Source organism: Schistocerca americana, chromosome 4 (assembly GCF_021461395.2).
Source record: "Schistocerca americana isolate TAMUIC-IGC-003095 chromosome 4, iqSchAmer2.1, whole genome shotgun sequence".
Taxonomy (NCBI): domain Eukaryota; kingdom Metazoa; phylum Arthropoda; class Insecta; order Orthoptera; family Acrididae; genus Schistocerca; species Schistocerca americana.
Window position 1 is genome coordinate 3,566,513 of NC_060122.1, and position 144,179 is coordinate 3,710,691.

The following is a 144,179-nucleotide window of genomic DNA, read 5'->3' on the forward strand; positions in this document are numbered from 1 at the left end:
CAGGGTGCACCCATCTGCAGGTGGTCGCTCATGTCGGCACCAATGATGTGTGTCGCTATGGATCGGAGGAAATCCTCTCTGGCTTCCGGCGGCTATCTGATTTGGTGAAGACTGCCAGTCTCGCTAGCGGGATGAAAGCAGAGCTCACTATCTGCAGCATCGTCGACAGGACTGACTGAGGACTGACTGCGGACCTTTGGTACAGAGCCGAGTGGAGGGTCTGAATCAGAGGCTGAGACGGTTCTGCGACCGTGTGGGCTGCAGATTCCTCGACTTGCGCCATAGGGTGGTGGGGTTTCGGGTTCCGCTGGATAGGTCAGGAGTCCACTACACGCAACAAGCGGCTACACGGGTAGCAGGGGTTGTGTGGCGTGGGCTGGGCGGTTTTTTAGGTTAGATGGCCTTGGGCAAGTACAGAAAGGGCAACAGCCTCAACGGGTGCGGGGCAAAGTCAGGACATGCGGGGACCAAGCAGTAATCGGTATTGTAATTGTCAACTGTCGAAGCTGCGTTGGTAAAGTACCGGAACTTCAAGCGCTGATAGAAAGCACCGAAGCTGAAATCGTTATAGGTACAGAAAGCTGGCTTAAGCCAGAGATAAATTCTCCCGAAATTTTTACAAAGGTACAGACGGTGTTTAGAAAGGATAGATTGCATGCAACCGGTGGTGGAGTGTTCATCGCTGTTAGTAGTAGTTTATCCTGTAGTGAAGTAGAAGTGGATAGTTCCTGTGAATTATTATGGGTGGAGGTTACACTAAACAACCGAAGTAGGTTAATAATTGGCTCCTTTTACCGACCTCCCGACTCAGCAGCATTAGTGGCAGAACAACTGAGAGAAAATTTGGAATACATTTCACATAAATTTTCTCAGCATGTTATAGTCTTAGGTGGTGATTTCAATTTACCAGATATAGACTGGGACACTCAGATCTTTAGGACGGGTGGTAGGGACAGAGCATCGAGTGACATTATACTGAGTGCACTATCCGAAAATTACCTCGAGCAATTAAACAGAGAACCGACTCGTGGAGATAACATATTGGACCTACTGATAACAAACAGACCCGAACTTTTCGAATCTGTATGTACAGAACAGGGAATCAGTGATCATAAGGCCGTTGCAGCATCCCTGAATATGGAAGTTAATAGGAATATAAAAAAAGGGAGGAAGGTTTATCTGTTTAGCAAGAGTAATAGAAGGCAGATTTCAGACTACCTAACAGATCAAAACGAAAATTTCTGTTCCGACACTGACAATGTTGAGTGTTTATGGAAAAAGTTCAAGGCAATCGTAAAATGCGTTTTAGACAGGTACGTGCCGAGTAAAACTGTGAGGGACGGGAAAAACCCACCGTGGTACAACAACAATGTTAGGAAACTACTTCGAAAGCAAAGAGAGCTCCACTCCAAGTTTAAACGCAGCCAAAACCTCTCAGACAAACAGAAGCTAAACGATGTCAAAGTTAGCGTAAGGAGGGCTATGCGTGAAGCGTTCATTGAATTCGAAAGCAAAATTCTATGTACCGACTTGACAGAAAATCCTAGGAAGTTCTGGTCGTACGTTAAATCAGTAAGTGGCTCGAAACAGCATATCCAGACACTACGGGATGATGATGGCATTGAAACAGAGGATGACACGCGTAAAGCTGAAATACTAAACACCTTTTTCCAAAGCTGTTTCACAGAGGAAGACCGCACTGCAGTTCCTACTCTAAATACTCGCACAAACGAAAAAATGGCTGACATCGAAATAAGTGTCCAAGGAATAGAAAAGCAACTGGAATCACTCAATAGAGGAAAGTCCACTGGACCTGACGGGATACCAATTCGATTCTACACAGAGTACGCGAAAGAACTTGCCCCCCTTCTAACAGCCGTGTACCGCAAGTCTCTAGAGGAACGGAGGGTTCCAAATGATTGGAAAAGAGCACAGATAGTCCCAGTCTTCAAGAAGGGTCGTCGAGCAGATGCGCAGAACTATAGACCTATATCTCTTACGTCGATCTCTTGTAGAATTTTAGAACATGTTTTTTGCTCGCGTATCATGTCATTTCTGGAAACCCAGAATCTACTATGTAGGAATCAACATGGATTCCGGAAACAGCGATCGTGTGAGACCCAACTCGCCTTATTTGTTCATGAGACCCAGAAAATATTAGATACAGGCTCCCAGGTAGATGCTATTTTTCTTGACTTCCGGAAGGCGTTCGATACAGTTCCGCACTGTCGATTGATAAACAAAGTAAGAGCCTACGGAATATCAGACCAGCTGTGTGGCTGGATTGAAGAGTTTTTAGCAAACAGAACACAGCATGTTGTTATCAATGGAGAGACGTCTACAGACGTTAAAGTAACCTCTGGCGTGCCACAGGGGAGTGTTATGGGACCATTGCTTTTCACAATATATATAAATGACTTAGTAGATAGTGTCGGAAGTTCCATGCGGCTTTTCGCGGATGATGCTGTAGTATACAGAGAAGTTGCTGCATTAGAAAATTGTAGCGAAATACAGGAAGATCTGCAGCGGATAGGCACTTGGTGCAGGGAGTGGCAACTGACCCTTAACATAGACAAATGTAATGTATTGCGAATACATAGAAAGAAGGATCCTTTATTGTATGATTATATGATAGCGGAACAAACACTGGTAGCAGTTACTTCTGTAAAATATCTGGGAGTATGCGTACGGAACGATTTGAAGTGGAATGATCATATAAAACTAATTGTTGGTATGGCGGGTACCAGGTTGAGATTCATTGGGAGAGTGCTTAGAAAATGTAGTCCATCAACAAAGGAGGTGGCTTACAAAACACTCGTTCGACCTATACTTGAGTATTGCTCATCAGTGTGGGATCCGTACCAGGTCGGGTTGACGGAGGAGATAGAGAAGATCCAAAGAAGAGCTTCGCGTTTCGTCACTGGGTTATTTGGTAACCGTGATAGCGTTACGGAGATGTTTAATAAACTCAAGTGGCAGACTCTGCAAGAGAGGCGCTCTGCATCGCGGTGTAGCTTGCTCGCCAGGTTTCGAGAGGGTGCGTTTCTGGATGAGGTATCGAATATATTGCTTCCCCCTACTTATACTTCCCGAGGAGATCACGAATGCAAAATTAGAGAGATTAGAGCGCGCACGGAGGCTTTCAGACAGTCGTTCTTCCCGCGAAGCATACGCGACTGGAACAGGAAAGGGAGGTAATGACAGTGGCACGTAAAGTGCCCTCCGCCACACACCGTTGGGTGGCTTGCGGAGTATCAATGTAGATGTAGATGTAGATGTAGGACGATGTATTGAATCGCGACGCAATTTGAGTGCTCCATCGTCATAGGAGGCCCTGAACGTTACAATTAACTAGCAGTTTTGAGTCGGATTCGAAAGCGTAGAATCACCGGAGACGGACCATGTGGTGCCCGAGGCAGCGACATTCCCTTGGAGACACGTCGGCTGGAGGTCGATGTATTGACTCTCGACGCAATTTGAGTGTTCCATCGTCATTAGGAGGCGCTGAACGTTACAATTAACTATCATTTTTGCGTCGGATTCGAAAATCTAGACTCACAGGAGACGGATCATATGGTGCCCGAGACAGTAATATCCCCTTGGAGACAAGTCGGCAAGAGGACGATGTATTGGATCGTGACGCAACTTGAATTATCCATCGTCATTAGGAGGTCCTAAACGTTACAATTAACTATCTGTTTTGCGTCGGATCCGAAAGTCTAGACTCACACGAGAACGACCATAAGGTGAACGAGGCAGCATTATCCCCTTGTAGAGAAGTCGGCTGGAGGTCGATGTATTGACTCCCGACGGAATTTGAGTGTTTCATCGACATTAGGAGGCGCGGAACTTTACAATTAACTATCATTTTTGCGTCGGATTCGAAAATCTAGACTCACAAGAGACGGACCTCATGGAGCCCGAGGCAGCAATATCCCCTTGGAGAAAAGTCGGCTGGAGGCCGATGGATTGAATCTCGACGCAATTTGAGTGTTCCATCGTCATTAGGAGGCCCTGAACATTACAATTAACTCTCAGTTTTGCGTCGGATTCTAAAATTTAGACTCACAGGGGTACGACCATAAGGTACCCAAGTCAGCAATAGACCCTTGGAGACAATCGGCTTAATGCCGATCTATTGAATCTCGACGCAATTTGAGTGTTCCATCGTCATTAGGAATCCCTGAACGTTACAATTAACAATCAGTTTCGCGCCGGATTCGAAAATCTAGACTCACAGGAGAGCGACCATAAGGAGCCCGAGGCAGCAATATCCCCATGGAGACAAGCCGGCTGGAGGACGATGTATTGGAGCGCGACGCAATTTGAGTATTCCATCGTCATTAGAAGGCCCTGAATGCTACAATTAACTATCAGTTTTTCGTCGGATTGGAAAATCTCGGCTCACTTGAGACGTACCATAAGGTGCCCGAGGCAGAAATATCCCCTTGGAGACCAGTCCGCTGGAGGGCAATGTTTTGAATCGCGACGGAATTTGAGTGCTCCATCGTCATTAGGAGGCCCTGAACATTTCAATTAACTATCAGTTTGCGTCGAATTCGAAAACGTAGAATGACCGGAGAGAGGAACATGTGGTGCCCGAGGCAGCGATATCCCCTCGGAGACAAGTCGGCTGGAGGACGATGTAGTGAATCACGACGCAATTTGAGTGTTCCATCGTCATTAGGAGGCCATGAACGTTACAATTAACTATCTGTTTTGCGTCGGATTCGAAAATCTAGACTCACAGGAGAACGACCATAAGGTAACCGAGGCAGCAATAGACTCTTGGAGACAAGTCGACAGAAGGACGATGTATTGAATCACGACGCAATTTGTGTGTTCCATCGTCATTAGGAGGCCCTGAACGTTTCAATTAACTATCAGTTTTGCGTCGGATTCGAAAATCTAGACTCACAAGAGACGGACCACATGGAGCCCGAGGCAGCAATATCCCCTTGTAGACAAGTCGGCGAGAGGACGATATATTGGATCACGACAAAATTTGAGTGTTCCATCGTCATTAGGAGGCCCTGAATGGTACAATTAACTATCAATTTAGCGTCGGATTCGAATATCTAGACTCACTGGAGACAGACCATAAGGTGCCCGAGGCAGCAATATCCCCTTGGAGACCAGTCCGCTGGAGGACAATGTATTGAATTGCGACGCAATTTGAGTGGTCCATCGTCATTAGGAGGCCCTGAACGTTACAATTAGCTATCAGTTTTGCGCCGGATTCGAAAATCTAGAATCATAGGAGATCGACCATAAGGTGCCCGAGGCAGCAATAGACCCTTGGAGACAAGTCGGCTGGACGCCGATGTGTTGAATCTCGACGCAATTTGAGTGTTCCTTCGTCATTAGGAGACCCTGAACGCTACAATTAACTATCAGTTTTGCGTCGGATTAGAAAATCTAGACTCACAGGAGAACGACCATAAGGTGCCCGAGGTAGCAATAGACCCTTGGGGACAAGTCGGCTGAAGGACGATGTATTGAATCTCGACGCAATTTGATTGTTCCATCGTCATTAGGAAACCCTGAACGTTACAATTAACAATCAGTTTCGCGTCGGATTCGAAAATCTAGACTCACAGGAGAAGTACCATTTGGTGCCCTAGGCAGCAATATCCCCTTCGAGACAAGTCGGCTGGAGGACGATGCATTGAATCTCGACGCAATTTGAGTTTTCCATCGTCATTAGGAAACTCAGAACGTTACAATTAACAATCAGTTTCGCGTCGGATTCGAAAATCTAGACTCACAGGAGAAGGACCACATGGTGCCCGAGCAGCAATATCCCCTTCGAGACAAGTCGGCTGGAGGACGATGTATTGAAACTCGACGCAATTTGAGTGTCCCAACGTCATTAGGAGGCGCTGAACGTTACAATTAATTACCACTTTAGCGTCGGATTCGAAAATCCACTCACAGGAGAAGGATCATATGGTACCCGAGACAGCAATATCCCCTTGGATACAAGTCGGCTGGAGGATGATGTATTGAAGCTCGACGCAATTTGAGTGTTCCATCGTCATTAGGAGGCGCTGAACGTTACAATTAACTATCATTTTAGAGTCGGATTCGAAAATCTACTCACAGGAGAAGGATCATATGAAGCCCGAGACAGCAATATCCCCTTGGATACAAGTCGGCTGGAGGGCGATGTATTCAATCTCGACGCAATTTGGGTGTTCCATCGTCATTAGGAGATGCTGAACGTTACAATTAACAATCAGTTTTGCGTCGGATTAGATAATCTAGACTCACCGGAGAACGACCGTAAGGTGCCCGAGGCAGCAATAGACCCTTGGAGACAAGTCGGCTCGAGGCCGATGTATTGAATCTCGACGCAGTTTGTGTGTTCCATCGTCATTAGGAGGCCCTGAACGTTACAAATAACTATCATTTGTGCGTCGGATTCGAAAATCTAGACTCACAGGAGTCGGAACACATGGTACCCGAGGCAGCAATATTCCCATGGAGACAAATCGGCTGAATGCCGATGTATTGAATCTCGACGCAATTTGAGTAATCCATCGTCGTTAGGAGGCCCTGAACGTTACAATTAACTATCATTTTAGCGTCGGATTCGAAAATATACTCACAGGAGAAGGATCATATGAAGCCCGAGACAGCAATATCCCCTTGGATACAAGTCGGCTGGAGGATGATGTATTTAATCCCGACGCAATTTGAGTGTTCCATCGTCATTAGGAGGTCCTGAACTTTACAATTAACAATCAGTTATGCGTCGGATTAGAAAATCTAGACTCATAGGAGAACGACCATAAGGTGCCCGAGGCAGCAATAGACCCTTGGAGACAAGTCGGCTGGAGGCCGATGTATAGAATTTTACGCAATTTGAGTGTTCCAACGTCATTAGGAGGCACTGAACATTACAATTAAAAATCAGTTTTGCGTCTGATTCTAAAATCTAGACTCACAGGGGAACGACCATAAGGTGCAGGAGGCAGCAATAGACGCTTGGAGACAAATCGGCTGAATGCCGATGTATTGAATCTAGACGCAATTTGTGTCTTCCATCGTCATTAGGAGGCCCTGAACGTTACAATTAACTATCAGTTTTGCGTCGGATTCGATAATCTAGACTCACTGGAGACGGACCATAAGGTACCCGAAGCAGCAATATCCCCTTGGAGACCTGTCCGCTAGAGGACGATGTATTGTATCGCGACGCAATTTGAGTGCACCAATGTCATTAGGAGGAACTGAACGTTAGAATTAACTATCAGTTTCGCGTCGGATTCGAAAATCTAGACTCACAGGAGACGGACCACATAGAGCCCGAGGCTGCAATATCCCCTTGTAGACAGGTCGGCTGGAGGTCGATGTATTGACTCTCGACGCAATTTGAGTGTTCCATCGTCATTAGAAGGCGCTGAACGTTACAAATAACTATCATTTTTGCGTCGGATTCGTTAATCTAGACACACAGGAGACGGACCACATTGTGCCCGAGGCAGCAATATCCCCTTGGAGACAGGTCGGCTGGAATTCGATGTATTGAATCTCGACGCAATTTGAGTGTTCCATCGTCGTTAGGTCCTGAACGTTACAATTAACAATCAGTTTTGCGTCGGATTAGAAAATCTAGACTCACAGGAAAACGACCATAAGGTGCCCGAGGCAGCAAAAGACCCTTGGAGACAAGTCGGCTGAAGGACGATGTATTGAATCTCGACGCAATTTGAGTGTTCCATCGTCATTAGGAGGGCCTGAACATTACATGTTAAAAATCATTTTTGAGTCGGATTCTAAAATCTAGACTCATAGGGGAACGACCATAAGGTCCCCGAGGCAGCAATAGACCCTTGGAGACAAATCAGCTGAATGCCGATGTATTGAATCTCGACGCAATTTCAGTGTTCCATCGTCATTTGGAGGCCCTGAACGTAACAATTAACTATCAGTTTTGCGTCGGATTCGAAAATCTAGACTCACAGGAAAACGATCATAGGGTGCCCCAGGCAGCAATAGACCCTTGGAGACAATTCGGCTGGAGGACGATGTATTGGATCGCGACGCAATTTGAGAGTTCCATCGCAACTAGGAGTCCCAGAATGTTACAATTAACTATCAGTTTTTCGTCGGATTCGAAGATCTAGACTCACTGGAGACGGACCATAAGGTACCCGAAGCAGCAATATCCCCTTGGAGACCAGTCCGCTATAGACGATGTATTGAATCGCCACGCAATTTGAGCGCTCCATCGTCATTTGGAGGCCATGAACGTTAGAATTAACTATCAGTTTCGCGTCGGATTCGAAAATCTAGACTCACAGGAGAACGACCGTAAAGTGCCCGAGGCAGCAACAGACCCTTGGAGACAAGTCGGCTGGAGGCCGATATATTGAATGTCGACGCAATTTGAGTGTTCCATCGTCATTAGGAGGCCTTGAACGTTACAATTAACTATCATTTTTGCGTCGGATTAGAAAATCTACTCACAGGAGAAGGATCATATGAAGCCCGAGACAGCAATATCCCCTTGGATATAAGTCGGCTGGAGGGCGATGTATTCAATCTCGACGCAATTTGGGTGTTCCATCGTCATTAGGAGATGCTGAACGTTACAGTTAACAATCAGTTTTGCGTCGGATTAGATAACTTAGACTCACCGGAGAGCGACCATAAGGTGCCCGAGACAGCAATAGACCCTTGGAGACAAGTCGGCTGGAGGCCAATGTATTGAATATCGACGCAATTTGAGTGTTCCATCGTCATTAGGATGTGCTGAACGTTACAATGAACTATCAGTTTTGCGTCGGATTAGAAAATCTACACCCACAGGAGAACGTTCATAAGGTGCACGAGCCGGCAATAGACACTTGGAGACAAGTTGGCTGAAGGACGATGTATTGAATCTCGACGCAATTAGAGTGTTCCATCGTCATTAGGAGGCGCTGAAAGTTACGATTAACTATCATTTTTGCGTCGGATTCAAAAATCTAGACTCACTGGAGACGGACCATATGGTGCCCGAGGCAGTAATATCCCCTTGGAGACAAGTCGGCTGGAGGCCGATGTATTGAATCTCGACGTAATTTGAGTGTTCCATCGTCATTAGGAGGCCCTGAACATTACAATTAAAAATCAGTTTTGCGTCGGATTCTAAAATGTAGACTCACAGGGGAACGACCATAAGGTGCCCGAGGCAGCAATAGACCCTTGGAGACAAATCGGCTGAATACCAATGTATAGAATCTCGACGCAATTTGAGTGTTCCATCGTAATTAGGAGGCCCTGAAAGTTACAATTAACTATCTGTTTTGCGTCGGATTCGAAAATCTAGACTCACAGGAGAAGGATCATATTGTGCCCGAGACAGCAATATCCCCTTGGAGTCAAGTCGGCTGGAGGCCGATGTATAGATTCTCGACGCAATTTGAGTGTTCCATAGTCATTAGGACGTCCTGAACATTACAATAAAAAATCAGTTTTGAGTCGGATTCTAAAATCTAGACTCATAGGGGCACGACCATAAGGTGCCCGAGGCAGCAATAGACCCTTGGAGACAAATCGGCTGAATGCCGATGTATTGAATCTCGATGCAATTTGAGTGTTCCATCGTCATTAGGAGGCCATGAACGTTGCAATTAACTATCAGTTCTGCGTCGGATTCGAAAATCTAGACTCCCAGGAGATCGAAGATAAGGTGCCCGAGGCAGCAATAGACCGTTGGAGACAAGTCGCCTGGAGGACGATGTATTGAGTCTCGTCGCAATTTGAGTGTTCCATCGTCATTTGGAGGCGCTGAACGTTACAATTAACTATCATTTTAACGTCGGATTCGAGAATCTACTCACAGGAGAAGGATCATATGAAGCCTGAGACAGCAATATCCCCTTGGATACAAGTCGGCTGGAGGACGATGTATTGAATCTCGACGCAATTTGAGTGTTCCATCGTCATTAGGTTGCCCTGAATGATACAATTAACCATCAGCTTTTCGTCGGAATCGAAAATTTAGACTCACTGGAGACGGACCATATGGTGCCCGAAGCTATATCCCCTTGGAGACCACTCCGCTGGAGGACGAGGTATTGAATCGCGACGCAATTTGAGTGTTCCATCGTCATTGGGAGGCGCTGAACGTTACAATTAACTATCATTTTTGCGTCGGATTCGAAAATTTAGACTCTCAGGAGACGGACCATTTGGTGCCCGAGGCAGCAATATCCCCTTGGAGACAAGTCGGCTGGAGGCCGATGTATAGAATCTCGACGCAATTTGAGCGTTCCATCGTCATTAGGAGGCCCTGAACATTACAGTAAAAAATCAGTTTAGAGGCGGATTCTAAAATCTAGACTCATAGGGGAACGACCATAAGGTGCCCGAGGCAGCAATAGACCCTTGGAGGCAAATCGGCTGAATGCCGATGTATTGAATCTTGTCGCAATTTGAGTGTTCCATCGTCATTAGGAGGCCATGAACGTTACAATTAACTATCAGTTTTGCGTCGGATTCGAAAATCTAGACTCACGGGAGATCGACCATAAGGTGCCCGAGGCAGCAATAGACCCTTGGAGACAAGTCGGCTGAAGGACGATGTATTGAATCTTGACGCAATTAGAGTGTTCCATCGACATTAGGAGGCCCTGAACTTAACTATCAGTTTTTGCGTCGGATACGAAAATCTAGACTCACAGGAGAAGGATCATATTGTGCCCGAGACAGCAATATCCCCTTGGAGACAAGTCGGCTGGAGGCCGATGTATAGAATCTCGTCGCAATTTGAGTGTTCCATCGTCATTAGGTGGCCCTGAATGCTACAATTAACCATCAGTTTTTCGTCGGAATCGAAAATCTAGACTCACTGGAGACGGACCATAGGGTGCCCGAAGCTATATCACCTTGGAGACCAGTCCGCTGGAGGACGATGTATTGAATCGCGACGCTAATTTGAGTGCTCCATCGTCATTAGGAGGCGCTGAACGTTAGAGTTAACTATCAGTTTCGCGTCGGATTCGAAAATCTAGACTCACAGGAGACGGACCACGTAGAGCCCAAGGCGGCAATATCCCCTTGTAGACAAGTCGGCTGGAGTTCGATGTATTGACTCTCGACGCAATTTGAGTGGACTATCGTCATTAGGAGGCGCTGAACGTTACAATTAACTATCATTTTTGCGTCGGATTCGAAAATCTAGACTCACAGAAGACGGAACATATGGTGCCCCAGGCAGCAATATCCCCTTGGAGACAAGTCAGCTGGAGGCCGATGTATTGATTCTCGAAGCAATTTGAGTGTTCCATCGTCTTTAGGAGGCGCTGAACGTTACAATTAACTATCATTTTAGCGTCGGATTCGAAAATATACTCACAGGAGAAGGATCATATGAAGCCCGAGACAGCAATACCCCATTGGATACAAGTCGGCTGGAGGACGATGTATTGAATCCCGACGCAATTTGAGTGTTCCATCGACATTAGGAGGCCCTGAACTTAACTATCAGTTTTGCGTCGGATTCGAAAATCTAGACTCACAGGAGAAGGATCATATTGTGCCCGAGACAGCAATACCCCCTTGGAGACAAGTCGGCTGGAGGCCGATGTATAGAATCTCGTCGCAATTTGAGTGTTCCATCGTCATTAGGGGGCCCTGAATGATACAATTAACCATCAGTTTTTCGTCGGAATCGAAAATCTAGACTCACTGGAGACGGACCATAGGGTGCCCGAAGCTATATCACCTTGGAGACCAGTCCGCTGGAGGACGATGTATTGAATCGCGACGCTATTTGAGTGCTCCATCGTCATTAGGAGGCGCTGAACGTTAGAGTTAACTATCAGTTTCGCGTCGGATTCGAAAATCTAGACTCACAGGACACGGACCACATAGAGCCCAAGGCGGCAATATCCCCTTGTAGACAAGTCGGCTGGAGTTCGATGTATTGACTCTCGACGCAACTTGAGTGGACTATCGTCATTAGGAGGCGCTGAACGTTACAATTAACTATCATTTTTGCGTCGGATTCGAAAATCTAGACTCACAGAAGACGGAACATATGGTGCCCCAGGCAGCAATAGCCCCTTGGAGACAAGTCAGCTGGAGGCCGATGTATTGATTCTCGAAGCAATTTGAGTGTTCCATCGTCTTTAGGAGGCGCTGAACGTTACAATTAACTATCATTTTAGCGTCGGATTCGAAAATATACTCACAGGAGAAGGATCATATGAAGCCCGAGACAGCAATACCCCATTGGATACAAGTCGGCTGGAGGACGATGTATTGAATCCCGACGCAATTTGAGTGTTCCATCGACATTAGGAGGCCCTGAACTTAACCATCAGTTTTGCGTCGGATTCGAAAATCTAGACTCACAGGAGAAGGATCATATTGTGCCCGAGACAGCAATATCCCCTTGGAGACAAGTCGGCTGGAGGCCGATGTATAGAATCTCGTCGCAATTTGAGTGTTCCATCGTCATTAGGTGGCCCTGAATGATATAATTAACCATCAGTTTTTCGTCGGAATCGAAAATCTAGACTCACTGGAGACGGACCATAGGGTGCCCGAAGCTATATCACCTTGGAGACCAGTCCGCTGGAGGACGATGTATTGAATCGCGACGCTATTTGAGTGCTCCATCGTCATTAGGAGGCGCTGAACGTTAGAGTTAACTATCAGTTTCGCGTCGGATTCGAAAATCTAGACTCACAGGACACGGACCACATAGAGCCCAAGGCAGCAATTTCCCCTTGTAGACAAGTCGGCTGGAGTTCGATGTATTGACTCTCGACGCAATTTGAGTGGACTATCGTCATTAGGAGGCGCTGAACGTTACAATTAACTATCATTTTTGCGTCGGATTCGAAAATCTAGACTCACAGAAGACGGAACATATGGTGCCCCAGGCAGCAATATCCCCTTGGAGACAAGTCAGCTGGAGGCCGATGTATTGATTCTCGAAGCAATTTGAGTGTTCCATCGTCTTTAGGAGGCGCTGAACGTTACAATTAACTATCATTTTAGCGTCGGATTCGAAAATATACTCACAGGAGAAGGATCATATGAAGCCCGAGACAGCAATACCCCATTGGATACAAGTCGGCTGGAGGACGATGTATTGAATCCCGACGCAATTTGAGTGTTCCATCGTCATTAGGAGGTCCTGAACGTTACAAATAACAAACAGTTTTGCGTCGGATTAGAAAATCTAGACTCACAGGAGAATGACCATAAGGTGCCCGAGGCAGCAATAGACCCTAGGAGACAAGTCGGCTGAAGGACGATGTATTGAATCTCGAGGCAATTTGAGTGTTCAATCGTCATTAGGAGGCCCTGAATTAACCATCAGTTTTGCGTCGGAGTCGAAAATCTAGACTCACAGAAGACGGAACATATGGTGCCCGAGGCAGCAATAGACCCTTGGAGACAAATCAGCTGAATGCCGATGTATTGAATCTCGACGCAATTTGAGTGTTCCATCGTCATTAGGAGGCCCTGAACGTTACAATTAACTATCAGTTTTGCGTCGGATTCGAAAATCTAGACTCACAGGAGATCGACCATAAGGTGCCCGAGGCAGCAGTAGACCGTTGGAGACAAGTCGGCTGGAGGACGATGTATTGAGTCTCGACGCAATTTGAGTGTTCCATCGTCATTAGGAGGCGCTGAACGTTACAATTAACTATCATTTTAGCGTCGGATTCGAAAATCTACTCACAGGAGAAGATTCATATGAAGCCCGAGGCAGCAATATCCCCTTGGATACAAGTCGGCTGGAGGACGATGTATTGAATCTCGACGCAATTTGAGTGTTCCATCGTCATTAGGAGATCCTGAACGTTATAATTAACAATCAGTTTTGCGTCGGATTAGATAATCTAGACTCACAGGAGAACGATCATAAGGTGCCCGAGGCAGCAATAGACAGTTGGAGACAAGTAGGCTGAAAGACGATGTATTGATTCTCGACGCAATTTGAGTGTTCCATCGTCATTAGGAGGCCCTGAACTTAACTAATAGTTTTGCGTCGGATTCGAAAATCTAGACTCACAGGAGAAGGATCATATTGTGCCCGAGACAGCAATATCCCCTTGGAGACAAGTCGGCTGGGGGCTGATGTATAGAATCTCGACGCAATTTGAGTGTTCCATCGTCATTAGGTGGCCCTGAATGATACAATTAACCATCAGTTTTTCGTCGGAATCGAAAATCTAAACTCACTGGAGACGGACCATAAGGGACCGAAGCTATATCCCCTTGGAGACCAGTCCGCTGGAGGACGATGTATTGAATCGCGACGCAGTTTGAGTGTTCCATCGTCATTAGGAGGCGCTGAACGTGACAATTAACTATCATTTTTGCGTCGGATTCGAAAATCTAGACTCACAGGAGAAGGACCATATGGTGCCCGAGGCAGCAACATCCCCTTTGAGACAAGTCGGCTGGAGGCCGATGTATTGAATCTCGACGCAATTTGAGTGTTCCATCGTCATTAGGAGGCCCTGAACATTACAATTAAAAATCAGTTTTTCGTCGGATTCTAAATTCTATACTCACAGGGGAACGACCATAAGGTGCCCGAGGCAGCAATAGACCCTTGGAGACAAGTCGGCTGCAGGACGATGTATTGAGTTTCGACGTAAATTGAGTGTTCCATCGTCTTTAGGAGGCGCTGAACGTTACAATTAATTATTATTTTAGTGTCGGATTCGAAAATATACTCACAGGAGAAGGATCATATGAAGCCTGAGACAGCAGTATCCCCTTGGAGACAAATCGGCTGAATGCCAGTGTACAGAATCTCGACGCAATTTGAGTGTTCCATCGTCATTAGGTGGCCCTGAATGATACAATTAACTATCAGTTTTTCGTCCGATTCGAAAATCTAGACTCACAGGAGTCGGACCACATAGAGTTCGAGGCAGCAATATCTCCTTGTAGACAAGTCGGCTGGAATTCGATGTATTGACTCTCGACGCAATTTGAGTGTTCCATCGTCATTAGGAGGCGCTGAACGTTACAATTATCTATCATTTTTGCGTCGGATTCGAAAATCTAGACTCACAGGAGAAGGATCATTTGAAGCCCGAGACAGCAATATCCCCTTGGAGACAAGTCGGCTGGAGGCCGATGTATAGAATCTCGACGCAATTTAAGTGTTCCATCGTCATTAGGAGGCCCTGAACATTAGAATTAAAATCAGTTTTGCGTCGGATTCTAAAATCTAGACTCACAGGGGAACGACCATAAGGTGCCCGAGGCAGCAATAGGCCCTTGGAGACAAATCGGCTGAATGCCGATGTATTGAATCACGACGCAATTTGAGTGTACCATCGTCATTAGGAGGCCCTGAACGTTACAATTAACTATCATTTTTGCGTCGGATTTGAAAATCTAGACTCACAGGAAAACGATCATAAGGTGCCCCATGCAGCAATAGACCCTTGGAGACAATTCGGCTGGAGGTAGATGTATTGGATCGCGACGCAATTAGAGAGTTCCATCGTAACTAGGAGTCCCTGAATGTTACAATTAACTATCAGTGTTTCGTCGGATTCGAAGATCTAGACTCACTGGAGACGGACCATAAGGTACCCGAAACAGCAATATCCCCTGGAGACCAGTCCGCTGGAGGACGATGTATTGAATCGCGACGAGATTTGAGCGCTCCATCGTCATTAGGAGGCCCTGAACGTTAGAATTAACTATCAGTTTCGCGTCGGATCCGAAAATCTAGACTCACAGGAGAACGACCGTAAGGTGCCCGAGGCAACAACAGACCCTTGGAGACAAGTCGGCTGGAGGCCGATATATTGAATGTCGACGCAATTTGAGTGTTCCCTCGTCATTAGGAGTCCCTGAACGTTACAATTAACTATCATTTTAGCGTCGGATTCGAAATTCTACTCACAGGAGAAGGATCATATGAAGCCCGAGACAGCAAAATCCCCTTGGATACAAGTCGGCTGGAGGGCGATGTATTGAATCTCGACGCAATTTGAGTGTTCCATCGTCATTAGGAGATTCTGAACGTTACAATTAACAATCAGTTTTGCGTGGGATTAGATAATCAAGACTCACCGGAGAACGACCATAAGGTGCCCGATGCAGCAATAGACCCTTGGAGACAAGTCGGCTCGAGGCCGATGTATTGAATCTCGATGCAATTTGTGTGTTCCATCGTCATTAATAGGCCCTGAACGTTACAATTAACTATCTGTTTTGCGTCGGATTCGAAAATCTAGACTCACAGGAGATCGACCACAAGGTGCCCGAGGCAGCAATAGACTCTTGGAGACAATTCGGTTGAAGGACGATGTATTGAATCTCTACGCAATTTGAGTGTTCCATCGTCATTAGGAGGCCCTGAACTTAACTATCATTTTTGCGTCGGATTCGAAAATCTAGACTCACAGGAGAAGGATCATATTGTGCCCGAGACAGCAATATCCCCTTGGAGACAAGTCGGCTGGAGGCCGATGCATAGAGTCTCGACGCAATGTGAGTGTTCCATCGTCATTAGGAGGCCTTGAACATTACTATTAAAAATCAGTTTTGCGTCGGATTCCAAAGTCTAGACTCTCAGGAGAACGACCATAAGGTGCCCGAGGCAGCAATAGACCCTTGGAGACAAATCGGCTGAATGCCGATGTATTGAATTTCGACGCAATTTGGTGTTCCTTCGTCATTAGGAGGCCCTGAACGTTACAATTAACTATCAGTTTTGCGTCGGATTCGAAAATCTAGATTCACAGGAAAACGATCATAAGGTGCCCCAGGCAGCAATAGACCCTTGGAGACAAGTCGGCTGGCGGACGATGTATTGGATCGCGACGCAATTTGAGAGTTCCATCGTAACTAGCAGTCCCTGAATGATACAGTTAACTATCAGTTTTTCGTCGTATTCGAAAAGCAAGACTCACTGGAGACGGACCATAAAGTACCCGAAGCAGCAATATCCCCTTGGAGACCTGTCCGCTGAAGGACGATGTATTGAATCGCAACGCAATTTGAGTGCTCCATCGTCATTAGGAGGCCCTGAACGTTAGAATTAACTATCAGTTTCGCATCGGATTCGAAAATCTAGACTCACAGGAGAAGGATCATATTGTGCCCGAGACAGCAATATCCCCTTGGAGACAAGTCGGCTGGAGGCGATGTATTGAATCTCGACGCAATTTGAGTGTTCCATCGTCATTAGGAGGCATTGAACATTACCACTAAAAATCAGTTTTTCGTCGGATTCGAAAATCTAGACTCACTGGAGACGGACCATAAGGTACCCGAAGCAGCAATATTCCCTTGGAGACCAGACCGCTGGAGGACGATGTATTGAATCGCGACGCAATTTGAGTGCTCCATCGTCATTAGGAGGCCCTGAACGTTAGAGTTAACTATCAGTTTCGCGTCGGATTCGAAAATCTAGACTCACAGGAGACGGACCACATAGAGCCCGAGGCAGCAATATCCCCTTGTAGACAAGTCGGCAGGAGTTCGATGTATTGACTCTCGACGCAATTTGAGTGTTCTATCGTCTTTAGGAGGCGCTGAACGTTACAATTAACTATCATTTTTGCGTCGGATTCGAAAATCTAGACTCACAGGAGACGGAACATATAGTGCCCCAGGCAGCAATATCCCCTTCGAGACAAGTCGGCTGGAGACCGATGTATTGAATCTCGACGCAATTTGAATGTTCCATCGTCATTAGGAGGCCCTGAACATTACAATTAAAAATCAGTTTTTCGTCGGATTCTAAATTCTATACTCACAGGGGAACGACCATAAGGTGCCCGAGGCAGCAATAGACCCTTGGAGACAAGTCGGCTGCAGGACGATGTATTGAGTCTCGACGTAATTTGAGTGTTCCATCGTCTTTAGGAGGCGCTGAACGTTACCATTAATTATCATTTTAGCGTCGGATTCGAAAATATACTCACAGGAGAAGGATCATATGAAGCCTGAGACAGCAGTATCCCCTTGGAGACAAATCGGCCGAATGCCAATGTACAGAATCTCGACGCAATTTGAGTGTGCCATCGTCATTAGGTGGCCCTGAATGATACAATTAACTATCAGTTTTTCGTCGGATTCGAAAATCTAGACTCACAGGAGTCGGACCACATAGAGTTCGAGGCAGCAATATCCCCTTGTAGACAAGTCGGCTGGAGTTCGATGTATTGACTCTCGACGCAATTTGAGTGTTCCATCGTCATTAGGAGGCGCTGAACGTTACAATTATCTATCATTTTTGCGTCGGATTCGAAAATCTAGACTCACAGGAGAAGGATCATTTGAAGCCCGAGACAGCAATATCCCCTTGGAGACAAGTCGGCTGGAGGCCGATGTATAGAATCTCGACGCAATTTAAGAGTTCCATCGTAACTAGGAGTCCCTGAATGTTACAGTTAACTATCAGTTTTTCGTCGTATTCGAAAATCTAGACTCACTGGAGACGGACCATAAGGTACCCGAAGCAGCAATATCCCCTTGGAGACCTGTCCGCTGAAGGACGATGTATTGAATCGCAACGCAATTTGAGTGCTCCATCGTCATTAGGAGGCCCTGAACGTTAGAATTAACTATCAGTTTCGCATCGGATTCGAAAATCTAGACTCACAGGAGAAGGATCATATTGTGCCCGAGACAGCAATATCCCCTTGGAGACAAGTCGGCTGGAGGCGATGTATTGAATCTCGACGCAATTTGAGTGTTCCATCGTCATTAGGAGGCATTGAACATTACCACTAAAAATCAGTTTTTCGTCGGATTCGAAAATCTAGACTCACTGGAGACGGACCATAAGGTACCCGAAGCAGCAATATTCCCTTGGAGACCAGACCGCTGGAGGACGATGTATTGAATCGCGACGCAATTTGAGTGCTCCATCGTCATTAGGAGGCCCTGAACGTTAGAGTTAACTATCAGTTTCGCGTCGGATTCGAAAATCTAGACTCACAGGAGACGGACCACATAGAGCCCGAGGCAGCAATATCCCCTTGTAGACAAGTCGGCAGGAGTTCGATGTATTGACTCTCGACGCAATTTGAGTGTTCTATCGTCTTTAGGAGGCGCTGAACGTTACAATTAACTATCATTTTTGCGTCGGATTCGAAAATCTAGACTCACAGGAGACGGAACATATAGTGCCCCAGGCAGCAATATCCCCTTCGAGACAAGTCGGCTGGAGACCGATGTATTGAATCTCGACGCAATTTGAATGTTCCATCGTCATTAGGAGGCCCTGAACATTACAATTAAAAATCAGTTTTTCGTCGGATTCTAAATTCTATACTCACAGGGGAACGACCATAAGGTGCCCGAGGCAGCAATAGACCCTTGGAGACAAGTCGGCTGCAGGACGATGTATTGAGTCTCGACGTAATTTGAGTGTTCCATCGTCTTTAGGAGGCGCTGAACGTTACCATTAATTATCATTTTAGCGTCGGATTCGAAAATATACTCACAGGAGAAGGATCATATGAAGCCTGAGACAGCAGTATCCCCTTGGAGACAAATCGGCCGAATGCCAATGTACAGAATCTCGACGCAATTTGAGTGTGCCATCGTCATTAGGTGGCCCTGAATGATACAATTAACTATCAGTTTTTCGTCGGATTCGAAAATCTAGACTCACAGGAGTCGGACCACATAGAGTTCGAGGCAGCAATATCCCCTTGTAGACAAGTCGGCTGGAGTTCGATGTATTGACTCTCGACGCAATTTGAGTGTTCCATCGTCATTAGGAGGCGCTGAACGTTACAATTATCTATCATTTTTGCGTCGGATTCGAAAATCTAGACTCACAGGAGAAGGATCATTTGAAGCCCGAGACAGCAATATCCCCTTGGAGACAAGTCGGCTGGAGGCCGATGTATAGAATCTCGACGCAATTTAAGAGTTCCATCGTAACTAGGAGTCCCTGAATGTTACAGTTAACTATCAGTTTTTCGTCGTATTCGAAAATCTAGACTCACTGGAGACGGACCATAAGGTACCCGAAGCAGCAATATCCCCTTGGAGACCTGTCCGCTGAAGGACGATGTATTGAATCGCAACGCAATTTGAGTGCTCCATCGTCATTAGGAGAGCCTGAACGTTAGAATTAACTATCAGTTTCGCGTCGGATTCGAAAATCTAGACTCACAGGAGAAGGATCATATTGTGCCCGAGACAGCAATATCCCCTTGGAGACAAGTCGGCTGGAGGCGATGTATTGAATCTCGACGCAATTTGAGTGTTCCATCGTCATTAGGAGGCATTGAACATTACAACTAAAAATCAGTTTTTCGTCGGATTCGAAAATCTAGACTCACTGGAGACGGACCATAAGGTACCCGAAGCAGCAATATTCCCTTGGAGACCAGACCGCTGGAGGACGATGTATTGAATTGCGACGCAATTTGAGTGCTCCATCGTCATTAGGAGGCCCTGAACGTTAGAGTTAACTATCAGTTTCGCGTCGGATTCGAAAATCTAGACTCACAGGAGACGGACCACATAGAGCCCGAGGCAGCAATATCCCCTTGTAGACAAGTCGGCTGGAGTTCGATGTATTGACTCTCGACGCAATTTGAGTGTTCTATCGTCATTAGGAGGCGCTGAACGTTACAATTAACTATCATTTTTGCGTCGGATTCGAAAATCTAGACTCACAGGAGACGGAACATATGGTGCCCCAGGCAGCAATATCCCCTTGGAGACAAGTCGGCTGGAGGCCGATGTATTGATTCTCGACGCAATTTGAGTGTTCCATCGTCATTAGGAGGTCCTGAACGTTACAATTAACAAACAGTTTTGCGTCGGATTAGAAAATCTAGACTCACAGGAGGACGACCATAAGGTGCCCGAGACAGCAATAGACCCTTGGAGACAAGTCGGCTGGAGGCCGATGTATAGGATCTCGACGCAATTTGAATGTTTCATCGTCATTAGAAGGGCCCTGAACATTACAATTAAAAATCAGTTTTGAGTCGGCTTCTAAAATCTAGACTCTTAGGGGAACGACCATAAGGTGCCCGAGGCAGCAATAGACCCTTGGAGACAAATCGGCTGAATGCCGATGTATTGAATCTCGACGCAATTTGAGTGTTCCATCGTCATTAGGAGGCCCTGAACGTTACAATTAACTATCACTTTTGCGTCGGATTCGAAAATCTAGACTCACAGGAGATCGACCATAAGGTGCCCGAGGCAGCAATAACCGGTTGGAGACAAGTCGGCTGGAGGACGATGTAATGAGTCTCGACGCAATTTGAGTGTTCCATCGTCATTAGGAGGCGCTGAACGTTACAATTAACTATCATTTTAGCGTCATATTCGAAAATCTACTCACCGGAGAAGGATCATATGAAGCCCGAGACAGCAATATCCCCTTGGATACAAGTCGGCTGGAGGACGATGTATTGAATCTCGACGCAATTTGAGTGTTCCATCGTCATTAGGTTGCCCTGAATGATACAATTAACCATCAGCTTTTCGTCGGAATCGAAAATCTAGACTCACTTGAGACGGACCATAAGGTGCGAGAAGCTATATCCCCTTGGAGACCAGTCCGCTGGAGGACGATGTATTGAATCGCGACGCAATTTGAGTGTTCCATCGTCATTAGGAGGCGCTGAACGTTACAATTAACTATCATTTTTGCGTCGGATTCGAAAATCTAGACTCTCAGGAGGCGGACCATATGGTGCCCGAGGCAGCAATATCCCCTTGGAGACAAGTCGGCTGGAGGCCAATGTATTGAATATCGACGCAATTTGAGTGTTCCATCGTCATTAGGAGGCGCTGAACGTTACAATGAACTATCAGTTTTGCGTCGGATTAGAAAATCTGGACCCACAGGAGAACGACCATAAGGTGCGCGAGGCGGCAATAGACCCTTGGAGACAAGTCGGCTGAAGGACGATCTATTGAATCTCGACGCATTTAGAGTGGTCCATCGACATTAGGAGGCCCTGAACTTAACTATCAGTTTTGCGTCGGATTCGAAAATCTAGACTCACAGGAGAAGGATCATATTGTGCCCGAGACAGCAATATCCCCTTGGAGACAAGTCGGCTGGAGGCCGATGTATAGAATCTCGTCGCAATTTGAGTGTTCCATCGTCATTAGGTGGCCCTGAATGATACAATTAACCATCAGTTTTTCGTCGGAATCGAAAATCTAGACTCACTGGAGACGGACAATAAGGTGCCCGAAGCTATATCCCCTTAGAGACCAGTCCGTTGGAGGAAGATGTATTGAATCGCGACGCAATTTGAGTGTTCCATCGTCATTAGGAGGCGCTGAACGTTACGATTAACTATCATTTTTGCGTCGGATTCAAAAATCTAGACTCACTGGAGACGGACCATATGGTGCCCGAGGCAGTAATATCCCCTAGGAGACAAGTCGGCTGGAGGCCGATGTATTGAATCTCGACGCAATTAGAGTGTTCCATCGTCATTAGGAGGCCCTGAACATTACAATTAAAAATCAGTTTTGCGTCGGATTCAAAAATCTAGACTCACAGGGGAACGAACATAAGGTGCCCGAGGCAGCAATAGACCCTTGGAGACAAATCGGCTGAATGCCAATGTATAGAATCTCGACGCAATTTGAGTGTTCCATCGTAATTAGGAGGCCCAAACGTTACAATTAACTATCAGTTTTGCGTCAGATTCGAAACTCTAGACCCACAGGAAAACGATCGTAAAGTGCCCCAGGCAGCAATAGACCCTTGGAGACAGGTCGGCTGGAGGACGATGTATTGGATCGCGACGCAATTTGAGAGTTCCATCGTAACTAGGCGTCCCTGAATGTTACAATTAACTATCGGTTTTTCGTCGGATTCGAAAATCTAGACTCACTGGAGACGGACCATAAGGTACCCGAAGCAGCAATATTCCCTTCGAGACCAGTCCGCTGGAGGACGATGTATTGAATCGCGACGCCATTTGAGTGCTCCATCGTTATTAGGAGGTCCTAAACGTTACAATCAACAAACAGTTTTGCGTCGGATTAGAAAATCTAGACTCACAGGAGAACGACCATAAGGTGCCCGAGGCAGCAATAGGCCCTTGGAGACAAGTCGGCTGAAGGACGATGTATTGAATCTCGATGCAATTTGAGCGCTGCATCGTCATTAGGAGGCCCTGAACTTAACTATCAGTTTTGCGTCGGAATCCAAAATCTAGGCTCACAGGGTAAGGATCATGTTGTGCCCGAGACAGCAATATCATCTTGGAGACAAGTCGGCTAGAGGCCGATCTATAGAATCTCGACGCAATTTGAGTGTTCCATCGTCATTAGGAGGCCCTGAACATTACAATTATAAATCAGTTTTGAGTCGGATTCTAAAATCTAGACTCACAGGAGAAGGATCATATTGTGCCCGAGACAGCAATATCCCCTTCCAGACAAGTCGGCTGGAGGCCGATGAATAGAATCTCGACGCAATTTAAGTGTTCCATCGTCATTAGGTGGCCCTGAATGATACAATTAACCATCAGTTTTTCGTCGGAATCGAAAATCTAGAATCACTGGAGACGGACCATAAGGTGACCGAAGCTATATCCTCTTGGAGACCAGTCCGCTGGAGGACGATGTATTGATTCGCGACGCAATTTGAGTGCTCCATCGTCATTAGGAGGCCCTGAACGATAGAATTAACTATCAGTTTCGCGTCGAATTCGAAAATCTAGACTCACAGGAGTCGGAACACATGGTGCCCGAGACAGCAATATTCCCTTGGATACAAGTCGGCTGGAGGACGATGTATTTAATCCCGACGCAATTTGAGTGTTCCATCGTCATTAGGATGTCCGGAACTTTACAATTAACAATCAGTTATGCGTCGGATTACAAAATCTAGACTCACAGGAGAACGACCATAAGGTGCCCGAGGCAGCAACAGACCCTTTGAGACAAGTCGGCTGAAGGACGATGTATTGCATCTCGACGCAATTTGAGTGTTCCATCGTCATTAGGAGGCCCTGAACTTAACTATCATCTTTGTGTCAGATTCGAAAATCTAGACTCACAGGAGAAGGATTATATTGTGCCCGAGACAGCAATACCCCATTGGAGACAAGTCGGCTGGAGGCCGATAAATAGAATCTCGACGCAATTTGAGTGTTCCATCGTCATTAGCAGGCCCTGAACATTACAATTAAAAATCAGTTTTGCGTCGGATTCTAAAATCTAGACTCACAGGGGAACGACCATAAGGTGCCCGAGGCAGCAATAGACGCTTGGAGACAAATCGGCTGAATGCCGATGTATTGAATCTCGACGCAATTTGAGTATTCCATCGTCATTAGGAGGCCCTGAACGTTACAATTAACTATCAGTTTTTCGTCGGATTCGAAAATCTAGACTCACTGGAGACGGACCATAAGGTACCCGAAGCAGCAAAATTCCCTTGGAGACCAGACCGCTGGAGGACGATGTATTGAATCGCGACGCAATTTGAGTGCTCCATCGTCATTAGGAGGCCCTGAACGTTAGAGTTAACTATCAGTTTCGCGTCGGATTCGAAAATCTAGACTCACAGGAGACGGACCACATAGAGCCCGAGGCAGAAATATCCCCTTGTAGACAAGTCGGCTGGAGTTCGATGTATTGACTCTCGACGCAATTTGAGTGTTCTATCGTCATTAGGAGGCGCTGAACGTTACAATTAACTATCATTTTTGCGTCGGATTCGAAAATCTAGACTCACAGGAGGCGGAACATATGGTGCCCCAGGCAGCTATATCCCCTTGGAGACAAGTCGGCTGGAGGCCGATGAATTGATTCTCGACGCAATTTGAGTGTTCCATCGTCATTAGGAGGTCCTGAACGTTACAATTAACAAACAGTTTTGCGTCGGATTAGAAAATCTAGACTCACAGGAGGACGACCATAAGGTGCCCGAGACAGCTATAGACCCTTGGAGACAAGTCGGCTGAAGGACGATGTATTGAATCTCGACGCAATTTTAGTGTACCATCGTCATTAGGAGGCCCTGAACTTAACTATCAGTTTTGCGTCGCATTCGAAAATCTAGACTCACAGGAGAAGGATCATATTGTGCCCGAGACAGCAATATCCCCTTGGAGACAGGTCGGCTGGAGGCCGATGTATAGAATCTCGACGCAATTTGAGTGTTCCATCGTCATTAGAAGGGCCCTGAACATTACAATTAAAAATCAGTTTTGAGTCGGATTCTAAAATCTAGACTCATAGGGGAACGACCATAAGGTGCCCGAGGCAGCAATAGACCCTTGGAGACAAGTCGGCTGAATGCCGATGTATTGAATCTCGACGTAATTTGAGTGTTCCATCGTCATTAGGAGGCCCTGAACGTTACAATTAACTATCAGTTTTGCGTCGGATTCGAAAATCTAGACTCACAGGAGATCGACCATAAGGTGCCCGAGGCAGCAATAGACCGTTGGAGACAAGTCGGCTGGAGGACGATGTATTGAGTCTCGACGCAATTTGAGTGTTCCATCGTCATTAGGAGGCGCTGAACTTTACAATTAACTATCATTTTAGCGTCGGATTCGAAAATCTACTCACCGGAGAAGGATCATATGAAGCCCGAGACAGCAATATCCCCTTGGATACAAGTCGGCTGGAATACGATGTATTGAATCTCGACGCAATTTGAGTGTTCTATCGACATTAGGTTGCCCTGAATGATACAATTAACCATCAGCTTTTCGTCGGAATCGAAAATCTAGACTCACTGGAGACGGACCATAAGGTGCCCGAAGCTATATCCCCTTTGAGACCAGTCCGCTGGAGGACGATGTATTGAATCGCGACGCAATTTGAGTGTTCCATCGTCATTAGGAGGCGCTGAACGTTACAATTAACTATCATTTTTGCGTCGGATTCGAAAATCTAGACTCTCAGGAGACGGACCATATGGTGCCCGAGGCAGCAATATCCCCTTGGAGACAAGTCAGCTGGAGGCCAATGTATTGAATATCGACGCAATTTGAGTGTTCCATCGTCATTAGGAGGCGCTGAACGTTACAATGAACTATCAGTTTTGCGTCGGATTTGAAAATCTGGACCCACAGGAGAACGACCATAAGGTGCCCGAGGCGGCAATAGATCCTTGGAGACAAGTCGGCTGAAGGACGATGTATTGAATCTCGACGCAATTAGAGTGTTCCATCGACATTAGGAGGCCCTGAACTTAACTATCAGTTTTGCGTCGGATTCGAAAATCTAGACTCTCAGGAGAAGGATCATATTGTGCCCGAGACAGCAATATCCCCTTGGAGACAAGTCGGCTGGAGGCCGATGTATAGAATCTCGTCGCAATTTGAGTGTTCCATCGTCATTAGGTGGCCCTGAATGATACAATTAACCATCAGTTTTTCGTCGGAATCGAAAATCTAGACTCACTGGAGACGGACCATAAGGTGCCCGAAGCTATATCCCCTTGGAGACCGGTCCGTTGGAGGAAGAGGTATTGAATCGCGACGCAATTTGAGTGTTCCGTCGTCATTAGGAGGCGCTGAACGTTACGATTAACTATCATATTTGCGTCGGATTGAAAAATCTAGACTCACTGGAGACGGACCATATGGTGCCCGAGGCAGTAATATCCCCCTGGAGACAAGTCGGCTGGAGGCCGATGTATTGAATCTCGACGCAATTAGAGTGTTCCATCGTCATTAGGAGGCCCTGAACATTACAATTAAAAATCAGTTTTGCGTCGGATTCTAAAATCTAGACTCACAGGGGAACGAACATAAGGTGCCCGAGGCAGCAATAGACCCTTGGAGACAAATCGGCTGAATGCCAATGTATAGAATCTCGACGCAATTTGAGTGTTCCATCGTAATTAGGAGGCCCAAACGTTACAATTAACTATCAGTTTTGCGTCGGATTCGAAAATCTAGACTCACAGGAAAACGATCATAAAGTGCCCCAGGCAGGAATAGACCCTTGGAGGCAGGTCGGCTGGAGGACGATGTATTGGATCGCGATGCAATTTGAGAGTTCCATCGTAACTAGGCGTCTCTGAATGTTACAATTAACTATCAGTTTTTCGTCGGATTCGAAAATCTAGACTCACTGGAGACGGAGCATAAGGTACCCGAAGCAGCAATATCCCCTTGGAGACCAGTCCGCTGGAGGACGATGTATTGAATCGCGACGCGATTTGAGTGCCCCATCGTTATTAGGAGGTCCTGAACTTTACAATCAACAAACAGTTTTGCGTCGGATTAGAAAATCTAGACTCACAGGAGAACGACCATAAGGTGCCCGAGGCAGCAATAGGCCCTTGGAGACAAGTCGGCTGAAGGACGATGTATCGAATCTCGTTGCAATTTGAGTGTTGCATCGCCATTAGGAGGCCCTGAACTTAACTATCAGTTTTGCGTCGGAATCCAAAATCTAGGCTCACAGGAGAAGGACATATTGTGCCCGAGACAGCAATATCCCCTTGGAGACAAGTCGGCTGGAGGCCGGTCTATAGAATCTCGACGCAATTTGAGTGTTCCATCGCCATTAGGAGGCCCTGAACATTACAATTAAAAATCAGTTTTGAGTCGGATTCTAAAATCTAGACTCATAGGGGAACGACCATAAGGTGCCCGAGGCAGCAATAGACCCTTGGAGACAAATCGGCTGAATGCCGATGTATTGAATCTCGACGCAATTTGAGTGTTCCATCGTCATTAGGAGGCCCTGAACGTTACAATTAACTATCAGTTTTGCGTCGGATTCGAAAATCTAGACTCACAGGAGATCGACCATAAGGTGCCCGAGGCAGCAATAGACCGTTGGAGACAAGTCGGCTGGAGGACGATGTATTGAGTCTCGACGCAATTTGAGTGTTCCATCGTCATTAGGAGGCGCTGAACGTTACAATTAACTATCATTTTAGCGTCGGATTCGAAAATCTACTCACAGGAGAAGGATCATATGAAGCCCGAGACAGCAATATCCCCTTGGATAAAAGTCGGCTGGAGGACGATGTATTGAATCTCGACGCAATTTGAGTGTTCCATCGTCATTAGGAGATCCTGCAGGTTACAATTAACAATCAGTTTTGCGTCGGATTAGATAATCTCGACTCACAGGAGAACGATCATAAGGTGCCCGAGACAGCAATATCCCCTTCCAGACAAGTCGGCTGGAGGCCGATGTATAGAATCTCGACGCAATTTAAGTGTTCCATCGTCATTAGGTGGCCCTGAATGATACAATTAACCATCAGTTTTTCGTCGGAATCGAAAATCTAGACTCACTGGAGACGGACCATAACGTACCCGAAGCAGCAATATCCCCTTGGAGACCAGTCCGCTGGAGGACGCTGTATTGAATCGCGACGCAATTTGAGTGCTCCATCGTCATTAGGAGGCCCTGAACGATAGAATTAACTATCAGTTTCGCGTCGGATTCGAAAATCTAGACTCACAGGAGACGGACCACATAGAGCCCGAGGCAGCAATATCCCCTTGTAGACAAGTCGGCTGGAGTTCGATGTATTGACTCTCGACGCAATTTAAGTGTTCCATCGTCATTAGGAGGCGCTGAACGTTACAATTAACTATCATTTGTGCGTCGGATTCGAAAATCTAGACTCACAGGAGTCGGAACACATGGTGCCCGAGGCAGCAATATCCCCTTGGAGACAAGTCGGCTGGAGGCCGATGTATTGAATCTCGACGCAATTTGAGTGTTGCATCGTCTTTAGGATTCGCTAAACGTTACAATTAACTAACATTTTAGCGTCGGATTCGAAAATATACTCACAGGAGAAGGATCATATGAAGCCCGAGACAGCAATATCCCCTTGGATACAAGTCGGCTGGAGGACGATGTATTTAATCCCGACGCAATTTGAGTGTTCCATCGTCATTAGGCGGTCCGGAACTTTACAATTAACAATCAGTTATGCGTCGGATTACAAAATCTAGACTCACAGGAGAACGACCATAAGGTGCCCGAGGCAGCAATAGACCCTTTGAGACAAGTCGGCTGAAGGACGATGTATTGGATCTCGACGCAATTTGAGTGTTCCATCGTCATTAGGAGGCCCTGAACTTAACTATCATCTTTGCGTCGGATTCGAAAATCAAGACTCACAGGAGAAGGATCATATTGTGCCCGAGACAGCAATATCCCCTTGGAGACAAGTCGGCTGGAGGCCGATGTATAGAATCTCGACGCAATTTGAGTGTTCCATCGTCATTAGGTGGTCCTGAATGATACAATTAACCATCAGTTTTTCGTCGGAATCAAAAATCTAAACTCACTGGATACGAACCATAAGAAGCCCGAAGCTATATCCCCTTGGAGACCAGTCCGCTGGAGGACGATGTATTAAATCGCGACGCAATTTGAGTGTTCCATCGTCATTAGGAGGCGCTGAACGTAACAATTAAGTATCATTTTTGCGTCGGATTCGAAAATCTAGACTCACAGGAGAAGGACCATATGGTGCCCGAGGCAGCAATACCCCCTTGGATACAAGTCGGCTGGAGTCCTATGTGTTGAATCTCGACGCAATTTGAGTGTTCCATCGTCATTAGGTAGCCCTGAATGATACAATTAACTATCAGTTTTTCGTCGGATTCGAAAATCTAGACTCACAGGAGACGGACCACATAGAGCCCGAGGCAGCAATATCCCCTTGTAGACAAGTCGGCTGGAGTTCGATGTATTGACTCTCGACGCAATTTGAGTGTTCCATCGTCATTAGGAGGCGCTGAACGTTACAATTAACTATCATTTGTGCGTCGGATTCCAAAATCTAGACTCACAGGAGTCGGAACACATGGTGCCCGAGGCAGCAATATCCCCTTGGAGACAAGTCGGCTGGAGGCCGATGTATTGAATCTCGACGCCACTTGAGTGTTCCATCGTCTTTAGGAGGCGCTGAACGTTACAATTAACTATCATTTTAGCGTCGGATTCGAAAATATACTCACAGGAGAAGGATCATATGAAGCCCGAGACAGCAATATCCCCTTGGATACAAGTCGGCTGGAGGACGATGTATTTAATCCCGACGCAATTTGAGTGTTCCATCGTCATTAGGAGGTCCGGAACTTTACAATTAACAATCTGTTATGCGTCGGATTACAAAATCTAGACTCACAGGAGAACGACCATAAGGTGCCCGAGGCAGCAATACACCCTTTGAGACAAGTCGGCTGAAGGACGATGTATTGCATCTCGACGCAATTTGAGTGTTCCATCGTCATTAGGAGGCCCTGAACTTAACTATCATCTTTGCGTCGGATTCGAAAAACTAGACTCACAGGAGAAGGATCATATTGTGCCCGAGACAGCAATACCCCCTTGGAGACAAGTCGGCTGGAGGCCGATAAATAGAATCTCGACGCAATTTCAGTGTTCCATCGTCATTAGGAGGCCCTGAACGTTACAATTAACTATCAGTTTTGCGTCGGAATCGATAATCTAGACTCACTGGAGACGGACCATAAGGTACCCGAAGCAGCAATATCCCCTTGGAGACCTGACCCGCTAGAGGACGATGTATTGTATCGCGACGCAATGTGAGTGCACCATCGTCATTAGGAGGCCTTGAACGTTAGAATTAACTATCAGTTTCGCGTCGGATTCGAAAATCTAGACTCACAGGAGACGGACCACATAGAGCCCGAGGCAGCAATATCCCCTTGTAGACAAGTCGGCTGGAGTTCGATGTATTGACTCTCAACGCAATTTGAGTGTTCCATCGTCATTAGGAGGCCCTGAACTTAACTATCAGTTTTGCGTCGGATTCGAAAATCTAGACTCACAGGAGAAGGATCATATTGTACCTGAGACAGCAATATCCCCTTGGAGACAAGTCGGCTGGTGGCCGATGTATAGAATCTCGACGCAAATTGAGTGTTCCATCGTCATTAGGTGGCCCTGAACATTACAACTAAAAATCAGTTTTGCGTCGGATTCTAAAATCTAGACTCACAGGGGAACGACCATAATGTGCCCGAGGCAGCAATAGACCCATGGAGACAAATCTGCTGAATGCTGATGTATTGAATCTCGATGCAATTTGAGTGTTCTATCGTCATTAGGAGGCCCTTAACTTTTCAACTAACTATTAGTTTTAAGACGGATTAGAAAATCTGGACTCACAGAAGAAGGATCATATTGTGCCCGAGACAGCAATATCCCCTTGGAGACAAGTCGGCTGGAGGCCGATGTATAGAATCTCGACGCAATTTGAGTGTTCCATCGTCATTAGGTGGTCCTGAATAATACAATTAACCATCAGTTTTTCGTTTGAATCGAAAATCTAGACTCACTATATACGGACCATAAGGTGCCCGAAGCTATATCCCCTTGGAGACCAGTCCGCTGGAGGACGATGTATTAAATCGCGACGCAATTTGAGTAATCCATCGTCATTAGGAGGCGCTGAACGTAACAATTAACTATCATTTTTGCGTCGGATTCGAAAATCTAGACTCACAGGAGAAGGACCATATGGTGCCCGAGGCAGCAATATCCCCTTGGATACAAGTCGGCTGGAGTCCGATGTATTGAGTCTCGACGCAATTTGAGTGTTCCATCGTCATTAGGAGGCCCTGAACATTACAATTAAAAATCAGTTTTTCGTCGGATTCTAAATTCTATACTCACAGGGGAACGACCAAAAGGTGCCCGAGACAGCAAAAGACCCTTGGAGGCAAGTCGGCTGCAGGACGATGTATTGAGTCTCGACGTAATTTGAGTGTTCCATTGTCTTTAGGAGGCGCTGAACGATACAATTAATTATCATTTTAGCGTCGGATTCGAAAATATACTCACAGGAGAAGGATCATATGAAGCCTGAGACTGCAGTATCCCCTTGGAGACAAATCGGCTGAATGCCAATGTATAGAATCTCGACGCAAATTGAGTGTTCCATCGTCATTAGGTGGCCCTGAATGATACAATTAACTATCAGTTTTGCGTCGGATTCGAAAATCTAGACTCACATGAGACGGACCACATAGAGCCCGAGGCAGCAATATCCCCTTGGAGACAATTCGGCTGGAGGACGATGTATTGGATCGCGACGCAATTTGAGAGTTCCATCGTAACTAGGAGTCCCTGAATGTTACAATTAACTATCAGTTTTTCGTCGGATTCGAAGATCTAGACTCACTGGAGACGGACTATAAGGTACCCGAAGCAGCAATATCCCCTTGGAGACCAGTCCGCTGGAGGACGATGTATTGAATCGCGACGCAATTTGAGCGCTCCATCGTCATTAGGAGGCCCTGAACGTTAGAATTAACTATCAGTTTCGCGTCGGATCCGAAAATCTAGACACACAGGAGAACGACCATAAGGTGCCCGAGGCAGCAATAGACCGTTGGAGACAAGTCGGCTGGAGGACGATGTATTGAGTCTCGATTCAATTTCAGTGTTCCATCGTCATTCGGAGGCGCTGAACGTTACAATTAACCATCATTTTAGCGTCAGATTCGAAAATCTACTCACAGGAGAAGGATAGTATGAGGCAAGAGACAGCAAAATCCCTTTGGATACAAGTCGGCTGGAGGCCGATGTATTGAATCTAGACGCGATTTGAGTGTTCCATCGTCAGTAGGAGGCCCTGAACATTACTATTAAAAATCAGTTTTGCGTCGGATTCGAAAATCTAGACTCACAGGAAAACGATCATAAGGTGCCCCAGGCAGCAATAGACCGTTGGAGACAAGTCGACTGGCGGACGATGTATTGGATCGCGACGCAATTTGAGAGTTCCATCGTAACTAGGAGTCCCTGAATGTTACAGTTAACTATCAGTTTTTTGTCGGATTCGAAAATCTAGACTCACTGGAGACGGACCATAAGGTACCCAAAGCAGCAATATCCCCTTGGAGACCTGTCCGCTGAAGGACGATGTATTCAATCGCGACGCAATTTGAGTGTTCCATCGTCATTAGGAGGCCCTGAACGTTAGAATTAGCTATCAGTTTCGCGTCGGATTCGAAAATCTAGACTCACAGGAGAACGACCGTAAGGTGCCCGAGGCAGCAACAGACCCTTGGAGACAAGTCGGCTGGAGGCCGATATATTGAATCTCGACGCAATTTGAGTGTTCCATCGTCATTAGGAGGCGCTGAACGTTACAATTAACTATCATTTAACGTCGGATTCGAAAATATACTCACAGGAGAAGGATCATATAAAGCCCGAGACAGCAATATCCCCTTGGATACAAGTCGGCTGGAGGACGATGTATTGAATCCCGACGCAATTTGAGTGTTCCATCGTCATTAGGAGGTCCTGAACATTACAATTCACAATCAGTTTTGCGTCGGATTAGAACATCTAGACTCCCAGGAGAACGACCATAAGGTGCCCGAGGCAGCAATAGACCCTTGGAGACAAGTCGGCTGAAGGACGATGTATTGAATCTCGACGCAATTTGAGTGTTCCATCGTCATTAGGTGGCCCTGAATGATACAATTAACTATCAGTTTTTCGTCCGATTCGAAAATCTAGACTCACAGGAGACGGACCACATAGAGCCCGAGGCAGCAATATCCCCTTGTAGACAAGTCGGCTGGAGTTCGATGTATTGACTCTCGACGCAATTTGAGTGTTCCATCGTCATTAGGAGGCGCTGAACGTTACAATTATCTATCATTTTTGCGTCGGATTCGAAAATCTAGACTCACAGGAGACCGAACATATGGTGCCCGAGGCAGCAATATCCCCTTGGAGACAAGTCGGCTGGAGGCCGAGGTATTGAATCTCGACGCAATTTGAGTGTTCCATCGTCTTTAGGAGGCGCTGAACGTTACAATTAATTATCATTTTAGCGTCGGATTCGAAAATATACTCCCAGGAGAAGGATCATTTGAAGCACGAGACAGCAATATCCCCTTGGCGACAAGTCGGCTGGAGGCCAATGTATAGAATCTCGACGCAATTTAAGTGTTCCATCGTCATTAGGAGGCCCTGAACGATACAATTAACTATCATTTTTGCGTCGAATTCGAAAATAGAGACTCACAGGAGAACGACCATAAGGCGCCCGAGGCAGCAATAGACCGTTGGAGACAAGTCGGCTGGAGGACGATGTATTGAATCTCGACGCAATTTGAGTGTTCCATCGTCATTAGGAGATCCTGATCGTTACAATTGACAATCAGTTTTGCATCGGATTAGATAATCTAGACTCACCGGAGAACGACCATAAGGTGCCCGAGGCAGCAATAGACCCTTGGAGACAAGTCGGCTTGAGGCCGATGTATTGAATCTCGATACAATTTGTGTGTTCCATCGTCATTAGGATGCCCTGAAAGTTACAATTAACAATCTGTTTTGCGTCGGATTCGAAAATCTAGACTCACAGGAGATCGACCACAAGGTGCCCGAGGCGGCATTAGACTCTTGGAGACAAGTCGGTTGAAGGACGATGTATTGAATCTCGACGCAATTTGAGTGTTCCATCGTCATTAGGAGGCCCTGAACTAAACTATCATTTTTGCGTCGGATTCGAAAATCTAGACTCACAGGAGAAGGAGCATATTGTGCCCGGGACAGCAATATCCCCTTGGAGACAAGTCTGCTGGAGACCGATGTATAGAATCTGGACGCAATTTGAGTGTTCCATCGTAATTAGGAGGCCCTGAACATTACTAATAATAATCAGTTTTGCGTCAGATTCTAAAGTCTAGACTCACAGGGGAACGACCATAAGGTGCCCGAGGCAGCAATAGACCCTTGGAGACAAATCTGCTGAATGCCGATGTATTGAATTTCGACGCAATTTGGTGTTCCATCGTCATTAGGAGGCCCTGAACGTTAGAATTAACTATTAGTTTTGCGTCGGATTCGAAAATCTAGACCCACAGGAAAACGATCATAAGGTGCCCCAGGCAGCAATAGACCCTTGGAGACAAGTCGACTGGCGGACGATGTATTGGATCGCGACGCAATTTGAGAGTTCCATCGTAACTAGGAGTCCCTGAATGTTACAATTAAATATCATTTTTGCGTCGGATTCGAAAATCTTGACTCACAGGAGAACGACCAAAAGGTGCCCGAGGCAGCAATAGACACTTGGAGACCAGTCCGCTGGAGGACGATGTATTGAATCGCGACGCAATTGGAGCGCTCCATCGTCATTAGGAGGCCCTGAACGTTAGAATTAACTATCAGTTTCGCGTCGGATCCGAAAATCTAGACACACAGGAGAACGACCATAAGGTGCCCGAGGCAGCAATAGACCGTTGGAGACAAGTCGGCTGGAGGACGATGTATTGAGTCTCGATTCAATTTCAGTGTTCCATCGTCATTCGGAGGCGCTGAACGTTACAATTAATCATCATTTTAGCGTCAGATTCGAAAATCTACTCACAGGAGAAGGATAGTATGAAGCAAGAGACAGCAAAATCCCTTTGGATACAAGTCGGCTGGAGGCCGATGTATTGAATCTAGACGCAATTTGAGTGTTCCATCGTCAGTAGGAGGCCCTGAACATTACTATTAAAAATCAGTTTTGCGTCGGATTCGAAAATCTAGACTCACAGGAAAACGATCATAAGGTGCCCCAGGCAGCAATAGACCCTTGGAGACAAGTCGACTGGCGGACGATGTATTGGATCGCGACGCAATTTGAGAGTTCCATCGTAACTAGGAGTCCCTGAATGTTACAGTTAACTATCAGTTTTTTGTCAGATTCGAAAATCTAGACTCACTGGAGACGGACCATAAGGTACCCAAAGCAGCAATATCCCCTTGGAGACCTGTCCGCTGAAGGACGATGTATTCAATCGCGACGCAATTTGAGTGTTCCATCGTCATTAGGAGGCCCTGAACGTTAGAATTAGCTATCAGTTTCGCGTCGGATTCGAAAATCTAGACTCACAGGAGAACGACCGTAAGGTGCCCGAGGCAGCAACAGACCCTTGGAGACAAGTCGGCTGGAGGCCGATATATTGAATCTCGACGCAATTTGAGTGTTCCATCGTCATTAGGAGGCGCTGAACGTTACAATTAACTATCATTTAACGTCGGATTCGAAAATATACTCACAGGAGAAGGATCATATAAAGCCCGAGACAGCAATATCCCCTTGGATACAAGTCGGCTGGAGGACGATGTATTGAATCCCGACGCAATTTGAGTGTTCCATCGTCATTAGGAGGTCCTGAACATTACAATTCACAATCAGTTTTGCGTCGGATTAGAACATCTAGACTCCCAATAGAACGACCATAAGGTGCCCGAGGCAGCAATAGACCCTTGGAGACAAGTCGGCTGAAGGACGATGTATTGAATCTCGACGCAATTTGAGTGTTCCATCGTCATTAGGTGGCCCTGAATGATACAATTAACTATCAGTTTTTCGTCCGATTCGAAAATCTAGACTCACAGGAGACGGACCACATAGAGCCCGAGGCAGCAATATCCCCTTGTAGACAAGTCGGCTGGAGTTCGATGTATTGACTCTCGACGCAATTTGAGTGTTCCATCGTCATTAGGAGGCGCTGAACGTTACAATTATCTATCATTTTTGCGTCGGATTCGAAAATCTAGACTCACAGGAGACCGAACATATGGTGCCCGAGGCAGCAATATCCCCTTGGAGACAAGTCGGCTGGAGGCCGAGGTATTGAATCTCGACGCAATTTGAGTGTTCCATCGTTTTTAGGAGGCGCTGAACGTTACAATTAATTATCATTTTAGCGTCGGATTCGAAAATATACTCCCAGGAGAAGGATCATTTGAAGCACGAGACAGCAATATCCCCTTGGCGACAAGTCGGCTGGAGGCCAATGTATAGAATCTCGACGCAATTTAAGTGTTCCATCGTCATTAGGAGGCCCTGAACGATACAATTAACTATCATTTTTGCGTCGAATTCGAAAATCGAGACTCACAGGAGAACGACCATAAGGCGCCCGAGGCAGCAATAGACCGTTGGAGACAAGTCGGCTGGAGGACGATGTATTGAGTCTCGACGCAATTTGAGTGTTCCATCGTCATTAGGAGGCGCTGAACGTTACAATTAACTATCATTTTAGCGTCGGATTCGAAAATCTACCCACAGGAGAAGGATCATATGAAGCCCGAGACAGCAATATCCCCTTGGATACAAGTCGGCTGGAGGGCGATGTATTGAATCTCGACGCAATTTGAGTGTTCCATCGTCATTAGGAGATCCTGATCGTTACAATTGACAATCAGTTTTGCATCGGATTAGATAATCTAGACTCACCGGAGAACGACCATAAGGTGCCCGAGGCAGCAATAGACCCTTGGAGACAAGTCGGCTTGAGGCCGATGTATTGAATCTCGATACAATTTGTGTGTTCCATCGTCATTAGGATGCCCTGAAAGTTACAATTAACAATCTGTTTTGCGTCGGATTCGAAAATCTAGACTCACAGGAGATCGACCACAAGGTGCCCGAGGCAGCATTAGACTCTTGGAGACAAGTCGGTTGAAGGACGATGTATTGAATCTCGACGCAATTTGAGTGTTCCATCGTCATTAGGAGGCCCTGAACTTAACTATCATTTTTGCGTCGGATTCGAAAATCTAGACTCACAGGAGAATGATCATATTGTGCCCGGGACAGCAATATCCCCTTGGAGACAAGTCTGCTGGAGACCGATGTATAGAATCTGGACGCAATTTGAGTGTTCCATCGTCATTAGGAGGCCCTGAACATTACTAATAAAAATCAGTTTTGCGTCAGATTCTAAAGTCTAGACTCACAGGGGAACGACCATAAGGTGCCCGAGGCAGCAATAGACCCTTGGAGACAAATCTGCTGAATGCTGATGTATTGAATTTCGACGCAATTTGGTGTTCCATCGTCATTAGGAGGCCCTGAACGTTAGAATTAACTATTAGTTTTGCGTCGGATTCGAAAATCTAGACCCACAGGAAAACGATCATAAGGCGCCCCAGGCAGCAATAGACCCTTGGAGATAAGTCGGCTGGCGGACGATGTATTGGATCGCGACGCAATTTGAGAGTTCCGCACAGGGGAACGACAATAAGGTGCCCGAGGCAGCAATAGACCCTTGGTGAAAAATCGGCTGAATGCCGATGTATTGAATCTCGACGCAATTTGAGTGTTCCATCGTCATTAGGAGGCCCTGAACGTTACAATTAACTGTCAGTTTTGCGTCGGATTCGAAAACCTAGACTCACAGGAAAACGATCATAAGGTGCCCCAGGCTGCAATAGACCCTTGGAGACAAGTCGGCTGGAGGACGATGTATTGGATCGCGACGCAAATTGAGAGTTCCATCGTAACTAGGAGCCCCTGAATGTTACAATTAACTAGCAGTTTTTCGTCGGAATCGAAAATCTAGACTCACTGGAGACGGACCATAAGGTACCCGAAGCAGCAATATCCCCTTGGAGACCAGACCGCTGGAGGACGATGTATTGAATCTCGACGCAATTTGAGTGTTCCATCGTCATTAGGAGTCCCTGAACATTACAATTAAAAATCAGATTTGCGTCGGATTCTAAAATCTAGACTCACAGGGGAACGACCATAAGCTGCCCGAGGCAGCAATAGACCCTTGGAGACAAATCTGCTGAATGCCGATGTATTGAATCTCGACGCAATTTGAGTGTTCCATCGTCATTAGCAGGCCCTGAACTTTACAATTAACTATCAGTTTTGCGTCGGATTAGAAAATCTAGACTTACAGGAGAACGACCATAAGGTGCCCGAGGCAGCAGTAGACCCTTGGAGACAAGTCGGCTGAAGGACGATGTATTGAATCTCGACGCAATTTGAGTGTTCCATCGTCATTAGGAGGCCCTGAACCTAACTATCAGCTTTGCGTCGGATTCGAAAATCTAGACTCACAGGAGAAGCATCATATTGTGCCCAAACAGCAATATCCCCTTGGAGGCAAGTCGGCTGGAGGCCGATGTATAGAATCTCGACGCAAATTGAGTGTTCCATCGTCATTTGGTGGTCCTGAATGATACAATTAACCATCAGTTTTTCGTCGGAATCGAAAATCTAGACTCACCGGATTCGGACCATAAGGTGCCGGAAGCTATATCCCCTTTTAGACCAGTCCGCTGGAGGACGATGTATTGAATCGCGACGCAATTTGAGTGTTCCATCGTCATTAGGAGGCGCTGAACCTGACAATTAACTATCATTTTTGCGTCGGAATCGAAAATCTAGACTCACAGGAGAAGGACCATATGGTGCCCGAGGCAGCAATATCCCCTTAGAGACAAGTCGGCTGGAGGCCGATGTATTGAATCTCAAAGCAATTTGAGTGTTCCATCGTCATTAGGAGCCCCTGAACATTACAATTAAAAATCAGTTTTTCGTCGGATTCTAAATTCTATACTCACAGGGGAACGACCATAAGGTGCCCCAGGCAGCAATAGACACTTGGAGACAAGTCGGCTGCAGGACGATGTATTGAATCACGACGCAAATTGAGTGTTCCATCGTCATTAGGAGGCCCTGAACTTTACAATTAACTATCAATTTTTCGTCGGATTCGAAAATCTAGACTCACAGGAAAACGATCATAACGTGCCCGAGGCAGCAATAGACCCTTGGAAACAAGTCGGCTGCAGGACGATGTATTGAATCTCGACGCAATTTGAGTGATCCATCGTCATTAGGAGGCCCTGAACTTAACTATCAGTTTTGCGTCGGATTCGAAAATCTAGACTCACAGGAGAAGGATCATATTGTGCCCGAGACAACAATATCCCCTTGGAGACAAGTCGGCTGGAGGCCGATGTATAGAATCTCGACGCTATTTTAGTGTTCCATCGTCATTAGGTGGCCCTGAATGATACAATAAACCATCAGTCTTTCGTCGGAATCGAAGATCTAGACTCACTGGAGGCGGACCATAAGGTGCCCAAAGCTATATCCCCTTGGAGACCAGTCCGCTGGAGGCCGATGTATTGAATCTCGACGCAATTTGAGTGTTCCATCATCATTAGGAGGCCCTGAACATTACAATTAACTATCAATTTTTCGTCGGATTCGAAAATCTAGACTCACAGGAAAACGATCATAACGTGCACCAGGCAGCAATAGACCCTTTGAGACAAGTCGGCTGGAGGACGATGTGTTGGATCGCGACGCAATTTGAGAGTTCCATCGTAACTAGGCGTCCCTGAATGTTACAATTAACTAGCAGTTTTTCGTCGCATTCGAAAATCTAGACTCACTGGAGACGGACCATAAGGTACCCGAAGCAGCTATATCCCCTTGGAGACCAGTCCGCTGGAGGACGATGTATTGAATCGCGACGCAATTTGAGCGCTCCATCGTCATTAGGAGGCCCTGAACGTTAGAATTAACTATCAGTTTCACGTCGGATGCGAAAATCTAGACTCACAGGAGAACGACCGTAAGGTGATCGAGGCAGCAATAGACCCTTGGAGGCAAGTCGGCTGGAGGAAGATGTATTGAATCTCGACGCAATTTGAGTGTTCCATCGTCATTAGGAGGCCCTGAACGTTACAATTAACTATCATTTTTGCGTTGGATTCGAAAATCTAAACTTACAGGAGAACGACCATAAGGTGCCCGAGGCAGCAATAGACCCTTGGAGACAAGTCGGCTGGAGGACGATGTATTGAGTCTCGACGCAATTTGAGTATTCCATCGTCATTAGGAGGCGCTGAACGTTACAATTAACTATCATTTTAGCGTCGGATTCGAAAATCTACTCACAAGTTAAGGATCATATGAAGCCCGAGACAGCAATATCCCCTTGGATACAAGTCGGCTGGAGGACGATGTATTGAATCTCGACGCAATTTGAGTGTTCCATCGTCATTAGGAGGCACTGAACGTTACAATTAACTACCTGTTTTGCGTCGGATTCGAAAAGCTAGACTCACGGGAGATCGACCACAAGGTGCCCGAGGCAGCAATAGACTCTTGGAGACAAGTCGGTTGAAGGACGATGTATTGAATCTCGACGAAATTTGAGTGTTCCAACGTCATTAGGAGGCTCAGAACTTTACAATTAACTATCAGTTTCGCGTCGGATTCGATAATCTAGACTCACAGGAGACGGGCCACGTAGAGCCCGAGGCAGCAATATCCCCTTGGAGACAAGTCAGCTGGAGGACGATGCATTGAATCGCGACGCAATTTGAGTGTTCCATCGTCATTAGGAGGTCCTGAACGTTACAATTAACAATCAGTTTTGCGTCGGATCAGAAAATCTACACTCACAGGAGAACGACCATAAGGTGCCCGAGGCAGCAATAGACCCTTGGAGACAAGTCATCTGAAGGACGATGTATTGAATCTCGTCGCAATTTGAGTGTTCCGTCGCGAATAGGAGGCCCTGAACGTTACTATTAACAATCAGTTTTGCGTCGGATTCGAAAATCTAGACTCACAGCAGAAGGGACCATATGGTGCCCGAGGCAGCAATATCCCCTTGGAGACAAGTCGGCAGGAGGCCGATGTATTGAATCTCGACGCAATTTGAGTGTTCCATCGTCATTAGGAGCCCCTGAACATTACAACTAAAAATCAGTTTTTCGTCGGATTCTAAATTCTATACTCACAGGGGAACGACCATAAGGTGCCCGAGGCAGAACCAGACCCTTGGAGACAAGTCGGCAGCAGGACGATGTATTGAGTCTCGACGTAATTTGAGTGATCCATCGTCATTAGGAGGCGCTGAACGTTACAATTAACTATCATTTTAGGGTCGGATTCGACAATCTACTCACAGGAGGATCATATGAAGCCCGAGGCAGCAATAGACCCTTTGAGACAAGTCGGCTGGAGGACGATGTGTTGGATCGCGACGCAATTTGAGAGTTCCATCGTAACTAGGCGTCCCTGAATGTTACAATTAACTATCTGTTTTTCGTCGGATTCGAAAAACTAGACTCACTGGAGACGGACCATAAGGTACCCGAAGCAGCAATATACCCTTGGAGACCAGTCCGCTTGAGGACGATGTATTGAATCTCGACGCAATTTGAGTGTTCCATCGTCATTAGGGGGCGCTGAACGTTATAATTAACTATCATATTTGCGTCGGATTCAAAAATCTAGACTCACAGGAAACGGACCACATGGTGCCCGAGGCAGCAAAATCCCCTTGGAGACAAGTCGGCTGGAGGCCAATGGATTGAATATCGACGCAATTTGAGTGTTCCATCGTCATTAGGAGGTCCTGAACGTAACAATTAACAATCAGTTTTGCGTCGGATTAGATAATCTAGACTCACCGGAGAACGACCACAAGGTGCCCGAGGCAGCAATAGACCCTTGGAGACAAGTCGGCTCGAGGCCGATGTATTGAATCTCGACGCAATTTGAGTGTTCCATCGTCATTAGGGTGCGCTGAACGTTACAATTAACTATCATATTTGCGTCGGATTCGAAAATCTAGACTCACAGGAGACGGACCATATGGTGCCCGAGGCAGCAATATCCCCTTGGAGGCAAGTCGGCTGGAGGCCAATGTATTGAATCTCGACGCAATTTGAGTGTTCCATCGCCATTAGGAGGCGCTGAACGTTACAATTAACTATCATTTTAGCGTCAGATTCGAAAATCCACTCACACGAGAAGGATCATATGACGCCCGAGACAGCAATATCCCCTTGGATACAAGTCGGCTGGAGGACGATGTATTGAATCTCTACGCAATTTGAGTGTTCCATCGTCATTAGGAGGCACTGAACGTTACAATTAACTATCATTTTAGCGTCGGATTCGAAAATCTACTCACAGGAGAAGGTTCATATGAAGCCCGAGACAGTAATATCCCCTTTGATACAAGTCGGCTGGTTCACGATGTATTGAATCTCGACGCAATTTGAGTGTCCATCGTCATTAGGAGGCCCTGAACGTTACAATTAACTATCTGTTTTACGTCGGATTCGAAAATCTAGACTCACAGGAGATCGACCACAAGGTGCCCGAGGCAGCGATAGACTCTTGGAGACAAGTCGGTTGAAGGACGATGTATTGAATCTCGCCGAAATTTAAGTGTTCCAACGTCATTAGGAGGCCCTGAACGTTACAATTAACTATCAGTTTCGAGTCGGATTCGAAAATCTAGACTCACAGGAGACGGACCACATAGAGCCCGAGGCACCAATATCCCCTTGTAGACAAGTCGGCTGGAGTTCGATGTATTGACTCTCGACGCAATTTGAGTGTTCCATCGTCTTTAGGAGGCGCTCAACGCTACAATTAACTATCATTTTGGCGTCGGATTCGAAAATATACTCACAGGAGAAGGATCATATGAAGCCCGAAACAGCAATATCCCCTTGGAATACAGTCGGCAGGAGGACGATGTATTGAATCCCGACGCAATTTGAGTGTTCCATCGTCATTAGGAGGTCCAGAACGTTACAATTAACAATGTTTTGCGTCGGATTAGAAAATCTAGACTCACAGGAGAATGACCATAAAGTGCCCGAGGCAGCAATAGACCCTTGGAGACAGGTCGGCTGAAGGACGACGTATTGAATCGCGACGCAATTTGAGTGTTCCATCGTCATTAGGAGGCCCTTAACGTTACAATTAACTATCAGTTTTGCGTCGGATTCGAAATTCTAGACTCACTGGATACGGACCATAAGGTGCCCGAGGCTATATCCCCTTGGAGACCAGTCCGCTGGAGGACGATGTACTGAAACGCGACGCAATTTGAGTGTTCCATCGTCATTAGGAGGTACTGAACGTTACAATTAACTATCATTTTAGCGTCGGATTCGAAAATCTTCTCACAGGAGAAGGATCATATTAAGCCCGAGACAGCAATATCCCCTTGGATACAAGTCGGCTGGAGGACGATGTATTGAATCTCGACGCAATTTGAGTGTTCCATCGTCATTAGGAGGTCCTGAACGTTACAATTAACAATGTTTTGCGTCGGATTAGAAAATCTAGACTCACAGGAGAATGACCATAAAGTGCCCGAGGCAGCAATAGACCCTTGGAAACAAGTCGGCTGAATGACGATGTATTGAATCTCGACGCAATTTGAGTGTTCCATCGTCATTAGGAGGTCCTGAACGTTACAATTAACTATCTGTTTTACGTCGGATTCGAAAATCTAGACTTACAGGAGATCGACCACAAGGTGCCCGAGGCAGCAATAGACTCTTGGAGACAAGTCGGTTGAAGGACGATGTATTGAATCTCGACGAAATTTAAGTGTTCCAACGTCATTAGGAGGCCCTGAACGTTACAATTAACTATCAGTTTCGAGTCGGATTCGAAAATCTAGACTCACAGGAGACGGACCACATAGAGCCCGAGGCAACAATATCCCCTTGTAGACAAGTCGGCTGGAGTTCGATGTATTGACTCTCGACGCAATTTGAGTGTACCATCGTCTTTAGGAGGCGCTGAACGTTACAATTAACTATCATTTTGGCGTCGGATTCGAAAATATACTCACAGGAGAAGGATCATATGAAGCCCGAGACAGCAATATCCCCTTGGAATACAGTCGGCTGGAGGACGATGTATTAAATCCCGACGCAATTTGAGTGTTCCATCGTCATTAGGAGGTCTTGAACGTTACAATTAACAATGTTTTGCGTCGGATTAGAAAATCTAGACTCACAGGAGAATGACCATAATGTGCCCGAGGCAGCAATAGACCCTTGGAGACAGGTCGGCTGAAGGACGATGTATTGAATCTCGACGCAATTTGAGTGTTCCATCGTCATTAGGAGGCCCTTAACGTTACAATTAACTATCAGTTTTGTGTCGGATTCGAAATTCTAGACTCACTGGATACGGACCATAAGGTGCCCGAGGCTATATCCCATTGGAGACCAGTCCGCTGGAGGACGATGTATTGAAACGCGACGCAATTTGAGTGTTCCATCGTCATTAGGAGGAACTGAACGTTACAATTAACAATCAGTTTTGCGTCGGATTAGAAAATCTAGACTCACAGGAGAACGACCATAAGGTGCCCGAGGCAGAACCAGACCCTTGGAGACAAGTCGGTTGAAGGACGATGTATTGAATCTCGACGCAATGTCAGTGTACCATCGTCATTAGGAGGCCCTGACGTTACAATTAACTATCAGTTTTGCGTCGGATTCTAAAATCTAGACTCACAGAAGAACGACCATAAGGTGGCCGAGGCAGCAATAGAACCTTGGTGACAAGTCGGCTGAAGGACGATGTATTGAATCTCGACGCAATTTGAGTGTTCCATCGTCATTAGGAAGCGCTGAACGTTCCAATTAACTATCATTTTTGCGTCGGATTCGAAATTCTAGACTCACAGGAGACGGACCATATGGTGCCCCTAGGCAGCAATATGCCCTTGGAGACAAGTCGGCTGAAAGGCCAATGTATTGAATCTCGACGCAATTTGAGTGTCCCATCGTCATTAGGAGGCACTGAACGTTACAATTAACTATCATTTTAGCGTCGGATTCGAAAATCTACTCACAGGAGAAGGATCATATGAAGCCCGAGACAGCAATATGCCCTTGGATACAAGTCGGCTGGAGGACGATGTATTGAATCTCGACGCAATTTGAGTGTTCCATCGTCATTAGGAGGTCCTGAACGTTACAATTAACAATCAGTTTTGCGTCGGATTAGAAAATCTAGACTCAGAGGAGAACGACCATAAGGGGCCCGAGGCAGCAAAAGACCCTTGGAGACAAGTCGTCTCGAGGCCGATGTATTGAATCTCGACGCAATTTGAGTGTTCCATCGTCATTAGGGTTCGCTGAACGTTACAATTAACTATCATATTTGCGTCGGATTCGAAAATCTAGACTCACAGGAGACGGACCATATGGTGCCCGAGGCAGCAATATCCCCTTGGAGACAAGTCGGCTGGAGGCCAATGTATTTAATCTCGACGCAATTTGAGTGTTCCATCGTCATTAGGAGGCGCTTGACGTTACAATTAACTATCATTTTAGCGTCAGATTCGAAAATCCACTCACAGGAGAAGGATCATATGAAGCCCGAGACAGCAATATCCCCTTGGATACAAGTCGGCTGGAGGACGATGTATTGAAACGCGACGCAATTTGAGTGTTCCATCGTCATTAGGAGGCACTGAACGTTACAATTAACTATCATTTTAGCGTCGGATTCGAAAATCTACTCACAGGAGAAGGATCATATGAAGCCCGAGACAGCAATATCCCCTTGGATACAAGTCGGCTGGAGGACGATGTATTGGATCTCGACGCAATTTGAGTGTTCCTTCGCCATTAGGAGGTCCTGAACGTTACAATTAACAATCGGTTTTGCGTCGGATTAGAAAATCTAACCTCAGAGGAGAACGACCATAAGGTGCCCGAGGCAGCAATAGACCCTTGGAAACAAGTCGGCTGAATGAGGATGTATTGAATCTCGACGCAATTTGAGTGTTCCATCGTCATTAGGAGGTCCTGAACGTAACAATTAACAATCAGTTTTGCGTCGGATTAGATAATCTAGACTCACCGGAGAACGACCATAAGGGGCCCGAGGCAGCAAAAGACCCTTGGAGACAAGTCGGCTCGAGGCCGATGTATTGAATCTCGACGCAATTTGAGTGTTCCATCGTCATTAGGGGGCACTGAACGTTACAATTAACTATCATATTTGCGTCGGATTCGAAAATCTAGACTCACAGGAGACGGACCATATGGTGCCCGAGGCAGCAATATCCCCTTGGAGACAAGTCGGCTGGAGGCCAATGTATTTAATCTCGACGCAATTTGAGTGTTCCATCGTCATTAGGAGGCGCTGAACGTTACAATTAACTATCATTTTAGCGTCGGATTCGAAAATCTACTCACAGGAGGAGGATCATGTGGTGCCCGAGACAGCAATTTCCCCTTGGATATAAGTGGGCTGGAGGATGATGTATTGAATCTCGACGCAATTTGAGTGTCCATCGTCATTAGGAGGCCCTGAACGTTACAATTAACTATCTGTTTTACGTCGGATTCGAAAATCTAGAATCACAGGAGATCGACCACAAGGTGCCCGAGGCAGTAATAGACCCTTGGAAACAAGTCGGCTGAATGACGATGTATTGAATCTCGACGCAATTTGAGTGTTCCATCGTCATTAGGAGGTCCTGAACGTTACAATTAACTATCTGTTTTACGTCGGATTCGAAAATCTAGACTTACAGGAGATCGACCACAAGGTGCCCGAGGCAGCAATAGACTCTTGGAGACAAGTCGGTTGAAGGACGATGTATTGAATCTCGACGAAATTTAAGTGTTCCAACGTCATTAGGAGGCCCTGAACGTTACAATTAACTATCAGTTTCGAGTCGGATTCGAAAATCTAGACTCACAGGAGACGGACCACATAGAGCCCGAGGCAACAATATCCCCTTGTAGACAAGTCGGCTGGAGTTCGATGTATTGACTCTCGACGCAATTTGAGTGTACCATCGTCTTTAGGAGGCGCTGAACGTTACAATTAACTATCATTTTGGCGTCGGATTCGAAAATATACTCACAGGAGAAGGATCATATGAAGCCCGAGACAGCAATATCCCCTTGGAATACAGTCGGCTGGAGGACGATGTATTAAATCCCGACGCAATTTGAGTGTTCCATCGTCATTAGGAGGTCTTGAACGTTACAATTAACAATGTTTTGCGTCGGATTAGAAAATCTAGACTCACAGGAGAATGACCATAATGTGCCCGAGGCAGCAATAGACCCTTGGAGACAGGTCGGCTGAAGGACGATGTATTGAATCTCGACGCAATTTGAGTGTTCCATCGTCATTAGGAGGCCCTTAACGTTACAATTAACTATCAGTTTTGTGTCGGATTCGAAATTCTAGACTCACTGGATACGGACCATAAGGTGCCCGAGGCTATATCCCATTGGAGACCAGTCCGCTGGAGGACGATGTATTGAAACGCGACGCAATTTGAGTGTTCCATCGTCATTAGGAGGAACTGAACGTTACAATTAACAATCAGTTTTGCGTCGGATTAGAAAATCTAGACTCACAGGAGAACGACCATAAGGTGCCCGAGGCAGAACCAGACCCTTGGAGACAAGTCGGTTGAAGGACGATGTATTGAATCTCGACGCAATGTCAGTGTACCATCGTCATTAGGAGGCCCTGACGTTACAATTAACTATCAGTTTTGCGTCGGATTCTAAAATCTAGACTCACAGAAGAACGACCATAAGGTGGCCGAGGCAGCAATAGAACCTTGGTGACAAGTCGGCTGAAGGACGATGTATTGAATCTCGACGCAATTTGAGTGTTCCATCGTCATTAGGAAGCGCTGAACGTTCCAATTAACTATCATTTTTGCGTCGGATTCGAAATTCTAGACTCACAGGAGACGGACCATATGGTGCCCCTAGGCAGCAATATGCCCTTGGAGACAAGTCGGCTGAAAGGCCAATGTATTGAATCTCGACGCAATTTGAGTGTCCCATCGTCATTAGGAGGCACTGAACGTTACAATTAACTATCATTTTAGCGTCGGATTCGAAAATCTACTCACAGGAGAAGGATCATATGAAGCCCGAGACAGCAATATGCCCTTGGATACAAGTCGGCTGGAGGACGATGTATTGAATCTCGACGCAATTTGAGTGTTCCATCGTCATTAGGAGGTCCTGAACGTTACAATTAACAATCAGTTTTGCGTCGGATTAGAAAATCTAGACTCAGAGGAGAACGACCATAAGGGGCCCGAGGCAGCAAAAGACCCTTGGAGACAAGTCGTCTCGAGGCCGATGTATTGAATCTCGACGCAATTTGAGTGTTCCATCGTCATTAGGGTTCGCTGAACGTTACAATTAACTATCATATTTGCGTCGGATTCGAAAATCTAGACTCACAGGAGACGGACCATATGGTGCCCGAGGCAGCAATATCCCCTTGGAGACAAGTCGGCTGGAGGCCAATGCATTTAATCTCGACGCAATTTGAGTGTTCCATCGTCATTAGGAGGCGCTTGACGTTACAATTAACTATCATTTTAGCGTCAGATTCGAAAATCCACTCACAGGAGAAGGATCATATGAAGCCCGAGACAGCAATATCCCCTTGGATACAAGTCGGCTGGAGGACGATGTATTGAAACGCGACGCAATTTGAGTGTTCCATCGTCATTAGGAGGCACTGAACGTTACAATTAACTATCATTTTAGCGTCGGATTCGAAAATCTACTCACAGGAGAAGGATCATATGAAGCCCGAGACAGCAATATCCCCTTGGATACAAGTCGGCTGGAGGACGATGTATTGGATCTCGACGCAATTTGAGTGTTCCTTCGCCATTAGGAGGTCCTGAACGTTACAATTAACAATCGGTTTTGCGTCGGATTAGAAAATCTAACCTCAGAGGAGAACGACCATAAGGTGCCCGAGGCAGCAATAGACCCTTGGAAACAAGTCGGCTGAATGAGGATGTATTGAATCTCGACGCAATTTGAGTGTTCCATCGTCATTAGGAGGTCCTGAACGTAACAATTAACAATCAGTTTTGCGTCGGATTAGATAATCTAGACTCACCGGAGAACGACCATAAGGGGCCCGAGGCAGCAAAAGACCCTTGGAGACAAGTCGGCTCGAGGCCGATGTATTGAATCTCGACGCAATTTGAGTGTTCCATCGTCATTAGGGGGCACTGAACGTTACAATTAACTATCATATTTGCGTCGGATTCGAAAATCTAGACTCACAGGAGACGGACCATATGGTGCCCGAGGCAGCAATATCCCCTTGGAGACAAGTCGGCTGGAGGCCAATGTATTTAATCTCGACGCAATTTGAGTGTTCCATCGTCATTAGGAGGCGCGTAACGTTACAATTAACTATCATTTTAGCGTCGGATTCGAAAATCTACTCACAGGAGGAGGATCATGTGGTGCCCGAGACAGCAATTTCCCCTTGGATATAAGTGGGCTGGAGGATGATGTATTGAATCTCGACGCAATTTGAGTGTCCATCGTCATTAGGAGGCCCTGAACGTTACAATTAACTATCTGTTTTACGTCGGATTCGAAAATCTAGAATCACAGGAGATCGACCACAAGGTGCCCGAGGCAGTAATAGACTCTTGGAGACAAGTCGGTTGAAAGACGATGTATTGAATCTCGACGAAATTTAAGTGTTCCAACGTCATTAGGAGGCCCTGAAAGTTACAATTAACTATCAGTTTCGAGTCGGATTCGAAAATCTAGACTCACAGGAGACGGACCACATAGAGCCCGAGGCAACAATATCCCCTTGTAGACAAGTCGGCTGGAGTTCGATGTATTGACTCTCGACGCAATTTGAGTGTTCCATCGTCTTTAGGAGGCGCTGAACGTTACAATTAGCTATCATTTTGGCGTCGGATTCGAAAATATACTCACAGGAGAAGGATCATATGAAGCCCGAGACAGCAATATCCCCTTGGAATACAGTCGGCTGGAGGACGATGTATTGAATCCCGACGCAATTTGAGTGTTCCATCGTCATTAGGAGGTCTTGAACGTTACAATTAACAATGTTTTGCGTCGGATTAGAAAATCTAGACTCACAGGAGAATGACCATAATGTGCCCGAAGCAGCAATAGACCCTTGGAGACAGGTCGGCTGAAGGACGATGTATTGAATCTCGACGCAATTTGAGTGTTCCATCGTCATTAGGAGGCCCTTAACGTTACAATTAACTATCAGTTTTGCGTCGGATTCGAAATTCTAGACTCACTGGATACGGACCATAAGGTGCCCGAGGCTATATCCCATTGGAGACCAGTCCGCTGGAGGACGATGTATTGAAACGCGACGCAATTTGAGTGTTCCATCGTCATTAGGAGGAACTGAACGTTACAATTAACAATCAGTTTTGCGTCGGATTAGAAAATCTAGACTCACAGGAGAACGACCATAAGGTGCCCGAGGCAGAACCAGACCCTTGGAGACAAGTCGGTTGAAGGACGATGTATTGAATCTCGACGCAATTTCAGTGTATCATCGTCATTAGGAGGCCCTGACGTTACAATTAACTATCAGTTTTGCGTCGGATTCTAAAATCTAGACTCACAGAAGAACGACCATAAGGTGGCCGAGGCAGCAATAGAACCTTGGTGACAAGTCAGCTGAAGGACGATGTATTGAATCTCGACGCAATTTGAGTGTTCCATCGTCATTAGGAAGCGCAGAACGTTACAATTAACTATCATTTTTGCGTCGGATTCGAAAATCTAGACCCACAGGAGACGGACCATATGGTGCCCGAGGCAGCAATATGCCCTTGGAGACAAGTCGGCTGAAAGGCCAATATATTGAATCTCGACGCAATTTGAGTGTCCCATCGTCACTAGGAGGCACTGAACGTTACAATTAACTATCATTTTAGCGTCGGATTCGAAAATCTACTCACAGGAGAAGGATCATATGAAGCCCGAGACAGCAATATGCCCTTGGATACAAGTCGGCTGGAGGACGATGTATTGAATCTCGACGCAATTTGAGTGTTCCATCGTCATTAGGAGGTCCTGAACGTTACAATTAACAATCAGTTTTGCGTCGGATTAGAAAATCTAGACTCAGAGGAGAACGACCATAAAGTGCCCGAGGCAGCAATAGACCCTTGGAAACAAGTCGGCTGAATGACGATGTATTGAATCTCGACGCAATTTGAGTGTTCCATCGTCATTAGGAGGCGCTGAACGTTACAATTAACTATCATTTTAGCGTCGGATTCGAAAATCTACTCACAGGAGGAGGATCATGTGGTGCCCGAGACAGCAATTTCCCCTTGGATATAAGTGGGCTGGAGGATGATGTATTGAATCTCGACGCAATTTGAGTGTTCCATCGTCATTAGGAGGCCCTGAACGTTACAATTAACTATCAGTTTTGCGTCGGATTCGAATATCTAGACTCACAGGAGAGCGACTACAAGGTGCCCGAGGCAGCAATAGACCCTTGAAGACAAGTCGGCTGAAGGACGATGTATTGAATCTCGACGCAATTTGAGTGTTCCATCGTCATTAGGAGGCCCTCAATGCTACAATTAACTATCAGTTTTTCGTCGGATTCGAAAATCTAGGCCCACTGGATACAACCCATAAGGTGCCCGAGGCTATATGCCCTTGGGGACCAGTCCGCTGGAGGACGAAGTATTGAACGCGACGCAATTTGAGTGTTCCATCGTCATTAGGAGGCCCTGAACGTTACAATTAAAAATCAGTTTTGCGTCGGATTAGAAAATCTAGACTCACAGGAGAACGACCATAAGGTGCGCGAGGCAGCAGTAGACCCTTGGAGACAAGTCGGCTGGAGGCCAATGTATTGAATCTCGACACAATTTGAATGTTCCATCGTCAATAGGTGGCCCTGAGCGCTACAAATAACTATCAGTTTTGCGTCGGGTTCGAAAATCTAGACTCACATTAGAACGATCATAAGGTGCCCGAGGCAGCAATATACCCATGGAGACAAGTCGGCTGGAGGACGATGTATTGGATCGCGACGCAATTTGAGTGTTCCATCGTCATTAGGAGGCCCTGAATGTTACAATTAACTATCAGTTTTTCGTGGGATTCGAAAATCTAGACTAACGGGAGAACGACCATAAGGTGCCCGAGGCAGCAATGGACTCTTGGTACAAGTCGGCTAAAGGACGATGTATTGAATCTCGACGCAATTTGAATGTTCCATCGTCATTAGGAGGCCCTGATCGTTACAATTAACTATCAGTTTCGCGTCGGATGCGAAAATGTAGCCTCAGAGGAGAAGGATCATATGGTGCCCGAGACAGCAATATCCCCTTGGGGACAAGTCGGCTGGAGGTCGATGTATTGACCCTCGACGCAATTTCAGTGTTCCATCGTTATTAGTAGGCGCTGAACGTTACAAATAACTATCATTTTCGCGTCGGATTCAAAAATCTAGACTCACGGGAGACGGACCATTTGGTGCCCGAGGCAGTCGGCTGATGGACGATGTATTGAATCTCGACGCAATTTGAGTGTTCCATCGTCATTAGGGGGCGCTGAACGTTACAATTAACTATCATATTTGCGTCGGATTCGAAAATCTAGACTCACAGGAGACGGACCACATGGTGCCCGAGGCAGTAATATCCCCTTGGAGACAAGTCGGCTGGAGGCCAATGTATTGAATCACGACGCAATTTGAGTGTTCCATCGTCATTAGGAGGCGCTTAACGTTACAATTAACTATCATTTTAGCGTCAGATTCGAAAATCCACTCACAGGAGAAGGATCATATGAAGCCCGAGACAGCAATATCCCCTTGGATACAAGTCGGCTGGAGGACGATGTATTGAAACGCGACGCAATTTGAGTGTTCCATCGTCATTAGGAGGCACTGAACGTTACAATTAACTATCATTTTAGCGTCGGATTCGAAAATCTACTCACAGGAGAAGGATCATATGAAGCCCGAGACAGCAATATCCCCTTGGATACAAGTCGGCTGGAGGACGATGTATTGAATCTCGACGCAATTTGAGTGTTCCATCGCCATTAGGAGGTCCTGAACGTTACAATTAACAATCGGTTTTGCGTCGGATTAGAAAATCTAGACTCAGAGGAGAACGACCATAAGGTGCCCGAGGCAGCAATAGACCCTTGGAAACAAGTCGGCTGAATGACGATGTATCGAATCTCGACGCAATTTGAGTGTTCCATCGTCATTAGGAGGTCCTGAACGTAACAATTAACAATCAGTTTTGCGTCGGATTAGATAATCTAGACTCACCGGAGAACGACCATAAGGGGCCCGAGGCAGCAAAAGACACTTGGAGACAAGTCAGCTCGAGGCCGATTTATTGAATCTCGACGCAATTTGAGTGTTCCATCGTCATTAGGGGGCGTTGAACGTTACAATTAACTGCCATATTTGCGTTGGATTCGAAAATCTAGACTCACAGGAGACGGACCATATGGTGCCCGAGGCAGCAATATCCCCTTGGAGGCAAGTCGGCTGGAGGCCAATGTATTGAATCTCGACGCAATTTGAGTGTTCCATCGTCATTAGGAGGCGCTTAACGTTACAATTAACTATCATTTTAGCGTCAGATTCGAAAATCCACTCACAGGAGAAGGATCATATGAAGCCCGAGACAGCAAGATCCCCTTGGATACAAATCGGCTGGAGGACAATGTATTGAATCTCTACTCAATTTGAGTGTTCCATCGTCATTAGGAGGCACTGAACGTTACAATTAACTATCATTTTAGCGTCGGATTCGAAAATCTACTCACAGGAGAAGGTTCATATGAAGCCCGAGATAGCAATATCCCCTTTGATACAAGTCGGCTGGTTGACGATGTATTGAATCTCGACGCAATTTGAGTGTTCCATCGTCATTAGGAGGCCCTGAACGTTACAAGTAACTATCTGTTTTACGTCGGATTCGAAAATCTAGACTCACAGGAGATCGACCACAAGGTGCCCGAGGCAGCAATAGACTCTTGGAGACAAGTCGGTTGAAGGACGATGTATTGAATCTCGACGAAATTTAAGTGTTCCAACGTCATTAGGAGGCCCTGAACGTTGCAATTAACTATCAGTTTCGAGTCGGATTCGAAAATCTAGACTCACAGGAGACGGACCACATAGAGCCCGAGGCAACAATATCCCCTTGTAGACAAGTCGGCTGGAGTTCGATGTATTGACTCTCGACGCAATTTGAGTGTTCCATCGTCTTTAGGAGGCGCTGAACGTTACAATTAACTATCATTTTGGCGTCGGATTCGAAAATATACTCACAGGAGAAGGATCATATGAAGCCCGAGACAGCAATATCCCCTTGGAATACAGTCGGCTGGAGGACGATGTATTGAATCCCGACGCAATTTGAGTGTTCCATCGTCATTAAGAGGTCTTGAACGTTACAATTAACAATGTTTTGCGTCGGATTAGAAAATCTAGACCCACAGGAGAATGACCATAATGTGCCCGAGGCAGCAATAGACCCTTGCAGACAGGTCGGCTGAAGGACGATGTATTGAATCTCGACGCAATTTGAGTGTTCCATCGTCATTAGGAGGCCCTTAACGTTACAATTAACTATCAGTTTTGCGTCGGATTCGAAATTCTAGACTCACTGGATACGGACGATAAGGTGCCCGAGGCTATATCCCATTGGAGACCAGTCCGCTGGAGGACGATGTATTGAAACGCGACGCAATTTGAGTGTTCCATCGTCATTAGGAGGAACTGAACGTTACAACTAACAATCAGTTTTGCGTCGGATTAGAAAATCTAGACTCACAGGAGAACGACCATAAGGTGCCCGAGGCAGAACCAGACCCTTGGAGACAAGTCGGTTGAAGGACGATGTATTGAATCTCGACGCAATTTCAGTGTACCATCGTCATTAGGAGGCCCTGACGTTACAATTAACTATCAGTTTTGCGTCGGATTCTAATATCTAGACTCACAGAAGAACGACCATAAGGTGGCCGAGGCAGCAATAGAACCTTGGTGACAAGTCGGCTGAAGGACGATGTATTGAATCTCGACGCAATTTGAGTGTTCCATCGTCATTAGGAAGCGCTGAACGTTACAATTAACTATCATTTTTGCGTCGGATTCGAAAATCTAGACTCACAGGAGACGGACCATATGGTGCCCGAGGCAGCAATATGCCCTTGGAGACAAGTCGGCTGAAAGGCCAATGTATTGAATCTCGACGCAATTTGAGTGTCCCATCGTCATTAGGAGGCACTGAACGTTACAATTAACTATCATTTTAGCGTCGGATTCGAAAATCTAGTCACAGGAGAAGGATCATATGAAGCCCGAGACAGCAATATGCCATTGGATACAAGTCGGCTGGAGGACGATGTATTGAATGTCGACGCAATTTGAGTGTTCCATCGTCATTAGGAGGTCCTGAACGTTACAATTAACAATCAGTTTTGCGTCGGATTAGAAAATCTAGACTCAGAGGAGAACGACCATAAGGTGCCCGAGGCAGCAATAGACCCTTGGAAACAAGTCGGCTGAATGACGATGTATTGAATCTCGACGCAATTTGAGTGTTCCATCGTCATTAGGAGGCGCTGAACGTTACAATTAACTATCATTTTAGCGTCGGATTCGAAAATCTACTCACAGGAGTAGGGTCATGTGGTGCCCGAGACAGCAATTTCCCCTTGGATATAAGTGGGCTGGAGGATGATGTATTGAATCTCGACGCAATTTGAGTGTTCCATCGTCATTAGGAGGCCCTGAACGTTACAATTAACTATCAGTTTTGCGTCGGATTCGAATATCTAGACTCACAGGAGAACGACCACAAGGTGCCCGAGGCAGCAATAGACCCTTGAAGACAAGTCGGCTGAAGGACGATGTATTGAATCTCGACGCAATTTGAGTGTTCCATCGTCATTAGGAGGCCCTGAACTTTGCATTTAACTATCTGTTACGCGTCGGATTCGAAAATCTAGACTCACAGGAGACGGAGCATTTGGTGACCGAGGCAGCAATAGACCCTTGGAGACAAGTCGGTTGTGGACGATGTATTGAATCTCGACGCCTTTTGAGTGTGTTATCGTCATTAGGAGGCGCTGAACGTTACAAATCACTATCATTTTTGCGTCGGAATCGAAAATCTAGACTCACAGGAGAAGGATCATATTGTGCCCGAGACAGCTATATCCCCTTGGAGACAAGTCGGCTGGAGGCCGATGTATTGAATCTCGACGCAATTTGAGTGTTCCATCGTCATTAGGTGGCCCTGAGCGTTACAATTAACTATCAGTTTTGCGTCGGGTACGAAAATCTAGACTCACAGCAGAACGATCGTAAGGTGCCCGAGGCAGCAATAGACCATAGGAGAAGAGTCGGCTGGAGGACGATGTATTGGATCGCGACGCAATTTGAGTGTTCCATCGCCATTAGGAGGCCCTCAATGCTACAATTAACTATCAGTTTTTCGTCGGATTCGAAAATCTAGGCCCACTGGATACAACCCACAAGGTGCCCGAGGCTATATCCCCTTGGAGGCCAGTCCGCTGGAGGACGAAGTATTGAAACGCGACGCAATTTGAGTGTTCCATCGTCATTAGGAGGCCCTGAACGTTACAATTAAAAATCAGTTTTGCGTCGGATTAGAAAATCTAGACTCACAGGAGCACGACCATAAGGTGCGCGAGGCAGCAGTAGACCCTTGGAGACAAGTCGGCTGGAGGCCAATGTATTGAATCTCGACACAATTTGAGTGTTCCATCGTCAATAGGTGGCCCTGAGCGCTACAAATAACTATCAGTTTTGCGTCGGGTTCGAAAATCTAGACTCACAGGAGAACGATCATAAGGTGCCCGAGGCAGCAATATACCCATGGAGACAAGTCGGCTGGAGGACGATGTATTGGATCGCGACGTAATTTGAGTGTTCCATCGTCATTAGGAGGCCCTGAATGTTGCAATTAACTATCAGTTTTTCGTGGGATTCGAAAATCTAGACTAACAGGAGAACGACCAATAGGGTGCCCGAGGCAGCAATGGACTCTTGGTACAAGTCGGCTAAAGGGCGATGTATTTAATCTCGACGCAATTTGAGTGTTCCATCGTCAGTACGAGGCCCCGATCGTTACAATTAACTATCAGTTTCGCGTCGGATGCGAAAATGTAGCCTCAGAGGAGAAGGATCATATGGTGCCCGAGACAGCAATATCCCCTTGGGGACAAGTCGGCTGGAGGTCGATGTATTGACCCTCGACGCAATTTCAGTGTTCCATCGTTATTAGTAGGCGCTGAACGTTACAAGTAACTATCATTTTCGCGTCGGATTCAAAAATCTAGACTCACGGGAGACGGACCAATTGGTGCGCGAGGCAGTCGGCTGATGGACGATGTATTGAATCTCGACGCAATTTGAGTGTTCCATCGTCATTAGGTGGCCCTGAGCGTTACAATTAACTATCAGTTTTTTGTCGCGTTCGAAAATCTAAACTCACAGGAGAACGATCATAAGGTGCCCGAGGCAGCAATTGACCCTTGGAGACAAATCGGCTGGAGGACGATGTATTGGATCGCGACGCAATTTGAGTGTTCCATCGTCATTAGGAGGCCCTGAATGTTACAATTAACTATCAGTTTTTCGTCGGATTCGAAAATCTAGACCCACTGGAGACGGACAATACGGTGCCCGAGGCTATATCCCCTTGGAGACCAGTCCGCTGGAGGACGATGTATTGAATCGCGACGCAACTTGAGTGCTCCATCGTCATTAGGAGGCCCTGAACATTACTATTAACTATCAGTTTTGCGTCGGATTCTTAAATCTAGACTCACAGGGGAACGACCATAAGGTGCCCGAGGCAGCAATAGACCCTTGGAGACAAATCGGCTGAATACCGATATATTGAATCTCGACGCAATGTGAGTGTTCCATCATCATTAGGTGGCCCTGAACATTACAATTAACTATCAGTTTTGCGTCGGATTCTAAAATCTAGACTCACAGGGGAACGACCATAAGGTGCCCGAGGCAGCAATAGACCGTTGGAGACAAAATCGGCTGAATGCCGATACATTGAATCTCGCGCAATTTGAGTGTCCATCGTCATTAGGAAGCCCTGAACGTCACAATTAACAATCAGTTTCGCGTCGGTTTCGAAAATCTAGACTCACAGGACAGCGACCATTAGGAGCCCGAGGCAGCAATATCCCCATGGAGACAAGTCGGCTGGAGGCCGGGATGTTGAATCTCGATGCAATTTGAGTGTTCCATCGTCATTAGGAGGCCCTGAACGTTACAGTTAACTATAATATTTGCGTCGGATTCGAGAATCTAGACTCACAGGAGGACGACCATAAGGTGCCCGAGGCAGCAATAGACCCTTGGAGACAAGTCGGCTGGAGGACGATATATTGACTCTCGACGCAATTTGAGTGTTCCATCGTCATTAGGAGGTGCTGAACGTTACAATTAACTATCATTTTAGCGTCGGATTCGAAAGTCCACTCACAGGAAAAGGATCATATGGTGCCCGAGACAGCAATATCCCCTTGGATACAAGTCGGCTGGAGGACGATGTATTCAATCTCGACGCAATTTGAGTTTTCAATCGTCATTAGGAGGCCCTGATCGTTACAATTAACAATCAGTTTTGCGTCGGATTAGAAAATCTAGACTCACATGAGAACGACCATAAGGTGCCCGAGGCAGCAATAGACCCTTGGAGACAAGTCGGCCGAAGGACGATGTATTGAGTCTCGGCGCAATTTGAGTGTTCCATCGTCATTAGGAGGCCCTGAACGTTGCAATTATCTATCAGTTTTGCGTCGGATTCGAAAATCTAGACTCACAGGATAACGACCATAAGGTGCCCGAGGCAGCAATAGACCCTTGGAGACAAGTCGGCTCGGGGCCGATGTATTGAATCTCGACGCAATTTGAGTGTTCCATCGTCATTAGGAGGCCCTGAACGTAACAATTAACCATTAGTTTCGCGTCGGATTCGAAAATATAGACTCACAGTGTAACCTCCCCCCTCACTTATCGACCTTAATGACAGTGAAAAATCAAACCACGTGTACCTAATGGAAAATTGGGAAAAGCAATCGTCACCGAAGTTAATCTGTCGGTAAAGAGGGAGGAAAGGGTTACATCTAAATGAAAGGAAAAATGCAAATGAAACTGGTGGAAATTAATTTTGAAAAGGGGTAAAGTTAATAAAGAAAGTAAATGTGCGGCCTTTACGTTAACAATCAACTAGCGGTAATTAGATATTTGAGATTTGGGGGAAATTACGGTCGCCAGTCCTATGGACAATTACTATAATAACTGAAAAAGAAAAGTTATTACACATATAATTAGCACTAGAAGCGTGGCAACTGAAGGATGACACGTGTAGTGTGAAAACTGAAAGTTTGTCAGAAGTAATAAATTTCGCTACACTCTGACTTAATTTAGCAAAAGAATTAATAAAACCGGAAAATCGAAAGTTAATTTAGTGACTGAAGTTAATAGTGAGCTTTCTTTCTGAAGCACATCGAAATCCAGTAAAATACGGTTAGTCTTGGTCTACCTCAACAATCATTTCAAAAGCATTTAGTGACTGAAGTTAATAGTGAGCTTTCTTTCTGAAGCACATCGAAATCCAGTAAAATACGGTTAGTCTTGGTCTACCTCAACAATCATTTCAAAAGCAACTTAGAAACGCAATTTAGAAACAAAGGATTTAATTTTGAACTTGAATTAAATGATTCTGAACTATTAACAATAGTAAAATTTAGTACGTACCAAGCTGAGCTGCAGTCACAGGTAAGCTAAAATATGCTAACAAAACTCGCACTCTAAATTTGTGCTCGTGTAACCTAAATATTGTAGCCAGCTACTGAACTTTGAAATTAAAGCAGTGAAATCTAATTATATTATTATAATGCTGGCGTTTGAATTTCAACGACACTCGGGTTCATTTCGGAAAAGGAAGGGACCCTGCTTGGCAATGCAATTGGGACAATGAGCAACAAAGGTTCATGCTAAGTTGCTGTAATTTTGCGAGGCAAATGGAACAATTTGAAAAGCTGAGGTCTGCCATACAGTTCTGAAACTTTACGTGCTTTTAGTCTTCCTTGTTGGTTGATTGAAGGTTTGAAGCCGTCGATCGAGGAGGTGGCGACAGTCACTCATTGTCGGCCGTCGCTGTTGCAGAAGCTGGATGTTGGCGCGTCTTCTTCTCGACACGGTCACCAGGCGAAACGGGCTCTTGATGTGCGCCAGCTAATGCTTCCCGTCCGCGACACCATGTCAGAAACTATCATCGCGAGTCGAGCGCAATTACATGCTGCCAAACCCCGAAAGCGCGGCAACTCGCGGGAGCGTCACACAACACGTGCTCCACTCGCTACTCACCAGACTCTCACTGCCCGCGCCCCACGCGGCAGAGTTAACCCTCCCAAAGATCCTACACACTTTGATTCTTCACACGACCTATCGATGTAATCGTTCGATAGCAGTTTTCCCTAGGCAAGACCCAGGGTAAAAATACAAATGATATTTACGAAACAAACCAATTATACATCGACATAAATGCATAAATATATATATATACAAACAGTAAAACAATTACAATATATAAAGAGACAGAAATGTCATATCTTGAGGTAACAAAACAAGGAAAAAAAATAATAGTACAATAGACGAAAATAGGAGGATACGCATTACCGGCGTTACACGTGCCCCACATTGTCTGAGGATGTTCGTGTAACGTAAACAGACTCAGAAAATTTCCCAAAAAAGAAACAGCGGAAATGCATATGCTCAAAACATCAACAAAAGTTAGCATTCGTCTAATTAACCATAAATCAATTCTTAGACCATAATAATTGAGTGGAGACACTCCTAATCTTATTCCACTCTGTCACCTTGCACAAAATAAAACAGGTTGACAACATATTAAAATTCATAGAAAATATAGAAAATGGTTTAGCTATTCCTAAATCATTAAAATTCGTAACACTATGAGAAATGGAATACTATTTACAAAATTAATCGGAGTACATGGTCATAAAAACAGGTAGATCAAAATACGCAAATTAATTATTAATTACATAGAATACACATTTTATATAACCTTTTCGTAATTAATACGCTTGCCATGAGAGTCCACTTAATGCTAAACAAGCAAATAATATTCAGTAGATCGAAAAAAACATAAGTATTGACAGCAGAATTCTTTCACATCAGCTGTCCGGGAAGAAAAACTATTCCGCCTTTCGTACTCGCAAGTACAAAGAATGCCGACAGCGGCACAAGAGCCGACAGCGGCACAAGAGCCGACAGCGGTTCCGCCCCGCCAGTATTGTTGCGCCCGCCTGTGCGGCACGCTTGATCTCTCTCGCCCTTGTAACGGCATTTCCAGAACGTCCGTTTCACTGAATTCTTTCGGTAAAACTCACTCCCGAGTAATCTCAAGGAGTCCATAAACACTATCACAGTGGATAACTCAACACTGTCCATCATCACACCCATGTACTAGCCTGAAACTTAAAACAGCGTCTAAGTACATCGGCAATGACTAGTAGAACACATATTCATGGAATCTTACAGCTATTTACAAAATCATATTTACATTCCTTAATCTACTGTGACTCAGCTGAAAACTTAAACTAGCAGCTTGGATTTTTCAGTTGATTAGATCATGATTAAATTGATTGAAATTAAATTGATTAATCAAAATTAATTACTTATTAATTACAACTTCTTTAATGACCTTGGTCAGTCAAAAGCATGGCAATCTAGCAAATCGTTAAATCTTACACTCTATTTTACATACTTTATAAATTACCCATTGTGTGGTATTAATCGATCCTAGGTTGGTACAATTTCAAGTCTACTATATTCCGTATACCTAATCGTTTTCCAGAGCTTGGATACTCTAAGCAATAAGCATTTGTGTGAGGTATACCAATGACTTTATATGGTCCATTATAAACAAACTTAAACTGAGAGATTTCATTGTCTGTCTCGCTCGATTTCTCATGAGCTTTTACAAGTACTAAGTCTCCGATTGCAAACTTAGCAAAACGTGCTTTAGCGCCATGACGACGTATGTGAGCATCGGCTTTAAGCTTCATTACTTCTCGCAAACGATCTTTTTTTCACACCAATACTAATGTTAATCCGTGGAGGGAATTTGATTATCTCTTCCACTAAACTTTCTACACTTTTGTCAATGCCGAGATTCCTCACTTTACGGCAGTTCAAATTCATACCTACATCAATACCATCCGGCCAGTTAACAATGTGTATAGGCTGGTATTGCCTATGCACACCGTCTCCTGCCTCGTCAAAGCTAACCACTATTGTTTTATCTTGTGACGTACATGTCAAAGTTTTGCTTTCGCAATTAATCACTGCACGGTACTTTAATAGCCAATCTAACCCGATAATTACTTCCGTAGTTAAGTCTGGCACGACGACAAACTCTTGTTCAGATCGTGCCCCATATATCTCGAAGTTGACAAAAATCTGTTTTGTGACCGGTTTACTGGCCTTCCCAGTAGCACCGATAATTTTCACTCCTGTTACTGGCATAACTACGATGCCAGGTCTGTCTTTCAGTAACTCAAATATTTTCCCAGATACAGCACTCAATTCTGCACCGGTGTCAATCAACACGTTTAGTTGTAGGCCGTGCATATTAACAGACACTACTATCTGTATACACTTGTCCTCGACTGTTTCTTTATTTCCCACAGTAAATCCTCGTCTATATCCAGGTCATTCCAGAAAAAACCGTCCGGCTTTGATCCTAAATCCGGTTTATCTGGCGGCTTTTTCAGCCTCTGTTCACATACAGTTATAATTTCAACACGTCTGTCCTGAGGCTTAGTCTGTAGCTTCGCCTCCAATACCGAAACCTTTTCCTGTAACTCGTCAACTAGTGAGTGTTGCATTGCTATCGATTCACTAATTGTCACCTTCGTTGATTCCTCTTTGGCCAGATTGATCTCATCTGCCAATCTACCTGGAGAAATGTGCCCAGTAGTATCTGCAATTACTTCCTCTAGATCTGCACAACCCACACTGTTATCGTCTGACCGTATAACGTCAGCTCTAACCTCATACACACTGTAATCTACGTGGTTTTTTACCAATCGTGTCCGGCTATCACTAAAATTTTCGTAATCTTTCTCCTTAATACTCTCGCAATGTTTAAACTGGATGTTCGCGTCGGATGGGTCGGCTACTTCTACCATTACAACTTTCGGTAAAGTCTGCCGGTTAGGGCCAGAACTTTCCGTTACTACTTCAACATTCAACTCCTGCGGGACGAAACACGACGCATCTTGCTCGTGCTCCCCATTAACATCAACTATTTCTAGTAAAGTCTGCCGGTTAGGGCCAGAACTTTCTATCACTTCACAATCACTATCTTCCTGCGGGACGAGACGCGGCAAATCCTGCCCGCGCTCCCCATAAACACTTCTCCCGTACAGGGCCCTATAATCTCTTAGTTCGTCGTATAAGCGACCGAACTGCCTTAACCAGACCTCATCCCTCTCTGCATCTCCTCGCTCGATGACGGACGTTTTATCCGACATCTGATCTTCTTTCAACACTTGCGAATCATTCTTAAACTCAATCTCCAGTTCCGCTGTGGGTATTACAGCTGCCACTTTATAATCGATTTCCGGAACACTACTTAAATTGTTCTCACTGACAGTGAATGTACTTCCTACTGCCGTGTCTACAGCTGATCTACTACTTGTGGGCGCACTCCTTTCTCCTAACACTGGCACACTCTCCCGCCGTTGATTATTCCATACGGAATTTTCATAACGACGACACCTGGGTTTTCTCCTGTTATTGGGCCGCCAAAATTTCTCCACGCCCGGTCGGCCCCTCACCGGCGCGGCTAATGGTTTCCCTGTCTCGTCCCAGCAGATACGCTCCCCGGATACTGCTGAGGCGGCTGGTCACACCCTCTGGCGTTATTACTATTCTGTGAAGCCCGTATCACGTTAGTGTGATACTGGTTTCCGTCATTCCTGTTATTATTTGCATTGTACCGATTGTTATTACGGTCCGAACCATTTTTGTTATTGCTGCCATGGTTGCGGTATGCATTATTCCCATTGTTATCGTTGTTGTGGTTGCTGTGGTACCCGTTGTTGTTACCACGGCCTCTACCACTGTCGCGATTATTGCGCCAATTGTCCTCGTCCTCCACTCTTTCCAGGAAATCATTTATTGTCCTGTAATTGCTTCCTACGTAGCGTTTTGTATCATCTGGAAGCTTTTTGTAGAGTTCCCAGACTATTTCGGATTCCGTGCGGCGATCACGCAAATATTCCAACTTGCGGATCCAGCCCTCACAAAACTCCTTCATCGAGCCGCGCGAATTCGCATCGAAAGGCCTCGATACGACAAATTCGCGCCAGACACTTTGCTGTTTTTGCTCTGACCAGTATTCAGCCAGAAACAAATTTTTAAACTCGTCAAAAGTCAGGTTCGTAATGTTGAGGTTTAAGCCCCAACGCTTGGCATCACCAGCCAACACATCAATAATCGCATTAATTTTTCTCTCATTACTCCATGATCTGGGTAAAACTCTTTCACAGTTTTTAATGAAATCCGTCGCATGTACACCGCCTTTTTTCAAGGGGTCAAACCGCTCCTCTTTCGTCAACAATTCCGAACTATGTGCACAGATTGGCACATAGCTTTGTTTTTCGTCAAGTTTCTTTTCTAATTCCGACACTCTCGTAATTACTTGGCAAGTGGTTGCCGCAAGCGTTTCCACTTCCCTCTTTTCCTCTTCGCAGGTATTAGCCTGCTTCGTCACTTTAGCATCAACCTCGGACACTAAAGCCTTTAAAGTTTCCACCTTCTTTTGATCCTCTTTTTTCACTAATTGAATTTGTTCCGTCACCTTATTCTCGATGATCGGAGCAACTGCGTCTCCTACACTTTTCTCGATTCTGCTAATTTCGGAATCAAAACGAGTATTTATGCTCGCAATTTCCGCCTGAACGCCTATCATTTCCCGTTTAAGATTACCGATTTCGGTATTAATTACAACAATATCTTCTTTGATTTTATCAACTTTTGTGTTAACAACTCCAACATTGTTGATAACAACGTTAATAGCTTTGTTCTGATTGTCTAGCATCCGTTCAAATTTTTCAGACTGAGCTTCTTGCTTGGCAGCCCGAGCTTCTTGCTTGGCAGCCTGATCTTCTTGCTTGACCGATTGACTCTTGATTTCGTTAATCAAAACGTTCAATAAATCAGTTAAATTCCCGGAAACTACCGGTTTTACTTCCGTAGCGGCTTCCTCTTTAATTGTCCCCCCGTATTCGTCATCAAGGGATTCAGATTTGATTTTCACTTCTGATTCCGAAACATTTTCTAAAGTTTGGAATTCCATTTCTGCTCTTTGTTGCGTTTCGGCGGTCGCGTCTTTCATGCTAGCCGCCTGCCCCTGAACAATGGGTGCCGCGGTGCGCGTTTCCCACTGTTCGACCGATTGTTCCGTATCCAAGTCTACCAAATTTTGGCAATTGTTGCCTTCACTCATTTTAATAATTTTCAATATAATAGCCAAATCTCAAATATAATTAGGATTCCTCCCACTACTTAATCTCGCTGACGTAACTATCTGTTCGTAACCAATACTTTGTTACGACATTTGCACCAAAGAAAATTCGTGTCCAGAACAACCTCAAATCTGAAGATTGTCCTGTCACCAGGTCGCCACGTGTAACCTCCCCCCTCACTTATCGACCTTAATGACAGTGAAAAATCAAACCGCGTGTACCTAATGGAAATTTGGGAAAAGCAATCGTCACCGAAGTTAATCTGTCGGTAAAGAGGGAGGAAAGGGTTACATCTAAATGAAAGGAAAAATGCAAATGAAACTGGTGGAAATTAATTTTGAAAAGGGGTAAAGTTAATAAAGAAAGTAAATGTGCGGCCTTTACGTTAACAATCAACTAGCGGTAATTAGATATTTGAGATTTGGGGGAAATTACGGTCGTCAGTCCTATGGACAATTACTATAATAACTGAAAAAGAAAGGTTATTACACATATAATTAGCACTGGAAGCGTGGCAACTGAAGGATGACACGTGTAGTGTGAAAACTGAAAGTTTGTCAGAAGTAATAAATTTCGCTACACTCTGACTTAATTTAGCAAAAGAATTAATAAAACCGGAAAATCGAAAGTTAATTTAGTGACTGAAGTTAATAGTGAGCTTTCTTTCTGAAGCACATCGAAATCCAGTAAAATACGGTTAGTCTTGGACTACCTCAACAATCATTTCAAAAGCAACTTGACTCTACGCAATTTAGAAACAAGAGATTTAACTTTGAACTTGAATTAAATGATTCTGAACTATTAACAATAGTAAAATTTAGTACGTACCAAGCTGAGCTGCAGTCACAGGTAAGCTAAAATATGCTAACAAAACTCGCACTCTAAATTTGTGCTCGTGTAACCTAAATATTGTAGCCAGCTATTGAACTTTGAAATTAAAGCAGTGAAATCTAATTATATTATTTTAATGCTGGCGTTTGAATTTCAACGACACTCGGGTTCATTTCGGAAAAGGAAGGGACCCTGCTTGGCAATGCAATTGGGACAATGAGCAACAAAGGTTCATGCTAAGTTGCTATAATTTTGCGAGGCAAATGGAACAATTTGAAAAGCTGAGGTCTGCCATACAGTTCTGAAACTTTACGTGCTTTTAGTCTTCCTTGTTGGTTGATTGAAGGTTTGAAGCCGTCGATCGAGGAGGTGGCGACAGTCACTCATTGTCGGCCGTCGCTGTTGCAGAAGCTGGATGTTGGCGCGCCTTCTTCTCAACACGGTCACCAGGCGAAGCGGGCTCTTGATGTGCGCCAGCTAATGCTTCCCGTCCGCGACACCATGTCAGAAACTATCATCGCGAGTCGAGCGCAATTACATGCTGCCAAACCCCGAAAGCGCGGCAACTCGCGGGAGCGTCACACAACACCTCCTCCACTCGCTACTCACCAGACTCTCACTGCCCGCGCCCCACGCGGCAGAGTTAACCCTCCCAAAGATCCTACACACTTCGATTCTTCACACGACCTATCGATGTAATCGTTCGATAGCTGTTTTCCCTAGGCAAGACCCAGCGTAAAAATACAAATGATATTTACGAAACAAACCAATTATACATCGACATAAATGCATAAATATATATATACAAACAGTAAAACAATTACAATATATAAAGAGACAGAAATGTCATATCTTGAGGTAACAAAACAAGGAAAAAAAATAATAGTACAATAGACGAAAATAGGAGGATATGCATTTCCGGCGTTACACGTGCCCCACATTGTCTGAGGATGTTCGTGTAACGTAAACAGACTCAGAAAATGTCCCAAAAAAAAACCAGCGGAAATGCATATGCTCAAAACATCAACAAAAGTTAGCATTCGTCTAATTAACCATAAATCAATTCTTAGACCATAATAATTGAGTGGAAACACTCCTAATCTTATTCCACTCTGTCACCTTGCACAAAATAAAACAGGTTGACAACATATTAAAATTCATAGAAAATATAGAAAATGGTTTAGCTATTCCTAAATCCTTAAAATTCGTAACACTATGAGAAATGGAATACTATTTACAAAATTAATCGGAGTACATGGTCATAAAAACAGGTAGATCAAAATACGCAAATTAATTATTAATTACATAGAATACACATTTTATATAACCTTTTCGTAATTAATACGCTTGCCATGAGAGTCCACTTAATGCTAAACAAGCAAATAATATTCAGTAGATCGAAAAAAACATAAGTATTGACAGCAGAATTCTTTCACATCAGCTGTCCGGGAAGAAAAACTATTCCGCCTTTCGTACTCGCAAGTACAAAGAATGCCGACAGCGGCACAAGAGCCGACAGCGGCACAAGAGCCGACAGCGGTTCCGCCCCGCCAGTATTGTTGCGCCCGCCTGTGCGGCACGCTTGATCTCTCTCGCCCTTGTAACGGCATTTCCAGAACGTCCGTTTCACTGAATTCTTTCGGTAAAACTCACTCCCGAGTAATCTCAAGGAGTCCATAAACACTATCACAGTGGATAACTCAACACTGTCCATCATCACACCCATGTACTAGCCTGAAACTTAAAACAGCGTCTAAGTACATCGGCAATGACTAGTAGAACACATATTCATGGAATCTTACAGCTATTTACAAAATCATATTTACGTTCCTTAATCTACTGTGACTCAGCTGAAAACTTAAACTAGCAGCTTGGATTTTTCAGTTGATTAGATCATGATTAAATTGATTGAAATTAAATTGATTAATCAAAATTAATTACTTATTAATTATAACTTCTTTAATGACCTTGGTCAGTCAAAAGCATGGCAATCTAGCAAATCGTTAAATCTTACACTCTATTTTACATACTTTATAAATTACCCATTGTGTGGTATTAATCGATCCTAGGTTGGTACAATTTCAAGTCTACTATATTCCGTATACCTAATCGTTTTCCAGAGCTTGGATACTCTAAGCAATAAGCATTTGTGTGAGGTATACCAATGACTTTATATGGTCCATTATAAACAAACTTAAACTGAGAGATTTCATTGTCTGTCTCGCTCGATTTCTCATGAGCTTTTACAAGTACTAAGTCTCCGATTGCAAACTTAGCAAAACGTGCTTTAGCGCCACGACGACGTATGTGAGCATCGGCTTTAAGCTTCATTACTTCTCGCAAACGATCTTTTTTTCACACCAATACTAATGTTAATCCGTGGAGGGAATTTGATTATCTCTTCCACTAAACTTTCTACACTTTTGTCAATGCCGAGATTCCTCACTTTACGGCAGTTCAAATTCATACCTACATCAATACCATCCGGCCAGTTAACAATGTGTATAGGCTGGTATTGCCTATGCACACCGTCTCCTGCCTCGTCAAAGCTAACCACTATTGTTTTATCTTGTGACGTACATGTCAAAGTTTTGCATTCGCAATTAATCACTGCACGGTACTTTAATAGCCAATCTAACCCGATAATTACTTCCGTAGTTAAGTCTGGCACGACGACAAACTCTTGTTCAGATCGTGCCCCATATATCTCGAAGTTGACAAAAATCTGTTTTGTGACCGGTTTACTGGCCTTCCCAGTAGCACCGATAATTTTCACTCCTGTTACTGGCATAACTACGATGCCAGGTCTGTCTTTCAGTAACTCAAATATTTTCCCAGATACAGCACTCAATTCTGCACCGGTGTCAATCAACACGTTTAGTTGTAGGCCGTGCATATTAACAGACACTACTATCTGTATACACTTGTCCTCGACTGTTTCTTTATTTCCCACAGTAAATCCTCGTCTATATCCAGGTCATTCCAGAAAAAACCGTCCGGCTTTGATCCTAAATCCGGTTTATCTGGCGGCTTTTTCAGCCTCTGTTCACATACAGTTATAATTTCAACACGTCTGTCCTGAGGCTTAGTCTGTAGCTTCGCCTCCAATACCGAAACCTTTTCCTGTAACTCGTCAACTAGTGAGTGTTGCATTGCTATCGATTCACTAATTGTCACCTTCGTTGATTCCTCTTTGGCCAGATTGATCTCATCTGCCAATCTACCTGGAGAAATGTGCCCAGTAGTATCTGCAATTACTTCCTCTAGATCTGCACAACCCACACTGTTATCGTCTGACCGTATAACGTCAGCTCTAACCTCATACACACTGTAATCTACGTGGTTTTTTACCAATCGTGTCCGGCTATCACTAAAATTTTCGTAATCTTTCTCCTTAATACTCTCGCAATGTTTAAACTGGATGTTCGCGTCGGATGGGTCGGCTACTTCTACCATTACAACTTTCGGTAAAGTCTGCCGGTTAGGGCCAGAACTTTCCGTTACTACTTCAACATTCAACTCCTGCGGGACGAAACACGACGCATCTTGCTCGTGCTCCCCATTAACATCAACTATTTCTAGTAAAGTCTGCCGGTTAGGGCCAGAACTTTCTATCACTTCACAATCACTATCTTCCTGCGGGACGAGACGCGGCAAATCCTGCCCGCGCTCCCCATAAACACTTCTCCCGTACAGGGCCCTATAATCTCTTAGTTCGTCGTATAAGCGACCGAACTGCCTTAACCAGACCTCATCCCTCTCTGCATCTCCTCGCTCGATGACGGACGTTTTATCCGACATCTGATCTTCTTTCAACACTTGCGAATCATTCTTAAACTCAATCTCCAGTTCCGCTGTGGGTATTACAGCTGCCACTTTATAATCGATTTCCGGAACACTACTTAAATTGTTCTCACTGACAGTGAATGTACTTCCTACTGCCGTGTCTACAGCTGATCTACTACTTGTGGGCGCACTCCTTTCTCCTAACACTGGCACACTCTCCCGCCGTTGATTATTCCATACGGAATTTTCATAACGACGACACCTGGGTTTTCTCCTGTTATTGGGCCGCCAAAATTTCTCCACGCCCGGTCGGCCCCTCACCGGCGCGGCTAATGGTTTCCCTGTCTCGTCCCAGCAGATACGCTCCCCGGATACTGCTGAGGCGGCTGGTCACACCCTCTGGCGTTATTACTATTCTGTGAAGCCCGTATCACGTTAGTGTGATACTGGTTTCCGTCATTCCTGTTATTATTTGCATTGTACCGATTGTTATTACGGTCCGAACCATTTTTGTTATTGCTGCCATGGTTGCGGTATGCATTATTCCCATTGTTATCGTTGTTGTGGTTGCTGTGGTACCCGTTGTTGTTACCACGGCCTCTACCACTGTCGCGATTATTGCGCCAATTGTCCTCGTCCTCCACTCTTTCCAGGAAATCATTTATTGTCCTGTAATTGCTTCCTACGTAGCGTTTTGTATCATCTGGAAGCTTTTTGTAGAGTTCCCAGACTATTTCGGATTCCGTGCGGCGATCACGCAAATATTCCAACTTGCGGATCCAGCCCTCACAAAACTCCTTCATCGAGCCGCGCGAATTCGCATCGAAAGGCCTCGATACGACAAATTCGCGCCAGACACTTTGCTGTTTTTGCTCTGACCAGTATTCAGCCAGAAACAAATTTTTAAACTCGTCAAAAGTCAGGTTCGTAATGTTGAGGTTTAAGCCCCAACGCTTGGCATCACCAGCCAACACATCAATAATCGCATTAATTTTTCTCTCATTACTCCATGATCTGGGTAAAACTCTTTCACAGTTTTTAATGAAATCCGTCGCATGTACACCGCCTTTTTTCAAGGGGTCAAACCGCTCCTCTTTCGTCAACAATTCCGAACTATGTGCACAGATTGGCACATAGCTTTGTTTTTCGTCAAGTTTCTTTTCTAATTCCGACACTCTCGTAATTACTTGGCAAGTGGTTGCCGCAAGCGTTTCCACTTCCCTCTTTTCCTCTTCGCAGGTATTAGCCTGCTTCGTCACTTTAGCATCAACCTCGGACACTAAAGCCTTTAAAGTTTCCACCTTCTTTTGATCCTCTTTTTTCACTAATTGAATTTGTTCCGTCACCTTATTCTCGATGATCGGAGCAACTGCGTCTCCTACACTTTTCTCGATTCTGCTAATTTCGGAATCAAAACGAGTATTTATGCTCGCAATTTCCGCCTGAACGCCTATCATTTCCCGTTTAAGATTACCGATTTCGGTATTAATTACAACAATATCTTCTTTGATTTTATCAACTTTTGTGTTAACAACTCCAACATTGTTGATAACAACGTTAATAGCTTTGTTCTGATTGTCTAGCATCCGTTCAAATTTTTCAGACTGAGCTTCTTGCTTGGCAGCCCGAGCTTCTTGCTTGGCAGCCTGATCTTCTTGCTTGACCGATTGACTCTTGATTTCGTTAATCAAAACGTTCAATAAATCAGTTAAATTCCCGGAAACTACCGGTTTTACTTCCGTAGCGGCTTCCTCTTTAATTGTCCCCCCGTATTCGTCATCAAGGGATTCAGATTTGATTTTCACTTCTGATTCCGAAACATTTTCTAAAGTTTGGAATTCCATTTCTGCTCTTTGTTGCGTTTCGGCGGTCGCGTCTTTCATGCTAGCCGCCTGCCCCTGAACAATGGGTGCCGCGGTGCGCGTTTCCCACTGTTCGACCGATTGTTCCGTATCCAAGTCTACCAAATTTTGGCAATTGTTGCCTTCACTCATTTTAATAATTTTCAATATAATAGCCAAATCTCAAATATAATTAGGATTCCTCCCACTACTTAATCTCGCTGACGTAACTATCTGTTCGTAACCAATACTTTGTTACGACATTTGCACCAAAGAAAATTCGTGTCCAGAACAACCTCAAATCTGAAGATTGTCCTGTCACCAGGTCGCCACGTGTAACCTCCCCCCTCACTTATCGACCTTAATGACAGTGAAAAATCAAACTGCGTGTACCTAATGGAAATTTGGGAAAAGCAATCGTCACCGAAGTTAATCTGTCGGTAAAGAGGGAGGAAAGGGTTACATCTAAATGAAAGGAAAAATGCAAATGAAACTGGTGGAAATTAATTTTGAAAAGGGGTAAAGTTAATAAAGAAAGTAAATGTGCGGCCTTTACGTTAACAATCAACTAGCGGTAATTAGATATTTGAGATTTGGGGGAAATTACGGTCGCCAGTCCTATGGACAATTACTATAATAACTGAAAAAGAAAGGTTATTACACATATAATTAGCACTAGAAGCGTGGCAACTGAAGGATGACACGTGTAGTGTGAAAACTGAAAGTTTGTCAGAAGTAATAAATTTCGCTACACTCTGACTTAATTTAGCAAAAGAATTAATAAAACCGGAAAATCGAAAGTTAATTTAGTGACTGAAGTTAATAGTGAGCTTTCTTTCTGAAGCACATCGAAATCCAGTAAAATACGGTTAGTCTTGGACTTCCTCAACAATCATTTCAAAAGCAACTTGACTCTACGCAATTTAGAAACAAGAGACTTAACTTTGAACTTGAATTAAATGATTCTGAACTATTAACAATAGTAAAATTTAGTACGTACCAAGCTGAGCTGCAGTCACAGGTAAGCTAAAATATGCTAACAAAACTCGCACCCTAAATTTGTGCTCGTGTAACCTAAATATTGTAGCCAGCTACTGAACTTTGAAATTAAAGCAGTGAAATCTAATTATATTATTTTAATGCTGGCGTTTGAATTTCAACGACACTCGGGTTCATTTCGGAAAAGGAAGGGACCCTGCTTGGCAATGCAATTGGGACAATGAGCAACAAAGGTTCATGCTAAGTTGCTATAATTTTGCGAGGCAAATGGAACAATTTGAAAAGCTGAGGTCTGCCATACAGTTCTGAAACTTTACGTGCTTTTAGTCTTCCTTGTTGGTTGATTGAAGGTTTGAAGCCGTCGATCGAGGAGGTGGCGACAGTCACTCATTGTCGGCCGTCGCTGTTGCAGAAGCTGGATGTTGGCGCGCCTTCTTCTCGACACGGTCACCAGGCGAAACGGGCTCTTGATGTGCGCCAGCTAATGCTTCCCGTCCGCGACACCATGTCAGAAACTATCATCGCGAGTCGAGCGCAATTACATGCTGCCAAACCCCGAAAGCGCGGCAACTCGCGGGAGCGTCACACAACACCGCGCCCCACGCGGCAGAGTTAACCCTCCCAAAGATCCTACACACTTCGATTCTTCACACGACCTATCGATGTAATCGTTCGATAGCAGTTTTCCCTAGGCAAGACCCAGCGTAAAAATACAAATGATATTTACGAAACAAACCAATTATACATCGACATAAATGCATAAATATATATATATACAAACAGTAAAACAATTACAATATATAAACGGACAGAAATGTCATATCTTGAGGTAACAAAACAAGAAAAAAAATAATAGTACAATAGACGAAAATAGGAGGATATGCATTTCCGGCGTTACAACAGGAGACGGACCACATGGGGCCCAAGGCAGCAATATCCCCTTGCAGACAAGTCGGCTGAAGGACGATGTATTGAATCTCGACGCTATTTTAGTGTTCCATCGTCATTAGGAGGCCCTGAACCTTACAATTAACTATCAGTTTCGCGTCGAATTCAAAAATCCAGACTCACGGGAGACGGACCATTTAGTGCCCGAGGCAGTCGGCTGATGGACGATGTATTGAATCTCGACGCAACTTGAGTGTTCCATCGTCATTAGGTGGCCCTGAGCGTTACAATTAACTATCAGTTTTGCGTCGCGTTCGAAAATCTAGACTCACAGGACAGCGACCATAAGGAGCCCAAGGCAGCAATATCCCCATGGAGACAAGTCGGCTGGAGGCCGGTATGTTGAATCTCGATGCAATTTGAGTGTTCCATCCTCATTAGGAGGCCCTGAACGTTAGAATTAACTATCAGGTTTGCGTCGGATTCGAAAATCTAGACTCACAGGAGAACGATCATAAGGAGCCACATTCAGCAATAGACCCTTGGAGACAAGTCGGCTGGAGGACGATGTATTGAATCGCGACGCAACTTGAGTGCTCCATCGTCATTAGGAGGCCCTGAACATTACATTTAACTATCAGTTTTGCGTCGGATTCTAAAATCTAGACTCACAGGGGAACGATCATAAGGTGCCCGAGGCAGCAATAGACCGCTGGAGACAAATCGGCTGAATGCCGATATATTGAATCTCGCGCAATTTGAGTGTTCCATAGTCATTAGGAAGCCCTGATCGTTACAATTAACAATCAGTTTCGCGTCGGTTTCGAAAATCTAGCCTCACAGGACAGCAACCATAAGGAGCCCGAGGCAGCAATATCCCCATGGAGACAAGTCGGCTGGAGGACGGTGTAATGAATCTCGACGCAATTTGAGTGTTCCTTCGTCATTAGGAGGCCGTGAACGTTACAATTAACTATCTGTTTTGCGGCCGATTCGAAATTCTACACTCACATGAGAACGACCATAAGGTGCCCGAGGCAGCAATAGACCCTTGGAGACAAGTCGGCTCGAGGCCGATGTATTGATTCGCGACGCAACTCGAGTGTTCCATCGTCTTTAGGAGGCCCTGAACGTTACAATTAACTATCTGTTTTGCGTCGGATTCGAAAATCTAGACTAACAGAAGAACGACAATAAGGTGCCCGAGGCAGCAATGGGCTCTTGGAGACAAGTCGGCTGAAGGACTATGTATTGAATCTCGACGCCATTTGAGTGCTCCATCGTCATTAGGAGGCCCTGAACGTTACAATTAACTATCAGTTTTTCGTCGGATTCGAAAATCTAGACTCACAGGAGACGGACCATAAGGTGCCCGAGGCTATATCCCCTTGGAGACCAGTCCGCTGGAGGACGATGTATTGAATCGCGACGCAACTTGAGTGCTCAATCGTCATTAGGAGGCCCTGAACATTACCATTAACTATCAGTTTTGCGTCGGATTCTAAAATCTAGACTCACAGGGGAACGACCATAAGGTGCCCGAGGCAGCAATAGACCCATGGAGACAAGTCGGCTGAAGGACGATATATTGAATCTCGACGCAATTTGAGTGTTCCATCGTCATTACGTGGCACTGAGCGTTACAATTAACTACCAGTTTTGCGGCCCGTTCGAAAATCTAGACTCACAGGAGAACGATCATAAGGTGCCCGAGGCAGCAATAGACCCTTGGAGACAAGTCGGCTGGAGGGCGATGTATTGGATCGCGACGCAATTTGAGTGTTCCATCGTCATTAGGAGGCCCTGAATGTTACAATTAACTGTCAGTTTTTCGTCGGATTCGAAAATCTAGTCTCACTGGAGACGGACAATAAGGTCCCCGAGGCTATATCCCCTTGGAGACCAGTCCGCTGGAGGACGATGTATTGAATCGCGACGCAACTTGAGTGCTCCATCGTCATTAGGAGGCCCTGAACGTTACAACTAACTATCAGTTTTGCGTCGGAATCGAAAACGTAAAATCACCGGAGACGGACCATAAGGTGCCCGAAGCAGCAATATCCCCTTGGAGACCAGTCCGCTGGAGGACGATGTATTGAATCTCGACGCAATTTGAGTGTTCCATCGTCATTAGGAGGCCCTGAATGTTACAATTAACTATCAGTTTTTTGTCGGGTTCGAAAATCTAGACTCACAGGAGAACGATCATAAGGTGTCCGAAGCAGCAATAGACCCTTGGAGACAAGTCGGCTGGAGGACGATGCATTGGATCGCGACGCAATTTGAGTGATCCATCAACATTAAGATGCCCTGAATGTTACAATTAACTATCAGTTTTTCGTCGGATTCGAAAATCTAGACTCACTGGAGACGGACCATAAGGTGCCCGAGGCTATATCCCCTTGGAGACCAGTCAGCTGGAGGACGATGTATTGAATATCGACCCAATTTGAGTGTTCCATCGTCATTAGGAGGCCCTGAACGTTACAATTAACTATCAGTTTTTCGTCGGATTCGAAAATCTAGACTCCCTGGAGACGGACCATAAGGTGCCCGAAGCAGCAATATCCCCTTGGAGACAAGTCGGCTGGAGGCCGATGTATAGAATCTCGACGCAATTTGAGTGTTCCATCGTCATTAGGAGGCCCTGAACATTACAGTAAAAAATCAGTTTAGAGGCGGATTCTAAAATCTAGACTCATAGGGGAACGACCACAAGGTGCCCGAGGCAGCAATAGACCCTTGGAGACAAATCGGCTGAATGCCGATGTATTGAATCTCGACGCAATTTGAGTGTTCTATCACCATTAGGATGCGCTGAACGTTACAATTAACTATCAGTTTTTCGTCGGATTCGAAAATCTAGACTCACAGGAGACGGACCATAAGGTGCCCGAGGCTATATCCCCTTGGAGACCAGTCCGCTGGAGGACGATGTATTGAATCGCGACGCAACTTGAGTGCTCAATCGTCATTAGGAGGCCCTGAACATTACCATTAACTATCAGTTTTGCGTCGGATTCTAAAATCTAGACTCACAGGGGAACGACCATAAGGTGCCCGAGGCAGCAATAGACCCATGGAGACAAGTCGGCTGAAGGACGATATATTGAATCTCGACGCAATTTGAGTGTTCCATCGTCATTACGTGGCACTGAGCGTTACAATTAACTACCAGTTTTGCGGCCCGTTCGAAAATCTAGACTCACAGGAGAACGATCATAAGGTGCCCGAGGCAGCAATAGACCCTTGGAGACAAGTCGGCTGGAGGGCGATGTATTGGATCGCGACGCAATTTGAGTGTTCCATCGTCATTAGGAGGCCCTGAATGTTACAATTAACTGTCAGTTTTTCGTCGGATTCGAAAATCTAGTCTCACTGGAGACGGACAATAAGGTCCCCGAGGCTATATCCCCTTGGAGACCAGTCCGCTGGAGGACGATGTATTGAATCGCGACGCAACTTGAGTGCTCCATCGTCATTAGGAGGCCCTGAACGTTACAACTAACTATCAGTTTTGCGTCGGAATCGAAAACGTAAAATCACCGGAGACGGACCATAAGGTGCCCGAAGCAGCAATATCCCCTTGGAGACCAGTCCGCTGGAGGACGATGTATTGAATCTCGACGCAATTTGAGTGTTCCATCGTCATTAGGAGGCCCTGAATGTTACAATTAACTATCAGTTTTTTGTCGGGTTCGAAAATCTAGACTCACAGGAGAACGATCATAAGGTGTCCGAAGCAGCAATAGACCCTTGGAGACAAGTCGGCTGGAGGACGATGCATTGGATCGCGACGCAATTTGAGTGATCCATCAACATTAAGATGCCCTGAATGTTACAATTAACTATCAGTTTTTCGTCGGATTCGAAAATCTAGACTCACTGGAGACGGACCATAAGGTGCCCGAGGCTATATCCCCTTGGAGACCAGTCAGCTGGAGGACGATGTATTGAATATCGACCCAATTTGAGTGTTCCATCGTCATTAGGAGGCCCTGAACGTTACAATTAACTATCAGTTTTTCGTCGGATTCGAAAATCTAGACTCCCTGGAGACGGACCATAAGGTGCCCGAAGCAGCAATATCCCCTTGGAGACAAGTCGGCTGGAGGCCGATGTATAGAATCTCGACGCAATTTGAGTGTTCCATCGTCATTAGGAGGCCCTGAACATTACAGTAAAAAATCAGTTTAGAGGCGGATTCTAAAATCTAGACTCATAGGGGAACGACCACAAGGTGCCCGAGGCAGCAATAGACCCTTGGAGACAAATCGGCTGAATGCCGATGTATTGAATCTCGACGCAATTTGAGTGTTCTATCACCATTAGGATGCGCTGAACGTTACAATTCACTATCATTTTTGCGTCGGATTCGAAAATGTAGACTCAAAGGAGAAGGATCATATGGCGCCCGAGACAGCGATATCCCCTTGGAGACAAGTCGGCTGGAGGTCGATGTATTGACCCTCGACGCAATTTGAGTGTTCCATCGTTATTAGGAGGCGCTGAACGTTACAATTAACTATCATTTTTGCGTCGGATTCGAAAATCTAGACTCACAGGAGAACGACCATAAGGTGCCCGAGGCAGCAATGGACTCTTGGAGACAAGTCGGCTGGGGGCCGATGTATTGACTCTCGACGCAATTTGAGTGTTCCATCGTCATTACGTGGCCCTGAGCGTTACAATTAACTATCAGTTTTGCGGCCCGTTCGAAAATCTAGACTCACAGGAGAACGATCATAAGGTGCCCGAGGCAGCAATAGACCCTTGGAGACAAGTCGGCTGGAGGGCGATGTATTGGATCGCGACGCAATTTGAGTGTTCCATCGTCATTAGGAGGCCCTGAATGTTACAATTAACTGCCAGTTTTTCGTCGGATTCGAAAATCTAGACTCACTGGAGACGGACAATAAGGTCCCCGAGGCTATATCGCCTTGGAGACCAGTCCGCTGGAGGACGATGTATTGAATCGCGACGCAACTTGAGTGCTCCATCGTCATTAGGAGGCCCTGAACGTTACAACTAACTATCAGTTTTGCGTCGGAATCGAAAACGTAAAATCACCGGAGACGGACCATAAGGTGCCCGAAGCAGCAATATCCCCTTGGAGACCAGTCCGCTGGAGGACGATGAATTGAATCTCGACGCAATTTGAGTGTTCCATCGTCATTAGGAGGCCCTGAACGTTACAATTAACTATCAGTTTTTCGTCGGATTCGAAAATCTAGACTCACTTTAGACGGACCATAAGGTGCCCGAAGCAGCAATATCCCCTTGGAGAACAGTCCGCTGTAGGACGATGTATTGAATCGCGACGCAATTTGAGTGCTCCATTGTCATTAGGAAGCCCAGAACGTTGCAATTAACTATCAGTTTCGCGTCGGATTCGAAAATCTAGACTCACAGGAGAGCGACCATAAGGAGCTCGAGGCAGCAATATCCCCATGGAGACAAATCGGCTTGAGGACGATTTATTGAATCTCGACGCAATTTGAGTGTTCCATCGTCATTAGGAGGCCCTGAACGTTACAATTAACAATCAGTTTTGCGTCGGATTAGAAAATCTATACTCACAGGAGAACGACCATAAGGTGCCCGAGGCAGCAACAGACCCTTGGAGACAGGTCGGCTCAAGGACGATGTATTGAATCTTGACGCAATTTCAGTGTTCCATCGTCATTGGGAATCCCTGAACGTTACAATTAACTATCAGTTTTGCGTCGGATTCGAAAATCTAGACCCACAGGAGAACGACCATACTGTGACCGAAGCAGCAATAGACCATTGGAGACAATTCGGCTGAAGGACGATGTATTAAATCTCGACGCTATTTTAGTGTTTTATCGTCATTACGAGGCCCTGAACGTTACAATTAACTATCAGTTTCGCGTCGGACTCAAAAATCTAGACTCACGGGAGAAGGAACATTTGGTGCCCGAGGCAGCAATATACCCTAGAAGACAAGTCGCATGATGGACGATGTATTGAATCTCGACGCAATTTGAGTGTTCCATCGTCATTAGGAGGCCCTGAGCGTTACAATTAACTATCAGTTTTGCGGCCCGTTCGAAAATCTAGACTCACAGCAGAACGATCATAAAGTGCCCGAGGCAGCAATAGACCCTTGGAGACAAGTCGGCTGGAGGACCATGTATTGGATCGCGACGCAACTTGAGTGCTCCTTCGTCATTAGGAGGCCCTGAACGTTACAACTAACTATCAGTTTTGCGTCGGATTCGAAAATCTAGACTCACTGGTGACGGACCATAAGGTGCCCGAGGCTATATCACCTTGGAGACTAGTCCGCTGGAGGACGATGTATTGAATCTCGACGCAATTTGAGTGTTCCATTGTCATTAGGAGGGCCTGAACGTTACAATTAACTATCCGTTTGCGTCGGATTCGAAAAAGTAGAGTCAAAGGAGACGGACCATGTGGTGCCCGAGGCAGCGATATCCCCTTGGAGACATGTCCTCTGGAGGACGATGTAGTGAATCTCGACGCAATTTGAGTGTTCCATCGTCATTAGGAGGCCCTGAACGTTACAATTAACAATCAGTTTTGCGTCGGATTAGAAAATCTATACTCACTGGAGACGGACCATAAGGTGCCCGAGGCTATATCCCCTTGGAGACCAGTCAGCTGGAGGACGATGTATTGAATCTCGACGCAATTTGAGTGTTCCATCGTCATTTGGAGGCCCTGAACATTACACTTAACTATCAGTTTTTCGTCGGATTCGAAAATCTAGACTCACTGGAGACGGACCTTAAGGTGCCCAAAGCAGCAATATCCCCTTGGAGACCAGTCCGCTGTAGGACGATGTATTGAATCGCGACGCAATTTGAGTGCTCCATTGTCATTAGGAAGCCCAGAACGTTACAATTAACTATCAGTTTCGCGTCGGATTCGAAAATCTAGACTCACAGGAGAGCGACCATAAGGAGCTCGAGGCAGCAATATCCCCATGGAGACAAGTCGGCTGGAGGACGATTTATTGAATCTCGACGCAATTTGAGTGTTCCATCGTCATTGGGAATCCCTGAACGTTACAATTAACTATCAGTTTTGCGTCGGATTCGAAAATCTAGACCCACAGGAGAACGACCATACTGTGACCGAAGCAGCAATAGACCATTGGAGACAATTCCGCTGAAGGACGATGTATTGAATCTCGACGCAATTTGAGTGTTCCATCGTCATTAGGAGACGCTGAACGTTACAATTAACTATCATTTTTGCGTCGGATTCGAAAATCTAGACTCACAGGAGAACGACCATAAGGAGCCCGAGGCAGAAATGGACTATTGGAGACACGTCGGCTAGAGGCCGATGTATTGACTCTCGACGCAATTTGAGTGTTCCATCGTCATTCGGAGGCGCTGAACGTCACAATTAACTATCATTTTTGCGTCGGATTCGAAAATCTAGACTCACAGGAGAACGACCATAAGGCGCCCGAGGCAGCAATAGACCCTTGGAGACAAGTCGGCTGAAGGACGATGTATTAAATCTCGACGCTATTTTAGTGTTTTATCGTCATTACGAGGCCCTGAACGTTACAATTAACTATCAGTTTCGCGTCGGACTCAAAAATCTAGACTCACGGGAGAAGGAACATTTGGTGCCTGAGGCAGCAATATACCCTAGAAGACAAGTCGGATGATGGACGATGTATTGAATCTCGACGCAATTTGAGTGTTCCATCGTCATTAGGAGGCCCTGAACGTTACAATTAACTATCCGTTTGCGTCGGATTCGAAAATCTAGACTCACAGGAGAACGATCATAAAGTGCCCGAGGCAGCAATAGACCCTTGGAGACAAGTCGGCTGGAGGACCATGTATTGGATCGCGACGCAACTTGAGTGCTCCATCGTCTTTAGGAGGCCCTGAACGTTACAATTAACTATCAGTTTTGCGTCGGATTCGAAAACATAGAATCACCGGAGACGGACCATGTGGTGCCCCGAGGCAGCGATATCCCCTTGGAGACAAGTCGGCTGGAGGACGATGTATTGAATTTCGACGCAATTTGAGTGTTCCATCGTCATTAGGAGGCCCTGAACGTTACAATTAACAATCAGTTTTGCGTCGGATTAGAAAATCTATACTCACAGGAGAACGACCATAAGGTGCCCGAGGCAGCAACAGACCCTTGGAGACAAGTCGGCTGAAGGACAATATATTGAATCTTGACGCAATTTGAGTGATCCATCGTCATTGGGAATCCCTGAACGTTACAATTAACTATCAGTTTTGCGTCGGATTCGAAAATCTAGACCCACAGGAGAACGACCATAATGTGACCGAGGCAGCAATAGACCATTGGAGACAATTCGGCTGAAGGACGATGTATTGAATCTCGACGCAATTTGAGTGTTCCGTCGTCATTAGGAGGCCCTGAACGTTACAATTAACTATCAGTTTTGCGTCGGATTCGAAAACGTAGAATCACCAGAGACGGACCATGTGGTGCCCCGAGGCAGCGATAGACCCTTGGAGACAAGTCGGCTGGAGGACCATGTTTTGGATCGCGACGCAACTTGAGTGCTCCATCGTCATTAGGAGGCCCTGAACGTTACAACTAACTATGAGTTTTCCATCGGATTCGAAAATCTAGACTCACTGGAGACGGACCATAAGGTGCCCGAGGCTATATCCCCTTGGAGACTAGTCCGCTGGAGGACGATGTATTGAATCTCGACGTAATTTGAGTGTTCCATCGTCATTAGGAGGCCCTGAACGTTACAATTAACTATCCGTTTGCGTCGGATTCGAAAAAGTAGAGTCAAAGGAGACGGACCATGTGGTGCCCGAGGCAGCGATATCCCCTTGGAGACAAGTCCTCTGGAGGACAATGTAGTGAATCTCGACGCAATATGAGTGTTCCGTCGTCATTAGGAGGCCCTGAACGTTACAATTAACTATCAGTTTTGCGTCGGATTCGAAAACGTAGAATCACCGGAGACGGACCATGTGGTGCCCCGAGGCAGCGATAGACCCCTGGAGACAAGTCCTCTGGAGGACGATGTAGTGAATCTCGACGCAATTTGAGTGTTCCATCGTCATTAGGAGGCCCTGAACGTTACAACTAACTATCAGTTTTCCGTCGGATTCGAAAATCTAGACTCACTGGAGACGGACCATAAGGTGCCCGAGGCTATATCCCCTTGGAGACTAGTCCGCTGGAGGACGATGTATTGAATCTCGACGTAATTTGAGTGTTCCATCGTCATTAGGAGGCCCTGAACGTTACAATTAACTATCCGTTTGCGTCGGATTCGAAAAAGTAGAGTCAAAGGAGACGGACCATTTGGTGCCCGAGGCAGCGATATCCCCTTGGAGACAAGTCCTCTGGAGGACGATGTAGTGAATCTCGACGCAATTTGAGTGTTCCGTCGTTATTAGGAGGCCCTGAGTGTACAATTAACTATCAGGTTTGCGTCGGATTCGAAAATCTAGACTCACAGGAGAACGACCATAATGTGACCGGGGCAGCAATAGACCATTGGAGACAAGTCGGCTTAAGGACGATGTATTGAATCTCGACGCAATTTGAGTGTTCCATCGTCATTGGGAATCCCTGAACGTTACAATTAACTATCAGTTTTGCGTCGGATTCGAAAATCTAGACTCACAGGAGAACGACCATAAGGTGCCCGAGGCAGAAATGGACTATTGGAGACACGTCGGCTGGAGGCCGATGTATTGACTCTCGACGCAATTTGAGTGTTCCATCGTCATTAGGAGGCGCTGAACGTCACAATTAACTATCATTTTTGCGTCGGATTCGAAAATCTAGACTCACAGGAGAACGACCATAAGGTGCCCGAGGCAGCAATAGACCCTTGGAGACAAGTCGGCTGAAGGACGATGTATTAAATCTCGACGCTATTTTAATGTTTTATCGTCATTACGAGGCCCTGAACGTTACAATTAACTATCAGTTTCGCGTCGGACTCAAAAATCTAGACTCACGGGAGAAGGAACATTTGGTGCCCGAGGCAGCAATATACCCTAGAAGACAAGTCGGATGATGGACGATGTATTGAATCTCGACGCAATTTGAGTGTTCCATCGTCATTAGGAGGCCCTGAACGTTACAATTAACTATCCGTTTGCGTCGGATTCGAAAATCTAGACTCACAGGAGAACGATCATAAAGTGCCCGAGGCAGCAATAGACCCTTGGAGACAAGTCGGCTGGAGGACCATGTATTGGATCGCGACGCAACTTGAGTGCTCCATCGTCATTAGGAGGCCCTGAACGTTACAACTAACTATCAGTTTTGCGTCGGATTCGAAAATCTAGACTCACTGGAGACGGACCATAAGGTGCCCGAGGCTATATCCCCTTGGAGACTAGTCCGCTGGAGGACGATGTATTGAATCTCGACGTAATTTGAGTGTTCCATCGTCATTAGGAGGCCCTGAACGTTACAATTAACTATCCGTTTGCGTCGGATTCGAAAATCTAGACTCACAGGAGAACGACCATAATGTGACCGGGGCAGCAATAGACCATTGGAGACAAGTCGGCTGAAGGACGATGTATTGAATCTCGACGCAATTTGAGTGTTCCATCGTCAGTGGGAATCCCTGTACGTTACAATTAACTATCAGTTTTGCGTCGGATTCGAAAATCTAGACCCACAGGAGAACGACCATAATGTGACCGAGGCAGCAATAGACCTTTGGAGACAATTCGGCTGAAGGACGATGTATCGAATCGCGACGCAATTTGAGTGCTACATTGTCATAAGGGGGCCCTGAACGTTACAATTAACTATCAGTTTCGCGTCGGATTCGAAAATCTAGACTCACAAGAGAGCGACCATAAGGAGGTCGAGGCAGCAATATCCCCATGGAGACAAGTCGGCTGGAGGACGATGTATTGAATTTCGACGCAATTTGAGTGTTCCATCGTCATTAGGCGGCCCTGAACGTTACAATTAACAATCAGCTTTGCGTCGGATTAGAAAATCTAGACTCACAGTAGAACGACCATAATGTGACCGGGGCAGCAATAGACCATTGGAGACAATTCGGCTGAAGGACGATGTATTGAATCGCGACGCTATCTGAGTGCTACATTGTCATTAGGAGGCCCTGAACGTTACAATTAACTATCAGTTTCGCGTCGGATTCGAAAATCTAGACTCACAGGAGAGCGACCATAAGGAGCTCGAGGCAGCAATATCCCCATGGAGACAAGTCGGCTGGAGGACGATGTATTGAATCTCGACGCAATTTGAGTGTTCCATCGTCATTAGGAGGCCCTGAAAGTTACTATTAACAATCAGTTTTGCGTCGGATTAGAAAATCTATACTCACAGGAGAACGATCATAAGGTGCCCGAGGCAGCAACAGAACCTTGGAGACAAGTCGGCTGAAGGACGATGTATTGAATCTTAACGCAATTTGAGTGTTCCATCGTCATTAGGAGGCCCTGAACGTTACAATTAACTACCAGTTTTGCGTCGGATTCGAAATTCTAGACCCACAGGAGAACGACCATAATGTGACCAAGGCAGCAATAGACCACTGGAGACAATTCGGCTGAAGGACGATGTATTGAATCTCGACGCAATTTGAGTGTTCCATCGTCATTAGGAGGCCCTGAACGTTACAATTAACTATCAGTTTTGCGTCGGATTCGAAAATCTAGACTCACAGAAGACGGTCATAAGGTGCTCAAGGCAGCAATAGACCCTTGTAGACAAGTCGGCTGGAGGACGATGTATTGAATCTCGACGCAATTTGAGTGTCCATCGTCATTAGGAGGCCATGAACGTTACAATTAACTATTAGTTTCGCGTCGGATTCGAAAATATAGACTCACAGGAGACGGACCACATGGAGCCCGAGGCAGAAATAGACCCTTGGAGACAAGTCGGCTGGATGACGATCTATTGAATTTCGACGCAATTTGAGTGTTCCATCGTCATTAGGAGCCCCTGAACGTTACAATTAACAATCAGTTTTGCGTCGGATTAGAAAATCTATACTCACAGGAGAACGACCATAAGGTGCCCGAGGCAGCAACAGACCCTTGGAGACAAGTCGGCTGAAGGACGATGTATTGAATCTTGACGCAATTTGAGTGATCCATCGTCATTGGGAATCCCTGAACGTTACAATTAACTATCAGTTTTGCGTCGGATTCGAAAATCTAGACCCACAGGAGAACGACGATAATGTGACCGAGGCAGCAATATACCATTGGAGACAATTCGGCTGAAGGACGATGTATTGAATCTCGACGCAATTTGAGTGTCCCATCGTCATTAGGAGACGCTGAACGTTACAATTAACTATCATTTTTGCGTCGGATTCGAAAATCTAGACTCACAGGAGAACGACCATACTGTGACCGAAGCAGCAATAGACCATTGGAGACAATTCGGCTGAAGGACGATGTATTGAATCTCGACGCAATTTGAGTGTTCCATCGTCATTAGGAGACGCTGAACGTTACAATTAACTATCATTTTTGCGTCGGATTCGAAAATCTAGACTCACAGGAGAACGACCATAAGGTGCCCGAGGCAGCAATAGACCCTTGGAGACAAGTCGGCTGAAGGACGATGTATTAAATCTCGACCCTATTTTAATGTTTTATCGTCATTACGAGGCCCTGAACGTTACAACTAACTATCAGTTTTGCGTCGGATTCGAAAATCTAGACTCACTGGAGACGGACCATAAGGTGCCCGAGGCTATATCCATTTGGAGACTAGTCCGCTGGAGGACGATGTATTGAATCTCGACGTAATTTGAGTGTTCCATCGTCATTAGGAGGCCCTGAACGTTACAATTAACTATCCGTTTGCGTCGGATTCGAAAAAGTAGAGTCAAAGGAGACGGACCATGTGGTGGCCGAGGCAGCGATATCCTCTTGGAGACAAGTCCTCTGGAGGACGATGTAGTGAATCTCGACGCAATTTGAGTGTTCCATCGTCATTAGGAGGCCCTGAACATTACAATTAACTATCAGTTTTTCGACGGATTCGAAAATCTAGACTCACTGGAGACGGACCATAAGGTGCCCGAAGCAGCAATATCCCCTTGGAGACCAGTTCGCTGTAGGACGATGTATTGAATTGCGACGCAATTTGAGTGCTCCATTGTCATTAGGAGGCCGTGAACGTTACAATTAACTATCAGTTTCGCGTCGGATTCGAAAATCTAGATTCACAGGAGAGCGACCATAAGGAGCTCGAGGCAGCAATATCCCCATGGAGACAAGTCGGCTGGAGGACGATGTATTGAATTTCGACGCAATTTGAGTGTTCCATCGTCATTAGGAGGCCCTGAACGTTACAATTAACAATCAGTTTTGCGTCGGATTAGCAAATCTATACTCACAGGAGAACGACCATAAGGTGCCCGAGGCAGCAACAGACCCTTGGAGGAAAGTCGGCTGAAGGACGATGTATTGAATCTTGACGCAATTTGAGTGATCCATCGTCACTGGGAATCCCTGGACGTTACAATTAACTATCAGATTTGCGTCGGATTCGAAAATCTAGACCCACAGGAGAACGACCATAATGTGACCGAGGCAGCAATAGACCATTGGAGACAATTCGGCTGAAGGACGATGTATTGAATCTCGACGCAATTTGAGTGTTCCGTCGTCATTAGGAGGCCCTGAACGTTACAATTAACTATCAGTTTTGCGTCGGATTCGAAAACGTAGAATCACCGGAGACGGACCATGTGGTGCCCCGAGGCAGCGATATCCCCTTGGAGACAAGTCGGCTGGAGGACGATGTAGTGAATCTCGACGCAATTTGAGTGTTCCATCGTCATTAGGAGGCCCTGAACGTTACAATTAACTATCAGGTTTGCGTCGGATTCGAAAATCTAGACTCACAGGAGAACGACCATAATGTGACCGGGGCAGCAATAGACCATTGGAGACAACTCGGCTGAAGGACGATGTATTGAATCTCGACGCAATTTGAGTGTTCCATCGTCATTGGGAATCCCTGAACGTTACAATTAACTATCAGTTTTGCGTCGGATTCGAAAATCTAGACCCACAGGAGAGCGACCATAAGGAGCTCGAGGCAGCAATATCCCCATGGAGACAAGTCGGCTGGAGGACGATGTATTGAATTTCGACGCAATTTGAGTGTTCCATCGTCATTAGGAGGCCCTGAACGTTACAATTAACAATCAGTTTTGCGTCGGATTAGAAAATCTATACTCACAGGAGAACGACCATTAGGTGCCCGAGGCAGCAACAGACCGTTGGAGACAAGTCGGCTGAAGGACAATGTATTGAATCTTGACGCAATTTGAGTGATCCATCGTCATTGGGAATCCCTGAACGTTACAATTAACTATCAGTTTTGCGTCGGATTCGAAAATCTAGACCCACAGGAGAACGACCATAATGTGACCGAGGCAGCAATAGACCATTGGAGACAATTCGGCTGAAATACGATGTATTGAATCTCGACGAAATTTGAGTGTTCCGTCGTCATTAGGAGGCCCTGAACGATACAATTAACTACCAGTGTTGCGTCGGATTCGAAAACGTAGAATCACCGGAGACGGACCATGTGGTGCCCCGAGGCAGCGATATCCCCTTGGAGACAAGTCGGCTGGAGGACGATGTTGTGAATCTCGACGCAATTTGAGTGTTCCATCGTCATTAGGAGGCCCGGAACGTTACAATTAAATATCAGTTTTGCGTCGGATTCGAAAATCTTGACTCACAGGAGAACGACCATAATGTGACCGTTGCAGCAATCGACCATTGGAGACAATTCGGCTGAAGGACGATGTATTGAATCGCGACGCAATTTGAGTGCTACATTGTCATTAGGAGGCCCTGAACGTTACAATTAACTATCAGTTTCGCGTCGGATTCGAAAATCTAGACTCACAGGAGAGCGACCATAAGGAGCTCGAGGCAGCAATATCCCCATGGAGACAAGTCGGCTGGAGGACGATGTATTGAATCTCGACGCAATTTGAGTGTTCCATCGTCATTAGGAGGCCCTGAAAGTTACAATTAGCAATCAGTTTTGCGTCGGATTAGAAAATCTATACTCACAGGAGAACGATCATAAGGTGCCCGAGGCAGCAACAGACCCTTGGAGACAAGTCGGCTGAAGGACGATGTATTGAATCTTGACGCAATTTGAGTGTTCCATCGTCATTAGGAGGCCCTGAACGTTACAATTAACTATCAGTTTTGCGTCGGATTCGAAATTCTAGACCCACAGGAGAACGACCATAATGTGACCAAGGCAGCAATATACCATTGCAGACAATTCGGCTGGAGGACGATGTTTTGAATCTCGACGCAATTTGAGTGTTCCGTCGTCATTAGGAGGCCCTGAACGTTACAATTAACTATCAGTTTTGCGTCGGATTCGAAAATCTAGACTCACAGAAGACGGTCATAAGGTGCTCAAGGCAGCAATAGACCCTTGTAGACAAGTCGGCTGGAGGACGATGTATAAAATCTCGACGCAATTTGAGTGTCCATCGTCATTAGGAGGCCATGAACGTTACAATTAACTATTAGTTTCGCGTCGGATTCGAAAATCTAGACTCACAGGAGACGGACCACATGGAGCCCGAGGCAGCAATAGACCCTTGGAGACAAGTCGGCTGGAGGACGATGTATTGAATTTCGACGCAATTTGAGTGTTCCATCGTCATTAGGAGCCCCTGAACGTTACTATTAACAATCAGTTTTGCGTCGGATTAGAAAATCTATACTCACAGGTGAACGACCATAAGGTGCCCGAGGCAGCAACAGACTCTTGGAGACAAGTCGGCTGAAGGACGATGTATTGAATCTTGACGCAATTTGAGTGATCCATCGTCATTGGGAATCCCTGAACGTTACAATTAACTATTAGTTTTGCGTCGGATTCGAAAATCTAGACCCACAGGAGAACGACCATAATGTGACCGAGGCAGCAATATACCATTGGAGACAATTCGGCTGAAGGACGATGTATTGAATCTCGACGCAATTTGAGTGTTCCGTCGTCATTAGGAGGCAATGAACGTTACAATTAACTATCAGTTTTGCGTCGGTTGTGAAAATCTAGTCTCACAGGAGAACGACCATAATGTGACCGGGGCAGCAATAGACCATTGGAGACAAGTCGGCTGAAGGACGATGTATAGAATCTCGACGCAATTTGAGTGTTTCATCGTCATTGGGAATCCCTGAATGTTACAATTAACGAACAGTTTCGCGTCGGATTCGAAAATCTAGACTCACAGGAGAACGACCATAAGGAGCTCGAGGCAGCAATATCCCCATGGAGACAAGTCGGCTGAAGGACGATGTATTGAATCTCGACGCAATGTGAGTGTTCCATCGTCATTAGGAGGCCCTGAACGTTACAATTAACAATCAGTTTTGCGTCGGATTAGAAAATCTATACTCACAGGAGAACGACCATAAGGTGCCCGAGGCAGCAACAGACCCTTGGAGACAAGTCGGCTGAAGGACAATGTATTGAATCTTGACGCAATTTGAGTGATCCATCGTCATTGGGAATCCCTGAACGTTACAATTAACTATCAGTTTTGCGTCGGATTCGAAAATCTAGACCCACAGGAGAACGACCATAATGTGACCGAGGCAGCAATTGACCATTGGAGACAATTCGGCTGAAATACGATGTATTGAATCTCGACGAAATTTGAGTGTTCCGTCGTCATTAGGAGGCCCTGAACGATACAATTAACTACCAGTGTTGCGTCGGATTCGAAAACGTAGAATCACCGGAGACGGACCATGTGGTGCCCCGAGGCAGCGATATCCCCTTGGAGACAAGTCGGCTGGAGGGCGATGTTGTGAATCTCGACGCAATTTGAGTGTTCCATCGTCATTAGGAGGCCCGGAACGTTACAATTAAATATCAGTTTTGCGTCGGATTTGAAAATCTTGACTCACAGGAGAACGACCATAATGTGACCGTTGCAGCAATCGACCATTGGAGACAATTCGGCTGAAGGACGATGTATTGAATCGCGACGCAATTTGAGTGCTACATTGTCATTAGGAGGCCCTGAACGTTACAATTAACTATCAGTTTCGCGTCGGATTCGAAAATCTAGACTCACAGGAGAGCGACCATAAGGAGCTCGAGGCAGCAATATCCCCATGGAGACAAGTCGGCTGGAGGACGATGTATTGAATCTCGACGCAATTTGAGTGTTCCATCGTCATTAGGAGGCCCTGAATGTTACAATTAGCAATCAGTTTTGCGTCGGATTAGAAAATCTATACTCACAGGAGAACGATCATAAGGTGCCCGAGGCAGCAACAGACCCTTGGAGACAAGTCGGCTGAAGGACGATGTATTGAATCTTGACGCAATTTGAGTGTTCCATCGTCATTAGGAGGCCCTGAACGTTACAATTAACTATCAGTTTTGCGTCGGATTCGAAATTCTAGACCCACAGGAGAACGACCATAATGTGACCAAGGCAGCAATATACCATTGGAGACAATTCGGCTGAAGGACGATGTTTTGAATCTCGACGCAATTTGAGTGTTCCGTCGTCATTAGGAGGCCCTGAACGTTACAATTAACTATCAGTTTTGCGTCGGATTCGAAAATCTAGACTCACAGAAGACGGTCATAAGGTGCTCAAGGCAGCAATAGACCCTTGTAGACAAGTCGGCTGGAGGACGATGTATTGAATCTCGACGCAATTTGAGTGTCCATCGTCATTAGGAGGCCATGAACGTTACAATTAACTATTAGTTTCGCGTCGGATTCGAAAATCTAGACTCACAGGAGACGGACCACATGGAGCCCGAGGCAGCAATAGACCCTTGGAGACAAGTCGGCTGGAGGACGATGTGTTGAATTTCGACGCAATTTGAGTGTTCCATCGTCATTAGGAGCCCCTGAACGTTACTATTAACAATCAGTTTTGCGTCGGATTAGAAAATCTATACTCACAGGAGAACGACCATAAGGTGCCCGAGGCAGCAACAGACTCTTGGAGACAAGTCGGCTGAAGGACTATGTATTGAATCTTGACGCAATTTGAGTGATCCATCGTCATTGGGAATCCCTGAACGTTACAATTAACTATTAGTTTTGCGTCGGATTCGAAAATCTAGACCCACAGGAGAACGACCATAATGTGACCGAGGCAGCAATATACCATTGGAGACAATTCGGCTGAAGGACGATGTATTGAATCTCGACGCAATTTGAGTGTTCCGTCGTCATTAGGAGGCCCTGAACGTTACAATTAACTATCAGTTTTGCGTCGGTTGTGAAAATCTAGTCTCACAGGAGAACGACCATAATGTGACCGGGGCAGCAATAGACCATTGGAGACAAGTCGGCTGAAGGACGATGTATAGAATCTCGACGCAATTTGAGTGTTTCATCGTCATTGGGAATCCCTGAATGTTACAATTAACGAACAGTTTCGCGTCGGATTCGAAAATCTAGACTCACAGGAGAACGACCATAAGGAGCTCGAGGCAGCAATATCCCCATGGAGACAAGTCGGCTGAAGGACGATGTATTGAATCTCGACGCAATGTGAGTGTTCCATCGTCATTAGGAGGCCCTGAACGTTACAATTAACAATCAGTTTTGCGTCGGATTAGAAAATCTATACTCACAGGAGAACGACCATAAGGTGCCCGAGGCAGCAACAGACTCTTGGAGACAAGTCGGCTGAAGGACTATGTATTGAATCTTGACGCAATTTGAGTGATCCATCGTCATTGGGAATCCCTGAACGTTACAATTAACTATTAGTTTTGCGTCGGATTCGAAAATCTAGACCCACAGGAGAACGACCATAATGTGACCGAGGCAGCAATATACCATTGGAGACAATTCGGCTGAAGGACGATGTATTGAATCTCGACGCAATTTGAGTGTTCCGTCGTCATTAGGAGGCCCTGAACGTTACAATTAACTATCAGTTTTGCGTCGGTTGTGAAAATCTAGTCTCACAGGAGAACGACCATAATGTGACCGGGGCAGCAATAGACCATTGGAGACAATTCGGCTGAAGGACGATGTATTGAATCTCGACGCAATTTGAGTGTTCCGTCGTCATTAGGAGGCCCTGAACGTTACAATTAACTATCAGTTTTGCGTCGGTTGTGAAAATCTAGTCTCACAGGAGAACGACCATAATGTGACCGGGGCAGCAATAGACCATTGGAGACAAGTCGGCTGAAGGACGATGTATAGAATCTCGACGCAATTTGAGTGTTTCATCGTCATTGGGAATCCCTGAATGTTACAATTAACGAACAGTTTTGCGTCGGATTCGAAAATCTAGACTCACAGGAGAACGACCATAATGTGACCGAGGCAGCAGTAGACAATTGGAGACAAGTCGGCTGAAGGACGATGTATTGAATCTCGACGCAATTTGAGTGTTCCATCGTCATTAGGTGGCCCTGAAAGTTACAATTAACAATTAGTTTTGGGTCGGGTTCGAAAATCTAGACTCACAGGACACGGTCATAAGGTGCCCAAGGCAGCAATAGACCCTTGTAGACAAGTGGTCTGGAGGACGATGTATTGAATCTCGACGCAATTTGAGTGTTCCATCGTCATTAGGAGGCCCTGAAAGTTACAATTAACAATCAGTTTTGCGTCGGATTAGAAAATCTATACTCACAGGAGAACGACCATAAGGTGCCCGAGGCAGCAACAGACCCTTGGAGACAAGTCGGCTGAAGGACGATGTATTGAATCTTGACGCAATTTGAGTGATCCATCGTCATTGGGAATACCTGAACGTTACAATTAACTATCAGTTTTGCGTCGGATTCGAAAATCTAGACCCACAGGAGAACGACCATAATGTGACCGAGGCAGAAACAGACCATTGGAAACAATTCGGCTGAAGGACGATGTATTGGAACTCAACGCAATTTGAGTGTTCCGTCGTCATTAGGAGGCCCTGAACGTTACAAGTAACTATCAGTTTTGCGTCGGATTCGAAAACGTAGAATCACCGGAGACGGACCATGTGGTCCCCCGAGGCAGCGATATCCCCTTGGAGACAAGTCGGCTGGAGGACGATGTAGTGAATCTCGACGCAATTTGAGTGTTCCATCGTCATTAGGAGGCCCTGAACGTTACAATTAACTATCAGTTTTGCGTCGGATTCGAAAATCTAGACTCACAGGAGAACGACCATAATGTGACCGGGGCAGCAATAGACCATTGGAGACAATTCGGCTGAAGGACGATGTATTGAATCGCGACGCAATTTGAGTGTACATTGTAATTAGGAGGCCCTGAACGTTTCAATTAACGATCAGTTTCGCGTCGGATTCGAAAATCTAGAATCACAGGAGAGCGACCATAAGGAGCTCGAGGCAGCAATATCCCCATGGAGACAAGTCGGCTGAAGGACGATGTATTGAATCTCGACGCAATGTGAGTATTCCATCGTCATTAGGAGGCCCTGAACGTTACAATTAACAATCAGTTCTGCGTCGGATTAGAAAATCTATACTCACAGGAGAACGACCATAATGTGACCAAGGCAGCAATAGACCATTGGAGACAATTCGGCTGAAGGACGATTTATTGAATCTCGACGCAATTTGAGTGTTCCATCGTCATTAGGAGGCCCTGAACGTTACAATTAACTATCAGTTTTGCTTCGGATTCGAAAATCTAGACTCACAGGAGAACGACCATAATGTGACCGAGGCAGCAGTAGACAATTGGAGACAAGTCGGCTGAAGGACGATGTATTGAATCTCGACGCAATTTGAGTGTTCCATCGTCATTAGGTGGCCCTGAAAGTTCCAATTAACAATTAGTTTTGGGTCGGGTTCGAAAATCTAGACTCACAGGAGACGGTCATACGGTGCCCAAGGCAGCAATAGACCCTTGTAGACAAGTGGGCTGGAGGACGATGTATTGAATCTCGACGCAATTTGAGTGTCCATGGTCATTAGGAGGCCCTGAACGTTACAATTAACAATCAGTTTTGCGTCGGATTAGAAAATCTATACTCACAGGAGAACGACCATTAGGTGCCCGAGGCAGCAACAGACCCTTGGAGACAAGTCGGCTGAAGGACGATGTATTGAATCTTGACGCAATTTGAGTGATCCATCGTCATTGGGAATCCCTGAACGTTACAATTAACTATCAGTTTTGCGTCGAATTCGAAAATCTAGACCCACAGGAGAACGACCATAATGTGACCGAGGCAGCAATAGACCATTGGAGACAATTCGGCTGAAGGACGATGTATTGAATCTCGACGCAATTTGAGTGTTCCGTCGTCATTAGGAGGCCCTGAACGTTACAATTAACTATCAGTTTTGCTTCGGATTCGAAAATCTAGACTCACAGGAGAACGACCATAATGTGACCGAGGCAGCAGTAGACAATTGGAGACAAGTCGGCTGAAGGACGATGTATTGAATCTCGACGCAATTTGAGTGTTCCATCGTCATTAGGTGGCCCTGAAAGTTACAATTAACAATTAGTTTTGGGTCGGGTTCGAAAATCTAGACTCACAGGAGACGGTCATAAGGTGCCCAAGGCAGCAATAGACCCTTGTAGACAAGTGGTCTGGAGGACGATGTATTGAATCTCGACGCAATTTGAGTGTTCCATCGTCATTAGGTGGCCCTGAAAGTTACAATTAACAATTAGTTTTGGGTCGGATTCGAAAATCTAGACTCACAGGAGACGGACCACATGGAGCCCGAGGCAGCAATAGACCCTTGGAGACAAGTCGGCTGGAGTACGATGTATCGAATTTCGACGCAATTTGAGTGTTCCATCGTCATTAGGAGGCCCTGAACGTTACAATTAACAATCAGTTTTGCGTCGGATTAGAAAATCTATACTCACAGGAGAACGACCATAAGGTGCCCGAGGCAGCAACAGACCCTTGGAGACAAGTCGGCTGAAGGACGATGTATTGAATCTTGACGCAATTTGAGTGATCCATCGTCATTGGGAATCCCTGAACGTTACAATTAACTATCTGTTTTGTGTCGGAATCGAAAACGTAAAATCACCGGAGACGGACCATGTGGTGCCCGAGGCAGCGATATCCCCTTGGACACAAGTCGGCTGGAGGACGATGTAGTGAATCTCGACGCAGTTTGAGTGTTCCATTGTCATTAGGAGCCCCTGAACATTACAATTAACTATCAGTTTTGCGTTGGATTCTAAAATCTAGACTCACAGGGGAACTACCTTAAGGTGCCCGAGGCAGCAATAGACCCTTGGAGACAAATCGGCTGAATACCGATATATTGAATCTCGACGCAATTTGAGTGTTCCATCGTCATTAGGAGGCCCTGAACATTACTATTAACTATCAGTTTTGCGTCGAATTTTTAAATCTAGACTCACAGGGGAACGACCATAAGGAGCCCGAGGCAGCAATATCCCCATGGAGACAAGTCGGCTGGAGGACGATGTATTGAATCTCGACGCAATTTGAGTGTTCCATCGTCATTAGGAGGCCCTGAAAATTACAATTAACAATCAGTTTTGCGTCGGATTAGAAAATCTAGACTCACAGGAGAGCGACCATAAGGAGCTCGAGGCAGCAATATCCCCATGGGGACAAGTCGGCTGGAGGACGATGTGTTGAATCTCGACGCAATTTGAGTGTTCCATCGTCATTAGGAGGCCCTGAACGTTACAATTAACAATCAGTTTTGCGTCGGATTAGAAAATCTATACTCACAGGAGAACGACAATAAGGTGCCCGAGGCAGCAACAGACCCTTGGAGACAAGTCGGCTGAAGGACGATGTATTGAATCTTGACGCAATTAGAGTGTTCCATCGTCATTAGGAGGCCCTGAACGTTACAATTAACTATCAGTTTTGCGTCGGATTCGAAATTCTAGACCCACAGGAGGACGACCATAATGTGACCAAGGCAGCAATAGACCATTGGAGACAATTCGGCTGAAGGACGATGTATTGAATCTCGACGCAATTTGAGTGTTCCATCGTCATTAGGAGGCTCTGAACGTTACAATTAACTATCAGTTTTGCGTCGGATTCGAAAATCTAGACTCACAGAAGACGGTCATAAGGTGCTCAAGGCAGCAATAGACCCTTGTAGACCAGTCGGCTGGAGGACGATGTATTGAATCTCGACGCAATTTGAGTGTCCATCGTCATTAGGAGGCCATGAACGTTACAATTAACTATTAGTTTCGCGTCGGATTCGAAAATCTAGACTCACAGGAGACGGACCACATGGAGCCCGAGGCAGCAATAGACCCTTGGAGACAAGTCGGCTGGAGGACGATGTAATGAATTTCGACGCAATTTGAGTGTTCCATCGTCATTAGGAGCCCCTGAACGTTACAATTAACAATCAGTTTTGCGTCGGATTAGAAAATCTATACTCACAGGAGAACGACCATAAGGTGCCCGAGGCAGCAACAGACCCTTGGAGACAAGTCGGCTGAAGGACGATGTATTGAATCTTGACGCAATTTGAGTGATCCATCGTCATTGGGAAGACCTGAACGTTACAATTAACTATCAGTTTTGCGTCGGATTCGAAAATCTGGACCCACAGGAGAACGACCATAATGTAACCGAGGCAGAAACAGACCATTGGAAACAATTCGGCTGAAGGACGATGTATTGGAACTCAACGCAATTTGAGTGTTCTGTCGTCATTAGGAGGCCCTGAACGTTACAATTAACTATCAGTTTTGCGTCGGATTCGAAAACGTAGAATAACCGGAGACGGACCATGTGGTCCCCCGAGGCAGCGATATCCCCTTGGAGACAAGTCGGCTGGAGGACGATGTAGTGAATCTCGACGCAATTTGAGTGTTCCATCGTCATTAGGAGGCCCTGAACGTTACAATTAACTATCAGTTTTGCGTCGGATTCGAAAATCTAGACTCACAGGAGAACGACCATAATGTGACCGGGGCAGCAATAGACAATTGGAGACAATTCGGCTGAAGGACGATGTATTGAATCGCGACGCAATTTGAGTGTACATTGTAATTAGGAGGCCCTGAACGTTACAATTAACGATCAGTTTCGCGTCGGATTCGAAAATCTAGAATCACAGGAGAGCGACCATAAGGAGCTCGAGGCAGCAATATCCCCATGGAGACAAGTCGGCTGAAGGACGATGTATTGAATCTCGACGCAATGTGAGTGTTCCATCGTCATTAGGAGGCCCTGAACGTTACAATTAACAATCAGTTCTGCGTCGGATTAGAAAATCTATACTCACAGGAGAACGACCATAAGGTGCCCGAGGCAGCAACAGACTCTTGGAGACAAGTCAGCTGAAGGGCGATGTATTGAATCTTGACGCAATTTGAGTGTTCCATCGTCATTAGGAGGCCCTGAACGTTACAATTAACTATCAGTTTTGCGAGGGATTCAAAATTCTAGACCCACAGGAGAACGACCATAATGTGACCAAGGCAGCAATAGACCATTGGAGACAATTCGGCTGAAGGACGATTTATTGAATCTCGACGCAATTTGAGTGTTCCATCGACATTAGGAGGCCCTGAACGTTACAATTAACTATCAGTTTTGCTTCGGATTCGAAAATCTAGACTCATAGGAGAACGACCATAATGTGACCGTGGCAGCAGTAGACAATTGGAGACAAGTCGGCTGAAGGACGATGTATTGAATCTCGACGCAATTTGAGTGTTCCATCGTCATTAGGTGGCCCTGAAAGTTACAATTAACAATTAGTTTTGGGTCGGGTTCGAACTATGTGCACAGATTGGCACATAGCTTTGTTTTTCGTCAAGTTTCTTTTCTAATTCCGACACTCTCGTAATTACTTGGCAAGTGGTTGCCGCAAGCGTTTCCACTTCCCTCTTTTCCTCTTCGCAGGTATTAGCCTGCTTCGTCACTTTAGCATCAACCTCGGACACTAAAGCCTTTAAAGTTTCCACCTTCTTTTGATCCTCTTTTTTCACTAATTGAATTTGTTCCGCCACCTTATTCTCGATGATCGGAGCAACTGCGTCTCCTACACTTTTCTCGATTCTGCTAATTTCGGAATCAAAACGAGTATTTATGCTCGCAATTTCCGCCTGAACGCCTATCATTTCCTGTTTAAGATTACCGATTTCGGTATTAATTACAACAATATCTTCTTTGATTTTATCAACTTTTGTGTTAACAACTCCAACATTGTTGATAACAACGTTAATAGCTTTGTTCTGATTGTCTAGCATCCGTTCAAATTTTTCAGACTGAGCTTCTTGCTTGGCAGCCCGAGCTTCTTGCTTGGCAGCCTGATCTTCTTGCTTGACCGATTGACTCTTGATTTCGTTAATCAAAACGTTCAATAAATCAGTTAAATTCCCGGAAACTACCGGTTTTACTTCCGTAGCGGCTTCCTCTTTAATTGTCCCCCGTATTCGTCATCAAGGGATTCAGATTTGATTTTCACTTCTGATTCCGAAACATTTTCTAAAGTTTGGAATTCCATTTCTGCTCTTTGTTGCGTTTCGGCGGTCGCGTCTTTCATGCTAGCCGCCTGCCCCTGAACAATGGGTGCCGCGGTGCGCGTTTCCCACTGTTCGACCGATTGTTCCGTATCCAAGTCTACCAAATTTTGGCAATTGTTGCCTTCACTCATTTTAATAATTTTCAATATAATAGCCAAATCTCAAATATAATTAGGATTCCTCCCACTACTTAATCTCGCTGACGTAACTATCTGTTCGTAACCAATACTTTGTTACGACATTTGCACCAAAGAAAATTCGTGTCCGGAACAACCTCAAATCTGAAGATTGTCCTGTCACCAGGTCGCCACGTGTAACCTCCCCCCTCACTTATCGACCTTAATGACAGTGAAAAATCAAACCGCGTGTACCTAATGGAAATTTGGGAAAAGCAATCGTCACCGAAGTTAATCTGTCGGTAAAGAGGGAGGAAAGGGTTACATCTAAATGAAAGGAAAAATGCAAATGAAACTGGTGGAAATTAATTTTGAAAAGGGGTAAAGTTAATAAAGAAAGTAAATGTGCGGCCTTTATGTTAACAATCAACTAGCGGTAATTAGATATTTGAGATTTGGGGGAAATTACGGTCGCCAGTCCTATGGACAATTACTATAATAACTGAAAAAGAAAGGTTATTACACATATAATTAGCACTAGAAGCGTGGCAACTGAAGGATGACACGTGTAGTGTGAAAACTGAAAGTTTGTCAGAAGTAATAAATTTCGCTACACTCTGACTTAATTTACCAAAGAATTAATAAAACCGGAAAATCGAAAGTTAATTTAGTGACTGAAGTTAATAGTGAGCTTTCTTTCTGAAGCACATCGAAATCCAGTAAAATACGGTTAGTCTTGGACTACCTCAACAATCATTTCAAAAGCAACTTGACTCTACGCAATTTAGAAACAAGAGATTTAACTTTGAACTTGAATTAAATGATTCTGAACTATTAACAATAGTAAAATTTAATACGTACCAAGCTGAGCTGCAGTCACAGGTAAGCTAAAATATGCTAACAAAACTCGCAGTCTAAATTTGTGCTCGTGTAACCTAAATATTGTAGCCAGCTACTGAACTTTGAAAGTAAAGCAGTGAAATCTAATTATATTATTTTAATGCTGGCGTTTGAATTTCAACGACACTCGGGTTCATTTCGGAAAAGGAAGGGACCCTGCTTGGCAATGCAATTGGGACAATGAGCAACAAAGGTTCATGCTAAGTTGCTGTAATTTTGCGAGGCAAATGGAACAATTTGAAAAGCTGAGGTCTGCCATACAGTTCTGAAACTTTACGTGCTTTTAGTCTTCCTTGTTGGTTGATTGAAGGTTTGAAGCCATCGATCGAGGAGGTGGCGACAGTCACTCATTGTCGGCCGTCGCTGTTGCAGAAGCTGGATGTTGGCGCGCCTTCTTCTCGACACGGTCACCAGGCGAAACGGGCTCTTGATGTGCGCCAGCTAATGCTTCCCGTCCGCGACACCATGTCAGAAACTATCATCGCGAGTCGAGCGCAATTACATGCTGCCAAACCCCGAAAGCGCGGCAACTCGCGGGAGCGTCACACAACACCTGCTCCACTCGCTACTCACCAGACTCTCACTGCCCGCGCCCCACGCGGCAGAGTTAACCCTCCCAAAGATCCTACACACTTCGATTCTTCACACGACCTATCGATGTAATCGTTCGATAGCAGTTTTCCCTAGGCAAGACCCAGCGTAAAAATACAAATGATATTTACGAAACAAACCAATTATACATCGACATAAATGCATAAATATATATATATACAAACAGTAAAACAATTACAATATATAAAGAGACAGAAATGTCATATCTTGAGGTAACAAAACAAGAAAAAAAAATAATAGTACAATAGACGAAAATAGGAGGATATGCATTTCCGGCGTTACAACAGGAGACGGAGCCCGAGGCAGCAATATCCCCTTGCAGACAAGTCGGCTGAAGGACGATGTATTGGATCTCGACGCTATTTTAGTGTTCCATCGTCATTAGGAGGCCCTGAACCTTACAATTAACTATCAGTTTCGCGTCGAATTCAAAAATCCAGACTCACGGGAGACGTACCATTTAGTGCCCGAGGCAGTCGGCTGATGGACGATGTACTGAATCTCGACGCAACTTGAGTGTTCCATCGTCATTAGGTGGCCCTGAGCGTTACAATTAACTATCAGTTTTGCGTCGCGTTCGAAAATCTAGACTCACAGGACAGCGACCATAAGGAGCCCGAGGCAGCAATATCCCCATGGAGACAAGTCGGCTCGAGGCCGGTATGTTGATTGTCGATGCAATTTGAGTGTTCCATCCTCATTAGGAGGCCCTGAACGTTAGAATTAACTATCAGGTTTGCGTCGGGTTCGAAAATCTAGACTCACAGGAGTACGACTATAAGGTGCCGAGGGCAGCAATAGACCCTTGGAGACAAGTCGGCTGGTGGCCGATGTATTGAATCTCGACACATTTTGAGTGTTCCATCGTCATTAGGTAACCCTATACGTTACAATTAACTATCAGTTTTGCGTCGGGTTCGAAAATCTAGACTCACAGGAGAACGATCATAAGGTGCCCGAGGCAGCAATAGACCCTTGGAGACAAGTCGGCTGGAGGACGATGTATTGGATCGCGACGCAACTTGAGTGCTCAATCGTCATTAGGAGGCCCTGAACATTACCAATAACTATCAGTTTTGCGTCGGATTCTAAAATCTAGACTCACAGGGGAACGACCATAAGGTGCCCGAGGCAGCAACAGACCGTTGGAGACAAATCGGCTGAATGCCGATATATTGATTCTCGCGCAATTTGAGTGTTCCATCGTCATTATGAAGCCCTGAACGTTACCATTAACATCAGTTTCGCGTCGGTTTCGAAAATCTAGCCTCACAGGACAGTGACCATAAGGAGCCCGAGGCAGCAATGGACTCTTGGTACAAGTCGGCTGAAGGACGATGTATTGAATCTCGACGCAATTTGAGTGTTCCATCGTCATTAGGAGGCCCTGAACGTTACAAATAACTATCAGTTTCGCGTCGGATTCAAAAATCTAGACTCACGGGAGACGGACCATTTGGTGCCCGAGGCAGTCGGCTGATGGACGATGTATTGAATCTCGACGCAATTTGACTCTTCCATCGTCATTAGGCGGCCGTGAGCGTTACAATTAACTATCAGTTTTGCGTCGCGTTCGAAAATCTAGACTCACAGGAGAACGATCATAAGGTGCCCGAGGCAGCAATAGACCCTTGGAGACAAATCGGCTGAATACCGATATATTGAATCTCGCGCAATATGAGTGTTCCATCGTCATTAGGAAGCCCTGAACGTTACATTTAACAATCAGTTTCGCGTCGGTTTCGAAAATGTAGCTTCACAGGACAGCGATCATGAGGAGCCCGAGGCAGCAATATCCCCATGGAGACAAATCGGCTGAATACCGATATATTGAATCTCGCGCAATTTGAGTGTTCCATCGTCATTAGGAGGCCCTGATTGTTACAATTAACTATCAGTTTCGCGTCGGACTCAAAAATCTAGACTCACGGGAGAAGGAACATTTGGTGCCCGAGGCAGCAATATACCCTTGAAGACAAGTCGGCTGATGGACGATGTATTGAATCTCGACGCAACTTGAGTGTTCCATCGTCATTAGGTGGCCCTGAGCGTTACAATTAACTATCAGTTTTGCGTCGCGTTCGAAAATCTAGACTCACAGGACAGCGACCATAAGGAGCCCGAGGCAGCAATATCCCCATTGAGACAAGTCGGCTGGAGATCGGTATGCTGAATCTCGATGCATTTTGAGTGTTCCATCCTCATTAGGAGGCCTTGAACGTTAGAATTAACTATCAGGTTGGCGTCGGATTCGAAAATCTAGACTCACAGGAGAACGATCATAAGGAGCCACAGGCAGCAATAGACCCTTGGAGACAAGTCGGCTGGAGGACGATGTATTGAATCGCGACGCAACTTGAGTGCTCCATCGTCATTAGGAGGCCCTGAACATTACATTTAACTATCAGTTTTGCGTCGGATTCTAAAATCTAGACTCACAGGGGAACGACCATAAGGTGCCCGAGGCAGCAATAGACCGTTGGAGACAAATCGGCTGAATGCCGATATATTGAATCTCGCGCAATTTGAGTGTTCCATCGTCATTAGGAAGCCCTGATCGTTACAATTAACAATCAGTTTCGCGTCGGTTTCGAAAATCTAGCCTCACAGGACAGCGACCATAAGGAGCCCGAGGCTGCAATATCCCCATGGAGACAAGTCGGCTAGAGGCCGGTATGTTGAATCTCGATGCAATTTGAGTGTTCCATCTTCAATAGGAGGCCCTGAACGTTACAATTAACTATCAGTTTTGCGTCGGGTTCGAAAATCTAGACTCACAGGAGTACGACTATAAGGTGCCGGAGGCAGCAATAGACCCTTGGAGACAAGTCGGCTGGTGGCCGATGTATTGAATCTCGACACAATTTGAGTGTTCCATCGTCATTAGGTAACCCTGAGCGTTACAATTAACTATCAGTTTTGCGTCGGGTTCGAAAATCTAGACTCACAGGAGAACGATCATAAGGTGCCCGAGGCAGCAATAGACCCTTGGAGACAAGTCGGCTGGAGGACGATGTATTGGATCGCGACGCAATGTGAGTGTTCCATCGTCTTTAGGAGGCCCTGAATGTTACAATTAACTATCAGTTTTTCGTGGCATTCGAAAATCTAGACTAACAGGAGAACGAGGCAGCAATGGACTCTTGGTACATGTCGGCTGAAGGACGATGTATTTAATCTCGACGCAATTTGAGTGTTCCATCGTCATTAGGAGGCCCTGAACGTTACAATAAACTATCTGTTTTGCGTCGGATTCGAAAATCTAGACTAACAGAAGAACGACCATAAGGTGCCCGAGGCTATATCTCCTTGGAGACCACTCCGCTGGAGGACGATGTATTGAATCGCGACGCAACTTGAGTGCTCAATCGTCATTAGGAGGCCCTGAACATTACCAATAACTATCAGTTTTGCGTCGGATTCTAAAATCTAGACTCACAGGGGAACGACCATAAGGTGCCCGAGGAAGCAACAGACCGTTGGAGACAAATCGGCTGAATGCCGATATATTGATTCTCGCGCAATTTGAGTGTTCCATCGTCATTATGAAGCCCTGAACGTTACCATTAACATCAGTTTCGCGTCGGTTTCGAAAATCTAGCCTCACAGGACAGTGACCATAAGGAGCCCGAGGCAGCAATGGACTCTTGGTACAAGTCGGCTGAAGGACGATGTATTGAATCTCGACGCAATTTGAGTGTTCCATCGTCATTAGGAGGCCCTGAACGTTACAAATAACTATCAGTTTCGCGTCGGATTCAAAAATCTAGACTCACGGGAGACGGACCATTTGGTGCCCGAGGCAGTCGGCTGATGGACGATGTATTGAATCTCGACGCAATTTGACTCTTCCATCGTCATTAGGCGGCCGTGAGCGTTACAATTAACTATCAGTTTTGCGTCGCGTTCGAAAATCTAGACTCACAGGAGAACGATCATAAGGTGCCCGAGGCAGCAATAGACCCTTGGAGACAAATCGGCTGAATACCGATATATTGAATCTCGCGCAATATGAGTGTTCCATCGTCATTAGGAAGCCCTGAACGTTACATTTAACAATCAGTTTCGCGTCGGTTTCGAAAATGTAGCTTCACAGGACAGCGATCATGAGGAGCCCGAGGCAGCAATATCCCCATGGAGACAAATCGGCTGAATACCGATATATTGAATCTCGCGCAATTTGAGTGTTCCATCGTCATTAGGAGGCCCTGATTGTTACAATTAACTATCAGTTTCGCGTCGGACTCAAAAATCTAGACTCACGGGAGAAGGACCATTTGGTGCCCGAGGCAGCAATATACCCTTGAAGACAAGTCGGCTGATGGACGATGTATTGAATCTCGACGTAACTTGAGTGTTCCATCGTCATTAGGTGGCCCTGAGCGTTACAATTAACTATCAGTTTTGCGTCGCGTTCGAAAATCTAGACTCACAGGACAGCGACCATAAGGAGCCCGAGGCAGCAATATCCCCATTGAGACAAGTCGGCTGGAGATCGGTATGCTGAATCTCGATGCATTTTGAGTGTTCCATCCTCATTAGGAGGCCTTGAACGTTAGAATTAACTATCAGGTTGGCGTCGGATTCGAAAATCTAGACTCACAGGAGAACGATCATAAGGAGCCACAGGCAGCAATAGACCCTTGGAGACAAGTCGGCTGGAGGACGATGTATTGAATCGCGACGCAACTTGAGTGCTCCATCGTCATTAGGAGGCCCTGAACATTACATTTAACTATCAGTTTTGCGTCGGATTCTAAAATCTAGACTCACAGGGGAACGACCATAAGGTGCCCGAGGCAGCAATAGACCGTTGGAGACAAATCGGCTGAATGCCGATATATTGAATCTCGCGCAATTTGAGTGTTCCATCGTCATTAGGAAGCCCTGATCGTTACAATTAACAATCAGTTTCGCGTCGGTTTCGAAAATCTAGCCTCACAGGACAGCGACCATAAGGAGCCCGAGGCAGCAATATCCCCATGGAGACAAGTCGGCTAGAGGCCGGTATGTTGAATCTCGATGCAATTTGAGTGTTCCATCTTCATTAGGAGGCCCTGAACGTTACAATTAACTATCAGTTTTGCGTCGGGTTCGAAAATCTAGACTCACAGGAGTACGACTATAAGGTGCCGGAGGCAGCAATAGACCCTTGGAGACAAGTCGGCTGGTGGCCGATGTATTGAATCTCGACACAATTTGAGTGTTCCATCGTCATTAGGTAACCCTGAGCGTTACAATTAACTATCAGTTTTGCGTCGGGTTCGAAAATCTAGACTCACAGGAGAACGATCATAAGGTGCCCGAGGCAGCAATAGACCCTTGGAGACAAGTCGGCTGGAGGACGATGTATTGGATCGCGACGCAATGTGAGTGTTCCATCGTCTTTAGGAGGCCCTGAATGTTACAATTAACTATCAGTTTTTCGTGGCATTCGAAAATCTAGACTAACAGGAGAACGAGGCAGCAATGGACTCTTGGTACATGTCGGCTGAAGGACGATGTATTTAATCTCGACGCAATTTGAGTGTTCCATCGTCATTAGGAGGCCCTGAACGTTACAATAAACTATCTGTTTTGCGTCGGATTCGAAAATCTAGACTAACAGAAGAACGACCATAAGGTGCCCGAGGCTATATCCCCTTGGAGACCACTCCGCTGGAGGACGATGTATTGAATCGCGACGCAACTTGAGTGCTCAATCGTCATTAGGAGGCCCTGAACATTACCAATAACTATCAGTTTTGCGTCGGATTCTAAAATCTAGACTCACAGGGGAACGACCATAAGGTGCCCGAGGAAGCAACAAACCGTTGGAGACAAATCGGCTGAATGCCGATATATTGATTCTCGCGCAATTTGAGTGTTCCATCGTCATTATGAAGCCCTGAACGTTACCATTAACATCAGTTTCGCGTCGGTTTCGAAAATCTAGCCTCACAGGACAGTGACCATAAGGAGCCCGAGGCAGCAATGGACTCTTGGTACAAGTCGGCTGAAGGACGATGTATTGAATCTCGACGCAATTTGAGTGTTCCATCGTCATTAGGAGGCCCTGAACGTTACAAATAACTATCAGTTTCGCGTCGGATTCAAAAATGTAGACTCACGGGTGACGGACCATTTGGTGCCCGAGGCAGTCGGCTGATGGACGATGTATTGAATCTCGACGCAATTTGACTCTTCCATCGTCATTAGGCGGCCGTGAGCGTTACAATTAACTATCAGTTTTGCGTCGCGTTCGAAAATCTAGACTCACAGGAGAACGATCATAAGGTGCACGAGGCAGCAATAGACCCTTGGAGACAAATCGGCTGAATACCGATATATTGAATCTCGCGCAATATGAGTGTTCCATCGTCATTAGGAAGCCCTGAACGTTACAATTAACAACCAGTTTCGCGTCGGTTTCGAAAATGTAGCTTCACAGGACAGCGATCATGAGGAGCCCGAGGCAGCAATATCCCCATGGAGACAAATCGGCTGAATACCGATATATTGAATCTCGCGCAATTTGAGTGTTCCATCGTCATTAGGAGGCTCTGATTGTTACAATTAACTATCAGTTTCGCGTCGGACTCAAAAATCTAGACTCACGGGAGAAGGACCATTTGGTGCCCGAGGCAGCAATATACCCATGAAGACAAGTCGGCTGATGGACGATGTATTGAATCTCGACGCAACTTGAGTGTTCCATCGTCATTAGGTGGCCCTGAGCGTTACAATTAACTATCAGTTTTGCGTCGCGTTCGAAAATCTAGACTCACAGGACAGCGACCATAAGGAGCCCGAGGCAGCAATATCCCCATGGAGACAAGTCGGCTGGAGATCGGTATGCTGAATCTCGATGCAATTTGAGTGTTCCATCCTCATTAGGAGGCCCTGAACGTTAGAATTAACTATCAGGTTTGCGTCGGATTCGATAATCTAGACTCACAGGAGAACGATCATAAGGAGCCACAGGCAGCAATAGACCCTTGGAGACAAGTCGGCTGGAGGACGATGTATTGAATCGCGACGCAACTTGAGTGCTCCATCGTCATTAGGAGGCCCTGAACATTACATTTAACTATCAGTTTTGCGTCGGATTCTATAATCTAGACTCACAGGGAACGACCATAAGGTGCCCGAGGCAGCAATAGACCGTTGGAGACAAATCGGCTGAATGCCGATATATTGAATCTCGCGCAATTTGAGTGTTCCATCGTCATTAGGAAGCCCTGATCGTTACAATTAACAATCAGTTTCGCGTCGGTTTCGAAAATCTAGCCTCACAGGACAGCGAACATAAGGAGCCCGAGGCAGCAATATCCCCATGGAGACAAGTCGGCTGGAGGCCGGTATGTTGAATCTCGATGCAATTTGAGTGTTCCATCTTCATTAGGAGGCCCTGAACGTTACAATTAACTATCAGTTTTTCGTCGTATTCGATAATCTAGACTCACCGGAGACGGACCATAAGGTGCCCGAAGCTGCAATAGACCCTTGGATACAAGTCGGCTGGAGGACGATGTATTGACTCTCGATGCAATATGAGTGTTCTATCGTCATAGGAGGCGCTGAACTTTACAATTCACTATCATTTTTGCGTCGGATTCGAAAATCTAGACTCACAGGAGAAGGATCATATGGTGCCCGAGACAGCAATATCCCCTTGGAGATACGTCGGCTGGAGGCCGATGTATTGAATCTTTCGCGCAATTTGAGTGTTCCATCGTCATTAGGAGGCCCTGAACGTTACAATTAACTATAATTTTTGCGTAGGATTCGAAAATCTAGACTAACAGGAGAACGACCATAATGTCGGCTGGAGGACGATATATTGACTCTCGACGCAATTTGAGTGTTCCATCGTCATTAGGAGGCGCTGTACGTTACAATTAACTATCATTTTAGCGTCGGATTCAAAAATCTACTCACAGGAAAAGGATCATATGGTGCCCGAGACAGCAATATCCCCTTGGATACAAGTCGGCTGGAGGACGATGTATTCAATCTCGACGCAATTTGAGTGTTCAATCGTCATTAGGTGGCCCTGAGCGTTACAATTAACTATCAGTTTTGCGTCGGGTTCAAAAATCTAGACTCACAGGAGTACGACTATAAGGTGCCAGAGGCAGCAATAGACCCTTGGAGACAAGTCGGCTGGAGGGCGATGTATTGGATCGCGACGCAATTTCAGTGTTCCATCGTCATTAGGAGGCCCGGAATGTTACAATTAACTATCAGTTTTTCGTCGGATTCGAAAATCTAGACTCACTGGAGACGGATAATAAGGTGCCCGAGGCTATATCCCCTTGGAGACCAGTCCGCTGGAGGACGATGTATTGAATCGCGACGCAACTTGAGTGCTCCATCGTCATTAGGAGGCCCTGAACGTTACAACTAACTATCAGTTTTGCGTCGGAATCGAAAACGTAAAATCACCGGAGAAGGACCACAAGGTGCCCGAAGCAGCAATATCCCCTTGGAGACCAGTCCGCTGGAGGACGATGTATTGAGTCGCGACGCAATTTGAGTGTCCCATCGTCATTAGGTGGCTCTGAGCGTTACAATTAACTATCAGTTTTGCGTCCGGTTCGAAAATCTAGACTTACAGGAGAACGATCATAAGGTGTCCGAAGCAGCAATAGACCCTTGGAGACAAGTCGGCTGGAGGACGATGTATTGGATCGCGACGCAATTTGAGTGTTCCATCGTCATTAGGAGGCGCTGAACGTTACAATTAACTATCATTTTTGCGTCGGATTCTAAACTCTACTCACATGAAACGGACCATATGGTGCCCGAGGCAGCAATATCCACTTGGAGACAAGTCGGCTGGAGGATGATGGGTTGAATCTCGACGCAATTTGAGTGATCTATCACCATTAATAGGCGCTGAACGTTACAATTCACTATCATTTTTGCGTCGGATTCGAAAATGTAGACTCAAAGGAGAAGGATCATATGGCGCCCGAGACAGCGATATCCCCTTGGAGACAAGTCGGCTGGAGGTCGATGTATTGACCCTCGACGCAATTTGAGTGTTCCATCGTTATTAGGAGGCGCTGAACGTTACAATTAACTATCATTTTTGCGTCGGATTCGAAAATCTAGACTCACAGGAGAACGACCATGAGGTGCCCGAGGCAGCAATGGAATCTTGGAGACAAGTCGGCTGGAGGCCGATGTATTGACTCTCGACGCAATTTGAGTGTTCCATCGTCATTAGGAGGCGCTGAACGTCACAATTAACTATCATTTTTGCGTCGGATTCGAAAATCTAGACTCACAGGAGAACGACCATAAGTTGCCCGAGGCAGCAATAGACCCATGGAGACAAGTCGGCTGAAGGACGATATATTGAATCTCGACGCTATTTTAGTGTTCCATCGTCATTAGGAGGCCCTGAACGATACAATTAACTATCAGTTTCGTGCCGGTCTCAAAAATCTAGACTCACGGGAGAAGGACCATTTGGTGCCCGAGGCAGCGATATACCATTGAAGACTCGTCGGCTGATGGACGATGTATTGAATCTCGACGCAATTTGAGTGTTCCATCGTCATTACATGGCCCTGAGCGTTACAATTAACTATCAGTTTTGCGGCCCGTTCGAAAATCTAGACTCACAGGAGAACGATCATAAGGTGCCCGAGGCAGCAATAGACCCTTGGAGGCAAGTCGGCTGGAGGGCGATGTATTGGATCGCGACGCAATTTGAGTGTTCCATCGTCATTAGGAGGCCCTGAATGTTACAATTAACTGTCAGTTTTTCGTCGGATTCGAAAATCTAGACTCACTGGAGACGGACAATAAGGTCCCCGAGGCTATATCCCCTTGGAGACCAGTCCGCTGGAGGACGATGTATTGAATCGCGACGCAACTTGAGTGCTCCATCGTCATTAGGAGGCCCTGAACGTTACAACAAACTATCAGTTTTGCGTCGGAATCGAAAACGTAAAATCACCGGAGACGGACCATAAGGTGCCCGAAGCAGCAATATCCCCTTGGAGACCAGTCCGCTGGAGGACGATGTATTGAATCGCGACGCAATTTGAGTGTTCCATCGTCATTAGGTGGCTCTGAGCGTTACAATTAACTATCAGTTTTGCGTCGGGTTCGAAAATCTAGACTCACAGGAGGACGATCATAAGGTGTCCGAAGCAGCAATAGAGCCTTGGAGACAAGTCGGCCGGAGGACGATGTATTGGATCGCGACGCAATTTGAGTGTTCCATCGTCATTAGGAGGCCCTGAATGTTACAATTAACTATCAGTTTTTCGTCGGATTCTAAAATCTAGACTCACTGGAAGCGGACCATAAGGTGCCCGAGGCTATATCCCCTTGGAGACCAGTCCGCTGGAGGACGATGTATTGAATCTCGACGCAATTTGAGTGTTCCATCGTCATTAGGAGGCCCTGAAAGTTACAATTAACTATCCGTTTGCGTCGGATTCGAAAACGTAGAGTCAAAGGAGACGGACCATGTGGTGCCCGAGGCAGCGATATCCCCTTGGAGACAAGTCCTCTGGAGGACGATGTAGTGAATCTCGACGCAATTTGAGTGTTCCATCGTCATTAGGAGGCCCTGAACATTACAATTAACTATCGGTTTTTCGTCGGATTCGAAAATCTAGACTCACTGGAGACGGACCATAAGTTGCCCGAAGCAGCAATATCCCCTTGGAGACCAGTCCGCTGTAGGACGATGTATTGAATCGCGACGCAATATGAGTGCTCCAGTGTCATTAGGAGGCCCTGAACGTTACAATTAACTATCAATTTTGCGTCGGATTCGGAAACGTAGAATCACCGGAAACGGACCATGTGGTGCCCCGAGGCAGCGATATCCCCTTGGAGACAAGTCGGCTGGAGGACGATGTACTGAATCTCGACGCAATTTGAGTGTTCCATCGTCATTAGGAGGCCCTGAACGTTACAATTAACTATCAGTTTTGCGTCGGATTCGAAAATCTAGACTCACAGGAGAACGACCATAATGTGACCGGGGCAGCAATAGACCATTGGAGACAATTCGGCTGTAGGACGATGTATTGAATCGCGACGCAATTTGAGTGCTACATTGTCATTAGGAGGCCCTGAACGTTACAATTAACTATCAGTTTCGCGTCGGATTCGAAAATCTAGACTCACAGGAGAGCGACCATAAGGAGCTCGAGGCAGCAATGTCCCCATGGAGACAAGTCGGCTGGAGGACGATGTATTGAATCTCGACGCAATTTGAGTGTTCCATCGTCATTAGGAGGCCCTGAACGTTACAATTAACAATCAGTTTTGCGTCGGATTAGAAAATCTATACTCACAGGAGAACGACCATAAGGTGCCCGAGGCAGCAACAGACCCTTGGAGACAAGTCGGCTGAAGGACGATGTATTGAATCTTGACGCAATTTGAGTGTTCCATCGTCATTAGGAGGCCCTGAACGTTACAATTAACTATCAGTTTTGCGTCGGATTCGAAAATCTACACCCACAGGAGAACGACCATAATGTGACCAAGGCAGCAATAGACCATTGGAGACAATTCGGCTGAAGGACGATGTATTGAGTGTCGACGCAATTTGAGTGTTGCATCGTCATTAGGAGGCCCTGAACGTTACAATTAACTATCAGTTTTGCGTCGGATTAGAAAACGTAGAATCACCGGAGACGGACCATGTGGTGCCCCGAGGCAGCGATATCCCCTTGGAGAAAAGTCGGCTGGAGGACGATGTAGTGCATCTCGACGCAATTTGAGAGTTCCATCGTCATTAGGAGGCCCTGAACGTTACAATTAACTATCAGTTTTGCGTCGGATTAGAAAATCTAGACTCACAGGAGAACGACCATAATGTGACCGGGGCAGCTATAGACCATTGGAGACAAGTCGGCCGAAGGACGAAGTATTGAATCTCGACGCAATTTGAGTGTTCCATCGTCATTAGGAGGCCCTGAACGTTACAATTAACTATCAGTTTTGCGTCGGATTCGAAAATCTAGACCCACAGGAGAACGACCGTAATGTGACCGAGGCAGCAATAGACCATTGGAGACATCTCGGCTGAAGAACGATGTATTGAATTGCGACGCAATTTGAGTGCTACATTGTCATTAGGAGGCCCTGAACGTTACAATTAACTATCAGTTTCGCGTCGGATTCGAAAATCTAGACTCACAGGAGAGCGACCATAAGGAGCTCTAGGCAGCAATATCCCCATGGAGACAAGTCGGCTGGAGGACGATGTATTGAATTTCAACGCAATTTGAGCGTTCCATCGTCATTAGGAGGCCCTGAACGTTACAATTAACAATCAGTATTGCGTCGGATTAGAAAATCTATACTCACAGGAGAACGACCATAAGGTGCCCGAGGCAGCAACAGACCCTTGGAGACAAGTCGGCTGAAGGACGATGTATTGAATCTTGACGCAATTTGAGTGATCCATCGTCATTGGGAATCCCTGAACGTTACAATTAACTATCCGTTTTGCGTCGGATTCGAAAATCTAGACCCACAGGAGAACGACCATAATGTGACCGAGGCAGCAATTGACCATTGGAGACAATTCGGCTGAAGGACGATGTATTGAATCTCGACACAATTTAAGTGTTCCGTCGTCATTAGGAGGCCCTGAACGTTACAATTAACTATCAGTTTTGCGTCGGATTCGAAAACGTAGAATCACCGGAGACGGACCATGTGGTGCCCCGAGGCAGCGATATCCCCTTGGAGACAAGTTGGCTGGAGGACGATGTAGTGTATCTCGACGCAATTTGAGTGTTCCATCGTCATTAGGAGGCCCTGAACGTTACAATTAACTATCAGTTTTGCGTCGGATTCGAAAATCTAGTCTCGCAGGAGAACGACCATAATGTGACCGGGGCAGCAATAGACCATTGGAGACAATTCGGCTGAAGGACGATGTATTGAATCGCGACGCAATTTGAGTGCTACATTGTCATTAGGAGGCCCTGAACGTTACAATTAACTATCAGTTTCGCGTCGGATTCGAAAATCTAGACTCACAGGAGAGCGACCATAAGGAGCTCGAGGCAGCAATATCCCCATGGCGACAAGTTGGCTGGAGGACGATGTATTGAATCTCGACGCAATTTGAGTGTTCCATCGTCAATAGGAGGCCCTGAACGTTACAGTTAACAATCAGTTTTGCGTCGGATTAGAAAATCTATACTCACAGGAGAACGACCATAAGGTGCCCGAGGCAGCAACAGACCCTTGGAGACTAGTCTGCTGAAGGACGATGTATTGAATCTTGACGCAATTTGAGTGTTCCATCGTCATTAGGAGGCCCTGAACGCTACAATTAACTATCAGTTTTGCGTCGGATTCGAAAATCTAGACCCACAGGAGAACGACCATAATGTGACCGAGGCAGCAATAGACCACTGGAGACAATTCGGCTGAAGGACGATGTATTGAATCTTGGCGCAATTTGAGTGATCCATCGTCATTGGGAATCCCTGAACGTTACCATTAACTATCAGTTTTGCGTCGGATTCGAAAATCTAGACCCACATGAGTACGACCATAATGTGACCGAGGCAGCAATAGACCATTGGAGACAATTCGGCTGAAGGACGATGTATTGAATCTCGACGCAATTTGAGTGTTCCGTCGTCATTAGGAGGCTCTGAACGTTACAATTAACTATCAGTTTTGCGTCGGATTAGAAAACGTAGAATCACCGGAGACGGACCATGTGGTGCCCCGAGGCAGCGATATCCCCTTGGAGACAAGTCGGCTGGAGGACGATGTAGTGTATCTCGACGCAATTTGAGTGTTCCATCGTCATTAGGAGACCCTGAACGTTACAATTAACTATCAGTTTTGCGTCGGATTCGAAAATCTAGACTCACAGAAGAACGACCATAATGTGACCGGGGCAGCTATAGACCATTGGAGACAATTCGGCTGAAGGACGATGTATTGAATCGCGACGCAATTTGAGTGCTACATTGTCATTAGGAGACCCTGAACGTTACAATTAACTATCAGTTTCGCGTCGGATTCGAAAATCTAGACTCACAGGAGAGCGACCATAAGGAGCTCGAGGCAGCAATATCCCCATGGAGACAAGTTGGCTGGAGGACGATGTATTGAATCTCGACGCAATTTGAGTGTTCCTTCGTCATTAGGAGGCCCTGAACGTTACAGTTAACAATCAGTCTTGCGTCGGATTAGAAAATCTATACTCACAGGAGAACGACCATAAGGTGCCCGAGGCAGCAACAGAAACTTGGAGACAAGTCGGCTGAAGGACGATGTATTGACGCAATTTGAGTGTTCCATCGTCATTAGGAGGCCCTTAACGTTACAATTAACTATCAGTTTTGCGTCGGATTCGAAAATCTAGACCCACAGGAGAACGCCCATAATGTGACCAAGGCAGCAATAGACCATTTGAGACAATTCGGCTGAAAGACGATGTATTGAATCTCGACGCAATTTGAGTGTTCCATCGTCATTAGGAGGCCCTGAACGTTACAATTAACTATCAGTTTTGCGTCGGATTCGAAAATCTAGACTCACAGGAGAACGACCATAATGTGACCGAGGCAGCAATAGACCATTGGAGACAAGTCGGCTGAAGGACGATGTATTGAATCTCGACGCAATTTGAGTGTTCCATCGTCATTAGGTGGCCCTGAAAGTTACAATTAACAATTAGTTTTGGGTCGGGTTCGAAAATCTAGACTCACAGGAGACGGTCATAAGGTGCCCAAGGCAGCAATAGACCCTTGGTGACAAGTCGGCTGGAGGACGATGTATTGAATCTCGACGCAACTTGAGTGTCCATCGTCATTAGGAGGCGATGAACGTTACAATTAACTGTCATTTTTGCGTCGGATTCTAAAATCTACTCACATGAGGCGGACCATACGGTGCCCGAGGCAGCAATATCCACTTGTAGACAAGTCGGCTGGAGGCCGATGGATTGAATCTCGACGCAACTTGAGTGTTCTATCGCCATTAGGAGGCGCTGAACGTTACAATTCACTATCATTTTTGCGTCGGATTCGAAAATGTAGACTCAAAGGAGATTGATCATATGGTGCCCGAGACAGCGATATCCCCTTGGAGACAAGTCGGCTGGAGGTCGAGGTATTAACCCTCGACGCAATTTGAGTGTTCCATCGTTATTAGGAGGCGCCGAACGTTATAATTAACTATCATTTTTGCGTCGGATTCGAAAATCTAGACTCACAAGTGAACGACCATAAGGTGCCCGAGGCAGCAATTGACTCTTGGAGACAAGTCGGCTGGAGGTCGATGTATTGACTCTCGACGCAATTTGAGTGTTCCATCGTCATTAGGAGGCGCTGAACGTCACAATTAACTAACATTTTTGCGTCGGATTCGAAAATCTAGACTCACAGGAGAACGCCCATAAGGTGCCCGAGGCAGCAATAGACCCTTGGTGACAAGTCGGCTGAAGGACAATGTATTGAATCTCGACGCTATTTTAGTGTTCCATCACCATTAGGAGGCCCTGAACGTTACAATTAACTATCAGTTTCGCGTCGGATTCAGAAATCTAGACTCACGGGAGAAGGACCATTTGGTGCCCGAGGCAGCAATATACCCTTGCAGACAAGTCGGCTGATGGACGATGTATTGAATCTCGACGCAATTTGAGTGTTAAATCGTCGTTAGGAGGCGCTGAACGTCACGATTAACTATCATTTTTGCGTCGGATTCGGAAATCTAGACTCACAGGAGAACGATCATAAGGTGCCCGAGGCACCAGTAGACCCTTGGAGACAAGTCGGCTGGAGGACGATGTATTGGATCGCGAAGCAATTTGAGTGTTCCATCGTCATTAGGAGGCCCTGAATGTTACAATTAACTTTCAGTTTTTCGTCGGATTAGAAAATCTAGACTCACTGGAGACGGACCATAAGGTGCCCGAGGCTATATCCCCTTGGAGACCAGTCCGCTGGAGGACGATGTTTTGAATCGCGACGCAATTTGAGTGCTCCATCGTCATTAGGAGTCCCTGAACGTTACAATTAAATATCAGTTTGGCGTCGGATTTGAAAACGTAGAATCACCGGAGACGGACCATGTGGTGCTCGAGGCAGCGTATTCCCTTGGAGACAAGTCGGCTGGAGGACGATGTAGTGAATCTCAACGCAATTTGAGTGTTCCATCGTCATTAGGACGCCCTGAACATTACAATTAACTATAAGTTTTGCGTCGGTTTCTAAAATCTAGACTCACAGGGGAACGACCATAAGGTGCCCGAGGCAGCAATAGACCCTTGGAGACAATTCGGCTGATTGCCGATATTTTGAATCTCGACGCAATTTGAGTGTTCCATCGTCATTAGGAAGCCCTGAACGTTACAATTAACAATCAGTTCGCGTCGGTTTCGAAAATCTAGACTCACAAGACAGCGACCATAAGGAGCCCGAGGCAGCAATATCCCCATGGAGAGAAGTCGGCTAGAGGCCGATATGTTGAATCTCGACGCAATTTGAGTGTTCCATCGTCATTAGGAGGCCCTGAACGTTACAATTAACTATCACTTTTGCGTCGGATTCGAAAATCTAGACTCACAGGAGAACGACCATAAGGAGCCCGAGGCAGCAATATCCCCTTGGAGACCAGACCGCTGGTAGACGATGTATTGAATAGCGACGCAATTTTACTGCTCCATCGTCATTCGGAGCCCCTGAACATTACAATTAACTACCAGTTTCGCGTCGGATTCGAAAATCTAGACACACAGGAGAAGGACCATGTGGTGCCCGAGGCAGCAATATCCCCCTGGAGACAAGTCTGCTGGCGGACGGTGTATTGAATCTCAACGCAATTTGAATGTTCCATCGTCATTAGGTGGCCCTTAGCTTTACAATTAACTATCAGTTTTGCGTCGGGTTCGAAAATCTAGACTCACAGGAGAACGATCATAAGGTGCCCGAGGCAGCAATAGACCCTTGGAGACAAGTCGGATGGAAGACGATGTATTGGATCGCGACGCAATTTGAGTGTTCCATCGTCATTCGGAGGCCCTGAATGTCACAATTAACTATCAGTTTTTCGTCGGATTCGAAAATCTAGACTAACAGGAGAACGACCATAAGGTGCCCGAGGCAGCAATGGACTCTTGGTTCAAGTCGGCTGAAGGACGATGTATTGAATCTCGACGCAATTTGAGTGTTCCATCGTCATTAGGAGGCCCTGAACGTTACAATTAACCATCTGTTTTGCGTCGGATTCGAAAATCTAGACTAACATAAGAACGACCATAAAGTGCCCGAGACAGCAATGGACTCTTGGAGACAAGTCGGCTGAAGGACGATGTATTGAAACTCGACGCAATTTGAGTGTTCCATCGTCATTAGGAGGCCCTGAACGTTACAATTAACTATCAGTTTTGCGTCGGGATCGAAAATCTAGACTCACAGGAGATCGATCTTAAGGTGCCCGTGGCAGCAATAGACCCTTGGAGACAAGTCGGCTGGAGGACTATGTATTGGATCGCGACGCAATTTGAGTGTTCCATCGTCATTAGGAGGCCCTGAATGTTACAATTAACTATCAGTTTTGCGTCTGATTCGAAAATCTAGACTAACAGGAGAACAACCATAAGGTGCCCGAGGCAGCAATGGACTCTTGGTACAAGTCGGCTGAAGGACGATGTATTGAATCTCGACGCAATTTGAGTGTTCCATCGTCATTAGGAGGCCCTGAACGTTACAATTAACTATCAGTTTTGCGTCGGATTCGAAAACGTAGAATCACCGGAGACGGACCATGTGGTGCCCGAGGCAGCGATGTCCCCTTGGAGACAAGTCGGCTGGAGGACGTTGTAGTGAATCACGACGCAATTTGGGTGTTCCTTCGTCATTAGGAGGCCGTGAATGTTACAATTAACTATCTGTTTTGCGTCGGATTCGAAAATCTAGACTCACAGGAGAACGACCATAAGGTGCCCGAGGCAGCAATAGACCCTTGGAGACAAGTCGGCTGATGGACGATGCATTGACTCTCGACGCAATTTGAGTGTTCCATTGTCATTAGGAGGCACTGAACGTTACAATTAACTATCATTTTAGCGTCGGATACGAAAATCTAGACTCTCAGGAGACGGACCATATGGTGCCCGAGGCAAAAATATCCCCTTGGAGAAGGTCGGCTGGAGGCCGATGTATTAAATCGCGACGCAATTTGAGTGCTCCATCGTCATTAGGAGGCCCTGAACGTTACAATTAACTATCAGTCTCGCGTCGGATTCGAAAATCTAGACTAACTTAAGAACGACCATAAGGTGCCCAAGGCAGCAATGGACTCTTGGAGACAAGTCAGCTGAAGGACGATGTATTGAATCTCGTCGCAATTTGAGTGTTCCATCGTCATTAGGAGGCCCTGAACGTTACAATTAACTATCAGTTTCGCGACGGATTTTAAAATCTAGACTCACAGGAGACGGACCACATGGAGCCCGAGGCAGCAATATCCCCTTGTAGACAAGTTGGCTGGATGTCGATGTATTGACTCTCAACGCAATTTGAGTGTTCCATCGTCATTAGGAAGCCCTGAACGTTACAAATAACAAACAGTTTCGCGTCGGTTTCGAAAATCTAGACTCACAGGACAGCGACCATAAGGAGCCCGAGGCAGCAATATCCCCATGGAGACAAGTCGGCTAGAGGCCGATGTGTTGAATCTCGACGCAATTTGAGTGTTCCATCGTCATTAGGAGGCCCTGAACGTTACAATTAACTATCAGTTTTGCGTCGGATTCGAAAATGTAGACTCACAGGAGAACGATTATAAGGAGCCCCTGACAGCAATAGACCCTTGGAGGCAAGTCGGCTGGAGGACGATGTATTGGATCGCAAAGCAATTTGAGTGTTCCATCGTAACTAGGTGGTCCTGAATCTTACAAAAAACTATCAGTTTTTCGTCGGATTCGAAATTCTAGACTCACTGCAGTCGGACCATAAGGTGCCCGAAGCAGCAATATCCCCTTGGACACCAGTCCGCTGGTGGACGATGTATTGAATCGCGACGCAATTTTAGTGCTCCATCGTCATTAGGAGCTCCTAAACATTACAATTAACTATCAGTTTCGCGTCGGATTCGAAAATCTAGACTCACAGGAGAAAGACCATGTGGTTCCCGAGGCAGCAATATCCCCTTGGAGACAATTCTGCTGGAGGACGATGTACTGAATCTCAACGCAATTTGAATGTTCCATCGTCATTAGGTGGCCCTGAGCATTACAATTAACTATCAGTTTTGCGTCGGGTTCGAAAATCTAGACTCACAGGAGAAGTATCATAAGGTGCCCGAAGCAGCAATAGCCCCTTGGAGACAATTCGGCTGGAAGACGATGTATTGGATCGCGACGCAATTTGAGTGTTCCATCGTCATTAGGAGGTCCTGAATGTTACAATTAACTATCAGTTTTACGTCGGATTCGAAAATCTAGACTCACTGGAGACGGACAATACGGTGCCCGAGGCTATATCCCCTTGGGGACCAGTCCGCTGGAGGACGATGTTTTGAATCGCGACGCAATTTGAGTGCTCCATCGTCATTAGGAGTCCCTGAACGTTACAATTAAATATCAGTTAGGCGTCGGATTTGAAAACGTAGAATCACCGGAGACGGACCATGTGGTGCTCGAGGCAGCGTATTCCCTTGGAGACAAGTCGGCTGGAGGACGATGTAGTGAATCTCAACGCAATTTGAGTGTTCCATCGTCATTAGGACGCCCTGAACATTACAATTAACTATAAGTTTTGCGTCGGTTTCTAAAATCTAGATTTACAGGGGAACGACCATAAGGTGCCCGAGGCAGCAATAGACCCTTGGAGACAATTCGGCTGAATGCCGATATTTTGAATCTCGACGCAATTTGAGTGTTCCATCGTCATTAGGAAGCCCTGAACGTTACAATTAACAATCAGTTCGCGTCGGTTTCGAAAATCTAGACTCACAAGACAGCGACCATAAGGAGCCCGAGGCAGCAATATCCCCATGGAGACAAGTCGGCTAGAGGCCGATATGTTGAATCTCGACGCAATTTGAGTGTTCCATCGTCATTAGGAGGCCCTGAACGTTACAATTAAATATCACTTTTGCGTCGGATTCTAAAATCTAGACTCACAGGAGAACGACCATAAGGAGCCCGAGGCAGCAATATCCCCTTGGAGACCAGTCCGCTGGTAGACGATGTATTGAATAGCGACGCAATTTTACTGCTCCATCGTCATTCGGAGCCCCTGAACATTACAATTAACTACCAGTTTCGCGTCGGATTCGAAAATCTAGACACACAGGAGAAGGACCATGTGGTGCCCGAGGCAGCAATATCCCCCTGGAGACAAGTCTGCTGGCGGACGGTGTATTGAATCTCAACGCAATTTGAATGTTCCATCGTCATTAGGTGGCCCTTAGCTTTACAATTAACTATCAGTTTTGCGTCGGGTTCGAAAATCTAGACTCACAGGAGAACGATCATAAGGTGCCCGAGGCAGCAATAGACCCTTGGAGACAAGTCGGATGGAAGACGATGTATTGGATCGCGACGCAATTTGAGTGTTCCATCGTCATTCGGAGGCCCTGAATGTCACAATTAACTATCAGTTTTTCGTCGGATTCGGAAAATCTAGACTAACAGGAGAACGACCATAAGGTGCCCGAGGCAGCAATGGACTCTTGGTTCAAGTCGGCTGAAGGACGATGTATTGAATCTCGACGCAATTTGAGTGTTCCATCGTCATTAGGAGGCCCTGAACGTTACAATTAACTATCAGTTTTGCGTCGGGATCGATAATCTAGACTCACAGGAGATCGATCTTAAGGTGCCCGTGGCAGCAATAGACCCTTGGAGACAAGTCGGCTGGAGGACTATGTATTGGATCGCGACGCAATTTGAATGTACCATCGTCATTAGGAGGCCCTGAATGTTACAATTAACTATCAGTTTTGCGTCTGATTCGAAAATCTAGACTAACAGGAGAACAACCATAAGGTGCCCGAGGCAGCAATGGACTCTTGGTACAAGTCGGCTGAAGGACGATGTATTGAATCTCGACGCAATTTGAGTGTTCCATCGTCATTAGGAGGCCCTGAACGTTACAATTAACTATCAGTTTTGCGTCGGATTCGAAAACGTAGAATCACCGGAGACGGACCATGTGGTGCCCGAGGCAGCGATGTCCCCTTGGAGACAAGTCGGCTGGAGGACGTTGTAGTGAATCACGACGCAATTTGGGTGTTCCTTCGTCATTAGGAGGCCGTGAATGTTACAATTAACTATCTGTTTTGCGTCGGATTCGAAAATCTAGACTCACAGGAGAACGACCATAAGGTGCCCGAGGCAGCAATAGACCCTTGGAGACAAGTCGGCTGATGGACGATGCATTGACTCTCGACGCAATTTGAGTGTTCCATTGTCATTAGGAGGCACTGAACGTTACAATTAACTATCAGTCTCGCGTCGGATTCGAAAATCTAGACTAACTTAAGAACGACCATAAGGTGCCCAAGGCAGCAATGGACTCTTGGAGACAAGTCAGCTGAAGGACGATGTATTGAATCTCGTCGCAATTTGAGTGTTCCATCGTCATTAGGAGGCCCTGAACGTTACAATTAACTATCAGTTTTGCGTCGGATTCGAAAATGTAGACTCACAGGAGAACGATCATAAGGAGCCCCTGACAGCAATAGACCCTTGGAGACAAGTCGGCTGGAGGACGATGTATTGGATCGCAAAGCAATTTGCGTGTTCCATCGTAACTAGGTGGTCCTGAATCTTACAAAAAACTATCAGTTTTTCGTCGGATTCGAAATTCTAGACTCACTGGAGTCGGACCATAAGGTGCCCGAAGCAGCAATATCCCCTTGGACACCAGTCCGCTGGTGGACGATATATTGAATCGCGACGCAATTTTAGTGCTCCATCGTCATTAGGAGCTCCTAAACATTACAATTAACTATCAGTTTCGCGTCGGATTCGAAAATCTAGACTCACAGCAGAAGGACCATGTGGTTCCCGAGGCAGCAATATCCCCTTGGACACAATTCTGCTGGAGGACGATGTACTGAATCTCAACGCAATTTGAATGTTCCATCGTCATTAGGTGGCCCTGAGCATTACAATTAACTATCAGTTTTGCGTCGGGTTCGAAAATCTAGACTCACAGGAGAACTATCATAAGGTGCCCGAAGCAGCAATAGACCCTTGGAGACAATTCGGCTGGAAGACGATGTATTGGATCGCGACGCAATTTGAGTGTTCCATCGTCATTAGGAGGTCCTGAATGTTACAATTAACTATCAGTTTTACGCCGGATTCGAAAATCTAGACTCACTGGAGACGGACAATACGGTGCCCGAGGCTATATCCCCTTGGGGACCAGTCCGCTGGAGGACGATGTATTGAATCGCGACGCGATTTGAGTGCTCCATCGTCATTAGGAGGCCCTGAACGTTACAATTAACTATCAGTTTTGCGTCGGATTGGAAAACGTAGAATCACCGCAGACGGACCATGTGGTGCCCGATGCAGCGATATCTCCTTGGAGACAAGTAGGCTGGAGGTCGATGTAGTGAATCTGGACGCAATTTCAGTGTTCCATCGTCATTAGGATGCCCTGATAATTACAATTAACTATCAGTTTTGCGTCGGAATCGAAAATATAGACTCACAGGAGAACGACCATAAGGTGCCTGAGGCAGCAATGGACTCTTGGAGACAAGTCGGCTGAAGGACGATGTATTGAATCTCGACGCAATTTGAGTGTTCCATCGTCATTAGGAGGCCCTGAACGTTACAATTAACTATCTGTTTTGCGTCGGATTCGAAATTCTAGACTCGCAGGAGAACGACCATAAGGTGCCCGAGGCAGCAAAAGACCCTTGGAGACAAGTCGGCTCGAGGCCGATGTATTGAATCTCGACGCAATTTGAGTGTTCCATCGGCATTAGGAGGCCCCGAACGTTACAATTAACTATCATTTTTGTGTCGGATTCGAAAATCTAGATTCACAGGAGAACGACCATAAGGTGCCCGAAGCAGCAATAGACCGTTGGAGACAAGTCGGCAGAAGGACGATGTATTGAATCACGACGCTATTCTAGTGTTCCATCGTCATAAGGTGGCTCTGAACATTACAATTAACTATCAGTTTTGCGTCGGATTCGATAATCTACTTACTGGAGACGGACCATAATGTGCCCGAGGCAGTATCCCCTTGGAGACCAGTCCTCTGGAGGACGATGTATTGAATCGCGACGCAACTTGAGTGCTCCATCGTCATTAGGTGGCCCTGACCGTTACAACTTACTATCAGTTTTGCGTCGGATTCGAAAACGTAAAATCACAGGAGACGGACCATGTGGTGCCCGAGGCAGCGATGTCCCCTTGGAGACAAGTCGGCTGGAGGACGTTGTAGTGAATCACGACGCAATTTGGGTGTTCCTTCGTCATTAGGAGGCCGTGAATGTTACAATTAACTATCTGTTTTGCGTCGGATTCGAAAATCTAGACTCACAGGAGAACGACCATAAGGTGCCCGAGGCAGCAATAGACCCTTGGAGACAAGTCGGCTGATGGACGATGCATTGACTCTCGACGCAATTTGAGTGTTCCATTGTCATTAGGAGGCACTGAACGTTACAATTAACTATCAGTCTCGCGTCGGATTCGAAAATCTAGACTAACTTAAGAACGACCATAAGGTGCCCAAGGCAGCAATGGACTCTTGGAGACAAGTCAGCTGAATTACGATGTATTGAATCTCGTCGCAATTTGAGTGTTCCATCGTCATTAGGAGGCCCTGAACGTTACAATTAACTATCAGTTTTGCGTCGGATTCGAAAATGTAGACTCACAGGAGAACGATCATAAGGAGCCCCTGACAGCAATAGACCCTTGGAGACAAGTCGGCTGGAGGACGATGTATTGGATCGCAAAGCAATTTGAGTGTTCCATCGTAACTAGGTGGTCCTGAATCTTACAAAAAACTATCAGTTTTTCGTCGGATTCGAAATTCTAGACTCACTGGAGTCGGACCATAAGGTGCCCGAAGCAGCAATATCCCCTTGGACACCAGTCCGCTGGTGGACGATATATTGAATCGCGACGCAATTTTAGTGCTCCATCGTCATTAGGAGCTCCTAAACATTACAATTAACTATCAGTTTCGCGTCGGATTCGAAAATCTAGACTCACAGGAGAAGGACCATGTGGTTCCCGAGGCAGCAATATCCCCTTGGAGACAATTCTGCTGGAGGACGATGTACTGAATCTCAACGCAATTTGAATGTTCCATCGTCATTAGGTGGCCCTGAGCATTACAATTAACTATCAGTTTTGCGTCGGGTTCGAAAATCTAGACTCACAGGAGAACTATCATAAGGTGCCCGAAGCAGCAATAGACCCTTGGAGACAATTCGGCTGGAAGACGATGTATTGGATCGCGACGCAATTTGAGTGTTCCATCGTCATTAGGAGGTCCTGAATGTTACAATTAACTATCAGTTTTACGTCGGATTCGAAAATCTAGACTCACTGGAGACGGACAATACGGTGCCCGAGGCTATATCCCCTTGGGGACCAGTCCGCTGGAGGACGATGTATTGAATCGCGACGCGATTTGAGTGCTCCATCGTCATTAGGAGGCCCTGAACGTTACAATTAACTATCAGTTTTGCGTCGGATTGGAAAACGTAGAATCACCGGAGACGGACCATGTGGTGCCCGATGCAGCGATATCTCCTTGGAGACAAGTAGGCTGGAGGTCGATGTAGTGAATCTGGACGCAATTTCAGTGTTCCATCGTCATTAGGATGCCCTGATAATTACAATTAACTATCAGTTTTGCGTCGGATTCGAAATTCTAGACTCGCAGGAGAACGACCATAAGGTGCCCGAGGCAGCAACAGACCCTTGGAGACAAGTCGGCTCGAGGCCGATGTATTGAATCTCGACGCAATTTGAGTGTTCCATCGGCATTAGGAGGCCCCGAACGTTACAATTAACTATCATTTTTGTGTCGGATTCGAAAATCTAGATTCACAGGAGAACGACCATAAGGTGCCCGAAGCAGCAATAGACCGTTGGAGACAAGTCGGCAGAAGGACGATGTATTGAATCACGACGCTATTCTAGTGTTCCATCGTCATAAGGTGGCTCTGAACATTACAATTAACTATCAGTTTTGCGTCGGATTCGATAATCTACTTACTGGAGACGGACCATAATGTGCCCGAGGCAGTATCCCCTTGGAGACCAGTCCTCTGGAGGACGATGTATTGAATCGCGACGCAACTTGAGTGCTCCATCGTCATTAGGTGGCCCTGACCGTTACAACTTACTATCAGTTTTGCGTCGGATTCGAAAACGTAAAATCACAGGAGACGGCCCATGTGGTGCCCGAGGCAGCGATATCCCCTTGGACACAAGTCGGCTGGAGGACGATGTAGTGAATCTCGACGCAATTTAAGTGTTCCATCGTCATTAAGGGGCCCTGAACGATACAATTAACAATCTGTTTCGCGTCGGTTTCGAAAATCTAGACTCACAGGAGAACGATCATAAGGAGCCACAGGCAGCAATAGACCCTTGGAGACAAGTCGGCTGGAGGACGATGTATTGTATCGCGACGCAATTTGAGTGTTCCATCGTAACTAGGAGGCCCTGAACGTTACCATTAACTATCAGTTTTTAGTCGGATTCGATAATCTAGACTCACCGGAGACGGACCATAAGGTGCCCGAAGCAGCAATAGACCTTTGGAGACAAGTCGGCTGGAGGACGATGTAAGGAATCTCGAAGCAATTTGAGTGTTCAATCGTCATTAGGAGGCGCCGAACGTCACAATTAATTATCAGTTAAGCGTCGGATTCGAAAATCTTGACTCACAGCAGAAGGATCATATGTCCCCGAGACAGCAATATCCCCTTGGAGACAAGTCGGCTGGAGGACGTTGTAGTGAATCTCGACGCAATTTGAGTGTTCTGTCGTCATTAGGAGGCGTTGAACGTTACAATTCTCTATCATTTTTGCGTCGGATTCGAAAATCTAGACTCACAGGAGAATGATCATATGGTGCCCGAGACAGCAATATCCCATTGGAGATAATTCGGCTGGAGGCCGATGTATTGAATATCGACGCAATTTGAGTGTTCCATCTTCATTAGGTGGCCCTGAACGTTACAATTAACTATCAGGTTTGCGTCGGGTTCGAAAATCTAGACTCACAGGAGGAAGATCTTAAGGTGCCCGTGGCAGCAATAGACCCTCGGAGACAAGTCAGGTGGAGGACGATGTATTGAATCTCGACTCAATTCGAGTGTTCCATCGTCATTAGGAGGCCCTGAACGTAACAATTAACTATTTGTTTCGCGTCGAATTCGAAAATCTAGACTCACAGGAGACGGACCACATGGAGCCCGATGCAGCAATATCCCCTTGTAGACAAGTCGGCTAGAGGCCGATGTATTGACTCTCGACGCAATTTGAGCGTTCCATCGTCATTAAGTGGCCCTGAACGTTACAATTAACTATCAGTTTTGCGTCGGGTTCGAAAATCTAGACTCACAGGAGAACGATCATAAGGTGCCCGTGGCAAAAATAGACCCATGGAGACAAATCGGCTGGAGGACGATGTATTGGATCGCGACGCAATTTGAGTGTTCTATTGTCATTAGGAGGTGCTGAACGTTACAATTCCCTAACATTTTTGCGTCGGATGCGAAAATCTAGACTCACAGGAGAAGGATCATATGGTGCCCGAGACAGCATTGTCCCCTTGTAGATGAGTCGGCTGGAGGCCGATGTATTGAATTTCGACGCTATTTGAGTGTTCCATCGTCATTAGGTGGCCCTGAACGTTACAATTAACTATCAGTTTTGCGTCGGGATCGAAGATCTAGACTCACAGAAGAATGATCATAAGGTGCCCGTGGCAGCAATAGACCCTTGGAGACAAGTTAGCTGGAGGACGATATATTGGATCGCGACGCAATTTGAGTGTTCCATCGTCATTAGGAGGCCCTGAATGTTACAATTAACTATCAGTTTTTCGTCGGATTCGAAAATCTAGACTAACAGGAGAACGACCATAAGGTTGGACGATGTATTGAATCTCGACGCAATTTGAGTGTTCCATCGTCATTAGGATGCCCCGAACATTACAATTGACTATCAGTTTTGCGTCGGATTCTAAAATCTAGACTCAGAGGGGAACGACCATAAGGTGCCCGAGGCAGCAAAAGACCCTTGGAGATAAATCGGCTGAATGCCGATATATTGAATCTCGACGCATTTTTTTGTGTTTTCCATCGTCATTAGTAAGCCCTCAACGTTACAATTAACAATCAGTTCCGCGTCGGTTTCGAAAATCTAGACTCACAGGACAGCGACCATAAGGAGCCCGAGGCAGCAATATCCCCATGGAGACAAGTCGGCTGGAGGCCGATGTAATGAATCTCGATGCAATTTGAGTTTTCCATCGTCATTAGGAGGCCCTGATCGTTACAATTAACTATCAGTTTTGCGTTGGATTCGAAAATCAAGACTCACAGGAGAAGGACCATGTGGTTCCCGAGGCAGCAATATCCCCTTGGACACAATTCTGCTGGAGGACGATGTATTGGATCGCGACGCAATTTGAGTGTTCCACCGTAACTAGGAGGCCCTGAATGTTACAATTAGCTATCAGTTTTTCGTCGGATTCGATAATCTAGACTCACTGGAAACGGACCATAAGTTGCTCGAAGCAGCAATAGACCCTTGGAGACAAGTCGCCTGGAGGACGATGTATTGAATCTCGACGCAATTTGAGTGTTCAATCGTCATTAGGAGGCGCTGAACGTTACAATTAACCATCAGTTATGCGTCTTATTCGAAAATCTAGACTCACGGGAGAAGGATCATATGTGCCCGAGAATGCAATATCCCCTTGGAGACAAGTCGGCTGGAGGACGTTGTAGTGAATCTCGTCGCAATTTGAGTGTTCTGTCGTCATTAGGAGGCGCGGAACGTTACAATTCACTATCATTTTTGCGTTGGATTTGAAAATCTAGACTCACAGGAGAAGGATCATATGGTGCCCGAGACAGCAATATCCACTTGGAGACAAATTGGCTGGAGGCCGATGTATTGAATCTCGACGCAATTTGAGTGTTCCATCGTCATTAGGAGGCCCTGAACGTTACAATTAACTATCAGTTTTGCGTCGGATTGGAAAACGTAGAATCACCGGAGACGGACCATGTGGTGCCCGATGCAGCGATATCTCCTTGGAGACAAGTCGGCTGGAGGTCGATGTAGTGAATCTCGACGCAATTTGAGTGTTCCATCGTCATTCGGATGCCCTGATAATTACAATTAACTATCAGTTTTGCGTCGGAATCGAAAATCTAGACTCACAGGAGAACGATCATAAGGTGCCCGAGGCAGCAATGGACTCTTGGAGACAAGTGGGCTGAAGGACGATGCATTGAATCTCGACGCAATTTGAGTGTTCCATCGTCATTAGAAGGCCCTGAACGTTACAATTAACTATCAGTTTTGTGTCGGATTCGAAAACGTAGAATTACCGGAGACTGACCAAGTGGTGCCCGAGGCAGCGATATCCCCTTGGAGACAAGTCGCCTGGAGGACGTTGTAGTGAATCTCGACGCAATTTGAGTGTTCCTTCGTCATTAGGAGGCCGTGAACGTTACAATTAACTATCTGTTCTGCGTCGGATTCGAAATTCTAGACTCGCAGGAGAACGACCATAAGGTGCCCGAGGCAGCAAAAGACCCTTGGAGACAAGTCGGCTCGAGGCCGATGTATTGAATCTCGACGCAATTTGAGTGTTCCATCGGCATTAGGAGGCCCCGAACGTTACAATTAACTATCTGTTTTGCGTCGGATTCGAAAATCTAGACTAACAGAAGCACGACCATAAGGTGCCCGAGGCAGCAATGGTCTCTTGGAGACATGTCGGCTGAATGACGATGTATTGAATCTCGACGCAATTTGAGTGTTCCATCTTCATTAGGTGGCCCTGAACGTTACAATTAACTATCAGGTTTGCGTCGGGTTCGAAAATCTAGAATCACAGGAGGAAGATCTTAAGGTGCCCGTGGCAGCAATAGACCCTCGGAAACAAGTCAGGTGGAGGACGATGTATTGAATCTCGACTCAATTCGAGTGTTCCATCGTCATTAGGAGGCCCTGAACGTAACAATTAACTATTTGTTTCGCGTCGAATTCGAAAATCTAGACTCACAGGAGACGGACCACATGGAGCCCGATGCAGCAATATCCCCTTGTAGACAAGTCGGCTAGAGGCCGATGTATTGACTCTCGACGCAATTTGAGCGTTCCATCGTCATTAAGTGGCCCTGAACGTTACAATTAACTATCAGTTTTGCGTCGGGTTCGAAAATCTAGACTCACAGGAGAACGATCATAAGGTGCCCGTGGCAAAAATAGACCCATGGAGACAAATCGGCTGGAGGACGATGTATTGGATCGCGACGCAATTTGAGTGTTCTATTGTCATTAGGAGGTGCAGAACGTTACAGTTCCCTAACATTTTTGCGTCGGATGCGAAAATCTAGACTCACAGGAGAAGGATCACATGGTGCCCGAGACAGCATTATCCCCTTGTAGATGAGTCGGCTGGAGGCCGATGTATTGAATTTCGACGCTATTTGAGTGTTCCATCGTCATTAGGTGGCCCTGAACGTTACAATTAACTATCAGTTTTGCGTCGGGATCGAAGATCTAGACTCACAGAAGAACGATCATAAGGTGCCCGTGGCAGCAATAGACCCTTGGAGACAAGTTAGCTGGAGGACGATATATTGGATCGCGACGCAATTTGAGTGTTCCATCGTCATTAGGAGGCCCCGAATGTTACAATTAACTATCAGTTTTTCGTCGGATTCGAAAATCTAGACTAACAGGAGAACGACCATAAGGTAGGACGATGTATTGAATCTCGACGCAATTTGAGTGTTCCATCGTCATTTGGAGGCCCTGAACATTACAATTAACTATCAGTTTTGCGTCCGATTGTAAAATCTAGACTCACAGGGGAACGACCATAAGGTGCACGTGGCAGCAATAGACCCTTTGAGACAAATCGGCTGAATGCCGATATATTGAATCTCAACGCAATTTGAGTGTTCCATCGTCATTAGGATGCCCTGAGCGTTACAATTAACAATCAGTTTCGCGTCGGTTTCGAAAATCTAGACTCACAGGACAGCGACCATAAGGAGCCCGAGGCAGCAATATCCCCATGGAGACAAGTCGGCTGGAGGCCGGTATGTTGAATCTCGATGTAATTTGAGTGTTCCATCGTCATTAGGAGGCCCTGAACGTTACAATTAACTATCAGTTTTGCGTCGGGGTCGAAAACCTAGACTGACAGGAGAACGATCTTAAGGTGCCCGTGGCAGCAATAGACCCTTGGAGACAAGTCGGCTGGTGGACGATGTATTGAATCTTGACGCAATTTGAGTGTTCCATCGTCATTAGGAGGCCCTGAACGTTACAATTAACTATTTGTTTCGCGTCGGATTCGAAAATCTAGACTAACAGAAGAATGACCATAAGGTGCCCGAGGCAGCAATGGTCTCTTGGAGACAAGTCGGCTGAATGACGATGTATTGACTCTCGACGCAATTTGAGTGTTCTATCGTCATTAGGAGGCCCTGAACGTTACAATTCACTATCATTTTTGCGTCGGATTCGAAAATCTAGACTCACAGGAGAAGGATCATATGGAGCCCGAGACGGCAATATCCCATTGGAGATAAGTCGTCTGGAGGTCGATGTATTGAATCTCGACGCAATTTGAGTGTTCCATCGTCATTAGGTGGCCCTGAACGTTACAATTAACTATCAGTTTTGCGTCGGGTTCGAAAATCTAGACTCACAGAAGAACGATCTTAAGGCGCCCGTGGCGGCAATAGACCTTTGGAGACAAATCGGCTGGAGGACGATGTATTGGATCGCGATGCAATTTGAGTGTTCTATCGTCATTAGGAGGCGCTGAACGTTACAATTCCCTAACATTTTAGCGTCGGATGCGAAAATCTAGACTCACAGGAGAAGGATCACATGGTGCCCGAGTAAGCAATATCCCCTTAGAGATAAGTCGGCTGGAGGCCGATGTATTGAATCTCGACGCTTATTTGACTGTTCCATCGTCATTAGGTGGCCCCGAACTTTACAATTAACTATCAGTTATGCTTCGGATTCGAAAATCTAGACTAACAGAAGAATGACCATAAGGTGCCCGAGGCAGCAATGGTCTCTTGGAGACAAGTCGGCTGAATGACGATGTATTGACTCTCGACGCAATTTGAGTGTTCTATCGTCATTAGGAGGCCCTGAACGTTACAATTAACTATCAGTTTCACGTCGGATTCAAAAATCTAGACTCTCTGGAGACGGACTATTTGGTGCCCGAGGCAGCAATATACCCTTGAAGACAAGTCGGCTGATGGACGATGCATTGAATCTCGACGCAATATGAGTGTTCTATCGTCATAAGGAGGCCCTGAACGTTACAACTAACTATCATTTTTGCGTTGGATTCAAAAATCTAATCACTGGAGAAGGACCATAAGGTGCCCGAGGCAATATCCCCTTGGAGACCAGTCCGCTGGAGGACGATGTATTGAATCGCGACGCAACTTGAGTGCTCCATCGTCATTAGGTGGCCCTGAACGTTACAACTAACTATCAGCATTGCGTCGGATTCGAAAATCTAGACTCACAGGACAGCGACCATAAGGAGCCCGAGGCAAAAATATCCCCATGGAGACAAGTCGGCTGGAGGCCGGTATGTTGAATCTCGATGTAATTTGAGTGTTCCATCGTCAATAGGAGGCCCTGAACGTTACAATTAACTATCAGTTTTGCGTCGGATTCGAAAACGTAGAATTACCGGAGACGGACCATGAGGTGCCCGAGGCAGCGATATCCCCTTGGAGACAAGTCGGCTGGAGGACGTTGTAGTGAATCTCGACGCAATTTGAGTGTTCCTTCGTCATTAGGAGGCCGTGAACGTTACAATTAACTATCAGTTTTGCGTCGGATTCGAAAATCTAAACTCACAGGAGAACGACTTTAAAGAGCCCGAGGCAGCAGTAGACCCTTGGAGACAAGTCGGCTCGAGGCCGATGTATGGAATCTCGACGCAATTTCAGTATTCCATCGGCATTAGGAGGCCCAGAACGTTACAATTAACTATCTGTCTTGCGTCGGATTCGAAAATCTAGACTAACAGAAGAACGACCATAAGGTGCCTGAGGCAGCAATGGTCTCTTGGAGACAAGTCGGCTGTATGACGATGTATTGACTCTCGACGCAATTTGAGTGTTCCATCGTCATTAGGAGGCCCTGAACGTTACAAATAACTATCATTTTTGCGTCGGATTCGAAAATCTAGACTCACAGGAGAACGACCATAAGGTGCCCGAGGCAGCAGTAGACCCTTGGAGACAAGTCGGCGGAAGGACGATGTATTGAATCTCGACGCTATTTTAGTGTTCCATCGTCATTAGGTGTCCCTGAACATTACAATTAACTTTCAGCTTCGCGTCGGATTCAAAAATCTAGACTCTCTGGAGACGGACCATTTGGTGCCCGAGGCAGCAATATACCCTTGAAGACAAGTCGCCTGATGGACGATGTATTGAATCTTGACGCAATATGAGTGTTCCATAGCCATAAGGAGGCCCTGAACATTACAATTAACTATCAGTTTTGCGTCGGATTCAAAAATCTACTCACTGGAGACGGACCATAAGGTGCCCGTGGCAATATCCCCTTGGGGACCAGTCCGCTGGAGGATGATGTATTGAATAGCGACGCAACTTGAGTGCTCCATCGCCATTAGGTGGCCCTGAACGTTACAACTAACTATCAGCTTTGCGTCGGATTCGAAAACGTAAAATCACAGGAGACTTCCATGTATTGCCCGAGGCAGCGATATCCCCTTGGACACAAGTCGGCTGGAGGACGATGTAGTGAATCTCGACGCAATTTGAGTGTTCCATCGTCATTTGGAGGCCCTGAACATTACAATTAACTATCAGTTTTGCGTCCGATTGTAAAATCTAGACTCACAGGGGAACGACCATAAGGTGCACGTGGCAGCAATAGACCCTTTGAGACAAATCGGCTGAATGCCGATATATTGAATCTCAACGCAATTTGAGTGTTCCATCGTCATTAGGATGCCCTGAGCGTTACAATTAACAATCAGTTTCGCGTCGGTTTCGAAAATCTAGACTCACAGGACAGCGACCATAAGGAGCCCGAGGCAGCAATATCCCCATGGAGACAAGTCGGCTGGAGGCCGGTATGTTGAATCTCGATGTAATTTGAGTGTTCCATCGTCATTAGGAGGCCCTGAACATTGCAATTAACTATCAGTTTTGCGTCGGATTCGAAAATCTAGACTCACAGGAGAACGATCATAAGGAGCAACAGGCAGCAATAGACCCTTGGAGACAAGTCGGCTGGAGAACGATGTATTGTATCGCGACGCAATTTGAGTGTTCCATCGTAACTTGGAGGCCCTGAATGTTACAATTAACTATCAGTTTTTCGTCGGATTTGATAATCTAGACTAACCGGAGACGGACCATAAAATGCCAGAAGCAGCAATAGACCCTTGGAGACAAATCGGCTGAATGCCGATATATTGAATCTCGACGCTATTTGAGTGTTCCATCGTCATTAGGAAGCCCTGAACGTTACAATTAACAATCAGTTTTGCGTCGGTTTCGAAAATCTAGACTCACAGGACAGCGACCGTAAGGAGCCCGAGGCAGCAATATCCCCATGGAGACAAGTCGGCTGGAGGCCGGTATGTTGAATCTCGATGTAATTTGAGTGTTCCATCTTCATTAGGTGGCCCTGAACGTTACAATTAACTATCAGTTTTGCGTCGGGTTCGAAAATCTAGACTCACAGGAGAACGATCTTAAGGTGCCCGTGGCAGCAATAGACCCTTGGAGACAAGTCGGCTCGAGGCCGATGTATTGAATCTCGACGCAATTTGAGTGTTCCATCGGCATTAGGAAGCCCTGAACGTTACAATTAACTATCAGTTTTGCGTCGGGTTCGAAAATCTAGACTCACAGAAGAACGATCTTAAGGCGCCCGTGGCAGCAATAGACCCTTGGAGACAAATCGGCTGGAGGACGATGTATTGGATCGCGACGCAATTTGAGTGTTCTATCGTCATTAGGAGGCGCTGAACGTTACAATTCCCTAACATTTTAGCGTCGGATGCGAAAATCTAGACTCACAGGAGAAGGATCACATGGTGCCCGAGTAAGCAATATCCTCTTGGAGATAAGTCGGCTGGAGGCCGATGTATTGAATCTCGACGCTTATTTGACTGTTCCATCGTCATTAGGTGGCCCCGAACTTTACAATTAACTATCAGTTATGCTTCGGATTCGAAAATCTAGACTAACAGAAGAATGACCATAAGGTGCCCGAGGCAGCAATGGTCTCTTGGAGACAAGTCGGCTGAATGACGATGTATTGACTCTCGACGCAATTTGAGTGTTCTATCGTCATTAGGAGGCCCTGAACGTTACAATTAACTATCAGTTTCAAGTCGGATTCAAAAATCTAGACTCTCTGGAGACGGACTATTTGGTGCCCGAGGCAGCAATATACCCTTGAAGACAAGTCGGCTGATGGACGATGCATTGAATCTCGACGCAATATGAGTGTTCTATCGTAATAAGGAGGCCCTGAACGTTACAACTAACTATCATTTTTGCGTTGGATTCAAAAATCTAATCACTGGAGACGGACCATAAGGTGCCCGAGGCAATATCCCCTTGGAGACCAGTCCGCTGGAGGACGATGTATTGAATCGCGACGCAACTTGAGTGCTCCATCGTCATTAGGTGGCCCTGAACGTTACAACTAACTATCAGCATTGCGTCGGATTCGAAAATCTAGACTCACAGGACAGCGACCATAAGGAGCCCGAGGCAGCAATATCCCCATGGAGACAAGTCGGCTGGAGGCCGGTATGCTGAATCTCGATGTAATTTGAGTGTTCCATCGTCAATAGGAGGCCCTGAACGTTACAATTAACTATCAGTTTTGCGTCGGATTCGAAAATCTAGACTCACAGGAGAACGACCATAAGGTGCCCGAGGCAGCAATAGACCCTTGGAGACAAGTCGGCTCGAGGCCGATGTATTGAATCTCGACGCAATTTGAGTGTTCCATCGGCATTAGGAAGCCCTGAACGTTACAATTAACTATCAGTTTTGCGTCGGATTCGAAAATCTAAACTCACAGGAGATCATAAGGAGCCACAGGCAGCAATAGACCCTTGGAGACAAGTCGGCTGGAGGACGATGTATTGTAACGCGACGCAATTTGAGTGTTCCATCGTAATTAGGAGGCCCTGAATGTTACAATTAACTATCAGTTTTTCGTCGGATTCGATAATCTAGACTCTCCGGAGGCGGACCATAAGGTGCCCGAAGCAGCAATAGACCCTTGGAGACAAATCGGCTGAATGCCGATATATTGAATCTCGACGCAATTTGAGTGTTCAACTGTCATTAGGAGGCGCTGAACGTTACAATTAACTATCAGTTAAGCGTCGGATTCGAAAATCTTGACTCACAGGAGAAGGACCATATGTGCCTGAGACAGCAATATCCCCTTGGAGACAAGTCGGCTGGAGGACGTTGTAGTGAATCTCGGCACAATTTGAGTGTTCTGTCGTCATTAGGAGGCGCTTAACGTTACAATTCTCTATCATTTTTGCGGCGGATTCGAAAATCTAGACTCACAGGAGAATGATCATATGGTGCCCGAGACGGCAATATCCCATTGGAGATAAGTCTTCTGGAGGCCGATGTATTGAATCTCGACGCAATTTGAGTGTTCCATCGTCATTAGGGGGCCCTGAACGTTACAATTAACTATCATTTTTGCGTCGGATTCGAAAATCTAGATTCACAGGAGAACGAGCATAAGGTGCCCGAGGCAGCAATAGACCCTGTTAGACAAGTCGGCTGGAGGACGATGTATTGGATCGCGACGCAATTTGAGTGTTCCATCGTCATTAAGAGGCCCTGAATGTTACAATTAACTTTCAGTTTTTCGTCGGATTCGAAAATCTAGACTCACTGAAGACGGACCTTAAGGTGCCCGAAGCTATAGCCCCTTGGAGACCAGTCCGCTGGAGGACGATATTTGAATCGCGACGCAATTTGAGTGCTCCATCGTCATTAGGAGGCCCTGAACGTTACAAATAACCATCAGTTTGGCGTCGGATTTGAAAACGTAGAATAACCGGAGACGGACCATGTGGTGCTCGATTCAGCGCATTCCCTTGGAGACAAGTCGGCTGGAGGACGACGTAGTGCATCTCGACGGAATTTGAGTGTTCCATCGTCGTTTGGAGGCACTGAACATTACAATTAACTATCAGTTTCGCGTCGGTTTCGAAAATCTAGACTCACAGGAGAACGATCTTAAGGTGCCCGTGGCAGCAATAGACCCTTGGAGACAAGTTGGCTGGAGGACGATGTATTGGATCGCGACGCAATTTGAGTGTCCCATCGTCATTAGGAGGCCCCGAATGTTACAATTAACTATCAATTTTTCGTCGGATTCGAAAATGTAGACTAACAGGAGAACGACCATAAGGTGCCCGAGGCAGCAATGGACTCTTGGTACAAGTCGGCTGAAGGACGATGTATTGAATCTCGACGCAATTTGAGTGTTCCATCGTCATTAGGAGGCCCTGAACGATACAATTAACTATCAGTTTTGCGTCGGATTCGAAAACGTAGAATCACCGGAGACGGACCATGTGGTGCCCGAGGCAGCGATATCCCCTTGGATACAAGTCGGCTGGAGGACGTTGTAGTGAATCTCGACGCAATTTGAGTGTTCCATCGTCATTAGGAGGCCCTGAACATTGCAATTAACTATCAGTTTTGCGTCGGATTCGAAAATCTAGACTCACAGGAGAACGATCATAAGGAGCAACAGGCAGCAATAGACCCTTGGAGACAAGTCGGCTGGAGAACGATGTATTGTATCGCGACGCAATTTGAGTGTTCCATCGTAACTAGGAGGCCCTGAATGTTACAATTAACTATCAGTTTTTCGTCGGATTTGATAATCTAGACTAACCGGAGACGGACCATAAAATGCCAGAAGCAGCAATAGACCCTTGGAGACAAATCGGCTGAATGCCGATATATTGAATCTCGACGCTATTTGTGTGTTGCATCGTCATTAGGAAGCCCTGAACGTTACAATTAACAATCAGTTTTGCGTCGGTTTCGAAAATCTAGACTCACAGGACAGCGACCGTAAGGAGCCCGAGGCAGCAATATCCCCATGGAGACAAGTCGGCTGGAGGCCGGTATGTTGAATCTCGATGTAATTTGAGTGTTCCATCGTCATTAGGAGGCCCTGAACGTTACAATTAACTATTTGTTTCGCGTCGGATTCGAAAATCTAGACTAACAGAAGAATGACCATAAGGTGCCCGAGGCAGCAATGTTCTCTTGGAGACAAGTCGGCTGAATGACGATGTATTGACTCTCGACGCAATTTGAGTGTTCTATCGTCATTAGGAGGCCCTGAACGTTACAATTCACTATCATTTTTGCGTCGGATTCGAAAATCTAGACTCACAGGAGAAGGATCATATGGAGCCCGAGACGGCAATATCCCATTGGAGATAAGACGTCTGGAGGTCGATATATTGAATCTCGACGCAATTTGAGTGTTCCATCGTCATTAGGTGGCCCTGAACGTTACAATTAACTATCAGTTTTGCGTCGGGTTCGAAAATCTAGACTCACAGAAGAACGATCTTAAGGCGCCCGTGGCAGCAATAGACCCTTGGAGACAAATCGGCTGGAGGACGATGTATTGGATCGCGACGCAATTTGAGTGTTCTATCGTCATTAGGAGGCGCTGAACGTTACAATTCCCTAACATTTTAGCGTCGGATGCGAAAATCTAGACTCACAGGAGAAGGATCACATGGTGCCCGAGTAAGCAATATCCCCTTGGAGATAAGTCGGCTGGAGGCCGATGTATTGAATCTCGACGCTTATTTGACTGTTCCATCGTCATTAGGTGGCCCCGAACTTTACAATTAACTATCAGTTATGCTTCGGATTCGAAAATCTAGACTAACAGAAGAATGACCATAAGGTGCCCGAGGCAGCAATGGTCTCTTGGAGACAAGTCGGCTGAATGACGATGTATTGACTCTCGACGCAATTTGAGTGTTCTATCGTCATTAGGAGGCCCTGAACGTTACAATTAACTATCAGTTTCAAGTCGGATTCAAAAATCTAGACTCTCTGGAGACGGACTATTTGGTGCCCGAGGCAGCAATATACCCTTGAAGACAAGTCGGCTGATGGACGATGCATTGAATCTCGACGCAATATGAGTGTTCTATCGTAATAAGGAGGCCCTGAACGTTACAACTAACTATCATTTTTGCGTTGGATTCAAAAATCTAATCACTGGAGACGGACCATAAGGTGCCCGAGGCAATATCCCCTTGGAGACCAGTCCGCTGGAGGACGATGTATTGAATCGCGACGCAACTTGAGTGCTCCATCGTCATTAGGTGGCCCTGAACGTTACAACTAACTATCAGCATTGCGTCGGATTCGAAAATCTAGACTCACAGGACAGCGACCATAAGGAGCCCGAGGCAGCAATATCCCCATGGAGACAAGTCGGCTGGAGGCCGGTATGCTGAATCTCGATGTAATTTGAGTGTTCCATCGTCAATAGGAGGCCCTGAACGTTACAATTAACTATCAGTTTTGCGTCGGATTCGAAAATCTAGACTCACAGGAGAACGACCATAAGGTGCCCGAGGCAGCAATAGACCCTTGGAGACAAGTCGGCTCGAGGCCGATGTATTGAATCTCGACGCAATTTGAGTGTTCCATCGGCATTAGGAAGCCCTGAACGTTACAATTAACTATCAGTTTTGCGTCGGATTCGAAAATCTAAACTCACAGGAGATCATAAGGAGCCACAGGCAGCAATAGACCCTTGGAGACAAGTCGGCTGGAGGACGATGTATTGTAACGCGACGCAATTTGAGTGTTCCATCGTAATTAGGAGGCCCTGAATGTTACAATTAACTATCAGTTTTTCGTCGGATTCGATAATCTAGACTCTCCGGAGGCGGACCATAAGGTGCCCGAAGCAGCAATAGACCCTTGGAGACAAATCGGCTGAATGCCGATATATTGAATCTCGACGCAATTTGAGTGTTCAACTGTCATTAGGAGGCGCTGAACGTTACAATTAACTATCAGTTAAGCGTCGGATTCGAAAATCTTGACTCACAGGAGAAGGACCATATGTGCCTGAGACAGCAATATCCCCTTGGAGACAAGTCGGCTGGAGGACGTTGTAGTGAATCTCGGCACAATTTGAGTGTTCTGTCGTCATTAGGAGGCGCTTAACGTTACAATTCTCTATCATTTTTGCGGCGGATTCGAAAATCTAGACTCACAGGAGAATGATCATATGGTGCCCGAGACGGCAATATCCCATTGGAGATAAGTCTTCTGGAGGCCGATGTATTGAATCTCGACGCAATTTGAGTGTTCCGTCGTCATTAGGAGGCCATGAGCGTTACAATTAACTATTTGTTTCGCGTCGGATTCGAAAATCTAGACTCACAGGAGAATGATACATGGAGCCCGAGGCAGCAATATCCCCTTGTAGACAAGTCGGCTGTAGGTCGATGTATTGACTCTCGACGCAATTTGAGTGTTCTATCGTCATTAGGAGGCGCTGAACGTTACAATTCACTATCATTTTTGCGTCGGATTCGAAAATCTAGACTCACAGGAGAAAGATCATTTGGAGCCCGAGACGGCAATATCCTATTGGATATAAGTCTTCTGGAGGCCGATGTATTGAATCTCGACGCAATTTGAGTGTTCCATCGTCATTAGGGGGCCCTGAACGTTACAATTAACTATCATTTTTGCGTCGGATTCGAAAATCTAGATTCACAGGAGAACGAGCATAAGGTGCCCGAGGCAGCAATAAACCCTGTTAGACAAGTCGGCTGGAGGACGATGTATTGGATCGCGACGCAATTTGAGTGTTCCATCGTCATTAAGAGGCCCTGAATGTTACAATTAACTTTCAGTTTTTCGTCGGATTCGAAAATCTAGACTCACTGTAGACGGACCTTAAGGTGCCCGAAGCTATAGCCCCTTGGAGACCAGTCCGCTGGAGGACGATATTTGAATCGCGACGCAATTTGAGTGCTCCATCGTCATTAGGAGGCCCTGAACGTTACAAATAACCATCAGTTTGGCGTCGGATTTGAAAACGTAGAATAACCGGAGACGGACCATGTGGTGCTCGATTCAGCGCATTCCCTTGGAGACAAGTCGGCTGGAGGACGACGTAGTGCATCTCGACGGAATTTGAGTGTTCCATCGTCGTTTGGAGGCACTGAACATTACAATTAACTATCAGTTTCGCGTCGGTTTCGAAAATCTAGACTCACAGGAGAACGATCTTAAGGTGCCCGTGGCAGCAATAGACCCTTGGAGACAAGTTGGCTGGAGGACGATGTATTGGATCGCGACGCAATTTGAGTGTCCCATCGTCATTAGGAGGCCCCGAATGTTACAATTAACTATCAATTTTTCGTCGGATTCGAAAATGTAGACTAACAGGAGAACGACCATAAGGTGCCCGAGGCAGCAATGGACTCTTGGTACAAGTCGGCTGAAGGACGATGTATTGAATCTCGACGCAATTTGAGTGTTCCATCGTCATTAGGAGGCCCTGAACGATACAATTAACTATCAGTTTTGCGTCGGATTCGAAAACGTAGAATCACCGGAGACGGACCATGTGGTGCCCGAGGCAGCGATATCCCCTTGGATACAAGTCGGCTGGAGGACGTTGTAGTGAATCTCGACGCAATTTGAGTGTTCCTTCTTCATTAGGAGGCCGTGAACGTTACAATTAACTATCTGTTTTGCGTCGGATTCGAAAATCTAGACTCACAGGACAACGACTATAAGGTGCCCGAGGCAGCAATAGACCCTTGGAGACAAGTCGGCACGAGGCCGATGTATTAGATCTCGACGCAATTTGAGTGTTCCATCGTCATTAGGAGGCCCTGAACGTTACAATTAACTATCTGTTTTGCGTCGGATTCGAATATCTAGACTAACAGAAGAACGACCATAAGGTGCCCAATCCAGGAATGGACACTTGGAGACAAGTCAGCTGAAGGACGATGTATTGAATCTCGACGCAATTTGAGTGATCCATCGTCACTAGGAGGCCCTGAACGTTACAATTAACTATCAGTTTCGCGTCGGATTCGAAAATCTAGACTCACAGGAGACGGACCATATGGAGCCCGAGGCAGCAATATCCCCTTGTAGACAAGTCGGCTGGATGTCGATGTATTGACTCTCGACGCAATTTGAGTGATCCATCGTCATTAGGAGGCGCTGAACGTTACAATTCACTATCAGTTTTGCGTCGGATTTAAAAACGTAGAATCACCGGAGACGGACGATGTGGTGCTCGATTCAGCGTAATCCCTTGGAGTCAAGTCGGCTGGAGGACGATGTAGTGCATCTCGACGCAATTTGAGTGTTCCATAGTCATGTGGAGGCTCTGAACATTACAATTAACTATCAGTTTCACGTCGGTTTCGAAAATCTAGACTCACAGGACAGCGACCATAAGGAGCCCGAGGCAGCAATATCCCCTTGGAGACAAGTCGGCTGGAGGCCAATGTAATGAATCTCGATGCAATTTGAGTTTTCCATCGTCACTAGGAGGACCTGAACGTTACAATTAACTATCAGTTTTGCGTTGGATTCGAAAATCTAGGCTCACAGGAGAACGATCATCAGGAGACCCAGGCAGCAATAGACCCTTGGAGACAAGTCGGCTGGAGGACGATGTATTGAATCTCGACGCAATTTGAGTGTTCCATCGTCATTAGGAGGCCCTGAACGTTGCAATTAACTATCTGTTTTGCGTCGGATTCGAAAATCTAGACTCACAGTAGAACGACCATAAGGTGCCCGAGGCAGCAATGGACCCTTGGAGACAAGTCGGCTGAAGGACGATGTATTGAATCTCGACGCAATTTCAGTGTTCCATCGTCATTAGGAGGCCCTGAACGTTACAATTAACTATCAGTTTTGCGTCGGATTCGAAAACGTAGAATCACCAGAGACGGACCATGTGGCGCCCGAGGCACGATATCCCCTTGGAGACAAGTCGGCTGGAGGACGTTGTAGTGAATCTCGACGCAATTTGAGTGTTCCTTCGTCATTAGGAGGCCGTGAACGTTACAATTAACTATCTGTTTTGCGTCGGATTCGAAAATCTAGACTCACAGGAGAACGACCTTAAGGTGCCCGAGGCAGCAATAGACCCTTGGAGACAAGTCGGCTTGAGGCCGATGTATTGAATCTCGACTCAATTTGAGTGTTCCATCGTCATTAGGAGGCCCTGAACGTTACAATTAACTATCAGTTTCGCGTCGGATTCGAAAATCTAGCCTCACATTAGAAGGATCACATTGTGCCCGAGACAGCAATATCCCCTTGGAGTCAAGTCGGCTGAAGGCCGATGTATGGAATCTCGACGCAATTTGAGTGTTCCATCGTCGTTAGGAGGCCCTGAACGTTACAATTAACTATCAGTTTCGCGTCACATTCAAAAATCTAG